At 43.3% G+C, this 119,421-nt stretch overlaps 3 protein-coding genes and 2 long non-coding RNA genes across 6 annotated transcripts; 2 read left to right on the top strand and 3 right to left on the bottom strand.

Moving 5' to 3' along the window:
- The first annotated feature begins 474 nt into the window (after window positions 1-474).
- Window positions 475-13,879, top strand: emilin3b (elastin microfibril interfacer 3b). Its single transcript, XM_028994349.1, has 5 exons — window positions 475-899; window positions 9,992-10,114; window positions 11,003-11,286; window positions 11,737-12,266; window positions 12,490-13,879. Exons 1-5 carry the CDS (start codon window positions 736-738, stop codon window positions 13,792-13,794), a joined length of 2,406 nt encoding a protein of 801 aa, XP_028850182.1. The 5' UTR covers window positions 475-735; the 3' UTR covers window positions 13,795-13,879.
- Window positions 13,880-15,887: 2,008 nt separating this feature from the next.
- b4galt5 (UDP-Gal:betaGlcNAc beta 1,4- galactosyltransferase, polypeptide 5) lies at window positions 15,888-36,081 on the bottom strand. Of its 2 annotated transcripts, none has more exons than XM_028994794.1 (9): window positions 35,552-36,081; window positions 22,895-23,017; window positions 22,382-22,495; window positions 22,172-22,299; window positions 21,038-21,154; window positions 20,597-20,784; window positions 20,343-20,465; window positions 19,950-20,051; window positions 15,888-19,819 (listed from the first exon to the last, which is right to left on the bottom strand). In XM_028994794.1, the coding sequence occupies exons 1-9, from the start codon at window positions 35,655-35,657 to the stop codon at window positions 19,672-19,674; spliced, it is 1,149 nt and encodes a 382-aa protein (XP_028850627.1). In that variant the 5' UTR covers window positions 35,658-36,081; the 3' UTR covers window positions 15,888-19,671. The 2 variants fall into 2 exon arrangements, with proteins under 2 accessions (XP_028850627.1, XP_028850628.1); XM_028994795.1 differs by lacking the exon at window positions 35,552-36,081 and adding an exon at window positions 23,127-23,526.
- A 1,536-nt stretch (window positions 36,082-37,617) lies between these two features.
- On the top strand, window positions 37,618-66,592 carry slc9a8 (solute carrier family 9 member 8). Its single transcript, XM_028993882.1, has 16 exons — window positions 37,618-37,942; window positions 39,453-39,628; window positions 43,440-43,520; window positions 44,640-44,698; window positions 49,768-49,851; window positions 51,628-51,729; window positions 51,811-51,845; window positions 52,846-52,989; window positions 55,416-55,554; window positions 55,775-55,880; window positions 55,973-56,089; window positions 56,610-56,692; window positions 57,627-57,738; window positions 58,924-59,144; window positions 62,233-62,379; window positions 65,113-66,592. The coding sequence occupies exons 1-16, from the start codon at window positions 37,713-37,715 to the stop codon at window positions 65,224-65,226; spliced, it is 1,950 nt and encodes a 649-aa protein (XP_028849715.1). The 5' UTR covers window positions 37,618-37,712; the 3' UTR covers window positions 65,227-66,592.
- A 13,023-nt stretch (window positions 66,593-79,615) lies between these two features.
- Window positions 79,616-81,828, bottom strand: LOC114798777 (uncharacterized). Its single transcript, XR_003751118.1, has 3 exons — window positions 81,030-81,828; window positions 80,096-80,198; window positions 79,616-79,998 (listed from the first exon to the last, which is right to left on the bottom strand). It is a non-coding gene; the product is annotated as an uncharacterized LOC114798777 (long non-coding RNA).
- Window positions 81,829-86,110: 4,282 nt separating this feature from the next.
- Window positions 86,111-94,919, bottom strand: LOC114798802 (uncharacterized). Its single transcript, XR_003751121.1, has 3 exons — window positions 94,873-94,919; window positions 91,558-91,612; window positions 86,111-86,590 (listed from the first exon to the last, which is right to left on the bottom strand). It is a non-coding gene; the product is annotated as an uncharacterized LOC114798802 (long non-coding RNA).
- Between the last annotated feature and the right edge of the window lie 24,502 nt (window positions 94,920-119,421).

Here is a 119,421-nt window from a genome sequence, read left to right as displayed (position 1 = left end):
ATCCCTGCGCTAGGACTAGATCAGTGCTGTGTGGTACAGTAGAGGGAGTCGGGGTTATATCAACACGGCCGGTTCAGTGGCTGCTTGGCCTTTGCCAAATGTTGCCCCTCAAATCAGATAGCAGAGAGAGGTGGAGAGAGGGAGCTTGTTTCCCCCTGGTGTCCCCTCTTGGATTGCATTTCAAGGCAGCGGTTTGGGAGGGGTATGCAAATCCCCCAAGCCCTGGCCGCCTGCCCCCTTTAGAGGAGGCTGCAGCAGGCTGCCGGTCAGAGCCAGCGCTCAGTTGGCTGCGAGGGTCCGGTCAGCAGGTCCCATCATCCCACAGCTGCGTCCGAGTACAGAGCCGCGGTTTTCACACTCTCTGCCACCGTCTCGCTTTTTTTTTTTTTTTTTTTTTCGACTCTCCACCCCTCCCTAACTGCCTCTCTCCCTCCTCCTTTATGCCTTTCCTCCTCTTCCTCTGTCCAGCGTTAGCCTTCTTGTTGTTTGCTTCTCGCTGCTGTGTTGTAAAGGTCTGCAGCAGATCAGCGGTTGGAGGAAGATGCATGGCCAGATGTTTTAGCCGCAACTCTCTGACATGACCAGCTGAAGGAACTTCCTTCAAGAGACCTCAGAGGACCTGATTAAGACCTGAGGATTTTTTTGTCTGCTTCTGTGTTTGTATGAACCCTCAGTGACTTTCAGCCTTTGGCTTTACTGGAAAATCAAGTTTTTAATTTTTGTCACTTGAAAACAATGGCCAGTCAATGGCATCTTCACCTCCTCATCTTTGGGGTCATCTTGTCATCATCTCTTACCAATGCCAAAGGAACGTTCTATGGGAGTCCCTACAGATACAACCTGTACAAGGCTGGACTCAGTCCTTACTACAAGCCAGGAAAGCCCATGAGCCGTCACAAGTAAGCCCTGCAGACTCGCACTCTACAACACTGCAGCACGTGACTTGCAATTGCACATGTCCGAATCGTGTCAACAGTGTGATGCCGAATGCATCTCATAGAGCATTGAAATGCCATGATGCATAAATAACTGCAGTGTTGACAAGTTCTGCAGACTTGTTGCTGTCTAAATGGTGGTCAGATAACTTCGTGACAGTTTTGGGTGTGAGTAAGGGTTGGCGATGCTTATTTTCAGCAGTGAGAATGGTGAAAACTGTGGCGTGTATTGATTATTGATATATCTTTATCAATGCATCTACATATAAATTTATAATTTATCAGCATTGAAATGGCCCTGGAACATCAAAATCCAATTAGAGGGTTTAGCCATTGTTGCATTCTTTATTCTACATCTGATTTGCATTATACAGTACTGTGCAATAGCCCAGTGAAAACAAAACCATTGTTTATGTAATTGGGCAATCGGGCATCTAATTGAGCTAATCTAGCATCTTTTGATAACCTCATATCAGAATTTGATTGAAAATGTATTTACCTAAATTGCAGAATTTCCTTATTTTTATTATGTGTATAGAAAAATAGACTCACAGCAATCAATTTTTCTCCATCTGTAGACATTTGCTTTTAGGAGATCATTCATTTGTTTACAGAGTTGAGAGAGACCGAACCCCAGCTCTTCTCTAGACATAAACATTTTTTTTCATTATTATTTTTGCATTTTACAAAATACAAAGTATTCCACTACTGGCTAAAACTGTTGCATATATTTTCAATATATGCGTCATCAATTTTGTGTGAAATATAATGTACAATCAAAGAAATATTGGATATTGATATCTGTTACTAGAAAATATTTAGTGTGGATGAGATTCTGTCAAAGACACGAATATAACTTGAAAATAGATTGAATCAAATGGTTATTAGAAGCGTTCAAGATTCTTTCAATGAGATTCTGTCATTTTGGTGCTGCAATGATGCTGAAGGGTTTTGTGAATCCAGCACATGGGCGTCAGTGAATTGCATCCACTCCCTTTTGTTGGTTTTGTTTCTATCCATACCTCCTCCCCACTCCTCCCACTTTCTTTTGCTTGGCTTCCTTCTGGAGTGGGATTTTTCTGGACAGCTAATCAGCTACCTGCTGCTCTCCTCTTGCCCTGAAGGCCTCCTCCGCTCCACCCCTCTACCCCTCCAACAGGTCGGGCGGACAGACGTTTTTTCCCCCCACAAGCGCATTCCACGGCCACATGGTGCTTTTTAATCTCTCCTGGATCTCAGAAATGTGACAGAGATGATTCCGAGATGGGAATGTGATTGACAGAAACTGATGCACAGCTGCTAAATGGAGAACTGCTGTCCATTCCAGCAGGGGGAGATGTCATTCAGTAATCACTGTTTGTTATTCCTCCATTTAGCTCACGGCAGTGAGTCCAAATTCCCTTAAATAGCTGCACCAGCACCGGCACAGTTCCACACAGGTCAGGAACAGTGCTAAATACACACATTGACATTTTGTGATGTAGTTGATCAGGCGTAGTCATCGCAGACCTGTCTGGCCCGTTCGACGTTCCCTAGGTGCACTGCAGCTGGAGTGGGCTGTTTTTTAATACTTTGCAGTGGAGCATGTGATTCGACAGCTGCCATGCCCTCTTACTGCAAGCCCTTCCTGGGGGGAGCCCATTGTGGTGCTACATGCCCTCATTGGTACCGACATCTCAGACAATGATCACAATGGGCCATGTGGTACTGTATGGGCTAAAGTGTTTGGCTATAAAAACACAACTCATTAGAGCTCCCAGGCCTCTCCACCGTGACGGGTTCTAGCCTTTTTTTAAAGCTCATTGCAACTTAACACAAGTGTTAATATAGACCATGATGCATGGCTGTGGCATTTTGATCCCAGATACCGACACTCCATATGTTTGGCTTGGATGCAAACATGGTCCTGAGATCACTATGGAGCAGTGTGATTAGTGTAGAGAACTGAGGAAAACATGAGCTTAAGGGAAGAGATGGGATTCTGCATATCACTATCCACAGGCGATGGATTTAATTGTCCAGAATGAAGAAGTCCTATGGAAGGAAGAATTCCCTATAAGACTGCATTTTTGAACCTTGGAAATTAGAAATAACTGCACACCAACAACAAAGGTTTGGGGGTTAGTTAGGTCCTCATGTCAGAATACAAGTAGAATACAAGTAGTATACTTGTACATACATGAATTAGCATATATTTTATATGATATAGAACAACCATTTGCACACACAACCTGGGCAGTGGGGCTGTGGTGGCCTAACGGGTAAGGAAACGGACCCGTAATCAGAAGGTTGCAGGTTCGAGTCCTTATCCGCCAAGGTGCCATTGAAGTGCCACTGAGCAAAGCACCGTCCCCACACACTGCTCCCCAGGCGCCTGTCACTGCTCACTAAGGGGACGAGTTAAATGCAGAGACCACATTTCACTGATGTGCTGGAGTGTGTCACGTATGACAACTAATCACATTCACTTTAACCAAAGAAAAGTTGCCCTACAAGCCACATGTGTATTTATGTATGTAATAATTTGTGCTTACACTGAATCCATTGAAATTATTTGTGAAACACATTTTTACTGACTGTTTTTTCTCTTCGCATTCAAGCAAATGACGCCTGCTTTGTGATTAAGGAAACATGGCTTAGCAAATCCCATTCAAACGAACCACACCAAAAGAAAAGACCTGATGACTGAGCATTTCATCAGCTCCATGCGAGGGTGAGAGACGTGCGGCGCCCCGCTATAAGACCAGGACAGGCAGCGTGCCCAGAGAACAGACAGGGGTCATGGCTTGAGTGGTGGTTAAGAAGACAGGTCAGAGAGGTCATAAATCAGCATAGTTAGTGCTCCCGGTGCGCCGGCCAAGCCCAGATTCCAGCTGGGCTCACTGGAGACTCAGTGAAGCCTGAAAAGGCAAGTTTAAATCACTCAATCACTCTTTTAGCCAAGCCCCTGGGGGAAAAAAATAAAAAAAACGATTTTATTTAACACTGCCGCTCCACCTCACACGTTTGAATGTCTAGAAGTACGTCTGTGTTGCAAATGAAGTGTTATGGCTTGGGGATCATTTTGTCATCATCCCAAACTGCCAATGTGCTACTGAGGTCCCCTTGATCAAAGCCCCGTCCCCACACTTTGCTCCCCGGGCGCCTGTCATGGCTGCCCACTGCTCACCAAGGGTGATGGTTAAAAGCAGAGGACACATTTCGTTGTGTCACCGTGTGCTGTGCTGCAGTGTAACAACATTCTCTTCACTGTCACTTTAAATCAGTAGACCATTTCCCAACTTGACCTGTGAACAGAAAAGTGTCCTGAAGTGTAACGGACATACCAGTGTTGCATTGCACACAGTGCTATTGTTCACACTAATGTACACATCAAGTAATATTGTGGTTGTTTACGTTCCATCGCTTAATCATATTTCAGAATTTATTAAATTCTTTTGGCTGTCTCCACTACAGTTGACCAGATAATCCTTGTCAGGAACAATTAGAACTTCTGCCATCACAGTGATGTCTTGCTGTCAGTCCATACAACTTGATCAGAGGTCAGATTTACTTCTTAACTTGTTACAGTTAGTGTAGGAAAAGGTGTGATTAAGTTGCAGTTATTTATTGAAAGATTTATTACAATTTATTACAAAGAAGATGACAATTTTAATTAATATTGCATCGTAATATTGTATATAAAAACCTTGCAGATCTTTAATAATAGTGGTGTAGCAAGAATCATGTGAATGGTATTTATGTCAGCCAATATAGTCTCAGTGCCTAGAAAAGTTCCTGTAGAAGCAGACCTTACTAGTTGAATGTGAGGAGTCGCACTGTGATATGAGGCCTGAAGTCTGACCTTGTGGTAGCTATTTTTATATTATCTTTATTGAATTGATAAATTATAATTATGTTAATTCATGTGTTGAAATGATAATATACCTATATAAGGTAAACACTGCCAGCTTACAAAATGTAGAAATGGTTCACAGTAAATAATATTTACTCATAACTTACAAAAGCAACAGTGCTATTAGATTTTAAATAACTTAGAATGTTATCAAATCACATTTCTCTTCTCAGAGAGACATTAGCATGCACAGTTGGTATGACACCAGTACATGTCATACATTATTTATTGAATTGAATTATGTTAGTAGAATTAAAGTGGAAATGACTAAATCAGGTCATAAGTTTATATTCCTCTCTTTTTGTGTTGGTGTTAATTTAAATTTAATGACCCGCCTCAACAAACTTTTTGTGCTATTTTGTAGACGGTCCCTTGTCCGTAGCATTGGTGAAGACACAAACACTGATGGTGGGTGTGCTCTGCCTTAATGGTATTTCCAATCAATATTATAATGAACAGTTTACTGCATGTTATTGATCATTTCACCTTTCAGTTCGGGGACCCATCTTACCTAGATGCTATCGCCCTTCTTTAATTTTGAAAGAACCATCTTAAACCTAAAGTATCTCTAGCCCCCCCTGAAATGGAAACAGAATTGCTAACTCCAAGCACATTATGTACTGTATGTATTATTAAACTAATAGCAGGAAAATGAAATGAAGGACATGCAATGCAAATTTGGCAGTGAAATAGATGACTGTTCAAACGTTCCCGTAAGCATGCTTGGTTATTGCTTATATCATTCGATTAACTTTTTTTCTTTATGGTACGGCCAACACTAACTTCCCCTTTTTTATGTGGGAATATTGAATATCATGGCACCCATCCACAACAAATTCAAGACAATTTTTGAATTAGTTGGGTTTTTTTGGTAAAAACCGAAGCAGAGCTCTTGATAAAGCTTTAAAGTTGGAATGTATTTAATGCATTCCGCCCCCTGGATGTAGGGTCTATTGTTTCCAGTAAGTTCTTAGTAAGTGGTGGGATTCTATTTTCCCCCCTGAAGAATAACTGTAAAACACAATTGGATTTTCCACCCTAAATCAGATTGGTGCGTACAAAGAGAAGCTGCTGACCGCCCATGTGCACGCATCAACACAGCTAACACTGGAAAGGAACATGCTCAGAAATTCAGACTCTGCCTCTGCCTTACGGAACAGGGCCCTCAGCTGAGCAAGTTTTTACACAGAATGAGAACGCACGCCCTTCATAAAGTCACAAGTCATTCCCTTCTACCCCGAGACCCCTCGGACAAAAGCTCTGTTGCCAGATACTGACAGATTTGGCTCTGTTGTGCTGAAAGATGGACGGTTGTGATAGCAGTGAAATGCTGCCAGTCCTCCCTGTGATCTTGCCGTTACAGCCAAAGCACCAGTTGCTTTCCAGGGTCCCTAACAGGAATGTGGAATGTGCTTTTTGTCATTCCTCACCTCTGCGGTCACCTTCGCAACAGGAATAACTGTCAGGAACGTATACTATATTTACGCAGCAAGCAAAGCCCCCTGTGTTAGACATCCAAACACAGACCCTCACTCATTCACACCCTTTCCATCTCTCTCTCTCTCCTCTCTCTCACTCTGTTGGATTTCGGTCTCTATATTTATGGCGTCGGTGGAATCTGCCTGGTGACCAGGCCATCGGTTGATCTTCAGTGCTGATGAAAGAGCCCCAGGGCAGAGAGCAAAGGGGACGACAGCACTCACTGCCCTCTCTGCCCCCTTTCATCCCCATTACAACAACAACATTTATTTCTCATGTAGCCCATAATTACATACAGTATGTCTCAATGGGCTTTGACAGGCCCTACAGTTGACACCCCTCCTTTCTCTAGAAGAGAGAACAAAGAAAGGAAGAAACCTTGGGAAGGAGTGGGACAGAGCGGGACGCCCTTCCAGGGTAGAGTGAGCCTGCAATTGGTGTCAGTGCAGGGTTGGTGATGATTAGTGTGACAGGTCTAGCGGTGCAGTATAGTGCATCTGTCCATGCGCAGAGTAGGTTTTAGTCCACTGTCATGGTGTACATTGTGTGTCCGTTATAATGTTACTGGTCCATATGAAGATCCCTGAAGTTTTACCCGTTACGGTGGTGGTGACTGTGGTGACCCCCTGGTGTGTTTATTGCAGGGACCAGGATCCCTCTGGTGGTCTCATCATTGGACTCTGGAGGTGGTCAGGGCGCTGGATTCAGTGCCTCGGAGAGAACAAACAGAAACAGTGGCAGATGGTGGCATTGTACAACTGGTACAGAAATCCGTGGTTACGGTGGTACATTTGTGTAATAGTGTCCCGACACCCTAACTTGAACAGCCCAACTAATGTGAACTGAACACTGTCTATGCTTGACTAGGTGACTGTGTGATTAAGTGGACTTCATAATTGACACAGATCCTGGGATTTTAACAGAAGGCCAGAGTGAAGAGACGTGTTTTCAGTACTAGATTTAAACACTGAGACTGAGTCTGAGTCCATTACTGTGAGGGTCCGGAAGGTCATATAATAACGGCCCAGATGCTGTTTTTGATTGAATGCAAAGTGCATTCAATTGAAAAAGATCACATTAAAAAAGTGAAAGTGAAGTGATTGTGAAACACTGCAGCACAGCCCTCTGCTTTTAACCATCACCCTTGGTGAGCAGCCATGACAGGCGCCCGGGGAGCAGTGTGTGGGCACGGTGCTTTGCTCAGTGGCAACCTTGTGATTACGGGGCCGCTTCCTTAACCGCTAGGCCACCACTGCCCCATTAAGGAGCCGTACAAATGTTGGAGCTTCAGCTGGCCTTTTTATCAAAATGGACGGCAGAAGGTGAAAGACAGTGAGAAGAGGAAGAATGAAACCATTACAGGAGTTTTGGCTACAGCTACAGATTCTTTTTTTTTTTTTTTTTTTGGAAAAAATGTCTTATTTTACCTCCAGTACCGCTGGAGGAGATCTGGTATCTGAAAGGCGATATTGAAAATATTTACAGTGGGCTCAGCGCTTGCTGGCGCGACCACGGCCTGATGTTTCTGAGCAGCAGTGTGTGTGTGTGTGTGTGTGTTCGCTGCCTTTGTTGAGGTCACGCGGAATGTGTGTGTGAGCGGCTCTTGGCCTGCCACTCTGAGGCGCGTTGACCGCCGCACGGAAACAGACGTAAACCTGACACCCTCAAGGCTACAGCCAATTTGTCGCAACCCCTTCACCCTCGGCCACAAACGCGCACGCTCACATCACATTTCTGCCCAAAGTCTCGCTGATGTGTTTGTCTCGCTCGGTTCCTTCTGTGTGGTCTCGGGCGGACAGATCTGAGGGCTGCAATGTGTCTGTAGTGCGTTCTGGGTGCCACTCACAACTCAGAAACAATTCGTCCGAGTCTCGCGGCGTGTCGGATGATTCTATTTGAAAGGCGGCGACCTCTCGTGCTCTGTTGTCATCACACACCTGTCCCTGATATAAAATCCCCGTCGGGTCATGGTTAGATTTCCCCGTGGTGTCGAGGAGGAGGGGACGAAAAAAAGACCTCTTCCATCAACCAACATCTGGATTCCTGGACTCTGCTCAAAACCGAAGGTCACATCTTCTTCCACATCTTCTGGGACAAATCTGGGATACCTGTCTGCCTCTCCCTTGTCTCCTTGGTCCTGTTGGGATGTGACAAAACTTCTCCTTGCTTCCCGGGCTCCGCTCCGTGTTGGCCGTCAATCATCTTTTCGCCATGGGAGCCTTCTCACAAATGAAACAGACCACGGGTCATAGAGTAGCTTCACGGCGTAGATATGTCCTGTAGGTATGGCGAGGCTCTGGTTTTATCGTCCTATTATTTTAAAGCCAGTTTTTACACTGTGGCTGGATATGGCGATATTACAACTGAAACAGAAATCAGAACGTGCCAAGTTCAGGCTGCATGACCTTTACGGTATCACCATTTTCTGAAAAAGACTGAACATGTATTGGCCCTGTGTTCTCACTGGCTGTGGCTCGCCAGCAATATCGATCGATCAGCTGGCCGTGTCCCTGTACTCAGCCTTAAAAATTGTGTAGTAAAAAGGTGGTAACGATTCAGATGCCACTTTGCCTGTATTCCAATACCAGCTGCCAATTCACGTATTTACACAACAGAACACTAAATACAATATACACCGACATGCATGGCACAGGCAACAGACCACACCCACTCACTGGTATGATATACATGACACAGACGTGGAGAGACATTTACATTTATTTTACATTTACAGCATTTTTCAGACGCTCTTATCCAGAGCGACTTGCAATCAGTAGTTACAGGGACAGTCCCCCTGGAGCAACTTAGGGTTAAGTGTCTTGCTCAGGGACACAATGGTAGTAAGTGGGATTTTCTTTATTTTGTAATATCAGAAATATCTGTTGTGGGCTGGCGCCCCAACCTGGGCGAGTCCCCACCCTGCATACAGTAAATGGGCATATGCAGTATACATACACAGTGATTGAGAAAATTATACCTATGCTATGCAAGCATCTTTTTTTTTATAAATGTACTGATTATATTCATTTTATGTGGCAAGTGAGAGTCGAACAGCAACTGCTTCTTCAGTAGTGATGTTGTGTTGCATCCGCTCACATCTGAACCCGGAATGAAAGAAAACACTGTCCGCCTCTCAGCTGAGCTCCCACTGCTCGGTAAACAGAGAGGTAAAAGCCTGCAGAAGCTCCATGCGCCACGCTTGCGGCTGTTGACACTCATAATGCAATACGTGGGTCTGCACTTCTGTAGGTTTCCCCGTGTCAGTGGCCGACACATCTGGGCTGCAGGGCGTCTGTCGCCGGGAAGCTTTACAACTGAGTAAAAAAAAAAGCCATCAGATCACTGTTTCTGTAGCATCGGAGCCAAGTCAAATTCAACAGTTGCTATAGCTGCGGCACAGATGAAGAAAGTGGAATAATCTGTTTGGGTGAGAGTGCGGCGGATGGCCAGAACGCTGGTGGCTCGCATTTCAAACGCCTCTTTGTGCGGCACAGCTGTAGCCCTCGGCCTGATGCGTCTCATTTAGCACGGGCCCGAGAACTTGCGTCCCATCAGGCCTCATTACTGGCAGGGCCGGCCAGGGACATCCTGTTTTTCGACTCCCCCTGCCCTTTCTTTTTCTTTTTTCCCCCTTAGCCATGCCTCTAACTCCGTTTCTGTCTTCTGTCCACGTTTTCTGCAGAAACATGTGCGCCTACGTTGTCCAGAAGAACATCACATGCACGATGCAGGACGGCATGGCCACTTATGTAAAAGCGGACTACACCACCAAATGCATCTGGGGACAAAAGTGTCCAGTCCTTATGTAAGTATTTCACCTTGGCCAATTTTGCCCAGCGGCAGGAATATTTAACAATTAATTGATTATCACATAACATGTAAACATTTGATTTCTATATTTGGTGGCTCCATCAAATCGGGACCCTTTTTTGTCCAACTCAGATCATGCCATTTACAAATTTTGAAACTACAGGAGATATTTTATTATAAAAAGAAATGCACGTGTCTGAGTATTACACTACAACGCTGGAGCTGCTGTAGTGGAGCTTGTGCGCCACTGCTGCCCTCTTGTGGTGTTACAGAGAAGTGACGCCCATCCAATGGAAACTGTGCACACAGTGAAATTTGTCCTCTGCATTTAACCCATCACCCCGAGTGAGCAGTGGGCACCCATGACAGGTGCCCGGGGAGCAGTGTGTGGGGACGGTGCTTTGCTCAGTGGCACCACAGTGGCACCTTGGTGGATCGGGATTCGAAACGGCAACCTTCTGATTACGGCGACGCTTTCTTAACAACTAGGCCACCACTATGTTGTATTACTTATTCATTTGCAGTCACATTAAGGGGAAATAACAGTTTAAAGTCAGGGGAAATGACAGTTAAAGAAATGTGATTGTATAGTAATGAGTCCATCTTAACAATATAAAAAAATAACTTTAAACAGTCGAGCTGTGTTGTGCTTTGCAGGGATCTAATGTCAGTGTTTTGAAGTCAGGATAAAAGATCATAAAAACATCACTCACAGAACCCCACTAATCCCACCTCCCCAAACAGAAACCTCCTAATCTCCAACAAAGCCTCCTAATCCTTTGAAATATTTGATCCATGTATTGTCTTGTATGAATCATTTTGAAAAATGCAGTTTTGTGTGGGCCACTTTGACTTGACCACCATGCTATTTTCATCCTTGCAGGTATCGGACATTTTTCAAACCCCAGTACAAGGTTGGATACAAGACTATCACCGAGCTTGAGTGGCGCTGTTGCCCCGGAGAAAGCTGCTTTGACAGCCCGACTTCCCACCCAGATGCAATGGTGCCACCATTTAAAGGTGCTCTACCTAGGCCAGACACGAAAGGCTTCCCTCGAGGTCACCCCTTGGGCCCTGTCCCTGGAGAACACCTTGAGCCTGGGAGGCCTTTTCCTGTTGGACAGCCAGACATCTCGTCCATCCCTACAGGTCAACTGCCATCTGGAGGTGAAATTCCGTCCTCTTCTTTTTCCTTACGCCGTACAATGTCAGAAGGGAAATTAACGATCACAGAAATGTTAAAGGGAATGTTCTAAAAAAGAATCTGTGTTTAAAATGTGGTGCTGAATAATACAAAGACGCACAGAAGTGAAGTGAGTGAAGTGATTGTCACATGTGATACACAGCAGCACAACACACGGTGCACACAGTTAAATTTGTCCTCTGCATTTAACCCATCACCCTGAGTGAGCAGAGGGCAGCCATGACAGGCGCCCGGGGAGCAGTGTGTGGGGACGGTGCTTTGCTCAGTAGCACCTCAGTGGCACCTTGGCAGATCGGGATTCGATCCGGCAACCTTCTGATTACAGGGCCTCTTCCTTAACCGCTAGGCCACCGCTGCCCAGAATCACTTTTTATCCTATTTGACTCAAATATTTTTCCCCTCACCACCTACAGGGCCCAAGACTGGCCTTACAGGGGAAAGGCTGAGCCGGATGGAGGAGGATCTGAGACGTCTCTCCCAGGGCTTCGACACTCTGAATGGCATGGTCGTCAGCCTGGAGGAACGACTGCGTGTCTCTTTGCGTGAAGACACAAGCAAGATGATAGCCTCTGTACTCACTGGTGCCCCTCGTCACCAAGACGCCTCTGTGGGCTTCGGCATCATCCCTGATGGCACACCTGAAGGACTGGAGACAGTAGAAGGGTTCCCTGGATTTGGTGAGCTAGCTGGGAGGGTAACTGAGGTGAAGGATGAGCTGAAAATTAAGAGCAACATGCTGGATGAGATCCACACCATGGTCCTGGGCCATGATGGACAGCTGAAGAGGCTGATGGACTCAGCCACGGGAAGGCCAGTTGTGAACCAGAGGGTGCTGGAAGACATGCTGGATGCCAGGCTGGCTGGAGTCAGGGCTGAGATCCTGGACGGATTTGAGAAGAGACTCTCCGGGCTCGAGGACTACTGCAATGAGAAGATTGGCAAGGTTAGTAAGAAAATGCAAAGGAGGCAACCATCAAATATCAGGTCCAATCATTTAAAGCCGGACTGATCAGTTCTGATCCTAATATTGACCAGGGCTACACACAGGTCCACCTTTCAAGCAAGAAGCTCTGTTTTCATGTTCTTGGAGATTGCAAGTTCATCACTGTTGAGCAATAGTTATATGGTCTGCTAAAGAATGGTATTTATGTCTCCCCTTCTATCAGGTGCAGCAGCAGTGCCACAAGGAACATCTAACTGGCCAGGAGCAGATAGAACTGTCTCTGGACGGCCGGGAGACGGGCCTGAGGAAGGAGCTGGGTGACCTGCAGGCTCAGATCTTGGGCCTGACAGTGACTGAAAGCTGTTGCGGACAGGTCAACAGCTTGTCCCAGAGGGTGCTGCTTCTGGAAGAGTCCGTCAAAGGCCTGACCGAGTCCCAGAGGCAGCTACAGGCGTCCCTCAGTGACCAGACCATTCACGTTGAAACCCTACTAGAAACCCACCTCAGTGTCATGGAGAGACGCCTCAATACCAGCATTGAACGGGCAGAGCTAGATGGCTCACCGCTGGCAGGACATCCTTCTCTGGACGGATTCAAGACACAGTTGGAGGACAAGCTGAAGGCCTTGGAGGAACGATTGTTTGTGGCTGTGGAGGAGCTGAGCAATGCCACTGCTCCAGCCCTTTTGGAAGGCCATGTTGTCCCAGCACTGGAAACAGAGATTGAATCTGTGCGGCGGAGGCTGGAGACTGATGTAGATGGCATTCAGAAGCAGCTGACCGACCTGGAGCTCCTCTGCACCTCATCCTGCCAACCCACCACATCTGTTGGAGACACCGACCTCCAGGCCCAGGTAGATGAATGCAAGGACACAGAGAAGAAGATCAACATCCGCCTTGATGTCCACAAGGATCAGCTAAACCGATTGAATGGTACCCTACATGATCTCCTTGCACGAATATCTGAGGAAGATGAGTCCAGGTCCGTTCAAGGTGAGATAACCCTGCTCAAGATCAATGTAAACTCTGTCAACCGCACCCTGAAGGGCCTGAGGGACTCCGTGAACTTCTTCGCCCGGGAGGTTGGCCAGGCCAACTCCACCTGGCAGCAGAGGGAGGAGCGCTTGGCCTCGCAGGTGCACGGCATCACAGAGCTGGTGGGCCGCCAGGCCTCCATGCTGGGGGCCGGTGAGAGGAGGCTTATCCAGCTAAAAGGGGAGCTTCAGGGTCTGAGGAACCGGCTGGCCGGGGAGATGCAGGGCTGCCGGAGCACCGCCCTGGGCGTCCGGAAGGAGGTGATGGCGGTGGACAGCCGCATCGCCCAGGTGGAGGGCCAGTGCAGCAGCCTGAGCGAGCTGGCCGACCACCTGGAGAGGATCCGCGGGGAACTGGAAAGCCACTCAGACAGCTTCCTGGCTCAGGTGAATGGCACTTTGACCAGTCACTCACACCAGCTGGCCGAACTGAAGAGCGGCCTACAGGACTGCATGGACAAAGCTGACCACACGGGGCAGCGTGGAGACCAGTAACGCTTCAAGCTACAGAGACACATGATAATGACGCGACTGTAAAGATTGGCAATATTTTTTCTCGGTTTGATGAAACAAATATAAGCAGGGCATTTCTTCATTGTCCTTTTAATGTATGTCTTGTTTGAATTTTTTTTTATCACAATTTATATTGATTTAACTTTTAACTTAAATGAAAAACATTTCTGACTGCATTCTTATTTGACAAAAGTTATCAAAAGGTATCAGACTAACGCTGCTACGGGTCCTTGCAGGCAAATATTACATCTTCTGTACCCTCTTCTGAAGGTCTCAAATTACTGTATGTAAACATCAATGGTGCTATTTTTTTTGTACACATTTTTTTGCATCGAAAAAGGATATGTCTCTTAATATTGTTCATTTTCTAGAAAAAAATATAATTGTTTTTGACTAAAACCAGCTAACATTTCATTTGTTTTGAAGACCCGCCAGCAACACACCAGAATATTTCATTTTTTCTCCACCAGGTGTCAGACATTTCTCACAAGAGAAATAAAAGCACATTTTTTTAGAGAGTGTTCTACAACGTTTATCTGTGCAGGCTATATGTAAAGGTTTTTCATTTAAATTCTCTTTTTACCTTAATGTATGACAGACCGGGGTGTGCTTTAAAGTTGAAGTCCTCCACCAACAGTTGACCTGCAGTGACACCAGTGAACTGAACTAACCTGATACAAACCTTAGTGGTTTCTATGTATCTATGTATTCTACGTACTGGTTGTTCTTTTAGGGCTTGTACTGTCCCTCATTGTATCAGCCGCCTTGAGGTTTAATCAGAATTGAGCAAAACCCTGCCAACATCATCAGCAGAACTTTGTTGCACATTATGAGGTTTCCATCTTTTGGTGCAACAAGGCCTAACAGTTTCTGTTTGTACGTGGCCAACAAGGCCATTTGTTGCTTCTCCCCTGGTGCCAGGGGCATCGCCGAGCAGGAATGTGAGCTCACGTCACAACGGGGTGTGTGCATCGCTGCGACAGAACCAACCCCCACCATCCGTCTCCAGAGGGGGATGAAGGGGCAACGAGTGGTGCTTTTTATTTTGTCCTTTCCTTGGCCTGCTGACTCTTGGGTGAAGGAGAAGCAGAGCTTCTCTGACTCTGAAAAGCCTTCACCAGTCCATCGCACCATTGGATGGCCTCGTAGAACAAGAATCTTAACATTCTTGATCCACGGTAATCCACAAATGCTAGGCTAACATGCTAAGCCACATCTCCCTCTTTCACCTTAAAGTGAAAGTGAAGTGATTGTCACATGTGATACACAGCAGCACAGCACACACAGTGAAATTTGTCCTCTGCATTTATCCCATCACCCTTGGTGAGCAGTGGGCAGCCATGACAGGTGCCCGGGGAGCAGTGTGTGGGGACGGTGCTTCGCTCAGTGGCGCCTCAGTGGCACCTTGGCAGACCGGGATTCGAACCGGCAACCTTCTGTTTACGGGGCCGCTTGCTTAACCGCTAGGTCACCACTGCCCCAAAAATATGGAACGCTTCACGGATTTGCGTGATTTCCTTGCCTGGAGAAGTTCGGACAACGGTGCCGGAAAGGAAACCTTCTTCGGAAGTGATGTCTTTTCAGTAGCGACTGTTTACAGCTGTAGGGTGGGTTGATGAAATGGTCGATATTGCGTACGTACAGAGTACAGAGAAGAGAGGGAGAAAGGGAGGGGGGGGGTTGAACTCCCAGGCCGCAGCATGCTTTTGTGCTCTGAGTTGGCATGTGCGGAATGACAGGACGCTTCCGAGGTTATTTAAGCCTTACAGTACTGAAAACGTCCTGACCGCCAATAATGGCGTCTCACCGTCCGGACGATGGTCCCACATTCTGCAAGGCTTTTGTTTTTCATGCTTGGCTCGCTGACAGCACGCCGAATCCAGAGCATTCTGGTCCTGCTCTGCTGACAGCTGGACTCCATCACATCTGCACCCACCACAATGACGCGGTTTGTATTCGCAGGCTATAAATGCCCACATGACGTCCAATGTATTCGCAAAATCCGCCGTACATGTTTAGAAAACACTAATTTAATGATTTAATGACTGCGAAGAGAGAGGAGAGTTCTCAGAAGGTTATGGTTCAAAAGTCAATTTATTGGTGTAGTTCAATCATCTTTAACAACGCTGTTTTTCTTAAAAAGAATACAACTCAATCATACAAATCTTTAGAATCAATTATATGCTAAGACACAAACACATAAGGCTGACAAATTTTTACAAGTGGCAGATGGCTTTAAATCGAGGAGACAATTGTCTCCTCAGGTCACATAAGACATTTTCATTTTATTTAATTCACTATTCATATTTATTTATTAGAAAGACACGTTTAAGGTATTTTGAGTGGGTTGCAGAGTTTGGCTTGATCACCTGAAATAGTATTTTTTTTTTTTGGCTGACAGCATGCACGTCCAACAGAAGAAGGAAAAAAACTGAAGGAATGCTGTCATATCACTGCTTCTGAAGGCCTGACCCCAGATCTAGTCATGAAAAACTGCAGCACGTCATCTAGCAGACAGCCAAAGTTTCGCCACAGCGGTCGCACTAATCTAACTTCCGGGTCAGGTTAGAGATTGCGATCAGAAAAGGCAGCTACGTAAAGATCATCCAGGACTTCAGTGGTGCCAAACCAAGCCTCTAAGCACCCACTCGAAACCCTTGCTCATGAAGCTAGTACTTTGTGATCTTTTTTTTTTTTTTTTTTTTTTGAGACCATAGTTTTCAAAAACACACTAACGCTATGTACAAGGTGACAATTACTGATATGCACTGAGATTTAAATAATTTTGCTTATATATATATATATATATATATATGTATAAAAATAATAAAAATGTGCGAAGATATTGAAATAAATAAACATTTTTGCGACTTGAGGCAGCCAGTTGGTCAGGACAAGGCCAGCAGCCACGTCCTTCATTCAGACTGGCACAGGATGGAGCAGAGATCACGGGTACAGCTTGTGGAGCGTGCCAATACAGAGGGGTTAGGGACGGGCTGGGGACACCGGCTGGGCAGGGGAGAGGAGTGGGCGGCGCCATCCTTGTGCGCTGATCTCAGATGAGTTCAGTGGCTTCTAGGGTTATTGGCTAAGGCAGCGGCTCCACATGCTCCCCAGTGCCTCAGTGCTTTTCTTCCAAGCGACGGTGCTGCTGACCTGGCACAATAAACATTTACTGCATTTCTTATTATGGTAGGGTGGGAAACAAATCTGATCCTAGATCAGCACAAAAAGCTTCCCCTGGAACCAAGTGCCATTTCATTGCTAGTGGATCAAACAGGAATGGATCGACTCTTCTTCAGGGCACCAGCTCCATTAATTGTTCTGCTCAAGTCCAACATGTCTGTTCAAGCTCACAAGGGACTTGAGCCCCTTGAAGAACCGATCTGCTCATACACGTTCATCCCCACCCACATTCTAATTTTCATGATGCAGTAGCTCGGTCCTAAACCCTGTCTAGCCAGGCCCCCATGTTGGCAGAACAGCCACTTCTATCAAACACAGAGGGAAATGACTGCAAAATGCTGGACCCAGAACTTCTACTAAGCACCTCTAACATGACTGGCCATTTGTGAAGTGAAGTCATGTCTCTGATTGGATGATTGCAGAAAAATAATATTAATGATAATAACAGGAAATGATGAAATGGAATGGAGACTGCAGTCTATCTACATACAAGCTGCATTCGGTCAGCACGCTGCTGGGATCACAAAGACATCAAAGACATGGGGGAGATCAGCACCATTTGGTTGCCAACGAGAGCAGAGGTGCTTAGCTAAAAGCCCAACGATCCCAAGCACTTCCAAGTCGATCCTGTTCCCTTGAGTGTTGTCATGCAAAATGGCGTTCCACTCGTTCCGAACACACACAAGAAAAAAAAAACAAACAAACAAAAAAAACCTTTTCTTGTATTTCACTTAAATCGACTACATGATCAGTGCATTACTACGCCCTCTTTTATAGTTTACAGTAGCTGTCTGGCTCTGTTCATACCCATGTGGAGAGAAAAAATTAAAATAAATAAAATAAGAGGCCCAGCCTCTGTAATATCAAGGGAGAATATTATCCCAAAAATTAATATATATAAGACTTAACCGGCATTGATGTGTGTGTGTGAATGTGGCGGTATTGGTGTGGTGCCAGAGCCAGCGCTGAGGTTTGACACACGGTCCACATCTCTTCTCCAATTGGACAGTCTCGAAATAAAAGATTCTGCCCCTGTGCCGAGAGCCTGGAGCTTGTAGCAGCAGAAGAAGTTTGCGGTTACTGCCACCTCAGATTTTTAAAAGTTTTCTACAGGTTCTACTTCTACCATGTTCTCTTCCTCCTCCATTGAATCTCAAAAAACACGCGCACACACACACACACACACACACACACACACACACACTAATATTGAGAAAGAGACCACTGCCAGAGACGTTTCGTGGCTGAAGATGTGGAAACACGGATTAACCCCAGTGACCTCCCCCACCCCGCAGCTCAGAAAACCTCCACAACATCTACACCGCTCATCATAATACTACACATATGTCTGGAGAAGGAATAATAAAAAATCTGTTTAATCTTTTAAATGTGGTTCTAATTTTAATTAAAACTGTTACTTACACATTGAAACGATTAAAAAAAAAAAAAAAAAAAAATGATTACAGAATGTCACATCTGTCTCACAATCCGGTCCACACCTTAAGACCGAAGACACCCCAGTGCATCTATACTATACCACAGCGAGAAGATTAGGAAGAGCGCCATCTAGTGGAGCGCCCAACGTATGGCAGCGACCACCAATAGGTCATCGGCTGCTCAGTGCACATTTGCATAGTTCTTCCATATGCTACCTCACATGCATGCACACACACACACACACGGCCCCATGGTGTGTCCTCCGGCAGAGCTGACGCATGCAACTGCACCTCGCCATGTCTGTTTGCCGTTGAACAGGTGCGACTGCTGGGTTTGCATACCGCTCCCGTGGATTTGTCTAAGGCCGTTTAACCCTTGCCTGTTTTCTTTAGGCCTTCTGCACATCTACACAACGGCGGCCCTGATCGATGGCCACTGAATAAACAATGTGATGAGGTCTGGAAACATTCAATATTATCTTGCGGCTTAAATGACAGGAGATTAAAACGAGTATTAGCGTACGGATGTGTTTGCTAGGATGGGCCTCATATGTACCAACGTCAGAAACGATATGTCAGGCTTTTTTTTTTTTTTTTTTTCCCCCCCTAGGTGCACACTTGTTCCATAGACAGCCAGTGCATTGTTGGTTTATCTAGTGCGTCGCAGAACCAGCTGCGGCGTATTCAGTACATTGCAGGATGTGTGGTCATCCTCGTTCTAGTGGTGATGCTAACATCAGCATTTTGGTTTGCTTGGTTGCTCTCTTGCTCATACATGTGTTGTAAACTCATGACTAACTGCACACTTGTCACACGCGTCAAAAAGTGAAAGCTGTGAGGGACACAGCCTGCCACAGGCAGAGAGGTGAATGACTGAGTGAACAGATAAAGTAAAAAAAATAAAATTAAATGTGAACTGATGCTGATAAAAGGCTCGAATGGTGTGAAAGGCAGACGAAAACTGGAAAAGCAGAGATGAACAAAAAAGAAAAAAATAATAATTAAAGAACGATGGATCCTCCAATGCATGTTTGAAGTCTCCATTTCTTGATGCCAAAATAAGAAATTGAAAAATGTAAAAATAATACATAAAAAAATACATATATTTACTGCTGTGACTTTTGATTTGCTTGTTGAGTTCTGAAAGGCTTTGGCCACAGAGAACGAGAAGACCGAAGGTGTGGAGAAAGCTGGAGACCGTAGCCCCCAGCCCCACCCCCATTCCCCCTCAGTGGGGTCAGTAGTCCGGTACGGGAGCCATGTCTCGGGTTAGCTGAACGGAAATGTTGGTGTACAGGCTAGTCCTGGACAGCAGGGGGGTGTAGTTCAGGTTGTTGAGGCCGTCCAGCTTCTGCCTCTCTTTAGATCGCCGAAGTAATGTGTACCTGGCAGGGTTGAAAATGTCGTACTCATTGTTCTATTGCTATTTATTGTTCAAAAATGTAATCATTCCATTACACTAAAGACAAAAAAAAAAAAAAAAAAAACTGGATGCAAACTGAATGCGTGCCTCACCTTCCCAGGAACTGGACTTCTCCGCGGTGGTGGTGAGGAATGGACATGTAGCGGCCCAGCTCCCCCGGAGGACGGCTGACTGTGTACCCGGCGAACTGAACTCTGGTGATAAAAGCAGGGCACACCAAGCTCAACACCCTCGCACCAGAACACAGGTCACATTCCTGTAGTTCCACATTCGCAAATCAGAGCGAATTATGCGAGTCCAGCGGAGAGCGCAGGACGTGTTCTGTAAACAGGACTCGGGGGATGGCAGGAAGTACTTGCAGTGAGGTGAGTTAACCCAGAGCTGCTTTATTATATATTGAAGAACACCGGTTCTTCCGGTTCTTCCAGACACTAACGGAACATTTAGAGCCAAATGGTTTTGGCAGAAGTTCCTTCCGCCCTCACCTGTGCCACAGGTCGTCATCCTCTCCCCCCCAGCCCCAGAATGCATTGGGGAAGCCGTTTATGTTCCTGAACTGCTCCACAGTGAGGCCGCTGACTCCACCAAAAAATTCAGGGTACGGGAGCCTGAGAGGGGAGGAAAGAGAGAGAGGAAGAAAAAAAAAAAAAAAATGTTTCTAAAGCTCTAATGGAATGCAGAAGCACAGCCTTCTACGTGCCACCGCCTGCAGACCGAGGACGCCGATAGGCCCACTCACATGTAGGAATACTTGTTGAGTTTGACGGCGAAGTGGCGCGGCATCTCGCCGCAGCCGTAGTAGTTGCGATCGTTCTCCAGGATGTGGTCCACGTCGTGGAATATCACGCAGTCCCAGTCCAGGTCCTTCATGGACTCCTTAAAGCCCACGTTGAACAGCATGGCGCGGTTGAAAGGTTCGTTTCCTCTCTGCAACGGACACGAGAGGCTCATCGGCTGCGCGCTGCGACGGGAGCCATGACGTCACTACCGACTGGCCTCGCCGCGATAAACGGCGCAATAGATGTGCACGTATGTGACATGCTTTACTGCTGGGAACGGTGTCTGTGGAAGACTCGATTTGGACACAGCAGGCCTAGACATGTACCGCAGACAACTACAATTTGGCGTGTAACCATGGCGCAATCCCCTTGTGCGACTGGATGCTTGGTTGTTTGTTTACCTGCTCCACGATGTAGAAGGCGAACTGCAGCCGCTGCCGCTGAAGTGCTGGGATCAGGTGTCTGAAGAGGATGGGCAGGTGCTCGTGTCGATTCCTGAAAGGAATCAGAATGGCCACCTGCAGGAGGGAATTAATAACTGGAGTAAGGAATAATTCCCCAGTATACAAAATACTGTAAATAAAACTGGGTGTGGTAGTAGCCCTGCGGGGAAAAACGCTCGCCTATGAACCACAAAGTCACAGGTTCAAACCCCGCATACTACCCTTGTGTCCCTGAGCAGGACACTTAACCCTGAGTGTCTCCAGGGGGGGACTGTCCCTGTAACTACTGATTGTAAGTCGCTCTGGATAAGGGGGTCTGGGAAATGCTATAAATGTAAAACCACTATATAGCTTTTACATTTTAAATGATTTACTTATAATTATGATGTAACTTATTATTACATCATACATACTTACTTTATAACTTTTGCACAGAAAAATGTCCGAGTTGTATTAACGAATGAACGAAAAGTCAATGATTTTATTCAGTTTTGCTTGAGAGTTCTTGAATTTATACGGTGCTAATTTTCTTCATCATGTTTTACCAGAATATTGTAAGAAATCTCTTTTTTTAGGGCTTACTGCCCTACTCATCATCCTCGGGGGATGACGGGGCAGAAAAAAAGGCCATAACAAAGTCATAAAGAAATTATTAAGAGTCTTTACACTCCTATATTTGAATAGTGGGCTGGCTATATTTAACTAAACCTGTTCTCACAGTGGTTACCATGGCAGCTCAAGTCTGATTTTTTTTTTTTTTTTTAAACTCTCGGTGACTTTAAACATTTGTCAGAAAAGATTTGCCTCAAATGACTGGCTAAAAAAAAAAAAAAAAGCCATCAACCCAGCTAGAGGAGAAAAACACATCATTTCCATAAAGGATGAAAGGGGGAAAGATATGTGAGTAAAAAAAAAAAAAAAAAAAAAAAAAAAAAAAAAAAAAGCAATTCCTAAAAAGACACTGGAATTGTTTTTCACTGTCTGAAAGATTAAAAAAGTTAGCGATCCACTTTAAGCATGCCTTCCATGGGACGAGTGTGCTGCAACTCCGCATTTTGGTTGGGAGATCAGAGCAACAACGGCGAAACTCGCCTTCCACCGTGGAACGCAGTCCTGAGGCTTCCAGTGGCCGCCCCGGCCCAGAGTAGAGTCATTTCTCAGCAGCGCCCTCTGCACCTCTTCCAAAGTGAGCTCACTCATGTTCACGTCCACGGCGCCCTCTGCAACGGACAAGGGAGACGAGTTGGAAAGGGACGACTTTGCGCTGCAGAAACCGTTTTTGCACCCGGGTTCCATACTCACTCATCGAGGGCAGTTTCTCGGGGCAGATTTGGTTGGGAAGGTAGGTGAAGCCGTTTGGTAGGTAGGGTGTGGTCGGGATGTCTGATTCGCTCATGTTGAAGTCATAAGCATAATCTGTGAAGAAATCAATGCGGGGCTAAATAACAGTTTCAAACACTTTCTTCTTTGTGTGTGTGTGTGTGTGTGTGTGTGTGTGTGTGTGTGTGTGTGTGTGTGTGTGTGTGTGTGTGTGTGTGTGTGTGTGTGTGTGTGTGTGTGTGTGTGTGTGTGTGTGTGTGTGTGTGTGTGTGTGTGTGCTATTACAGTATTTCAATTAGTCTAATGGGTAAGACAGACACTCATCCATGAACCAGAAGACCACAAAATCAAAGGTTCAAATCCCACTGGATTTGATGTATTATTTTCCACATAAAAGGTATGAAAGCGGTCTGCTGCAGTCTGCAGTTTCAAATGCGTGCATGTTAGAACTAGGACGTAAAAAGGTACTGAGACGGCGGCGGGCGGGACCGTTACCTGTCCCGTTGACGCCGATGTAAGCGCCACGGACCACCTGCACCAGGACCTGGGCGCCGATGTTCCGCACATTCTCCCTGATCTGGATCCCGCGGGCCTGGACCATAAACAGGTACTCATTTACTACAGGGGGAGAGAGAGAGAGAGAGAGAGAGAGAGAGAAAAAGGAAAGGAATCAGACAGATGAAGACGTGGAGTCGCACCATTAGGCTGGGAGCTGTTAATAATTTACCTTCATCAGCTGCTGGGCTATAGACCACAGGCAGGTTAAGGATTTATGATGCCACTTGTGACAACTACTGGGCAGTAAATCACAGTTACTGATTATATAAAAAATAAAAAAAAAGTCACACAGAACCTTTAATAATTAGCCACAATATTCCAACACAGGCAATCCAATAGAAGCCTGTAAATATCTCATCTCTATACTCTTCAGCTATTCATCCATCTGTCATTTGCACTGGTTGGACTGAAATGTGTGAAATTATTCAGATGAAGATATGAATATCCAGTGACAAATAGGATAGATTTATTAAAAAAAATGAGAAGTTGCATTTTCATTTCAGATCTGCACAAACGTGAAAAGTAAAAATCTGTGAAAATTGTTGACTAAACACTATAGCAAAAGGGAGAGGTTTAACTTACTGTTTATTTGTACTTAATACATTATTCAAGATCATTTAATAAACAGAGTCTGCCTCTGAACAACATACACTTTCCCTGCCACCATCACCGTTCAGCTGTCCTGCACAGGGACGCGATACAGGCTGTTTCCAGCCGGTGATGTTATGAAAAAGTGATTCATTTTTAGAACTTCATGAGACCTATGAATATGAAAAATTGTGTTGCAAATCACCTGAAATACGTAATGTAATTTTACATTTTTTTTGTCTAAACGGACTTATGTGTATTAGGCATCAATTGATTTAATGGAAAGATGGAATGTCTTGATGGAATGTGTTGAAATGAATCAACTGCAGTCCTTTTATTTCGGAGTTTCCATTTACAGGAGCGGAAGTCACCCGCCGCTGGTTTAGGTAGTCGACAACTGACTTCCTCACCGCCTGGCCCGCTGCCACGGCTTTAAGCGGGCGGCCCGCTGGCCTCAGGTCATTTTACACACACACAAACTCAAAGATCTAAGCCAATAATGTATTCATATTCAGGAGATATGAGGACATACGAGTACATTTGGTACTATGAAAAGCACACACACACACACACACACACACACACACACACACACACACACACACACACACACACACACACACACAGGCCTGTAACAGTAAGTACTGATGCAATAAAAGTTGTTACAAAAGATGCAGTACTTTGGATTGGAAATGTGCTTGCATTACTGCCAAATTATTATTTTTTGTTTCTTGCTTTATGCCTCATTTATTATCAATATTACAAGTAATGCAATTTACGTGCTATTTACGCTTGCTCATTCAGCTGTGTCCAATTCATAAAAAGTGCTCTATAAATAAAGATCATTTATAATTGATATATTTGCAGATGTAGAGCACAGTCCTGCTGTAAATACTCCACTCCTTCTGGTCTCTGGACGACATAGTCGCTCTAATGCATGAAACAGCATTACTGTGTAAATCTGTGTGTCACTCATTGCATTTTGCCAGGCCTTCATGCACCTACTTTAGAAGAAGAAGAACAAAAAAAAAAAAAAAAAAAGAGAAGAAGGTCTGTGTGTGCGTGTGTAGACCACTCAGTCACAAGGCTTTGCAGATAAAACTGGACAATCTTCCTTTGATAAGAGGGTGGCCCTATGATAACCTAAACTCTGGTATGTCCCATTCATTCCTAACAGCATCGTCACACTCTCTTACTGGCTGTGTGTGTGTGTGTGTGTGTGTGTGTGTGTGTGAGAGAGATTATTTTACATTCACTCCATTGGAATTTTGGACTTTTTAGGTGGTGGACCCACCCACACATCATCCACACCGCACTGTATAAAACTGCTTTAATGGAGAGCCGAGTTACTCAGAATTCCTGTCCCCATCAGGTGCCACCAAGAAGCTCCGTCATATTTCATATTTCATCTCAGATGCTAATTCAACAGGACAACTCTGTCTGGTGGAGAGTGCTCCTCTTCATCCAATCATGTGCCGGCGGCAGCAGTAAAATAGTCCTCTTTTCCCTCATGCTAGCTTGGGGTGTTGAAATTATAATCGATGCATCTCGTTCTACAGGGTGGGCCATTTACATGGATACACCTTAATAAAATGGGATGGTTGGTGACATTGAACACATTTTATAAGTGGTCAGAAACTTGTAAATAACCCATGAAAGAATAAAGTAAAGTTACGTTAAAACCAAGCACACCATTGTTTTTCTTGTGAAATTACCGATAAATGTGATGTCACAGGACCCTCTTCCTGTTGAAAAAACAAAAGTTGGATCCAATGGCCGACTTCAAAATGGCCACTATGGTCACCACCCATCTTGAAAAGTTTGCCCCCTCATATATACTAATGTGGCACAAACAGGACGTTAATATCACCAACCATTCCCATTTTATTAAGGTGTATCCATATAAATGGCCCACCCTGTAGACGTGGACAATGCAGTGCAGAACAATCGATTACATCATAATGATGTTGCTTGGCGAATTTCATGCGGCGGCATTAAAAATTCTTGTTAAATAAGTAGTGCCGGTAGTGACTGTGACTGCCTGTGTTGAACTTTGACCGCTGATGTATTTTCGTGCTACTAATAGACTCCAAGCAGGTTAGCGTTTTTGTCCGGCCCTTCGAAACCCACACACACAGAGCGGGAATGAAGGAAACGTTGATCTTACCAGTCTCTGGGTGTCCAGAGATCTACAACACGACATTGCAGTCTTACCGGGAGTTTGAAAGCCTGAAAGCGGCTCCAATGAGCCGTCCGTGCCCACCTGACGCCACGTGGAGAAAATCAAAGCGCCCGGAAGGGTGACTGAGACCTTGACTCTTGTATTTGAAAGAACCACGTGAAGTAATGTAGAAAACTACCAGTGAAGGTCCACACCTCTAATGCTGGCAGCGGCGTCAGCCATTACCCCCGACCCCCGGCTCTGTGCAGAGGGAATTCCTTCTGTTCCCGAAGAGGGTGCAGAGAAGATGAAGCCTCTCATCTCGTCCATAAAGAGGCAGAACCCCCGGAGGAGGAGGGGGGGTTTGTGCCACAGACATCTCCACTCCACTATTCTGGGACGCTTGCTGCACAAAACGCAAATGGAGCGGCCGGAGCGAAAACGGAGACGCGCCGTGTGGCAGAGGACCGGCCCGGGACCATGGACCGGGTCATGTGGCGAGGAGCCCCACCCCGGCCCATCAAAGGCTAAAACAGTCTTTTATGAGGAACCGATGCTGATGTTCAGTCACCTTCTTGTATTAGAGCCTCCTTCACACGCCGGTTCTGCCCTTCACACTGCGCCTTGTGGTCAGATGAGAGGATGCGTGCGGTAAAACGGCAGCGATCACACCCGTGTTCCCCTCACACACACACACCCACACACGCGACGCTGAAACACACGCACCCGTGAACAAATGATCATCAACACCCCCACCGCAGCATGCAGAAGATGCACATCACACGTATAGTTTTATTACACAAGCTAAAAAAATGCATTAAATGCAATAACCCTGAGTGCCTGGACACACACACACACACACACACACACACACGCGCTGCATTGATCGGCAGGAGAGTGCTCCATCCCAGCCTGCAGGCTCCGGGTCAGATAAAGACCGAGAGGAACTCCGAGGCCATTTCCTTTAACGGCACTCAGTGTGAATTACGGCGCAGCGCGGCTGCGTGAAGCCGGTGCGGTTGATAACGCGGCTGTGTGTTTTAAAGTCGGGGTGTGTTCCACTGCGCCGAGGCTACATCCACATTAGGAAGGGACATTTCGATTTGCTTTGTGCTTGAGGTGCAGTTTCCTAAATTGTGTTTTAGCGCCGCTGGCGCGTACGGGCAAAAGTGGCCGAATCAGCAAACGGCTTCCAGAAGTTCAGAGCCACCCCGAGGAGACCACAAGGGTCGAAGCGCCAACTAACCAAGACTATAATCTTTTTCATTTTAATTGATTCACCCATTTTTGTGCTTATTAAATACATTTTCAAAAATTGCAGGTAATATTGTAATAATAGTGAATTTCGGAGCTTCAAGCAGATTTATATTTACATAAAATGTGTGCACACACACACACACACACACACACACACACACACACACACAGGATGGCATGGGACTTCTCTGGGTTTCCTGCCGCATGCACACTAGGCGAATTGGTGAGTTGAATTGGTGACCAGGTTCGAACCCCACTGAGCAACACGACACACCTAACACACCCGGTTTTCTGTAAAACAGGAACAAAATGTCAAGCCTGACCTATAACCCCAAACACCTCATACGTGCAACAACGGCGGATAGCACGTTCGTGGTTCCACTACAGCAGCTGCAGAACCTCATAGAGCAACTAGAAGAAATACTCTCTACGGTGCACGTTTTTAATGAAAGGATATTTTAACACGCCGCGGACGAGAGCTGGACACCACACGCGGGGAGCATTTTGGGTAAAGCCGGGAAGTTGCATCGCCATACACGGGTAATTCTGGACGTGCTCTGCATCTCAGTGTAAATGACATTTCAGATAACCCTCCCACGTGGAGGGGTTTAGAGAAAATCGCTCTCATGTGGACGGGGCCTGAGACTCTCCAGGGACACCGTCCCTGTAACTACGGGTTGTAGATTTGCTCTGATAAGGACGTGTGATGCCTGTAGGTGTGATCGGCACTGGCACATGCACTGCTATACGTGTTATATATCCTAATATATTAACGAGCGGTCAGTATCACTGCAGGCCGTGGGGTTCACGCGCGGCATCGCGAAGGCATCGATCAGCTTATCGCACCGCAGGGTAGAACGGTTTCTAATGATTCCACTTGACCTCAGCCACTATGCAGCGGCCTGAAGGCTGGAGGCTAAAGAAAGAGATGAAAAAAAATCAATGTGCCACTCTGCAGGGGGGGGGGGGCTCAGGTGTCAGAAGGGACAAGCTGTTCTCGCTCCTCTGGTTTGTAGAACCAGTGTCAACACCTGCAGCCGTCTGGAGGAGGTCGGGTTAACGTTTTGCTGATTGATGGGTAGAGACAGGGAACATTTTGACCATAATAAATACAGTTGAGAGACACACAATCGGCAGTCTCATCTCATGCTTCCCCGCTGCTCCAGAGGGCTGCAGAATGGCATCGATTCCAGAAAAACCCGCTGGTTAACAGTCCATAAGTGGTTGAACCACAGGGCCATTTATTGGCTGCTAAATGCTGGAAAGTGAGGCCTGGGCTGGTGTTTTATTTGAAAAGTGGAACCCACCCACATCCTGGGCCAACCACGCAGATTGCCTCAGGTTTGATGGGTCTTTTACACCCATATTGATGTTTGATGGCTGAGTCCAGCCAGAGATTTTTACATTCTTTTTTTTGGGGGAAAAAAAAAACAAAAAAAAAAAAACATAGATATGAGACCATGGAGGAGCCTAAACTGGAATTAATCGCTGAAATAAATTGCTTTAAAACAGTGCTTTCATGAGTTCCACCTCCAAAAATATCCTGCTCTCCAAGAATCCCCATGACCACCAAAAAAAGTTGCCAAAGAATTTTTTACATACACCGATAAATGAAAATATATGTTACGTATGCTCAGAATTATACTTCTCATTCAGCAATAAACACATGCACATGAACCCAGACTCTAGGTTGCAAGACTAATAGTCATGTAAGAAGACACCACTTGATAGAAATGCTTGATGGTGACTGTGCAAACAAGTGTATATGATATACCATTAGGCCAACACATTTGTGATCTCAGAAAGACTAACAAACTGTGTGTTTATTAACACTGCATACAGTAATGTCGGTTTACAGATAAATATTCCTTTTAGTGTCGATATTATCCACGTTGTTCTGGTGGTTACAGGTGAAGTTTTTTTAACCTTGGCCAAGCTGACAATAATGATCATAAAGCGTTATTGTTCTATGGTTTAACCAAGCAGTGAAATTGGAATTCATCTGCAATTTTATTAGAATAGCATGAAGATGATAATCTGACATACTTCTTGTATTATATAATATATATTGGGCAACTGGGCTGGTCTCCTTAGCAAAGTTAAGTTACCAAAACTTATATTCTTTTTATAATGAACATTAATAGACAATGTCACCCTTTGTACCAGCATTATAGACAATGGATTTGTTATAAATATACTTTGAAAGTAATATACATATTAATAAAAAAATAAATATACACATATGCATACATATATATGATACGTTCATAAAACGTTCATTTAACAATAAGTTAAGAACTAAAATTAATAACGGGATGTTTTTAAATACTCAGCAGAACTATACTAGGTTAAATATAATATTTTTGCATTAATTTTGTTAGGACAATGATATTAATGACACACCCAAACACCAAGTTACTGTGAAAGTGTCTTTTAAAAAGGGACGAAACCAAAAGTACTGTTTACTACTGCGCGTCGCTCACAGCCATGGTGACTCACACCTGATGGTTTCACTTCCTGCTTCGGAGAAATGACCAAGGCCCCGCTCCGAGCAGGCTGACGGGCACCGTATAGGAAACTGTATGGTATTTAACGTGCAAGACAAACACGGATCAAGTTTGGACGTGCCGCGCTGCACCTCAGGCCAGGCTAAGTCACAAAAGGAATCGCAACCATTTTAAAATGGGACTGCATACCTGTACTTGACAGATTCTCTGGAACATGGGAAAAGGAAAATAAATATTCTGTATGTTCCAGAGAATCTGTATGTTATTTTGAACTCTAGTGTGTGAGAGAATAGCATAGACTGGCATAGATTTATTTTAGTGTTTGACCCCTCATCCAGCCGGCTCCCTTCATCAAAACAGACAAATGAAAAAATTCAGCAGCTAATTGGGTTGATTCATGTCAGACAAATCAGATAAAAAAAAAAATAAAAAAAATGTTAAAAGGCTTTAAAGTAAGCAGAAATGCTTGAAAGCTTCTGTTAAAACCTCAAAGCACGGCGAGCGGCGGACACTACGAGAACACTAAGGAAATAGAGTAATTAAAATGTAAATAAAGACATTTTTGATCACACTCACAAATAAGTGAGCAGGACACCCGATAGTTACCGTTCAATTAATGTAATTAATACTTTTAATAACATATTCCAGAGCAATATTAACAATTCCTATTCATCCAACAGCATGACACCATGAGCACCGCGTCACATGAGTGCCGGTCACGAGAGTCTCATAAGCCACAGAGCACGGCCAGGCTTCCTTTATTGCATAATGATCTTTCCCTAAAACGCGTGCGCGTTAACGCACGCATGCACGCACACACACACACACACACACACACAGAGAGAGAGAGAATACTAATTCACCAAATCACCACTTATACATCTATTTGTATACCACTTGTAGATTTGGACAAATGGAGGAAAAAAATTAAAAGAGAAAAAACTAAATGGGGAGGAAACTTCTTTCTGGAAGTCTGGCAGCAGATGCATGATGGGAAACTTTCAGAGACTCTACATACTTGTGGGCAAGGCAAGAAGAAAAGGAAAGTAACAGGGGTCAGAAGGAAATGGTTGCGAGACGGTAGAGGGGGTGGAGATGCCAGACGCCGAGGGATGAAGGACCAGCACTTCAGCTACCCACAGGATCTCATTCAGAACCAAGAGCATCTGATCATTAAAAAAATATAACAGAATATTGTCTGAAAGTCGAGTCATGGCAACTGGACATCCACAGAACTGGTGATTAATCTTGACAAAGTTCTGTGGATGCAGAATGAAACATCTCTACGTTAAAGAAAGTCCAGTTGCCACGACTCAACTTTCAGACAAATTCACCTGGAGGACTTGAGAATCTTCACAGACACATCACAATATTATTACGTTATTATGTCAAACCTGGGACCCAATGGCCGTGGAGCAGTGTGTGGGGACGGTGCTTTGCTTAGTGGCACCTCAGCGGATGGGGATTTGAACAGGCAACCTTCTGATTAACCGCTAGGCCACCACTGCCCAGTTATACAACATACAACAGCTGACCACACATACATAGGCTAACAAACACACGCATCAAATACACTACTTCCATTCTCTTACTCGCAATTTGTGTGTATATATATATATCCACTCTATCTATACAGACATTCACAAATATTTTTATGTAAATACTGATCATTTAAAACTTTATTCTAGGACTATTTATTTGTATACTGAACTTTTTATATTATACAGTTGGCATACTGTCTATTTTTTTATTTTATTTTCTGCCATGACTATGTACATTTCCCCATTTGTGGGACTAAAAAAAGGACCATTTTACAGCATCAGAATGTTCTGTAATTAAATAAAAATTGTATTGCCAATATAAAAAACTACATTTTGAAAGTGCGTTGATATCTCTGGATGTAATTATTCCTGCTGAGACTGTAAAGAGAGTGTGTGGATGAGGCATTGCATTTTACCCCCCAACCAGAACCGAAACTGGAACCATAAACCGCAGTTCAACCCGTGGGCTTGTTGAACCGTTGTGCCCACACTATTTACCTAAATACCCTAATGACTGTCCTCCAATCACAGCTCACCTTTTCGGTGTGGAGTGTTGCCTTTAATCTCCCCCACTGAACCCAGCTCTCCCATGGCAGACGGCCACGCCACGATTCTGATTTCACCGTAGCGTTGGAATCCCCAACCTTTCTGCTCCGACGGCCTGCATTTACCCCCCTCTGCTGATGTCTGAGCTGTGGTCACATGTCCCAGCTGTAATGAAGACGATGGCACGGCCAGCGACCATAGCCACCGGAGGTCAGGTGGCCAACGGTCAGACGAAGGCGCTACCGATCGAATGAATAACCCGTGCGGCGCTGTCGGGTCATCTGCTCCTCCAGTGCCGGATTCAGAGCGGATCTGCTCACGCTCTAAACCGACAGGCGGTCAAAAGGCCGAGCTGCGTCGGAGTTGTGTCCTCGTCTGACCAACTTCATTTCATTCAAGCGAAAGTGCAGTCATGTGATCATGCAGCTTTAGCCTGGGTCACATCCTGATCTCTATTTACGAACGTTATTCTCCTGGTGAAACTCACTAACCTTCCAGATCTTACACTCACACTTGAGGAATTTAGTCGGACTTATCAATTTTTTTGAATAAAGCTGGTATTAAAATGCGGTTTTGTCGTCCTCACTGTGGTACAGTCACACTCGTGTTCTCCGTGTGGTTTGTCATCTAATCGCATGCACGCCGTAAGTGTTTAAAAATGACTTGACCTCGACGTTACGGTCAGGGGTAAATAATAACGGGACTTTAAAATGCTACTTGTGTAAACCATTTAGTTTAATAGGCATTCATGGTTCTTTTCACCAAACACTGCTGATTACACGCCCCAGATCCTGAAACGCTGACTCAAACCCATAAAGAGGATTAAAAATGTGATATGTATTCAAATAAACGCAACTACGAGCAAACCTAAACCGCGGCCTTTGCTCCGTAAATGACCCCCTGCCCACCACCATCTTATGCAATCGGTATAAAAGGAAGAAACGGGCCTTCCGCCCCTCGCTGTTCAATAATTAACACATGAAAAAAAAAAAAGCAACACTTTTTGAACACTTTTTGAACCTCGTGAGGCTGTGCTGCTCGGTAAGAGGATTTCTTTGCTACGGCAACCGCCTCCCTCCGCCCCGTGCTTAACTACATTCCTCTGGTTCCGTGGAACTCGACGTCACATGACCTCGGAACTCCGGGGAGTAGAGGAGTCGCGAGCTGCGGGGGTGCTTTGGTATTGAATGAAGCACCAGCGCATGGTCATCCCAGCACTGGTTAGCGGGGCTAATGAAACCCACTGAGACCCGGATTTACCAGGATTTACCCCAAAAGGCTGCATTTAGTCACCAAAAAAAGATCCATTCATGTCCATAGTTTCGGCCGCCCTGGTGCATCTTGGTCAGTAAGTGTGTGTTGGTGGCAGCGGTGACTCCAATGACGATGACCCGCGCACCGCCTGCTTTGATGGCTTTGCAGGTATAGAAAGTCGGGCCTGTCGAGCGAAGGAGCGCGGCCTCGATGGCGGACTCGGCGGTTCTGGTGACGTGGCGCGCAACCAAGGCGACGGCGCCGCCTGAAGGAGCGCGCGGTCAGGCCGGTGACATGCGCTGATCGTATTGGACTTTCGCTGCCGCCCCCCCCCAGCCAAATGATGATGCAAATGGCCTTTGCAAAAAACCCCGAAGAACCGGGTCGGCCGCTGATTTGACTGGAGAGCAGAACAGCCAAGACGCTACCGACGCCGCTCCCAGGCTCCCGGAAACGTCCGTCCCGCGGACGCAGGCGGAGCGGGCCACGCCCTGTTCGGATATTTCAGGGCCCTGAACTGCCCCCGGGGGGAAAAAAAGCAGCCCTTCAGAAGACGAGGAGGAGAGAAAGCCCCTATTGTTCCGAACTGCGACGTAAACGCACCACTTTGGCGTAAGTGCTATAAACGGCGTGTTTACAGGTTACACTATAGACCAGTTGGACGCGAGTGACGAAGGGGAACTTTTACCCCCCCCCACCCCCCTTTCAAAAAGGACGTGATGTCAGTCAAATGACGGATTTGCAAAAATAAATAAATAAAACGTATGCAAAAATACATGAAGGAAGAAACACGGAACGAAATGTCTTTCGGTTCTTTTCGAACTGCCAGGATGGATCACGGCAGCTCCAACACATCCCAGAAAAAGCATCTCCACAACCGGCATTTCAAAAATGTCAATTCTTCGATGCGTTTTAGCCCATTTTTTTTATGATTTAGAAACGTATCGTACTCACATCGGTTAGGCCGCGACCAAACCACAGTCAACCACGACTTCTCGTAACCGCAAGACGTCTCCGTTTTCCGTTATTTCGCGGTTGGCTTCATTTACGCTGTGAACCGTGGCACGTGGTGCTGCGTCCGTACCGCAACAAGTTCCCTTCTGCCGTTTTACCATCATCGCCGGCATGATCGCTGAGATGTTACCGGTGCTCGCACGCGCCATAAAGAAGCGTCCCCATCGGCACGTCCCCAGGCTGCTCAGGGGATCTCCCAGGGTCCCAGTCTAAAAAAAAAAAAACAGTCCCGCCGACGTGCCCACTGTGCTCCGGCAGGAACTTGCCACCAACTACCGCCGTCGAACCCCGGAGCCCTCCGAGGACGGGACGGTGGAGAGACAGAGAGGGACGAGGGACAGAAACCACGTCCCTCAGCAGTAGCTCTGGAGCTCCGAGCTTCAGGTTAAGACCAGACCACAGAAGTAAAAATATTACCCGTCACATGGGGACGCGCCGCAAGTCTCCAGAAAGCAGCGGATATGTTTTCTCGGCATCGCCGGTAACTGCGGCCAATAGAAATAAATCATCTTTTGCGCAGAAGCATCTTGGTAATGACTTAATTATTGATCACGGTGCACTTAACGCTCGGCTCCGCTCTATTGTGATGAGGCGCTGCTTCTCTCCTGTGGAGCTTAATGCTCTACTTACAGAGTAAATTACGCATGCAGCGACAATAATGGCGCCCATTCACGTCCGCCACAGTAACGAGAGAGGAGGAGGAGGAGAAGAAGAAGAAGAAGAGGCAGGGCATTGTCGGCCTACCAGCGTAAAACACGCAGCTCTTGTAAACTGCATTTCCGTTTAATCGTCTTCCCCTTACGTCTACGCTGGGGAGGAAGTTGGACGTTGTTCCAACCGTGACAAGGACGTCATGAGCAGCTCATTCATACTCACGCCGTCCGTTAAAACAGATCCGGTGAACGGCTTTTAGCACAAAACTGCCCACAATTCCACCCCCCCCAAAAAAATTAAAAAAAAAATCGGTGACCGGCAGGCCTGATTGACGGTTGGGGCCTGCAGGCCTACGGCACAATCCCTGCCGCGCCTCCAACGAAGCCCACGATGCGCCGCGCCGCACGTGGAGCTCGACACCGTGGCCCCGCAGGGTGTCAGGGACCATCTTCTCCATCCCACAGAGGTGCACCAGACCCCTCGGCCCTCATGCGCATCTCTGTTCATCGGTCTGGGGCCAAGTCGTCGGTTTTTTGGCGGCATTTTGACCTCCTTCAATCAGTTTCGATTGACCGCACCGTGGTGGGGAAGGGGGGACACAGCGGTGTTCACGTTCAGGGTCATTTAGCCCATCAAAGTGACATCAAACGATGGAAATATCTGAATACAACCTGATCAGCAACAACGAGACTGATCGTTTAATTTATCAGTAAATATAACTTTCTTTTTGGTATTTTTTATTAAAACATGAACTCTTCTGTAGTGATTAAAGACGCCCCATTACTCCCATCAGGTTCTGGGTCCGATCAGCGCCCAGCAGCTCAGGGCCGCTTTATCCCGCCGGATTATTGATCAGCATATTCGGCCCGTGGGGGGGGTTCCGAATTCCCGCCGCATCTGACGTCGGCGTTAGAGGCGTGATGGCGGAAAGTGACACCGGGGGACCCCGTTTTCTCCCGACAATGGAGAGGAAAAAAAAAAAAAACCCACCATCACCCACCAGCCACCACCCTGCCCCGGCCGGCCGGCCGGCGTAATGATCGTAATCATGCGACCGAAGCGGGCTGCTTACCGATCCCCGGCGCCGAGTAGATGAAGTAGAGGGCGGACGTGGAGAGCGAGAAGAGGAATATGAGCCCCAGGAATGACCTTCTCCGAAATCTCGAGTGTGTCCGCATTATACAGCCCGTCGCGATGCAGCAGAAGCGGAAGGCGGCGGCGGGCCCCGGTCCTCTGGCCGTCGGGGGGTGTCCTCGCCTTCACGAACGCAACTATTTACTACGGAGAAGTGGAAAAAAAAAAGAAAGGAGGAGGAGGAGGACGCGGCCGCCGCGGCGGGCTTCGGAGAGGATGGGCAGGGAAGGCAGGTTCTCGGAAAGGGAGGGAGGGGAGGTCTCTTTCCTTCCAAACGCGGCTCCGGCGGCTCTCCGGCGGCGCGGGAATTGAAAAGCGGCCGCTGACGCCGTCGGTGCCCGCTTCAGTGGGAGCTCGTCATCGCGCGGCTGGAGATGGAGACTCACGCCCGCCTCTGCGGAGTAATGAATGGGGCTGGACGGCCGCCGCACTGTGCGAATGGGAAAAAATAGCTGCTGCCTCGCAGGGGCCGTCGCCCAAGCGACGCCCACACCGCGCGCGTTTAGGGAGCGAGTGCAAATTAGCCGACGCCCCGGAAAAACGTAAACTCGACGACTTCAGAGTTGCCTGCAGGGCAGTGAAGAAAGTGACTTAATCCACCGATAATATATAGATTTTTTTTATACCGATGCAGGCATTCTATTCAATAAGAAGATCCATTCAGTAATAAATGTGTACTCCCACAACGCACATCCGGCTCAGCCTTCTATAACTATTTTCAAGACGAATCACAGTACATCCAAAATGTACATTTATGTTCACGTTATATGGCATAGGGTCTTCTACACAGCACTGAATAAATAACATCCCACTGTGTGAGAATATAGGTATACTATAGGTATACTAGAAGACAATGTGTTTTTTATTACAGATGTGTGCACCACTTTAAAAGAATGTAATTAGAGTCATTATTCTTTCAAATAAAAAATGAACTGTCAGTGTGATTTATTTTTATAAGTATTTTCCGTGGTGTTGCTGTCGTTGATGATATGATTATTACAGGAGGTCTCACATATGGCATGTCTCCTGATGGGATTTTATGAATAATATTGAATGAAATCTGAACTAAACAACATTTCAGCCTTGTGGTTGGCTGAAAACCTCAAACTTTAGTTAAATGAATAGTCAAACTGTTTAGTTAGTTTAATAAATAGATTTGAAACATGATATCATATATATCATGTCAGTTTCTCGTTAATAGTGTAGTCTTATTTAGTCTAGTCAAAGACTAAAAGAGAACTTTAGTGATTTTCTTCACTCAAAAATGCTTTTAGTCATGAACAAATGAATGAGAAACTGACCAAATAAGCATATAACTGAGCACAAATGTGAAAACATTTAAACATTTTAAAAAATTTAAATTTATATATGTGATGAATAATTTAATAAATGTGAGTGATTCTTTTTCACTGTGCATGTGATCGACGGCCTTCTGGATTAATAGTATAGTTAGCTGTGCTATAATTATCAATTTAATTCAGATGTGCCGTTATAAGCTTTAGATGTGCCAGCATGGATCTATTTAATCCCCCGCGGTAATTAGTATGTCCGTGGGCATATTCTAAAATACAAACCATGCTAATGCTTATCAGTCCGAGTTCACCCTTTTTAGTTTGGAACAAAAAACCACAGATGTTCCCAGACATTCACAATCCAGAAATTTCCAGAGTGCAGTGGTCCAGATGAAAATGTGGAGCGCACGCCTGCTATCGCGAGCGCTCCTTTGAAAGAAAAAGACTACAATCCCCAGATAAACCAGGGAAACCGGAATTTCCTTTGAGCTCGCAAATGACGAGGACGGAATTCTGGGAAATGAAGTCACTTTTTGTACCTTATCGCGTCATAGTTTTGCAGTTAGAAGATACATATTTTCACACTAATTGTAATGTGTGTCTAAGCATTGTTTCCTAACTGACAGGCGATGTGTTTGAAGCTACTGTTTTTCTCAATAAATTATTTTGAAATATGTATGTGCGGAAAAACTACTAATCCCATTTTGCCTGTCGAAGCAGGAAGAGAAAAAGTGATGTGGCGTTGCAGACCACAACATAACCTTAGCAGGATATAAGATGGATGGAGAATTATTTAGACATTAAAACATGAGACACACGAGCTGCTACCTTGTGCCGTTTCTCGGTTTACTTTTAACTCGGTCCCTGCTGGGAACCAAAATTGACACAGAAGACGCGGCGTCAACGCTTCACGCCAGAGATGGAGGCGCTAAGCAGGTGGACCAGGATCTCAGTGACAGTCAACTTCCCCCAAAACACATGGCAGTCGAATCGACTAAAGTGACTTTAAGCAGCGACAGTCGCCAACTGCTGAATAGGTGCGTTTCAACATTTTGAAAATTTCTTTTGAAAATAATGACATTTGGATTATGTAGTGACAAGTGCGAACACACGTTCCATGCTGATAAAGATTCACGGAATTCATTACTATTATTATTATTATTTTAATCGCTGGATTTGCACCTCCCTTGTATAACATGCACATCACACTGTACTGCATTCATGCAACATTGTGTAAAAATACATAGCTAACAATGCTTGATAGGCGCAGTGGTGGCCTAGAGGTTAAGGGAGTATCAGAAGGTAATCCCCCTGTAATCAGAAGGTTGCCGGTTCGAATACCGGTCTGCCAAGATGCCACTGAGCAAAGCACCGTCCCCACACACTGCCTGTCATAATTGCCACTGCTCAACAAGGGTGCTGGTTAAAAGCAGAGGACAAACTTCATTGTGTCACCGTGTGCTGTGCTGCAGTGGAACATAATGACAATGACTTCACTTTGAGAAAGAATAGCACTCCCCTTAATAGTAAAGACCTGTAAAAAAAAAGTAGTTTCATCTCACAACAGAGTACAAATTGTTGGCACTCTTGCAATTAATCATTTGCACAGCCTCCCTTTGGCAAAACAGCATATTGGTGGGTGGTAGTAGCCTAGTGGGTAACCCCAGGGAAGACCCTACCATTGAGTCCCTGAGCAAGACACTGAACCCTGAGGGTCTCCAGGGGGACTGTCCCTGTAACGACTGATTGTAAGTCACTCTGGATAACATATTTCTGTTTTTTTTTTTTATGCTTTTTTTTGGAGGTGGCATCTTAATGGAGTTTTTGGACAGTTAGCAAACACAAGAACTTAAATCACCAGCTGTAATACTCAGAGATGTATTTATTTATTTGTCCTTTTTTTAAACCATCTTCCTAACATATCCATAATTTGATTGATATATGTTCTGTTATCTACATTGTTTCAGTTAAATGTTGGCTTTTTCTCATTTGCTTGATTTTGCTTTTGCTAAAAATACATTTAGATGATGACATATAAGATATATCAAAACACACATGAACAGTTTATTGAACAGATGATGTTCAATAAACATTTTCCGCTAAAAAGAACTTCAGCCGCCGTACGCTATGGTCATTGGTTGAATTTTCAGGAAAAGGTTGCACAGAATTGCCAGGTCATGCAGACAGATTTTTTATTAATTATGATTGCGATATTGTGAAATCCTGGATGGACTAAATAATCACCTATTTAAAGACTTTTGTTCATAAACGAGGGTTGCAACTAACGATTATTTTGATAGTCGTGTAGTCATCGGCTATTAAACCAATTAGCTGACCAGTCAGATTATAAATTGCATAATTAAATTCATCTCGATAACTGCATAAAACATATAAACTACATGCAAGTTGCCGCAAAAACCCGGCAGGAAATTTGGCATATCACACTGGACATTTTAAAATACGTCTGGCGACAATTATCGTCAAATTAGTCTGACGATTAATCGTTGCACCTGATTAATCGTTTTTTTTCTTTTCTATGCGCTGTAGCAGTCGACTGAACGACACAAACAATGACACCACGCACGCCACCACCCCCGCCACCAAGGCACCAACCCCTGCCCCCCCGACGGCGAAGCCCATCCTGCCCGTGCAGACGGGGGTAAAGGCCCAGGAGGAGGAGCAGTCCAGTGGGATGAGTATCTTCTTTAGCCTTCTTGTTATTGGTGAGTAGACAGAGCTCTTAGTTGTAAAGCACTTAAGTTCCAATTACATCCCCAAAGTGGGGGGTGGGGGTGGACTGTAGAGGAAAAAAAAAAGTGGGGGGGAAAGGAAATGGGGGAAACTGCATGTGATGTTAGTGCTCAAGATGTGTGGATTGTCCCCTGGAGGTATTTTCCATCCTTCAGCAAAGTGTTTCTGAGTCTTCCGGGTTCCTTACGTCTGGTTTGTGCAGGTCAGGAAAGCCCTGGGGACTGAACACGTGCACACTTACTTGCCGTGAGCGCTCTCTCAGCATAGACCACAGTAGAGCAGACAATGGACGTGTCTGTGTGAATTCCCTGTTTTTTTTTTTTTTTTTTTTTCTGCATGGAGAAAACATCACACAGCAGATGATGAGCTAAGAAGAAGCCCATGTCTGCGCTTCTTTGAACCAGTCAACTCCATTGCATCACTTAGCGTAGGGTCGTTTAGAAATGTAATACTTTTTTTTTTTAATGAAACGATTTAGAATATAAAATATTATGAAAGAATATGAAATTTTCATATAGTCAAGCCCTCATTCACCATATACTATCTGAATTTGGCCATTTATTAATATATTAAGATATTTAAAGGTGGCAGACTTGCATTTGTGAACACCACATTCCACTGGAACTCAAGACTAATAGTTGCTGATTACATTGCATTTATTAAAAGCCATTTCCAGACATTTTAATAGTCATTAACAGTGGCTGGACAGTCTAGACAAAGACAAAAGCACTGACATTCTTGAATTACTTTTGAACAGTGGTGTACAAGCGCCCGACGACTCCTTCTGGTCTAAAACAGCAGCTTTGCACATCACATGAGCTGCTCCTTTCAGCTTTAAACAACAGAAGCTCGGTTTTGGAGGGGTCAGGTGACGACTGTGTGTCCTCTGGAACTCGAGTGGAGGAGTGGAACACTTTGATGGCAATTCCCTTTTCAGCACATAAGACTCTTGTCTGGTGCTTTTAGGAGTTTGGTTTTATAGCCAGGTGCATGTGTGTGTGTGTGTGTGTGTCTAAATCTATTTATTTCTCTATATAGACAGTTTTATAATATAAAACATTTTATAACATGATAAAATTTTGCAACATGGGTGACATTTTCATTGTAAAAATGTCAGTCTTCAGCTCATGACCCACATATTTTTGAAGTTGTGCATCCTGCCACAGCCTTGCAGACAGAGTGCATGCATATGGGGTAATGTCTATAACATTGGATCTTTCTAGTAATTTGTTAAATACTACATTTATTCAGTTTATTAAATTATGGCTTACTGGATTCTAACTGTGAAAACATGATTACATAATTAAACTACTTACAATTTCCAAATCCTGTTCGCCCATTATTATCTTTTTAGCCACTTGTTCCCACTTGTAGCCCGCTGTTCAGCAATTACTCGATTACTACTATAGGCTTCTGCGGGACGGGATATGAGCTTCTTCTTGATATGTAATGTAAGAAGTGTAAATGTTGGTGTAAACAAAGAAACTTTTGGTGTGTGTAGGTCACATTTCGCTTTCCCGGGACGCATTCCGATTGTCCTGTGCTTCCCTGCATAGTAGCAACGGGACATAGCATATCTGCCGCATCAAAGCTGTTTGCCACAGATCTGGAAAGTGTTGAATGTTGAAAAACCGCTGTGTCCAGCCAGCAGTGTCACTTTGTCATGGATTTCCAGTGCAAATACCGCAAAGCAGGGACGGTGAGGGGACTGTGTCTCGGCCGCAGTTGTGTTTTGACACATGTCTGTATTTTGCCGTAGGACAGGTGCAGCTCCAGATCCTTTACACCCGCTCTTTTCAGTGGCTACACTGAATGTCATGTTGAGGCCATGACACACCTAACCCATGATCCTTACTGCATCTATTTATATTTACATTTTGTTCATAGTTTATATTCACCATATCATTGGTAGGAGGTGGCACAGGCACTTTCTCACTACTAAAAAATCATGAATATACAATATGTCAAAGATATGGATATTCATATTATCAAATGTATGTACTCAGCATGTTGCCTAGCCTTGTGGGTGTTCCACGAAAACAAGGTTTCTCCGATGTCTGGGTTAACATGAGGCAGAAATTATCAGGAATTTTGTAAGGAGCCCTCCTATTGGTTAATCATGACTTAATCCAGCTAACTGAGAAATCCTGTTTTGTGGAACACCCCCCTAGTTGTGTAATTATAATACATCTCAACAGTTACACAGCCCTGGATTGCACAGCCCTTTTAAGTCGATATCCACCCAATGAACAACACCAGTTTCAGCTGCCGTGTGAACTGCTCTGTTCTGTTTTACCCACAAAGCCTCAGTTGTAGAGGGTTCAGGTGACTAAGTGGCCTTCACATCAGCCACTGCCTTCATTGTCCTGTGACATGGGCTGGCGGGGTGTTTAAAAGAAACCTTATGTTTTTTTTTTTCTTCAATAATTGCAATGAAGTAATTTATCAAAAATGAAACCTCTTGAAATGACTTCTTAATTTCAGTGCATCTGGAAACATTCACTTTTTTCCATATTTTGTCATGTTATTTTGTCAAGTGAAAAAAACTTGGAATGAAACAAAACAGATTTATTACAAAAAATAATAAGTGTATAATAAGCCTTTGATCAATACTTTGGTAGCAATGTTATAAGCCTTGTGTAAAGTTTCTTCCATTCATCTTTGCTGAACCTCTAAAGATGTACCAGGTTGGATGGGAAGCATCAGTACAAAGCCATTTTAAGATCTCGCTAGATATGTTCAATCACATTCAAATCTGGGCTCTGGCTGTGCCACTTGTCCCAAAGCCACGACTTTGTTATCGTTTGTGCTTAGGGTCATTGTCCTGTTGGAGGATGAACCTTCACCCCAGTCCACACACCAGGATGCTGGCACCACAAAGCTTTTCTGAATTGGTCAGGTGATTAACTGGTGCCTGGTTTCTTCCTAACATGACGCTTATTGCTTCATCAGACCAGAATTTGCTTCTCATGGTCTGAGAGTCCTTCAGGTGCCTTTTGGAAAAGTCCAAGCTGGCTGTCATGTGCCTTTTACTGTGGTGTGGCTTCTTTCTGGCCACTCTGCTGCAGAGAGGCTTCTTTTGGAAGGTTCTTATCCCTCCACATAACAATGTTGGATCAGAGTGACCATCGGTTTTCTTCGCCACATTCCTGACTAAGGCCCTCCCTTAATGCTGCAGCAGTTTTCCTGTGTCCTTCCCCAGACCTCTGCCTTGACCTCCTTGTGCTGTGAGATGAACTTTCAACTATAAGCCCATATAGAGAAAGATGTGTGCCTTTCCAAAGCATGTCCAATCAAGCAAATTGACCACAGTTGGACTTCTGAAGGATGAGCAGTGAAAACAGGAAGCACCTGAACTCATGGCAAAGGCTGTGAATGCTTATGCACATAAATCTGCAAATGTTTCAAGCAAACCTTTTCACGTTAGAATTGTGGAGTGTTGCGTGTAGAATTTTAAGGTAAACTTAATTTAACCAGAACATGTGTAGCACTCTGATTCCTTTGCATACCATTTAAAAGTGTTTTTACATTTAACCATATAGCACTTGGTGGATTTTTAGGTGAACATTAATTCTGCTCTAATGTGGTCCAAAAGTCCATCTGTATAACACATTTTAGGACATTCGCATTGAAAAGTAAAGTTGGAAAGTAACTGTGTTCTTGCGTGTGTGTGTGTGTGTGTGTGTATGTTGTACTGTTATTTATTTCAACAGACTTTACAATTCGGTTAGTTTCTTAGTTTATCCTCCTCCCCATCTCAATAACAGGTTTTTCTGTTCTCAGGTATCTGCATCATATTGGTGCACCTGCTAATTAAATTGAAGCTGAATTTCCTGCCAGAGAGCGTAGCCGTGGTCTCCCTGGGTAAGTAATCCCATGATCCACTAGGGGGAAAACGTATCCTCCATGGCTTCTTCTCGATGGTGCGGCGGGAGGGTTGTTTTGCGGCGGAAGAAAGGAATGCAGGGCACAATGAGCTGACATGCCGAGTGAAAACTCTGCTTTGTCAGCTTTAACCTATGACCTTTCCTTCCTTTGGTTTACACTAACATCCTGGAAGAGGAGAGGAGGACGGTGAAGAACAGTCAATTGCCAAATGCTTGCACAGGAGTGGATGGACTTCCTCTCTAAAGACCTTTGGTTATCTTCTGCCATCCATCCTGCTCCCATAATGCTTTCTGTTCCTCACACCCTTGGAACAACAGCTTTTCGTATTTTCGCCATGACAGTGGTTGCTTTCTTAGTACTGATTAGCAATGATTATTTAAATGATTGAAATGCATATTTAATAAAAGCAGAAAAATGTGGTTTGTACTGGCTAGTGGCTAGAAGCCCTGTCCTGTTTATAGTTTTAACACGGCCTTGCACACGACAAACAAATGTCATAGAATGATAACATAGGAACTGGATTCTTGTGCTTATGCTGAATATATCACAACATCAGCACTCTGACTCGTGCATGTAAACACCATTCCGCCTCATTACATTGTTTTACGGACACACCGGCTACCGCTTTCAGATCGTGACTGGAGATAAATTGACCATGTGTGTTTCGTATCGTCACGACAGCCACCAATCCACGTTAATGGGTAAACTGTGGCACATTGGCAGTAATACACCATAGTACACAGGTGAGATATTCGGACTGGTGACCTTCAGAACTTCTACCGGGGGCGGCTGATATAGCTTCAAATCTAATATCATTTTTTAATATCTAATATCATTACAAATGTCAATGAAATTGAAAGTAATTCTGAAGGAAAAGAATAACTGAGCACTGCGTTGCATGTCATGGCTATCATAAATTCATACAGCTGTCATATGACCACAATATTTTCATTATAACCTCAAGGTCATTATTGTTTTATATAATGAGTCCTAGGAGCGATTTGAGAATATTTTGTATATGTGGTTGTCTCTTTGTATGTAAGGCTAACAAATTGATTTTTGTTAATAATTTTTTTTCAATTCAAAATGTTTTAGGCATCCTCATGGGGGCTTTCATAAAGATCATCGAGTTTCAGGAGCTCGCCAACTGGAAGGTATGACTGCACAGTTGCACCCAACACATGTAATGACCCATCCAATCAGAGCCCCAATCCTGAGTGCGTTAACCCGCCGCAATTCGGACATCCGAGAGCCTCATTATCTCACCTAAGTGACTCAGACACATCCGAGCGAATACACGCCAGGCACCGCGATGGATCAGGTTCACGTCTGATGAAGCAGGGGGATAATGGTAATCCAATCTGCCATCCAACGAAGCAGGCCTGCTGTTTTGGAGATGGGGGATGGGGGGGTGACCCACCCATCTACTCCTTTGTTGTTTTATTCATGACGTTTGGCTGCTGACAGCTGAGGATCATCCACATGACTCATGCTGGCTCATGCAGTCACCCCCCTTCTTCCTCAGACCGCTAGCTGCTGTCCTTCCTCGTCCCCATTCTCCTCTCTGCACCTCATTATCTGTGTCACTGTCCCTCCAACAGAACCTCTCTGTTCGTTCTCTATGTTTTTTTTTTTATTTTATTTGTCTGCTTTGACCCCATCCCGCTCCGCTCTTTGTCTCTCTTCATTGGCTGCTCATCTACCGGACGCTTTAATTAACGGTTGTTCTCGGAGGCTGGGAAAGGGAAGCGGTGGGTTCATAAGAGCGAGCTGGCGGCGATGGTGTGAGTTGGGCCTGTTCGCTCCTTCACAGTGCTCTCTATTGTTCCGGTCGGCCCTGGAACCCCGGGGCCTCTCTAGGTACTGTAACCAAACCCAGCAATCATGTGTGTCCCCTCTCTCCAACCCCCACCGCATGTCCCCTCAGCTTGGATCAGAGGTCTACCTGTCCGGGTGTCAGCCCACTGGCCTGATGGGAGTGACCAGGACAAGGGCTGCTTTGTACATTGGTTCTGTGAGGCTTTTAATTCTTCTCTTAGATTGTCCATTATTAGATGTGGCACCTTATTGGTCAGACCTTGCTGTTGTTTCCATGGCGTCAGAACATTGACTTTGTACTGGTGACATGACTTCCTGTTTTTAACAAGCCGTATGATACGATGGTCATTAACCGCTTATTGACGCTTGTGACAGGGTTGGCAGCAACCAAGGAACTGTGCCTTTTGGGTTCATATTTTCGATTCCTTATCTCCATCCAGGAGCTGAAAATGTTGTTTCAATTTTGTTGTTTTTATTAATGTGAATTAAGGTGAAATACACATGGAATGTCTGTATTTATTTTACACTACATTTACATGTATGGCATTTCATCAGACGCTCTTCTGCAGAGAAACTTGCTGTCAGCAGTTACAGAGAGAGTCCCCCCCCTGGACACTAACCCCCAGGGTTAAGTGTCTTGCTCAGGCACACAACGGTAGCAAGTGGGATTTGAACCTGTGGCTGTGTGGTCTTCTGGTTCATAGGGCCCACTAGGCTTTTATCACCTAAAAGACTGTAATAGGCAGTCGGCTCCAGTAAGAATTAATTGATGCGTTGTGATTTGCATGGATGTGAAGGTGTGCTGTGCTGCTGTGTATCACAATGACAATCACTTGACTTTATATTAGGTTTTCCTCTTTTTCTTCCTTCCTGACAGCTCCGTCATCTTCTGTACATCACACTCTGGTCACATTTAAATAAAAGCATATTTTTTTTTCTCCTCTATGAAAACACATCTGCTAATGTGGTGTGCTCCTATTCCAAGTACGATAGTTTGCTATGAGTATTTCAGTGCATCTTGTGTAATATAATCTGGCCAATATGGAAATTGAAATGCATTTTGGCTCAAATGAATCTACAATAGGGCTTGGTTCCAGATTGGTTTGTTTTTGGCTGATGTACGATGTACCTGGCACAGCTTTCAGAAGGCCAGCGCCATGAACATTCTGCACACCACGTGGTACACAGCTACCTTGTAACCTTCAGTTATTAAAGCAGAAGGGGAGGAAGTGCACAGTCTGCGGCGGCAACGTTCTGCTCCCGTCCACTCCCCTCCGCCTCATCGGCCTCCTCCGCCTCCTCCGTCGCTCTTTTTCCCTTTTTTTCGCGCTACGCTCTGACACAGATAACACGGCATCGTTTTTAGCCCGGTGGCTCCCCGAAGACTTGCAGAAGAGCACTATACAATATTCATGAGCAGAGGGGGTTTCATTGTCGGGTTTTTCCGCCCTCCGTGATGCCAGCACCCTGCGCCGTGATGGAAGCTCTGCCTCAGTTTGCTCGTCAGCCGCTCCCCGCCCATCTCCAGCGTTTGAGGTCATGAAGGAATCTGAGTCAGACAACATCAGACGTTTTGCAGTTGACATGACATGACTTCCTGATTTTAAGAGTCGGATCAAAGAGATTTTGGTTGTGTGGCAGGACTCCAGTCCTGGCGTTCTCACTTGTCAATGCATCCGATGGTCATTAACTGCTTAATGACGCTTGTGACAGGGTTGGCAGCAACCAAGGAACTGTGTCTTTTGGGTTCATATTTTCGATTCCTTATCTCCATGCTGAAGCTGAAAATGTTTTTTTCACTTGAATCGTTTTTTATTTATGTGAATTAAGGTCAAATATGCATCTCTGTATTTATGGTAGACTATAATTACATGTATGACAAGACGCCCTTATCCAGAGCGACTTACAACCAGTAGTTTCAGTCGGACAGTCCCCCAGGAGACACTGGGTTAAGTGTCTTGCTCAGGGACACATTGGTAGTAAGAGGAGTTTGAACCGGGTAACACAGCCTACTCATTCCGTTTCTCCTCCTGCTCCTCTGCTCATCAGCTGCTCCCTGCCCGTCTCCAGCGTTTGAGGTCATGCAGGAATTCGAGTCAGACAACATCGGACTTTTTGCAGTTTCGACATTTTGTGTTTACCTTCTGGGATCTGATGGTGGCTGTCAGTGATGTAAAAAAAATGCCTGTAATATTTGAAATAGCTGGGTGTGTAAGAACAGCGTTGTGACATGAAGACATATGAAGTCATGCACAGACATATTTCCTATAAGCACGTACACAGGTTTGAGGGGGGTTGACCTGATTGTTTTCTTCTTACCTGGTTAATGTTTTTTGAAAATGACAAGATCACCATGTCATGCCATGTTTGTATGTTGCATCAGTCAATCACATTAGAACCGAGCACAAGGCCTCGAGTGAGCAAGGTGACAGTGACACAGGAAGAACACTGAAACCCATATCAATCATATTGGCCGGGTTGCAGATTGGCATTTGGAACGAAAATCTTCATGTTTGTGCTTTATGCATAACGTGTATATCAGCATATGTTTCATTTATGGGATCTGTATTTTTTATTCTCTCTGAAGACTTTTTTTTTTTTTCTCTCTTGCTGGAAAATCTCTGGTCAGAAGTCGCCCGTGTCCCTGCAGAGAGCTTTATTGCTTGCTTGACTTTTGCTGCTGAGCCCAGTGCGCTGGTGACACAAGGAAACGAGAAAAAAAACAAAAAAAAACAGAACTTTGCACTGTTTACTTTCGCACAGTGGGGCGTAATTTCACGCAAGTCTCGTTTCCTCCCGCCGCTCCGGGTTTTCAAATTCCTCGGTGCAAATTCCAGACTCCTTCTGGAGCTCTAGCTGCCATTTTTCGAACCCGAGTCAGAAGTCCCTTGTTTTTTTTTTAACGGCGGTATGTGTCAAGGTCAAATCCTGTGTGTTTCATGGCAGGGTCGTACCTGCCACTTTCAGTGGTTGACCTCAGTACTCAGGAGGCTTTAGAGGAACTGGGGAGAGTGCTGTTTACCAGAGGCACTAAAAAAGAGGCAATAAAAAAAATTCACTAATATGAGAAGTAGTATTAATATTACATATTTATCATTTGTAAGCAGGATCTTACAAATGATAGCTTTGCGTTAATGGTAGCCATTATTTACATATGCTGATACACTCGCACAAATGCACGCACACGCGAGGGACTGTGCATACGCTCGGCCCATGTGGTGTGGCGTGATGTACGTACGGTCCGGGAACCGGTCCAGCTTCGCTCTCAGCCAACAGTGATTTCATTATATCAGATCATATGAGGAGGAGGAGAAAGTGAAGGGCAGTGAAACGACCTTCCGGGTGGTGGTGGGGGGGTGCGCTCGTGCACGCGGCCCTGTGAATGCGCTGTACATGGGAGGGGGGGGTAAACATGTGCCCGTGAGTCCGTTCTGTGTGTGTGTGTGTGTGTGTGTGTGTGTGTGTGTGTGTGTGTGTGTTTTTTGCGCGCCCGTGCATCACCCCGTGAGTAATCGTGCACTCATGTTCTCTTTGTCACAGGGGTGTTCCCTGAATGCCTGCGTTTTATGGCACACATTTTGCGCCTGTGCGAGCATTTGGCCGTTCTCTTGTGTGTGTGTGTGTGTGTGTGTGTGTGTGTTTTTTTTTTACATTTCATGTGGAGGTTAGCGTATGACCAAACAAATGTGTTGTGTGCGTGTGTGTGTGCTTGCCGCACTGTGCATGCAGGAGGCTGCAGTGTGTGTGTGTGTGTGTGTGTGTGTGTGTGTGAGTGATGTTAACGGAGGCTGAAACAGATGAGTAATGGAGACGGTGAGACCAGACCAGTTGTGCAACCCTGACGCAAGGTTTGCAGAGATTCCTAAGCAATGTTTTAGCGTCGGCTTGGATGTGTGTGCAAGCTTGGCTGCGAGACTGACTGACTGGATTTCCTCACTGCGGTTGTGTGTTTGTGCACGAAAGCACATCGGTAAAAATAGAAGCCCACAGAGTCCCTGCAGGTGGACAAGTTTTTTTTTTTTTTTTTTTTTTTCTGACCCCTTCAGTCACCTGGAAATACATTTCATTTGCTTCTTCATTTGTGTGTATTTTTGTCCTTCAGATCAGCCCGCCGCCTCCCATGCTGCGCCGCCAGCCGTGTCATGAACGGAAGCGGGAATCAAAATCAGGCCACCCTCCTTGAACCTCTGTTCTTTCCACCATGCGTGCTGGCGGGTTTCCCATTCTCACCCCACCCGCTTATCGAAGACACCTAGCAGTCATTTCCACGTGTGCAGATGTTCACATTTTGAATTGTGTACTCTTTAGAAAACTGTGGTGATGCCAGAAAGGGAACACAGTCGACCGTCAACTTCTCTTGTAGAGGTGACACTGCCCCACACTTTTCTGTTTCTGTGGTTTACAGGAAGAGGAAATGTTTCGGCCGAACATGTTCTTCCTCCTGCTGTTGCCTCCGATTATCTTTGAATCTGGATATTCCCTGCACAAGGTACACGAAAAAGATTATTTATTGCACTAATCTATTTAATTATGGGTGTATAATACTGGCAAATGTATATAATTGTATGAACATATAAAAACAACGAGGAAACACTTGGCAACAACAACCAATAATGTTTGCAACAACAACCAATGTCAGTTGATTAAACTAATTAATCTGATATTTTACAATGCACTAATCACAATACCCTTTTAAGCGCTGATGCTAGCTATAATTCCAAACTGTTACAGAGTGGGAAAGAGGCTCAGGTGGGGCGTGACGGGAGATGATATGATACACAGTGGGTACGAAAAGTATTCAGACCCCCTAAAACTTTTCACTTTTTGTTATATTGCAGCATTTTTTTTTTTTTTTTTAAATCATTTAAATTAATTTTCCCTCATTAATGTACTCACAGGCCCCCCATATTGACAGAAAAACACAGAATTGTTGACATTTCTGCAGATCACATGGTCCGAAGTATTCGGACCCTTTGCTGTTACACTCGGGCACTTTCCATTTCTATTGATCATTCTTGAGATGGTTCTTCACCTTCATTTGAGTCCAGCTATGTTTGATTTATACTGATTGGACTTGGTTAGGAAAGCCTCACCCTTGTCTATATAAGACCTTACAGCTCACAATGCATGTCAGAGTAAATGAGAATCATGAGGTTAAAGGAACAGACAGAATTGTGGCAGGGCACAGATCTGGCCAAGGTTACAAAAGAATTGCTGCACTTAAGGTTCCTAAGAGCACAGTGGCCTCCATGATCCTTAAATGGAAGACATTTGGGACAACCAGAGTCCTTTTATGAGCTGGCTGTCCGGCCAAACTGACACATGAAAGACACATGAAAGCCTGCATGGAGTTTACTAAGAAAAACCTGAAGGACTCCAACTTTCTGGCATTAATACTAAGTCGTATGTGTGGAGAAAACCAGGCACTGCTCATCTGTTCAATACAGTCCCAACAATAAAGCATGGTGGTGGCACTGGCAGCATCATGCTGTGAGGGTGTTTTGCAGCTGCAGGGACAGGACAACTGGTTGCAATGGAGGGAAAGATGAATGCAACCAAGTACAGGGATATCATGGACCAAAACCTTCTCCAGACAGCTCAGGACCTCAGCTGGGCTGAAGGTTTACCTTCCAACAAGACAATGACCCTCAGCACACAGCTAAAATAACAAAGGAGTGGCCTCACAACAACTCCATGACTGTTCTTTAATGGCCCAGCCAGAGCCCTGACTTAAACCCAATTGAGCATCTCTGGTGAGACCTAAAAACGGCTGCCCACCAACGTTCACCATCCAACCTGCCAGAACTGGAGATGATTTGCAAGGAGAAATGGCCGAGATTCCCCAAATCCAGGTGTAAATATCTTGTAGCATCTTTCACAACAAGACTCGTGGCTGTATTAGATCAAAAGGGAGCTTCTACTAAACACTGAGCAAAGGGTCTGAATACTGAATACTCAGTTTTTCTCACAATTGTGAACAATTCTGTGTTTTTCTGTCAAAATGGGGTGTTGTGTGTTTGTCTTTTAAGTGTCTGACCGTAAATGAAAGTAAATACAATTTAATGTTAATCAGCAAGTTTTTTCAGCAAAAAATGCAATTAAAGTGTGTGCGTGTTTATATACGGAGAGAGAGAGAGAACAATTATCCATGTATGAATATGAATAATATGAATAAGGGTATTGGTCATATTACGTGTGTGAGTTTGTGTGTATCCATCCCTCTATGGTTTCTTTTGTGTGCTTTATTCTCCTTGTCCTTCCACAGGGTAACTTCTTCCAAAATATCGGCTCCATCACGTTGTTCGCTGTGTTTGGGACCGCCATCTCGGCATTCATTGTGGGTGGAGGGATATATTTCCTTGGCCAGGTGCAGTAGCTTGAGGTTGGCTGTCATCCACGCCCGCTGTGAGGAGGATGTCTAATAATCTTCTGGTCTGCTGCTTTACAGGCTGACGTGATCTACAAGATGACCATGACAGACAGGTATTGTCACTTTGTTTTGGGTTAATATGCAGCTTAGTGGGCAATTTTCACTCTGATCCACAGTGCTGTAGTTACCATGGTAATGATTTGCTGGCCTCTGGGGTTTGAAGAGCTAAGCTGTCATCAGCTTTGACAATGTTTAGGTGGAGTCATCCAGCTGGCAAAATCGCGGGGAGTGTTGGCCTAACGGTTAACGCAACAGACTCATAACCGTAAGGCTGCGGGTTCAAGTCCACTGAGTTTACCTCCCCCATGGAAAAAAAAAACTAGCGTTTAGAGAAGCGGCCCCGTAATCAAAAGGTGCTACTGAGGTGACACCTTCCCCACACACTGCTCTGCCGGCACCTATCATGGCTGCCCACTGCTCACCAAGGGTGATGGTTAAAAGCAGAGGACACATTTCGTTGTGGCCATAAGTGTTCTAGTTTCGAAGACATTTGCAATTACAATTATCAGACACCCTTATCCAGAGCGAATTACAGTCAGTAGTTACAGGGACAGTGTCCACTGGAGACACTCAGGATTAAGTGTCTTGCTCGGGGACACAATGAAAGTAAGTGGGGATTGAACCTGTGACTGTTGTCTTCTGATTCATAGGTGGGTGTAGCTCTTACCACCCTATTCATATACTTTAAATCATAGCCTGAATGGTTATGAAAATGCTGAATCAGGCTTATCTTGCTTCATGCAGTTCTCTTGGTTTTAATTGTGATCCTATCTCTTTAGTACAGTATTGATCAGAGAAAGCCATAACCAGGCTTGCTGAGACTCCTTCCTACCCAGTGCAGTGATATGACTTGCAAGAATTTTCTAAAAATGGTCAAATGATCATTGATATTAATGTATGTTGTGGCAAATGTACAAATAGTACTAGCGATCTTACACATTACACAGCTCGGATTACACCGTGACTTCGGGTTACCATGTAAATATTGCCCTAAGACTGTTAACTTTCTGCTCAGTGTTTTATTTGTCTGTCTGTTTCTTTCCTGCCCTGTAGTTTTGCGTTTGGGTCTCTGATCTCAGCTGTTGACCCTGTGGCCACCATCGCCATCTTCAACGCCCTCAACGTCGACCCGGTCCTCAACATGTTGGTTTTCGGAGAGAGCATCCTCAACGATGCTGTGTCTATAGTGCTTACAAAGTACGTTCCTTATTTCTTCCTGTCTTTTTTTTTTGTTAGTTCCCTTTCTATTTCTCTACTTTCCTCAACCCTTGTGCCCTCTTTCAGCATTTTTGTACATTTAAAAAAAAAAAAAAAACATTCTGGCTGTCTTAATTTTAGCCAAATTCTTTAAATCCATGTTTTTTTTATTCTTAGATGTCATCGATACTCTGAGTATGCATTTTGCATGTCAAAAATGTACACACACAAAATCTGCCATAAAATCCTCAAACATCAATATTTTTTTCTCCATAAATCAGTTAGTCAACTAGAGCCCTCCATCATGTGTCATTATGGGCCACAAAAATATTGGTGTATGATTATTTTTATGGCAGATTTTTCTACACGAACAGTACCTGAGTAAAGTCCTGAGGAAGAATGCACAAGGGTTAATTCACCCACGTACAGTACAGGCCAAAAGTTTGGACACTCCTTCTCATTCAATGTGTTTTCTTTCTTTCTTTCTTTATTTTTTTGACCATTTACATTGGTAGATTCTCACTGAAGGCATCAAAACTATGAATGAACACCGTGGAGTTATGCTGTACTGTCTTCTTTTCCGCAGTAGACACACGATCCGAATAGATTTTTATTTAAGTAGTTCAACACATCCCGCCATCAAACACAGGTATACACACACTAAAGCAGACTCAGACTTTCACAGGGTGGTAATGTAGGTCATCTACTTAAATGTCACTTTCCATCCTGTTTGGGGTTTTAATGTGAGGTGTAGCAGCCAGGGGCTCAATTTTTTTACTTTTTTGCCCTGGTTACCCACGCTTGCTGGTTGCATGTGATGAGTATGAGTGGAAACTATGCCATGGTTCAAGCAGGAAACATCTAATTGACAGTTACATTTTACATTTTTCAGCACTTATCTTACGATCAGTAGTTACAAGGACAGTCCCCCCCTGGATACACTCAGGGCTATGTGTCTTGCTCAGGGACACAATGGTAGTAAGTTGGGGTTTGAACCTGTGGTCTTTTGGATGGTAGGCGAGTGTGTTACACACTAGGCTACTACCACCCTGTATTGTGTGGGAGACGCCGTTATCAGAGTTGGAGTTGAACACGATGCTGAGATGACTGTAATACAGTATCAGGTTTGTCTTAATCTGCAGTGATCCTTCAGCCTGCCTGATATTTCTGTAGCATTTCAACACACAGGCTGTCTTTAGCGATTTGTCGCACCCACCGTCGCAATCTGCAGCTATTTGCTGCCTGTCTGCCTTTTTCAACACTGGTTTGATATCACAAGCAACAGTACTCTGTTTTAAATAATATGAAGCAGACAAACAGTACACCAAAATTAAATTCAATTTAAATAAAAATAACATTTCCATTTCTCTTGTTCACAGGTATTAAAAAAAAGTGAAAAACACCCGACCAATTTGAACAGACATTTAAATGTTTTAATACATCCTGAGTTGTGGGTCTGCAATGTCTGGAATTGTGCAAGTGCGGTTGACTGTAGATTGCGTCATGATGCCCTGACCTGATGAACTAGTTGAACAAGATCAGTTGGTTCCTTTTTTTTTTTTAACTGTCAGCTCGCACCTTTCTGTGCTTTAGGTGGTCCCGCTGCGTGTGTCTTTGTGTGTATGTGTGACGGTAAGTGACCACGCCCAGTGTAATGCACACGCTATTCTAACTGTGTCCATGTGTCCATTCATAATGAATGAACAGACGATCGGTTGTTTTAGTAGGTGTTGTGGTGACCATTTTCTTACAAACCACCTGACTGCCTTTTGACGCCCTCTGTGCCACGCTGGGTTCGTGGCCCTCATGGGGCAGTGGGTGGCCTAGCCGGTAAGGAAACAGACTCATAATCGGAAGGTTGCCGGTTTGAATCTGGAACCACCAAGGTGCAACTGAGTAAAGCACCGTCCCCACACACTGCTCCCCAAAACTGCTCACTAAGGTGCTGGGTTAAAAGCAGAGGACTCATTTTGTTGCGTCACCATGTGCTGTGCTGCAGTGTTTCACAATGAGAATCACTTCACTTTCACGTAATCAAAAAATTAGCTTTTCCATGCAGAGTATTTGCCACCTACAGAGTGTTTGTGATTTTAGGATTTTTACAGGTACCATAAACTGTGCTTGTGCATGATATAAGATATAATCTTTTTTTTTTTTTTTTTTCTTCACTGATTCACTCTGTAAAGACTTCATGTCCAGAGGGTTTTTTGATTGTATTCTGATAGAGTATTAGCGCCCCCTAGTGAGTGAAGCCACAATACATCTTACTTTGTGGGAGTAAGAGACAGTCTTAAATTTTCTGTTACTAAGTGGTACCCGCTTGTAAATAAATATGAATAATCATCATGTTGTTATTATTACTACTATCATCATCATCATCGTGGTTTTGTGAAATGTAAATCAAGCGTGCCCCATTTTTGTTCCAGTACGGCAGAAGGCTTCACTGGTTCAGACGTTGCCACGGTGACAGGTTGGGAGACGTTCCTGCAGGCACTGGGCTACTTTCTCAAGATGTTCTTTGGCTCTGCAGCTCTTGGCACTCTCACTGGCCTCATCTCAGCCATTGTATCCTCTGTGTACTTGTTTCTGTGTGTGCGTGTGCGCACACGTATGCTATGTATAATATATATATATATATATATATATATATATATATATATATATATATATATATCATATATATATATATATATCATATATTATATCATATATTTTTCTACACGTGTGCTACATGTTTGTGTTTGGTCGTAAGAGCCATTGAATCCCTTAACCACATTATGTCCAGTGCCTCAAGCATGTAGACCTGAGGAAGACTCCATCCTTGGAGTTTGGGATGATGATCATCTTTGCCTATCTCCCATATGGGCTGGCAGAAGGAATTAAGCTCTCGGGTGAGACTGGATAAAAGTTAATAAGGGAGGTTTTGGGCAAAAGAAATGCTGGAATTTTTTTTTAAATTTTGAATTTCTCCCTTTTCCTGCAGGCATCATGGCCATCCTGTTTTCAGGGATTGTAATGTCACACTACACACATCACAACCTTTCACCGGTCACTCAGATACTCATGCAACAGACGCTACGCACCGTGGCCTTTATGTGTGGTCTGTGTCCTCACTTCTGTTGTCTTATAGTCCTGATTCTTCATTTTTGTTTTATAATGTAAAATATAGCCATAAGACCCATGAATAAGAGAGTGCATCCAAACATGGTGGTAGTAGTGTCTCTGTGTGTGTGTGTGTGTATGTGTGTGTGTGTGTGTGTGTGTATTCGTGTGTGCACATACAGAGACACAGATGTATTCAAACACCATAAATATTGGTGCAAGTGGCAGTGGTGGCCCAGCGGGTAAGGAAACGGACCCTTAATCACCGGTTTGAACACTGAACTGCCAAAGTGCCACCGAGGCGCCACTGAGCAAAGGCATCAGTTTCTGACCTCACAATGCCGCTGTTTGCATATTTCAAGAAATTTCTACTCTGCCAGACCCCTAGCAACAGAGCACCGATATGCCAGTGCTGCAGTATATTGATTGTTGATTAATGGAGTGGGCTTTGCATCTGTAGCTAATGAATTGAGTGTCCAGCATAGCAAACGCTGACATCCTCCTGCTTGCCTCCACAGAAACCTGCGTCTTTGCTTTCCTGGGTCTCTCCATTTTCAGCTTCCCACACAATTTCGAGCTGTCTTTTGTCATCTGGTGCATTGTAAGTTTGCCTTCTATGGGCAATATGAAGTATTTCAGAAATGAAAATGTAGGGGAAGATGTAATATTTGGAACAATGTCAAATAAAACTTGAGTAGTGTATTTATAGTGTAGTCATTACCTTTTCAAAAGCCATTTGAAGAGTTTATTAAAAGGAACACGACCTTAATCTGTTTATGAGAGGTCATTTAATAGCTCTGGCTCGCTTCTGCCAAAACAGCAAATGTGAACTCTTTCTGTTGTAATTGAGTCTTTGAAATCTAATGAATGGCGAGCAGAATACAGATTAGTCTCTGTACACCTTGCTCACTGTGAAATGTCACCCGGTCCATCTCAGCTGGTCATTCCATTACGTGCCTCGGATACGCTGCGCTGTACCTGCATTTATCCACACCAGACAGTCTTGCTCAAGAGGGCAGGTGTAAAGCATTCCATAATCTTATAATAGCCATACTGGGGTTTTAACCAATTTTAACTCATCCCTGCATCCCAGTCTGCCCAGTAATGGTAATAAGTCTGCACTTAATATCACAGACTGGGTTTCCATGTGCACCAGCGTCATGGTTATGAGCCTTATCTTGGTTTTGACCATATGTCATGTACATGGAATCAGAGAAATATGTTTTTTCATACCCCTATATGTAATTTTATCTTGGTTACTTTTAATTTGAGATTCTTTATTTGAGTCCTCCTTGACCTGACCAGGTCTTTTGTTCCTGAATGTGGGATTTGAGGGTTTTTTGTGATTGACTTGTGGTCGGAACATTCACATAGGTATATAGTTATAATGGAATCTGTCATTTAATAATCTACACCTATACTATGGCATAATAATTAATCATAAGTCCTCGTGAATCACAGAGTAGTGTTGTTGACCTGTTTACAAGAACCCTGAAACTTGGCATTCATTTTGTTGTATGCTGTTTTCTGTACAGGTTCTTGTTCTGCTGGGCCGGGCAGTCAATATCTTTCCCTTGTCCTTCTTGCTCAACTTTTTCCGGGACCACAAGATCACGCCCAAGATGATGTTCATCATGTGGTTCAGTGGTAAGCATGGCTAGATGCTGACTGTTATAAGCTATATGATATATCCCATTTGCCTTATTTTCAGATTCCTGATCACTGTTCAAAAACAGGTTCAGTTAACTAACTGAAATGTGAAACGATAAGATCAGTCAGCGGATTAGGTTTGTTTTATGATCTAGTCCTGCCTTTATACTCATTCCAGGCGATTGTCAGCAATAGCTGTTCTGCATTTGGTGAAAGGCTCATTACACAATATGTTGCATTCCAGTGCACCAGATGCAGCAGAGAGACAAAGAACTTGTTCACAAACATCCAGAACGGCCTGGCACTCTGCCGGCTGGGAACTGCTCATCGACAAACTGCTCTTTGAACTCAGTTCAGATTCCTCTGTTTTGTCATTAGAGATGAGAAAACATTGATCATTAAAAGAAAGTCAAGTGACTTTCATTGTGAAACCCTGCAGCACAGCACACGGTGCACACAACGAAATGTGTCCTCTGCTTTTAACCCATCACCCTTGGTGAGCATTAGCACTGCCCTCTGATTGTTCTGTGGCTGTGTGCTGTCAGATAAAATTATCCCAATAATTAATAATTTTGCAGCAGATTGATCATTTGTTTATTTTTGATTCAGTTTACATTTAGTTGAAAATGAATGTGAAGCGTCACCCTTGACTCCTTCAGTGCAATTGTTTTATTTGAATCACAATTAATTGTAAATAAATTACAAAGACTAATGCTTGGATAATAAATGTGCACATTTTGAATTAAGAAATATGAACAGATTTTTTTTCATATGAATAAAAAGGTATTCTGCATAATGTGTATATATACCAGTAATGTTTTGTTAGGCTTTACTTTAAGGTCCAATGAACAATGGAGTTTTCACTTTTCACATTAGTTGTAGTTCTTTCAGACCCTTCGCAGGTTACAAACTTTACTCCATGGGGTCACTTATGTTTTATTACCATTTCCAAGTTATTGCAAATCCTTGACTGTGTACGCACCTGAAATCATTGTGTAAGACATCATGCTTAATCCAGCAGTCATTAGCACTCTGATGCAGTACCACTGTACTATCTGCGATAATAATTCTTATCCTGTGAATGTTTTAGTTTGTTTAACAAAACATTGAGTCAAGTGACTGTCAGACAAAAGATGATTTCACATACTGTCCTTTTAGTCTTATTCTGTCTATTTTACTCAGGATTACGAGGAGCCATCCCATACGCCCTAAGCCTCCACTTGGGTCTGGAGCCTATCGAGAAACGGCAGCTGATAGGCACCACCACCATCGTCATTGTGCTCTTCACCATCCTGCTGCTGGGGGGTGGCACCATGCCCCTCATTCGCATCATGGACATCGAGGAAAGCCAGTCGCGTCGCAAGAACAAGAAGGACGTCAACCTGAGCAAGACGGAGAAAATGGTGAGTCATTGCTGGAGTGGGAAATTTGCTGTTTTGTCAAGGAGGTCAGTCAGAACCATATCTCCTTTTGTCACATTTCCTCAATAATACATTTTCAAAAAGTAATCCTAACCTCTAAGGTCATTGTTGCTTTTGTTCTACGTTGGTCATGGTTAATGGCCCTGTAGTGTATTATCCTAAGGTAAGGGAAATGTAAGTGATGGCATTTAAATGATTGCACTTGAAGTTGTGACCACCGTTGTGACACCTCTTTGGACAAGAGTGGGGCATTATTTATCTTTTTTTCCTCCCACATTCTATCCCTACCTCCCTTTGACCATCTTCTTTGTTGCAAATGCTGTTATTCCGCAGGGAGCCGGAGAGCCACAGCCAGGGAATACTCCTCCGGTCTTTCCGCTCCTGTCTTTTAGCAGGCTCTGTAGTGACTCAGTCCTTCCCAGCGGTTGGGGCTGGGTGCAGTGTGTTAAGGCTCAGTGGGGTTGCCAAAGAACAGAGCCTGGCATGATGTAATACATAAAAGTGGCATCAGATTAAAGGCCTTCATCACATCACTTTTTTGCCGCATTAGGCTTAGAGTTTACTAAAGTAAAATGTGAAGTGGAGTTATTATCAGTCTTCAGTCGTGGCCAAAAGTTTTGAGAATTAGACAAATACAAAGTTTTCTGCTTCTGTTTTTATTAATGTCAAATTTCATATACTCCAAAATGCTATGAAGAGTGATCAGATGAATTTCTAAGACCCTCTTTGCCATGAATATAAACTTATTCCCAAAATTACACTGCATTTCAGCCCTGCCACAAAAGGACAATTTTAGTGATCCTCTTGTTAACACAAGTGAGAGTGTTGAGGGGGTACAAGGCTGGAAATCATTCTGTCATGCTGACTGAGTTAGAATAGCAGACTTGATGCTTTAAAATGATGATGCTTGATGGTGATGCTTCAAATCATTGTTCTTCACTGTTAACCATGGTTACCTGCAAGGAAACATGTGCACTCATCTTTGTGTTGCATAAAAAGGGCTTCACAGGCAAGAATATTGCTGCTACTAAGATTGCACCTAAATCAACCATTTATCAGAGCATCAAAAACTTCAAGGAGAGAGATTCAAGTGTAGTGAAGAAGGCTTCAGGATGTGCAAGAAAGTCCAAAACTGGTGCTTGATTCAGTTGCGGGATCGGGGTGCCACCAGTGCAGAGCTTGCTCAGGAATGGCAGCAGGTAGGTGTGAGGGCATCTGCACACACAGTGAGGTGAAGACTTTTGGAGGACGACCTGGTGTCAAGAAGGGCAGCAAAGAAGCCATTTTTCTCCAATCATCAAGGACAGATTAATATTCTGCTAAACAGTACAGGGATTGGACTGCTAAGGACTCGGGTAAAGTCATTTTCTCTGATGAAACTCCTATTCCGATTGTTTGGGGCATCTGGAAAGATTATTGTCCGGAGAAGTAAATGTGAGCGCTAACATCAGTCCAGTCTCAAGCCAATCGTAAAGCATTATGTATTTTCCATCATGATGGAGCACCATGCCGTAAGGCCAAAGTGAGAACTAAGTGCCTCGGGGAACAAAACATTTAACTTTTGGGTCCATGGCCAGGAAACTATCCGGACCTTAATCCAATTGTGTCAATCCTCAAGAGGCGGGAGGACAAACAAAAACCCGCAAATTCTGACAAACTCCAAGTACTGATTATGAAGGAATGGTTTGCCGTTAGGGAGGATTTGGAATAAACTTATAAAATGCTTATAATTATGCTTCAATACACCACAGAAACAACAATAAAAAGATCTAAAACACCGAAGCAGCAAACTTTGTGAAAACCAGTATTTGTTTCATTCTCAATACTTTTGGTCACGACTGTATACCAACATATGACAGCAGATCTCAAAGTCACATGGTATCAAAAGTTGTTGCATTAATATCTGCATTTGGGAACTTTAGAATGGAAATGAATGGCCTTCAATCTTCCTGTTTTATAAATTTGGGATTTATAATTTTTTTTATTCATTACGAATCAGATTATAGTGATTAGTGATTATAACATCACCCTCTTGTGGTCTCCAAAAGCATTCTTGCAATAGGAGACCTGCATATTGATGCATCAATTATATAACAATATCATTGCTTGATGATCAAGTGGCTAGTTTACCAGTCAGATTGTTTCAATTAAAGCACTGCATGTTGGGATTGCTAGTGGGCATGGTTCCGAGATGTCATATTGACAGGTGAGGACATTTTAGTGAACCCAATGAATATAAAAAGCCTTTTAACTTTTCAAGATGGGTGGTGACCATAGTGGCCATTTTGAAGTCGGCCATCTTTGATTCAACTTTTGTTTTTTCAATAGGAAGAGGGTCATGTGACACATCAAATTTATTGGTAATTTCACAAGAAAAACAATGGTTTGTTTTTAACGTAACTTTATTCTTTCATGAGTTATTTACAAGTTTCTGACCATTTATAAAATGTGTTCAATATCACCAACCATTCACATTTTATTAAGGTGTATCCATATAAATGTCCCACCCTGTACATCATAATACCAATTATTTTCATTGCAGTGGGTAATTTGTTCCTCTTCATCTTTTTTTATATAATGTCTCTCCTTGTTTATTAACCTGTACATTTGTATATATTAATATATAATTCCTGTAAATTGTATGTATTTGTTCTGCTTTTTGTGCTTTTTTCATATCGTGTTGTTTCTTATACTATATATTGTTTTCTTGCTTGGAAGACACCAGAAGCCAAAACCAAATGCAAGTGAAGTGAAGTGATTGTAATTGTGATACATAGCACAGTACACGGTGACACAACGAAATGCTTTTAAACCCTCACCCTTAGTGAGCAGTGTGTGGGGACAGTGCTTTCCTCAGTTGCACTTCAGTGGCACCTTGGCAGGTCAGGATTCGAACCGGCAACCTTCTGATTACGGGTCCATCTATTACCTGCTAGGTATAAATTTATATAAAGTATACAGTATTGACAATACTGAATGATGAGGAATTAGGTAACAGTGTGTTTGGAAACGCATTTACTGATCTGTTTTCATTTAGGAATGTCATCTTTGGTCTCCTGGTCTGTTTCAGGGTAACACCATCGAGTCGGAGCACCTGTCGGAGCTGACCGAGGAGGAGTACGAGGCGCAGATTTTCCACAGGCAGGACTTGAAAGGATTCATGTGGCTTGATGCAAAATACTTGAACCCGTTCTTCACTCGCCGGCTCACTCAAGAGGTGATCATGGCCCTCTAAACCACCAACTCTCACAATCTGAAAAGTCACACTTTACACAACAGATTTTATGATGGAATTCAAGAGCTGGTATGAAACCATCAACAGCTTAGTGGTTTCTGCCCTTCTGTTCCTCAACACACTGAAATGGCAACACCTCAGTAGCAGGAAAAGGGAGGCTAGTGCATCTGATACAGTAACTATACACTACAAACCAGCCATCCCTTTGAGCCAATAATAATTAAGGGAGGAAAGATTACAAATGGATGAAAAAATATAAACAATAAAAAAAACTAATTGGGTGAACGAAATTGAAAACCAGAATACAAATTCCAGAATGATAACATTATATTGGTAATAGCATTATTTATTGTTCCAATTAACTTTCATTAATTTCAGATACATAGCATAATATCATAATACCAATAATATGTAGATAATGTTCTTTTCCATATTTTGATCCATATTATATAAATTGTAATATCACTACATATAAAATCCTTAACTTAAATGCAGCGACAACAAAAAACAATGTAATAATGTTAAACCTAGCTTTAACTGTTCATGAATCAGTTCAGAGGCTACAAAAAATTCCACTCTTGCGAACGTCTGGTCATTAATAAAATGACAGTCTATATTTCGTGATCTGCGAGCAAACGCTTAATCCGATTTACTGTTTTAGGACTTATGCAAACAGGCTATGTTTGAAATTCCTTTTATGAGACGACCGGAGAAGTAAGCACACCCTTTTTTATCCTTTTTTTTGCTGCTGTGTAGAGATAATAATTTTTTTCTTAACCATTCTTTCATATCATTTAAACTGGTGAATAATTAGATGAGAGATTCTGGAAAACTGGACAAAACAGAACAGAACAATTACGTATTGAAAATGAAAAACAGATTTAATGTGACATCAGAACGAAAATTAGGTAGAAAACACACATGAACTTCGGCTCTGGCCGTTGGTGCCTCTTAAGCAGAACTCTACATATATTCACATTATAGATTGGACAATACAATAACCGTAGTGCACAGTAAACAGATTATATACAGTGGGTTTGCAAAAGTATTCGGCCCCTTGAACTTTTCCACATTTTGTCACATTACAGCCACAAACATGAATCTATTTTATTGGAATTCCATGTGAAAGACCCATACAAAGCGGTGTACACTTGAGAAGTGGAATGAAAATCATACATGATTCCAAACATTTTTTACAAATAAATAACTGAAAAGTGGGGTGTGCATATTTATTCAGCCCCCTGAGTCAATACTTTGTAGAACCACCTTTTGCTGCAATTACAGCTGCCAGTCTTTTAGGGTATGTCTCTACCAGCTTTGCACATCTAGAGACTGAAATCCTTGCCCATTCAAACAGCTCCAGCTCAGTCAGATTAGATGGACAGCGTTTGTGAACAGCAGTTTCCAGATCCTGCCACAGATTCTCGAATGGATTTAGATCTGGACTTTGACTGGGCCATTCTAACAAATGGATATGTTTTGTTTTAAACCATTCCATCGTTTCCCTGGCTTTATGTTTAGGTTCATTGTCCTGCTGGAAGTTGAACCTCCGCCCCAGTCTTTTGCAGACTCCCAAGAGGTTTTCTTCCAAGATTGCCCTGTATTTGGCTCCATCCATCTTCCCATCAACTCTGACCAGCTTCCCTGTCCCTGCTGAAGAGAAGAACCCCCAGAGCATGATGGTGCCGCCACCATATTTGACAGTGGGGATGGTGTGTTCAGAATGATGTGAAGTGTTAGTTTTCCGCCACACATAGCGTTTTGAATTTTGCCCCAAAAGTTTCGTTTTGGTCTCATCTGACCAGAGCACCTTCTTCCACATGTTTGCTGTGTCCCCCACATGGCTTGTGGCAAACTGCAAACGGGACTTCTTATGGTTTTCTTTCAACAGTGACTTTCTTCTTGCCACTCTTCCATAAAGGCCAACATTGTGCTGTTCATGACTAATAGGTGTCCTATGGACAGATTCCCACACTCTGAGCTGTAGATCTCTGCAGCTCGTTCAGAGTCACCATGGGCCTCTTGGCTGCATTTCTGATCAGCGCTGTCCTTGTTCGGCCTGTGAGCTTAGGTGTAAGGCCTTGTCTTGGTAGGTTTACAGTTGTGCCATACTCCTATTTCTGAATGATCGCTTGAACAGTGCTCCGTGGGATGTTAAAGGCTTGGGAAATCTTTTTGTAGCCTAAGCCTGCTTTAAATTTCTCAACTTCATCCCCGACCTGTCTGGTGTAGTCTTCGGACTTAATTGTGTTGTTGCTCCCAATATTCTCTTAAACAACCTCTGAGGCCGTCACAGAGCAGTAGTATTTGTACTGACATTACACACAGGTGCACTCTATTTAGTCATTTGCACTCATCAGGCAATGTCTTTGGGCAACTAACTACGCTCGGAGGGGGCTGAATAATTATGCACACCCCACTTTTTAGTTATTTATTTGTAAAAAAAAATTTTTGGAATCATGTATGATTTCCGTTCCACTTTTCAAGTGTTCACCGCTTTGAATTGGACTTTCACGTGGAATTCCAATAAAATAGATTCATCTTTGTGGCTGTAATGTGATAAAATGTGGAAAAGTTCAAGTTCAATACTTTTGCAACCCACTGTCAGACAATGTACAGTAATATGCATAGTTTGAGTTTGCTCCATTACAGTATTGAAGATGTGGAGTAGAATGTGGTAACAGTCAGAGACACGACCTGATCTCTATCTTACAGGATCTCCTGCATGGGCGGATTCAGATGAAGAGTCTGACTAATAAATGGTATGAGGAGGTGCGACAGGGCCCTTCGGGCTCAGAGGATGAAGTGGAGGAGGCCGAGCTGCTCTGACCACACAGGCCACATTCTTCAGCCTCAGTGGCCACTCCTTCCTTCCTCACAGAACAGCCTTCCACTAGAGTAAAACACTGGGATAGACTGATGGACACTGGAAAGTCACACGTGCAATATATGGGTGAGGGGGGGGTATACGTAACTGGACATCAATCACTCAACTCAGCGTAATGGAATTAACAGAAGCAACAAAGGAGGCTATTCAATGAGCTCTATGCTTTGAAAAATATTTTTTTTAAAAAGCAATAAATCAGCCTTCTTTTTGGTGACTGTGACCTGTGTATATTTTATAGAATTTTGCAGGGTATTTGGATAAGTGGAGGAAAGCGGCACCCGTGAATGTTTTAATATAGACTACTGAGCTGAAATGTGTTTTATTTATTGTACTATATGGCCAAAAGTATATAGACACATGCTTATCATGTCCTTGATAAAAGAAAATTAAGTCAATTTAAGCGATTGTATTCAGCTGTCAGCCATAACATTACTAAATCCATCAAGGCACTTGGACTGTTATGCAGCCTCACACAAAGACCTCTCTTTCAGAACCAGCATGAACTCTTTAACTGTTTGAGCTACAGCTCAAGATGTTAATTTCCTGCTAAATACAACTGAAACAATGATATTCATTTGACCAGATAAGGGTGCTAATGTCGAGGCTGATTGATAGGTGTATGACAATGAACTCTCCTATCAATTGGTGAAAAGCCAACCTTACCTGTCAGTGGCACCAGGTGGCGAACTTGCTTTGCATGAGAGCCACAGCTAAATTACGGCAGTAAAAAGAAGTGAATGTGCTCAGATTTTTGCCAAAGTAAATGGCATCACATGAGCTGTTGATTGAAACTGTAAATTAACAATAAAAATAAATTGTTGAATTGCCAATATTGAATGATCGAAACCAGCACCTCTTTCTAGACTGTGATAGTTGGGATTGGAATTTCAGGGAATATGGCAAACTGGATTTTTACCTTAGTATCAAGAATGTATTAGTATTTCTGTAAAAACAGAAACCGTGGGTTTAGTGCCAAAATATTCTGTACAAGCATCCAGATCCACATCCACATTCATCATTCCACTCAGTGCATTTGTTGATCTTACTGATGGTGGGAGATCCAGCTGGACTTGGTCAGCCACTTCAGAGCAGAACAGAACACTTCACAAGGTGCTTCGGCTTCCCCTTCACAGTGTGCTTAGAGTAGACTGAACATGGCTCTGGACTTTTATTTATGGACCCGTTAGCCGTGGGTATAGCTGAAGCTCATTGAATTAGGTGTGTCCACACTTTTGGCCATGTAGTGTATGTTTCCCTTGTATTTCATTCAACTTAATGATCTTAAATAAAAGGAACTTTGTACACAAACTGGATCTGTGTGTAATTATTGTGTATAATTGTATACATAATGCCAGCGAATGGGTGGTAGCGGGTAACACACTCGCCTGTGAACCAGAAGACCCAGGTTCAAACCCCACTTACTACCATTGTGTCCCTGAGCAAGACACTTAACCCTGAGCGTCTCCGGGGGGGACTGTCCCTGTAACTACTGATTGTAAGTCGCTCTGGAAAAGGGTGTCTGATAAATGCTGTAAATGTAAATCCACACGCAAACACTCAAAAACTGAGTTGAGCTGCTCTGAACTGGTAGCTTTTTTCCTGCTTCTTCCTATTGGAGCTGTTGTGTGTGTCCAGCCTCTTTAGCCACCCTCCCATGGACTACATACCTCTGACTGGCCCTGTTCAGTGCCAGGTCACATGTCAGCCCCACTAGGATTTTTGTGTGGAACTGAAACAACGTGCTGACACTTTTTGTGTACTGATGTTATCCTATAATCAACCAATATCCTTCGGTAAACATGGCAAGGCTCTGGAATGGAATTGTCCTCTGATCCCTCTTGTTTGGGACAGTAAATAGAAACGGGAGGGTGCCGTGCTACCGTCCAGCTGTTCACAAAAAGTCATCGCTGCCTAATCTGCCAAAAACTGATGTGACCTGACAACAGGGTTGCCATGTGAAGAAAGGCAAAGGCTCCTGTTCTATTAATCCCCTGATAAACACTGGCAAAGCTTTGCATTTGGCAACAAAACATGCAAATGAGCTAACAAGGCCTCCATGGAGTGCTACGCAACACCCAGTGCCTTTTTAGCGCAGTCACCCTGAAGAACCAAGAAGTAGATAAAGAACACGAAAATGTGTGCTGCAGGGCAGTGAGCCTTGCTATTTGAAGGAGTCATGTGGCGCTCCGACCACTAGGTGGGATTATCTACGTGCTGCTGCCGGGCCCTGCCGGATTAATGCAGGGCACATTATCTGTCCCGCGTGCCGTTTTCTCAGTTAATTATAGTGTAGAGAGAATCTAAGCTCTTTCACTTACTCACTCACTCACTCACACTCACGTTAATTTATTGGCAGCTTATGCATGCAGTTCAGGTTTCTAAGGCCTAACGCTGTTTCATGGGTCACAACATAATTGCAGTTTTAAGAAAAGGGATGTATTAAGGGCTTCGTCTGACTTAATGAGTGCTCTGGGGAAGATGCCCCCCACAGGCCTTGACAACAGAATGTGAATGAAATCTGTGTCTAAATCTCTCACAATTCTGACTTGCCCGATTTGGACAAGCGGCACAGAAATAAAGATGCGGGCGCTAGATTCCGGCACCATGGGCTAATCAGATCAAGGCCGCTTCCTTGGTCTGCCATCCTGCCGACAGCACCAGGAAAAGGCTGCCAGGGTGAGGAGTTGCTTCCTCTTGGTGCAGCGTGTACAATTTAGATTAATATCGAAATCCCAGTGTGGAGCAAAATATAATCTAAATCTTCAAAAAAAAAAAAAACTTTTGTTATAAAGTTTCTCTTAATCCCTGGGATCCCTGATAGATATCAGTACAGAGCCTTGTGATGACAAATTACCTGCTTCATTTACCCTCCTTCACACTATGAGGCTAACTGATCCCTTACAGGCAGCCATGCGCATTACAACAAATGGATCGCCCAACACGTACACATTCATAATTAATATTCCTGGCCTGCAAATTGCAGGAGCGGATGGGGGCCAGGGAGGAAGCCAGTGCCAAGTCTCCCTGCTGAGCATGGAACTTTTCTTCCGTACATGTGGAGGCCCTTCAAAGAGCAGATGAGATGCATCTGAGGAGAAAAACCAGCAGAGGAACAGAAGACGGGAACGGTCGTGCATGATTATTTTTCTCTAAGCAGCGGGGTGCCAATCTCAACAGAGGGATTCAGCAACCACCATTATCTTTACACCCTGAATGTGTCTGATCTCCAGCTCAGAGCTTTGCAATATAAAACCTGAGCCACTCATTTAGAAACTATAAAGGATCGCAAAAACTATAATCAATATTGGGGGAAGATAAAGAGCTGAAAATAAACATTAAATTGTTGAGTGTGTAAACTGAAAAACATTGCAATGAGGGAGGCTGAAACGAAAATGCTCTCCTCAATCTTAGACGTGGCAGCGCAATGGAAGCTCACAGCAGCCTTTTCCTTAATTTTTCTCTCATCACACCAGTACTTTCAGTAATTTTTTTGCAGCCGCAAACGGTGAAACCAGAAGACTGGGAAATGGATAGGGCTCCACGGACGATGCCATCGCCACCACCCTGCATCTGACCCTCACCCACCAGGACAATAAGGACAAATACGCATGAATGCTGTTCACAGACTTCAGTTCAGCATTCAACACCATCATTCCTCAGCACCTGGTCGCAAACCTGAGCCTGCTGGGCCTGAACACCTCCCTCTGCAACTGGATCTTGGACTTCCTGACTGAGAGACCCCAGTCTGTCTGGATTGGGAACGACATCTCCAGCACCACCACACTCAGCACTGGAGTTCCACGAGCGATGCACAGCTCCAACCACATCATCAAGCTTGCCGATGACACGACTGTGGTGGGTCTCATCAGAGAGAACGCTGAGTCAGCGTACAGAGATGAGGCGCAGCGACTGACGGACGGGTCAACAATCTGTTTCTGAACGGACAAAACGAAAGAGATGATTGTTGACTTCAGAAGAGATCTTGTTGACTTCAGAAAAAGATCTTGTGTGGAGATTGTCAAGAGCACCAAGTTCCTCATTGTCCATTTAAAGGAGAAATTTTCCTGGAATCTCAACACCAGCTCAACACCAAGAAAGCCCAGCAGTGTCTTTACTTGGGAAATCCCATCTCACACCTCCGAAACGTACATGACATGTATGTATCTGAAATGACAACAAAGCTCAACTTGAACTTGAACTTGTCAGACTTTGTGATGTGTGATTCATTAGCGAAGAAGCCGTGTTATTAGGTTTGAAATAAATTGAAAGCTTATAAGAAGCAATTTTGTGTTTGTTTTTGCCGTGGATTACATATTTGAATTATTTGTCACCTTCAGCCAGACTCATCTGTTAAAAGTCATTAATTCTCCCTTTGTTGGTGTCAAAAATTGTTGTAGAAAATGTGTCTACGAATTTCTCTTCATAACTACTGAAGGCATTTGGATATTTATTTTATCAGTGTAAGACATTTTGGGCACTATATTTGAGTGAGGTTTTAGATGTCCTCAATTTCTATAAATATACTGATAATAGGCTAAAAGACTGTGCTTTGGCTCCAAGGTGGTGAAATGAACTTCCCCTATTTGTCCAAGCAGCCAAATCACTGGACGTCTTTAAGACTAAAAACCTACCTTAAAAAAATACTTTGACTTGCACTTTCCATACTTCTATAGGAAGGAAAAGAAAAATAAAAGCAGGCAACAGAGTTCTTTGTGAACTCTGCCCAAAAGCACAAAGAAACAGAACTAAAACAAAAATCAGCCAAACACAGAAACTAGAAGAAATAAAGAACTTAATTAAATCCCATTTATGTAAGTAAGATATGGGAATCTGCCGGATGAACGCCGCAGGCTCGCACCTCCAAGGTTGTGATTGATGTGTAGGTTGGTGGTTCCCCATCTGGATTTTGTGACATGAGTAGCTTGTGTGGACAGCTTGCAGACCCTATCTTCCTAGTCACTCTGCGTCAACGGAGACGGACACGAGTGTCAGTGCAGTGAAGAACTGTAGTGACGCAGTTTGGCTGTAGGGGGCAGTAATGGTCAAGCTGCCCGTGCCTCACCCGTTCAACACGCCCTAGTTCTTGACTTCTCGTTTTCACACTGGATTTTTTTTTTCTTCTTTGCCCCCAGCCCTGTGGATTTGAGACCGTACTATGCTAACTGCATACAAAACACATGCACCCCCCCTTCCTCTACACACACACACACACACACACACACACACACACACACACACACACCTCTGGTGGGTGTTTCGTCATGCTCCGGTGGACTTTGTTGAAGCCTGGCTTGTATGAATTTTTCCCAACTGCCATCTATAAAAAAAAAAAATCTATACAGCCTCTGTGTGCGTGTGCATGTGTGTGTTAATATGAAAGCCTTCTGTCACTGGATAGAAGACTCTCACAAATGGATGGCCGGTCCACAAGGCTCTCCAGTCTACAACAATTTCAGCCCGAGATTGAGTTTCTGACATTACCCCGTCGTCAGCACCTCTTTTGGTGCAGGATTGTTTTATTGTGTCTCTCCTGTCCTGACCTTCACTCAGGTTCTGAGTTACCACCAGCTGCAGTCCCGCCTTGTGACACTCCCATGAACAAATGGGGGGCGTGTGTGTGCCATTGATCAAATTGCTTCTCATACAATATCACCCATGAAAGAAAGAAGGTGACATTAGTCCTCTGCTAGACCACAGAGTCTGCATGACAGACTGGCATGTGCAATCAAATATTAATTCATCCATAACTCATTATTGTTATTGTCTTTGACAGCATTGAATACATGGTGAAATCCTGAGTGCAGACCAGCCCATGTGTAGAGGGATGTCAGGAGAGACCTGTGAGTTGGTGAGCGCTGTCGTATTTAAATACAAATAACTCAGACTTCCCAAGCCAAACTAAACAACTTCCACTAGTAACTCTATAACTGTGCATACAGTGGTGTACTCTGTACTGCTGTAAAACAGCGTTATCCCAACCCACTGGCTTCGTGTCCACTTGCTTTTTTACTGCTGAGAGGTCAATTTGTGGTGAATATATCAGCATCAACATAGTTGAAATTCCATTATTATTAGTTACACTTATGCAACACATTTCATATTTTTAAAAAGAACATAAGATGGAAAGGAAGAGAAGGAGTCTTGAAGGAATCGAGGCACTGAATGACCTGCCTCACGTTGTATACATTCTAAGTTCGTGGACAGAGAGGAAATTGCTGCTGGACGTGAAGGGCGAAGAGTTCACTAGGGCTATGCCGGAACCAGTAACCAATGCAACTGAAACAGAGCAGTGGTGATGTGAGCTACAGCGTTCTGGAGGTAATGGGGCTTTTGTAAATGTGTGGTTGACGGAAGTCAAGATGAGACATGATGGGAACAGTGAACCTTAATTCTATCATTACTGGAAACAGACAAAGCTAGGTTGTGAAGATGAACATACTGGTATTTTGTTTTCATAAACTATTTAAAAAGGTACAGTTTAATGTATTCTTTATTCTTCACCTATACCTTTTTTATGTATTTATTTTAATTTTGTTGATTTTGTTTGATTTTGTGGAATTTTACATACAAGCAATCCAAAAGGGTGCAAAATATTTTTTTTTCCTACAGGTACTTTGCCAGTAAATTCTTGGTTGGGACAAGTTTAAATTCATTTGTGTGAAATAATAAAATTTGTCAAGTTCAAGGCCTAAGCAGGTTGCTTAATCTGGCTATAATTTGTCTTATTGTGTTGCTTTGACCTGTACATTTATCCCCCGACCCGTCTTTGTCGAGGACATGCACTTGATGTTTATGAAGCAGTTCTGTCACTGAGTCCCCGAGAGGGATGCCAATGGGCCAGCATTGCACTGATGTTATTGCCATTTGAAAGATGTTTTCCTCTCCTGGTATCGGCACAGGACAAATGCTGATGACAGTCACATTGCACCTTTAGGCGTCACTCAGTTCAGTGTGGCTCTCCCCATTTTGGGCGGAAAAGGCGCCTCTCCTAACTCGACGGGAGTCCAGATGTGGACAGGAACCATGCAGCGCATGATGATTAGCATTGTGGCCTTATTACCAGTTTGATATGATGAAATTGGAGTTAGAAATGAAACAGCAAACCCTTTCTTTGTATTCCCAGGGAGAAAATTGATTAGAACACCATCAGAATGGCATCACAGTGGGCATGTTTGACACCACCCTCCCACCAAATACACCCCCTCCGTAACCAGGAATACACAACAAACACATGACCAGGTCATCTTGCTGGAGCAGGGATTTATGTGTTCAATTACACATTTGTGAGGGCAAAACAGACAAAAGCATTAACAGAATGATGAGCAGCGGTTTTATATGGCTGGAAAGTGGGGGATTTCTTCTGATAAGACAAACAGGCCTGAGGTAATTGTTTTAATTAGGCTGTGGATTGTTTTAAATAATAATAACTACTTGTGCATTTTGCAACGAATAACGTATATGACTAAAAGCACGTTTTCAGTGGTGTGAAAAGATCTTTGCCCCCTCTCTGATTTCTTACTTTTTTGTTAGTCAGATTTAAATGTTTTAGATCATCAAATAATATTACATTTTAGTAAAAAACAACACAAGTAAAGGCCAAAATCTGGTTAAGTTAAAGATTTTATTATTAAGGGAGAAAAAAGTTCCAAACCTATATGGCCCTGTTTGACAACCCCCTAAACCTGGTTTAGGTTGTGGTTGTGCCTCCCTTATTAGCAACAACTGGATGTAGTTTTGGATTTTTTTTCTCCCTAAATAATAAAACCCTTCTCTTTTCTTGTGTTGTTTTTGCCGATCTGAAACATTTAAATTTGACTAGAGTGGAAAAAAGGAAGGAATCAGAGAGACAGAGTCAGAGGAAGAAATCACACCACTGTTGCAGAGAGATAAAAGACGAGCCACGCTAAAGAAGAAGAGCTTTTTAAAGATTATATATTAAACAAAAACACAACTTAGGCAAATCCTAAAAAGAGTCCTAAACAAGGAAATTAAATATCTTTCCAACAGTAAATAAATAGGAAACTTGGAATTATTAAATATTATTTTAACAAAACTGCAGCTGAATTAATTGTGTGAATGGCATTTATTTACACATACATTTTGACAGAAGTGAAACAGAACTGGGCCGTGGTGGCCTAGTGGTTCAGAAAGCGGCCCCATGATCAGAATCCCGATCCGCCAAGGTGCTACCGAGGTGAGCAAGGCACCGTCCCCACACACTGCTCCCCGGGCGCCTGTCATGGCTGCCCACTGCTCAGCAAGGGCGATGTTTAAAAGCAGAGGACACATTTTGTTGTGTGCACCGTGTGCTGTGCTGCAGTGTATACAGCGGAGAAAATAAGTATTTGACACATCAGCATTCTTATCTGTAAAGGGATTTCTAAGTGGGCTATTGACACAAAATTTCCACCAGATGTTGCCATCAAACCAAATATTGAATTCATACAAAAGAAATCAGAACATTTAAGTATAAAAGTTGAGTTATAATAAATAAAGTGAAATGACACAGGGAATAAGTATTAATCACACTTTATTTATTACTTTGTAGAAAAGCCTTTGTTGGTGATTACAGCTTCTAGACGCCTCTTGTATGGAGAGAGCAGTCGTCTGCATTGCTCAGGAGTGATTCTGGCCCATTCTTCCAAACAAACCGTCTTTAAATCTTGAAGGTTCCTTGGGCCTCTTTTATGAACTTTGATCTTCAGTTCTCTCCATAGATTTTTTATGGGATTTAGATCAGGTGATTGACTGGGCCATTCAAGCAACTTGATTTTCTTTCTTTGAAACCACTTCATTGTTTCCTTGGCCTTGTGTTTGGGATCATTGTCTTGCTGAAATGTCCACCCTCTTTTCATTTTCAGCTTTCTGGTAGAGGGCAGCAGATTTTTGTCCAGAATGTCCCGGTACATCTCTCCATTCATCCTGCCTTTAATAATATGAAGTCTGCCAGTACCCCTTGCTAAAAAGCAGCCCCAAACCACGATGCTTCCACCCCCAAACTTAACTGTTGGTATGGTGTTCTTGGGGTGGTGGGCAGTGCCATTTCTTCCAAACATGGTGTGTAGAATGACAGCCAAAAAGTTCAATTTTGCTTTCATCTGACCATACTATAGTCTCCCAGTAATCCACAGGCTTCTCCAAAGGCAGTTTCGCAAATGTTAACCGAGCCTCAATATGCTTTTTGTTCAGCAATGGAGTCTTGCATGGTGAGCGTGCATGGTTGCCATGGCGGTTCAGTGCATTGCTTATAGTTTTCATTTGAAACAGTACCTGCTGATGCAAGGTCTTCCTGAAGTTCTGCCCAAGTGGTTCTTGGCTCTTGGAGAACTCTCCTGATTATTCTTTGGACTCCTCGGAAAGGGATCTTACGAGGAGCACCTGATCGTGGCCGGTTTATGGTGACCTTATGCTCTTTCCATTTCAGAATAATGGCCCCCTCAGTGCTCACAGGAACATTCAGCATTCTGGAAATGCGCCTATACCCATTCCCATTAGAATGCTTTTCAACGATAAGGTTATGAAGATCTTGGGAGAGTTCTTTGCTTTTACTCATCATGAAGTCTTTCCTGTGTGCCTGCTGGGTAATGAGAAGCCTTTATAGGCCATCAATTAGGACTAAAGCAGCTGACACCAATTAGTACTGATAGGGGGCGTGGTTTCTCTCTCAATACTGACAGATTTGAGGTCATCTCCTGGCTTTCCATGCCATTTTGCACTGTGTTATCTTCATGTGTTTAATACTTATTCCCTGTGTCATTTCACTTTATTTATTATGACTCAACTTGTATACTTAAATGTTCTGATTTCTATGTATGAATTCAATATTTGGCTAGAGGGCAACATTTGGTGGAAATTTTGTGTCAATAGCCCACTTAGAAATCCCCATACTGATAAAAATGCTGATGTGTCAAATACTTATTTTCCCCGCTGCAACAATGGCATTCACTTCACCTTCACTTTCACAACTAAATTAGATCAAAACTAAAAATTCACAGTAGTACATGACTGAAACGTTACATAACAGTACAGTTCTCTTGACACTTCAAAGGAACTTAAAATAATTCGTTTTCATTTCAGCCCCTGTGAACCAACTCCAGGTTAAGTGTCTTGCTCAAAAAAATGGTAGTAAGTGGGTGTAAGATGGGAAATTCCAAGTTCAAGACCCTCCCTTTATCTCCAGGCTGTGGCCTTCCACTCACAGGAAGCATAACCAGTGTGCCAAACAGCTAACCAATGGCCTGAGGTGCCATGACGAGAAAGTCTTTAGGAGGACAACTGTATTCCTGTTCTGGGAGTGCTGTTTGGACAAGGCAGAAACATCAAAGAACAATCTGATTGGTCTGTGGAAACAGGTTCTCTTCATGGTTACTTTCCCTCCTCCTTTGGGGGCTTGATGTCCACCCCTTCTTCATCCGCCGAGTCATCTTGAACTATATTCGTTGGTATCACACACACACACACACACACACACACGGTCAACTCAGAGTTGCCAATTCACCTACTGTGAATGCCTTTGGAAGGGCGGGAGGAAACCGGAGAACACACAACCTTGGAGACGTGAGGGTACACCGCTGAATGTCCCACCACTGTGCTGCCCTATGTAACTTTCGCAACATAATGAATATTAGGAAAAGGCAGAAACATCAAAGGACAATCTGGTAATGAAACAATTGGCAGATTTGGATCTCCAGTTACTTCCCTCTCTGTCTCAGCATCACACAGCAGAGACAGTTGCCTGCAGCTGTGGACGAGGGGTTCCTATGAAAGTCCACCAAGCAAGTGAGAAGATCAGCCTCCTGACACATTTCTCAATTTTTTACCGTTCTTGCTCCCTGAGCAGCTTTACAAAGCTAGATAGATGAAAGCAGGATGTACGTGGAGGAATAAAGCTCCTTCTGTGGAGCTTTGGTAAAGCAAGTGCAGTTAATGTTTGATGTCCCCGCCACCCACGACAGGATGTCTGTGAAAGGCAAAGGACGAGTCCTTGAAAAAGTGCATGCTCCTGCACAGGTGGGATGCGAAGGACGTTTTCAACATTCTGTGCACAGCTTGGATTTCCCTGCAGGTCCAGGAGATGTCGACCATTAAGTTGATTCTGATCAATGGCTGAAGTCAATACCAGGGTTAGTTTCTAGTTTCTTTCTCTCTTTCAAATATTACTCAAACTTCAATGCAACTTCAAACTTTTTATGATTGCTACCTGGTTCCCTTCTCAATGGTCAGTTTAATTGAAACAGTTATCTTCTGTCCCATCCACATTGCTCTGTTTCTGACTTCACCCCCTTACACAGTACAGAAGTAAGCGTGAATTGATATTTCTACATAAATATATTCTAAAATGCCTTAAAAATTTCAGCCACTCACTCACTGCTGAATCCAGAGCTGTGTTGCAGCTTCCTGAGCTCTATCTCCAGACATCCCCGTGCAGGGTGGGGGCCATCCCACCACAGGGAACACACATCACTCACTCACTCTTATGGTCAATTTAGTCTCACCACCAAGAGTACATGCCTTTGGGGCAATGGGAGGGCAATGGGGAGCATGCAAACCAGATAAGAACACAACCGTGGAGTCCATCTAAATTTCACACATGAAATGAATGCAATTCAATAAATTATCAAAAAAAAAAAGTTGTGATCCCCCTGCAACTAAATCCAAGTTCAGTCTACACCAGATTCAATAACACTCTCATCTATGAACAAAATTACCAGGTTCAAAAGTCACAGGTTCAAACCCGTATTATTACCCACTTATTGTGTCCATAAGAAAGATACATAACCCTGAGTCACTCCGTGGGCACCGTCCCTAATTTGATTTTACAAATGAGACCACTACATTCCTTAAAAGTACATTTAAACCTCGACATCAGTCTTAATATAATGCAGACTGAACTTGACTGGCAATATAAGGAGTTTGTCTTGGTATATGTGTCCAGGCATACAGTTAAAAATGGTGCAAGCCTTTTAAAACAATTTTATTGTTCACACACATTTGTACCATAAAAGGTTTGTGCAGATATAAGATTAAGTTTTTGTTCTTTTTTTTAACTTCAAATAACTCTGAACAGAACAGTCAAATAGAAACGGCTGAATCGATGCCTTGAGAAAAAAAACACACCTATTGTAACTGCTCCATCTGATCATGTGACTATAGGAGTCTATAAAAGAATTCCAGTGTTTTCCATCAGCATAGACGGCTGTAGTTTTTTGAAGAAAATTGTTGGATTTGCGTGAGCTTAGAATACAACAGAGTTTTATTCCATGTGACGGCCAACGAAATTGCTTCACATTTTTTGTTGAGAGAGTTTTATGCCCATCGATTCAAAACGTCCCTTTCTTTGCTTGGAAACGGCACAAAACGGGTCATTACTGCCAGGTGCTTTACAAAACCCTGCCTGCCTGGATCAATGTGATAGCATTAGCTGCATTCGGTGCATTAGCTGATGCGCACTTAAAGCATTGGTCCCGTGCCGAGTATCAGGCCCTTGAGCGGTCGACATTCAGCTGACCTTTTCTATGGCCACCTCCACCATATGTCTCCTGATGGGCAAACACAAGGTAACAGCATCCTGCCAGGTTACAGTTTGATGTGTGCACACTTTTGCATGTGTGCTGGGTGCTCCGTGGCACAGCAATCCTCTCACCCCCCACCCATGTTTAATTTGTATTTATTTTTCCACGTTTTTTTTATTTTTTATTATTTTTTCTAGATGTCTCCCTATTTAATGGAGTGCTTTGAACCAGGCCCCTGTGGGTTCCCATTAGTGCAGTTCCAGAGAGGAGCAGCAAGGTCTTATGGAAATGATGTCGACTGTAATACATACCAGGACTTTAATGGCAGGGATGAAGGGGAGAGAGCAAGATTGGAAGGGGGAGGTCGAGTGGGGCGTGGAGGAGAGGATGAGGAAGAAATGCTCCTTCTGCATTGCCTGCTTCAAGGCACCCAGAGAGGGCTGTCAGGAACAATACTGCCAAATGAAATGGCAGAAGGAGCTAAAAATTAGGGAAATGTGGAGACACTGTGCCAACATCACATATCACTGGCGTAATGTATTAGCGCACCCCCCATTGCATTCACCGTACAGGGCCTTAAATATTTCAAAGAAATAACTATGCAATTGCATTTCATGGTAACTCTTAAACCTTTCATCTGTAAAAAGACTCTGGGTGAGTGTGTGAGTATGGGTGAGGAGACTTGATGGCATGAGTGTGTGTGTGTGTGTGTGTGTCTGTGAGGGGGGGGGGGGGGGGGGGGGGGGGGGGGGGGGGGGGGGGCATGTGTGAGCAAGGTAAAACATGTGCTTAGACAGATGAGGAGAGAAAATGTCAGAAAGTTTACATTTTGTGTTGATTTATTGGACATTCTTTAGATGCCAGCCCATAACCTTGTGCGTGGTTTCATATATGCTTTCTTTTTTATTTCAGCGATAAAGAATTCTTAATTCAGTTGATGTGTCATATTGAAACTATTTATTAATTTGGGCACATTAAGCACATCATAAAGCAGAGCTGTCTGTCTGACCCAGTGGACGGGACTAACACTGTTCTAGCCTGTCTCCTTTGCATCACGGGTGCTACATGCCAAAATAACTCAGACTACCAGAACCTTCAGCATCCCATGCTTCGATGTAGTCTGCTAATCCTCCAACCAGCTCTGCTGGAAATTCACCTATCAATGGTAACGCGCATTCTTGGAAAGGAGTCCAAAGCAATCATCTGTACAAGATCAGTCTAGATCAGCCTTAGTCCTGTCCACTTACTTTGATGGGTCAGACTGGAAGATAGCAGTAATTGATGATTGTGCCCTCCCCAAGTAAAATATTTCAATATGACACATTTGACACATACCTGTAGTATCATTCGGATTAGGTTGCTCACTCATCTGGGAGGTGCAGAGTGTAGAAAAAAAACTCTGATAAGAGAAATGGTCTAGTTTTTCATAGTCAATGAATTTAGATAGACTCTGTAATCTTTTCTTTATTTGCTAATCAAACAGATCCCCAAAATTTAATGAAGCAATACAAGCTCTATAGGGAGACATATTTGAAATGGAATGTGCTTGTTTCTGCGTAAAAGAGACTAAATGTGTTAATCAGTTGCAGGAAGTACTTAGTCTGAATGTCCATGTTCCAACCTTAAACAAGTACACGGATCTTGTACAACCAGTAGAATTAGCTAAATGACATAATACGAGCATGTTATTACTACTGTTACTGCTGCATCCTGCAGTCACAGTTAATACCTTCAGTAAGATTTAACAAGAAGTGTAACAGCCTAATCAGAGTATGCATAAAGATTTGTGTTAGAATAATAAACACAGATAGATGTTGGGAAAATTGAATGTATTGAGTGAATACATTTACATTAAGGCATGTTACCATTATTGAAGTAATCAGTTTTGGTTCACTAGGACCCCCAATTACGAGTACAAATCATTTTAATAATTTTGCTCGGTTGTAGTTTTTTTTTGTCACGTGAGTCCATCTACGTGACCGGGAGCAACATGGAGATGAGGTAACATGAGAATTATCCAGTTTGTCTTCTCACCTCTCAACTCTGTTATCGCCCTGACCCTTCCCCAATTAAACGTAGGACATGAACGTCAACGTCCGTGGGGTCTTGTAGCTCATGCCGGCTCTCGTTTGCATATTAAACCGGAGGAACACACGCTCGCGATCTGGTCCCGCGCTGGTGCCGTGACATACATAAGTCAGGCTATAAGAAAGTCACAAGTTAGTCTAAGTATTCTCTGAATAGGACAGACCTAAGCTGCCGTTTCAAAATATTCAGTGACTGTGTTCTGTGTTCTGACCTTGAGGGAAAGTTCATTCCACCACCTAGGGCCCAAGACAGAGAAGAGTCTAGAAGAACGTCTTCCTTGTACTTTCAGCAGTGGAGGGACCAGGCGTGCAGTACTGGAGGGTCAGAAAGTGCGAGGCGCAGTGTGAGGTATAATGCGAGGTGCAGTGGGAGGCTCTGATGTAGGAGGGTGTTTGGAATCTTAAATTTTGAATCTGATGTGGGCAGCTACCGGGAGCGTAGCAGTTGGGTGGTGTGAGGGAATTTGGGAAAGTTGAAAACCGGTCGTGCTGCTGCATTCTGTATTAGTTGAAGAGGCTGGATGGCATTCAGAGGTAGACCAGCTAGACGGGATTACTAGACGGGACTAAACAAGTATCTGAGTGGCCTGTGTTGATATATAAGAGAAAATCCATCTGATATTGTAGAGAAGGAATCTACGTGAGATCGGTGATGTGAGTTGAGAATGAGAGTTGGTTGTCTATAGTTACTCCAAGGCTGTGTTCAGTTGTAGAATTAGAAATCTCCTTCTGCAAGATGTTCAGGAAGATCCTGATGTGGTGAAGAATCTGCTGGAATTAAGCCTAGTGGGTAAGACACTCGTGAACCAGGAGACCCAGGTTCAAATCCCACTTACTACCATTGTGTCCCTGAGCAAGACACTTAACCCTAAATTGCTCCAGGGGGGGACTGTCCCTGTAACTGCTGATTGTAAGTTGCTCTGGATAAGGGCGTCTGATAAATAATGTAAATGTAAATATTAGTTTGGTTTTGGTTGGATTGCATTTTAGATGATGGGCTGTCATCCAAGACAAAATGTTAAACATGCACAGATTTTGGAAGCAGCATGTACATATGAGTGTTAAGTCCTGTTTTTTTGTTGTGTGTTTCTGTTCTGTGTTTGTGTTGTGTTTGCAGGATGCCTGGTGATTGCAAATTGAGCCTACCTGTTAATAAAAGTTTTTGGCACTTCCTGTTTGCATCACTTCCAGTTTCACCCTTCGCTTGCCGTGTCATCACTTCGAGTTTCACCCTGTCGTTATTCATTGTAATTAGTTTCATATGTATTTCTTCTTTATTTATTTATTTATTTTTGGTAAGAAAATAAATTATTCAATTTCTCAAGTTTCGTCTTAGTCTTTTTTGTCTTTTCTTTTGTTATGGGCCATACCCCTAGACTGGCTCGTAACTGGAAGGAAAAGAAAAGATGAGTTGTGTGTCATTGGCATAGCAGTGGTATGATAACCCATGAGAGGAGGAGAGAGAAGGAAAGGGCCGAAAACTGAGACCTGAGGGACATCACTTGGTAAGACCGCACATCAAGCTAGGAAGCAAACCACTGCCATGCTAAGCCAGGAATAGACATGAGGATAGACATGAGAGTTTTGTGGTAGAGGAGAATAAGAACAAAATGTGGGGCAGTGGTGGCCTAGTGGGAAAGGAAATGGAACCATTCTGGAAATAGAGGTTAGAGGTTTGAATCCCGTCCCCATGCACTGCTCCCCAGGTGCTAGTTATGGCTGCCTACTGGTCACCAAGGATGATGGTTAAAAGCAGAGGACACATTTTGTTGTGCAAACCGTGTGCTGTGCTGTGTTTCACAATGACGATTACTTCACATTTTCACTGCCAGGAAGGCCGTCTCAGTAGAATAACCTGCTCTGAAGCCAGACTGGTTGGGGTCTAGGAGGTTGTTCTGAGACAGATGACGTGTTGCTCTATAGAAAGCAGAGCAAGAATAAACACAGAATATTGAAAACTTTATTATACACTTCATTCAAGTGTGAAAGTAAGCCAGACAAAATAAGGAAACAAAACAAAATGTGGGAAGTCGACATGGTCAAACCTTTCACAGCTTGTATCACAGCTTGTATGGTTACTTTGATAAAAGTGAAAGTGATTGTCATTGTGATACACAGCACATGGTGACACAACAACATGTGTCCCCTGCTTTTAACCCATCACCCTTGGTCAGCAGTGGGCAGCAATGAAAGGCGCCCAGGGCGGATCGGGATACGAACCAGCAACCTGATTTGTCCTAGTCCTCTAAATCTGAATGAGTCTTGTTCCATCTTGCATGCACTACTCTTTAGAGACCTATCCACAGATTTTAATGACATTTAGGTCAGCTGACCAGATCTCCCTGCAGCTTCCTTTTGAAGACAGACCTACCTTATAGTTCAGCTCCATAGGTGCACATATCCATCTAAGATGTTTTTGGATGGTGGGAGAAAACCAGAGGAACAGGAAGAGCATGCACATTCCACCCACTCAAAATGAACACCCTCAACAACATTTTTAAATATAAATTGTATTTACATTTTTTTATGATAATTTGGTGTCCTTCACTACAAGGTAGAATGTATGAACTACAGAAAAAAAGTCTGTGTAGATCTGCTCATGCCTTAATGTTAAAAACCTCTCTAAAAAAAGCCATCCAGGCAGGTGTCAAAAGACATTTCTATAAAGTGATATTGTAAAAAAAAAGAAAATGTTTCCCCACTTTTTCTCTGACCTGATGAAGACTTTGACTCAGACTGTGACATTAGGGCTGTGCCTGCCAAGCGTTCAATCTTGGTTTCTTGCCTGTACCCGAGGAGCTCCGCCTCTGGGAGATGGAGACCTGCTTCAGCCTGGGCATCTACATCCACCACAAGGGCCCAATTAGTCCAGGGTGGAGAACCAAGTGCCCCATAGAGCCGCAGAGGGCCGGATTTTATAAGAGCCCCTGGGAGGTGCAAAAACCTCAGCCAATCAGCATCAAGGCCGTCCTCTCGGTGCCAAGGGGAAGCCCAAATGAAATTGAATTGAGGACTGCGTCAGGCGAGATTCCCCTGCCTTCTGTCTTTCTTTTCTGCTTAATTGTCTCTCCCTGCATGCATTCGTGTTGTTCTTTCTATCGCACGCTCTGCTTGGCAGTAATTTTTTTCCAATACAAATGTGCTTTGATTTTTTCTTGTGTGTGTTTTGTGGGTATGGTGATGCTTCCCTAATGGCTGTCTTGCAGTCTGTCCCATTCAGCTTAGGCCGTTCTCTTTGGCATGAGTGAGCTGGACATCTGTGCTGCCAGTTGACTGGCAAGGAAGGACGTGGCATAAATCACCGATGAACAAGCAGTGGCAATGCCGACGGCAATACTTCGAAACAAGCAAAAAAAAAAAAAAAAAATGCTAGTTTTCTGTCAATATCTCCTTCCCTGCGGAGAGATTAATATCCAAGCTTCACTTCTGCTCTTCTCTTTGTGGTTTGCTGGTTGTAATACTGTCACCTAGGGTAGATCCTGCTGTTGCATTTGCACCAACATTGTATAAACTCAGCCAGCAAAGTTCCCGCTTAAGGCCCAGACTTTGGGCCAGAAAGACGTCTGTCATGACGTCTGATAGGCTTCCACTTTAACACAAGAAAACTGAATTCCACAAGGCACCAACCTAATCTAATACAACATTCTACTGCATGGTTAAAGTGCAATGTTCTTATTTCACGAACTTCAGCTGTAGGTGCATGTCAGCAGATCATGTAAGTATATGCAATATTTCTTCATGTTATATATTTGAACAACCTTTCTCATTTATCTTTCCAGTTATTTAATTGGAAAAACACACAAAATACACACTTTCTGTATCCGTAGACTCTTGGATGGCATCAGGACCCAAAGGAAACTGACAACCCCACGGGGAGAGCATGCAAACTCCACACACATAAGTTACGATCTCGGAGGTTGGAGGCCACGTTACTAAACGTCACGCCACCATGTGGCCCTCTCCCATCTCATGCAAAAGCTCATCAAGATACAGACTGTTTGGCCCTCAAGCCAATTTATGTTCTGTTTATGTTGGGTTTGATTATAAATGCATCCCAGTCATGCACTTGCGCCTCTGGCCCTCATATTTCCATGACAGCATTTGCAACATTTGTACTTTTACCTCACTTTACCATTTGATACTTCATTTGTGATGTGTGTATGTAGGTCGTTTTTTTTCTTACCTAATGTCCCTTGGCATTGTTTAGATTTTGCATCGTCTTGTGCTGTTTTGCACAGCCTTGATTAGTCTTGTAGATCTTGTCTCACTTATAAGCATGGAGATATAAATAAAATAAAATTAATTACAGTAATACCAGCATACAATTACATGTCAAAAAGCCAAGGGGAAATAATTTATAAACAGACAGAGGAGAGTCCTGTCTAATGTGCACAGGCAGGTTGTAACACAGTGTCAGAGATGCAACACCAAACGATCACCCTTAAATGAAATGAATCCTTTTAGGGCTGACGCACAGGAAGTGTGTACACCCCATACCATCAGCAAGGATGCAATCCCAGTGGGCCACTCTGCATCAGTGCCAGCTCTACGCTGGGGCAAGGCGCCCCCCTTAAACAAACGTCCTGCCCCCTTAACGTAGATGCTAAAAGAGGTCTAGCAGAAACTGTACTTAGCAAAAACTACATCTCCCAAAGACTGCTGGTGTCCTTTTATCGGCGTTAAAAGGACAGCAGCTGCACAGTTGCCCAAAAGAGGACACTTCAGAGGGTCATTAAAACCCCACAGAAGATCAAAGTTTGCTTTTCACCTGATTTTTGTATATGCTCTCTCTCTCAATAATCTATAAACTGTCCAGGATGCACAAAGTATTAGTTTTCTTTAGTATTCGTTCTCACAGCAAAGCAGCTGTTTGAAAGCCGCCAGCCGCCACCTTGTTCTCAGAGGATCTTAATTTTTCTCCTTCTTTCTTATTCTGTCTGCTCTCACGCTGCCATCTACTGCCCTCTCTCAGCTTTGAAAATTAAATGTGATGTTAATTGAATGCAAGGATACAAATATTAGAAATATAATGAAATTGTGTCACTGCTGGAGGGGCAAAGAAAGAGATGAGGACAAGGCCTGACCAAAATCAGGGTGTTTATACTTACTTTCACTGTGGTTTAGTACCACTCATCCGTAGGTGTTCCATTGGCACTCAACCCTCACATGCAAAATAATTTTTTTGGTCATTTGCTGGCAGGTAATGTACTGCATTGGGCATTGTTTTGTTTTATTTTTTTTTCAGTGTTTGGAAGGGAAAGCTACTTTGAAGCTACTTTCATTGTACTTTGGTGTTCATTAGTGACCCTAAAAGCAAAGAGAACCCCACCCCGCCCAGCTTTTGCCTCTATCGCCACTATTTGCCCGCTTCCCATTTCTGTCTGCCCCCTCATATATGCCTATCTAGAGACAGCCTTGCTCTGGGTGGGGGCTGTCCAGGTTGGGCACGAAGTTAACCTTTTCAAAGCTAAGGCCTCCGCCCCGAGGGGGCAGCACAGTGCGCACAATATTACACCCTAAACATGTACCAATTCATACACCTCGCATATCGACTCAGTGCAATCTGGTTAGAGAATGGTGTTGATGAAGTTATTTCCCCGAACGCCCCTGAGATATTCCTGCACTTATCTGTACAGAATTACAGGCAAACCGCACAACAGTCAAGAACACGCAAGACACGTCACTGTTTCTGTAGCTTCTGAGAGAAGAATATTAAGGATTTGCATTAATGTTGCAGTTTGCATTAATGTTGTCCTATATTTTCATATTTCTTTTAAAATAAATACTGCATGACAGTGGCGCCAGTGGTGACCTAGTGGTTAAGGAAGTGGTTAAGGAAGTGGCCCCGTAATCAGAAGGTTGCCGGTTCGAATCCTGATCCGCCAAGGTGCCACTGAGGTGCCACTGAGCAAAGCACCGTCCCCACACACTGCTGCCTGGGTGCCTTTCATGGCTGCCCACTGTTCACTAAGGGTGATAGGTTAAATGCAGAGGACAAATTTCACTGTGTGCACCATGTGCTGTGCTGCTGTGACAATCACTTCACTTTCACAAATGGGCAGCATGCAATATTTATTTATTTGCATTACCGTGTTGACTAGAACATAAGACGATAAAATTTGAAACATAAATAAATGAATGGGCCAAGCTGATCCATGTCTCAACGAGCTTGTCCACAGACTGTAAGACTTTCCGTCAGCTGGGCTGAAATTGTATATTGGGCTGTCAAAAAAAAAAAGGTGGTAATTAAAAGTTTCAACACAGCAACCCAATGGACTTGAGGATTATCTCATTATAAAGATAAAATCTGGACCTGAGCAGGCAGAGTGACTGACGGTTCAGACAGGAGAGCCATTTATCCGGAGAGGCAGAGCAGTTCAGACCCAAAATAAAAAAAAAATTATAATAGTTTTAGTCACTAAGTGGCTGTAAACTCTTTTTCAAAATTTGCTCTGTTTTATGTAATTTCTCCCATCGCTTTGTCGTTCTACTGTTTTTCACCATTTTTTTGTATGTGTGTTGTGTCACGCACGCACTGAACAATTCAGGCAGCAGATGGTGATGGTGGTGTGGTCGGAGCCGATAGCTCCCGTCCTCTTTAGACTCTCCCAGGAAAAAGAGGTGCTACAGCATGCCATGTGACTGTCAACAGCGTGCATCTTCTTCTTTCTTCTTACATGATTTATGCAGTGGAGGGCCATCTTATCCTTCAAATGGGATACAGGAAAAAAAAAAAGACAACATGACATAATTATTTTGTCCACGGCTGGTTTAAGCTGCTTAATAGAAAATTTGCAATTGCCCCTGGTGTGTCTTATCTGCACATTTTAACGTTTGCTTTTTAAATAAATAAAGCTTTTACTTTTGGCCATGTTGAATGTTTTGATTATTTATAATAATTTTAATTCAGGTAACAGGTTATTCCTCTCCCTCCGTATTTTATTGTGTTCCTAACATTGTACTAAACTCAAAATGTAGCAGTTTCATCATGTTTACTGTACACATTTGGATTAGCATAGGAAATTAATGGGAATGATACCTTAGCGATAAATGAAGCGACAAATTAAAAATGTTAAATTAAGGATTAAAAATCATTCAATTCATTTGCACAAATCACCAAGCAAGTAATGTTGGACCATTAACCTCGTTTGATTTTTATATTGATGGCTGAAAACTGTGGTGACATGATCACAGACATGTTTGGTGCATTTACATTTGCATTACATTTTTTCTCAATTCTATTAGAAAAAACTTTCTTTTTTCCACAAGGGCCAATTAAAATGCTCTAAATATAATCTGAAAACTGGTTAAACAATTTTTGCATTGGTGTGAAGCATTACTTTTTTTTTGCACGTTTTTAATAAGAGAGATCATATTTTGCCTTTACTGCTCGCCAGTACTCTCTGAAGGTAAAAGGAAGACATTCATCTAGACTCTTCTCCATCTTGGCCCCTCGGTGGTGGAATGAACTTCCCCTCGAGGTCAGAACAGCTCAGTCACTGAGCACCTTCAACCGGCAGCTCAAGACCTTCCTCTTTAGAGAATATTTAGATTAACTTGTAGCTTTCTTGTTATTGAACTTGTGTACAGAATCTACAGCGGAGTGGGTAGAGGAATTATATTCATAGTTGGGGGTCCTAGTGAACCAGAATTGAGCATCGATGGTAACTTGAAAGCACGTTGTAAGTCGCTCTGGATAGGGGCGTCTGCCAAATGCCTTAAATGGAAATGGAAATGTAAGCTTTTCTTCAATGTAATTCTTGGTTTGAAAAAAAAGGCAACTTAATGTTGATCATTCTCAGGAGCAGCTATCAGTGTAATTGTATTGTATTTTTTTCAGATGATCAGAATTGTAAAGAGCTGAGGCCAGGCTTTAATGTTCTCCTACAAATGTTTTGTGGGGGGAGGAGTCATTGTTGTAGGTGTCTGGGTGATGGCGAGGGGGGGCTACTTTGCATTCGTAGCGTCGCAATGTTCCGCCGTTCTGCTTGCCTGCTACGAGATCAATAATCTATCAGTGCTCCATTGGCGGCAGGCTGCTTTTCTGCTGTCTACCCTGCACTCACGTCAGATTTGGCCACCAGAGGTGGGGCTGCTGCTATTGCTCACCCTTTACAGGCCCATGGGAGCAACGTAATGAGAAATTTGCTATTGTGAGGTCCCTTGCACGGATGTGCAGGAGCGCATTCGTTAGTTTGATGCATGAGTTCCTGACTGTGCACTCTTTAATGGCAGATGTCCATCGGCTGAAAATTAGTGGCCCTTTGCGCCAAGCGAAAGACAGATGGTTGAAGTATATGGGGGTAGAGGACGTCGAACCGTTGCCATCTCTTCCACTGCTGTTGTGAAAAATGGTTGGGTAACACGCTTGCCTATGATCCAGAAGGACAAACCCCACCTGCTACCATTGTGTCCCTGAGCAAGACACTTAACCCTGAAGGTCTCCAGGGGGACTGTCCCTGTAATTAATAACTTCTTGTAGGGTGTTCTAGATAGGAGCGTCTGATAAATGCTGTTAAAATTGTAAACTTAAATTACATGGATTTTCTGCAAATCTCTTATTCTCTGGCACTCTGTCTCCTGGTGTAAATGTCTTGTGGAGACAGTAGGCCTTGTGTAAATGTCCTGATGGTCTGAATCTGTCCACTTTCAAACACCAAAAGCTTCCTTAGGTGTCTCAGGCTACTGACAATTTTGTACCATTCTCATCCAAATGATAACAACAACTATGAAGATGATTATAACGCTTAAATCATTTTACTTCCTGTTATCTAAAAATCTTTGAGTCTGATTTAAAAAAGCAAAAAAGTTGTAGACATTGTCAAAAATGCATGGCTCAAGCCAAATAAAGTGAACTAAAATTACTAACAACAAGTGCCGCAACAAAAACCACAAAGAGATTGCACCAAACCAATAAATCTGCCAACCTCTCTGCTGATTGGCTGAGTCACTTTTCCCATCTCTCTGTCAGAAACGCACATTCCTTGATTTTGAAAGAAGGTGAAAGGGGCCAGGGCCTGACATTCTATCTATTCACAGCATCCCACAGTGTGTTGTCCTTCTGTAACAATTGCTCTACTTGAACATCAGTTCTCAGGGTTTAAAGAGACTTGACGTTTGACTGCTGAAGGGTCTAGTGAAAGGCACTCACAACAGCAATCTTAAGTGATAAAGTTTTTTTTTTCTTTGTTAACGTGTTTCTAATTTACCTTTATAAATGTTCATGGGATTTTCAAGATCACAATTAATAAAGTTCTCAAGTAACTTTTATGACATGGCGCTTTACCTTGAGCGAGGGCATAGTGGAAACGCTTGTATTCATGTCTAGTTCATAATGTGAACTTCAACCTCTTCAAATGTGTTCTTCAACCTCTTTCATGAAGATTCTGACGTACACCAATGTAGGTCAGTGTCTTATTCATCTATGCACAATGACAAAATGGAGGTAGTGCAAAGTGGTCTCAGTGCACGTGCAGATGTGCTGAATGCTGCATGTGTTACAAAGTGTAAGGATGAGTGTCACTTTGGCTGGACATGACGAGGAAGGAGGACGCATACGCACAACGTCACAGGACAGGGGTTTAATACATAATACACATGACAAGGGAACATCACCACACAATGACCTGACTGCGATCGGACACGAACAGGATAGTTTTATACAATGATACACAGGTGATAACAATCAGGGAACACAGGACAAACATGAAACTCCGGTCCGAACTCTGGACCCCGAGTAACCCCTGCCCGACCGGATCATGAAAGTACCCCCCTCAAAGGCATGACCTCTGGGCGTGGCAAAAAACGGTCCATGAAAGGGGGGGAGGAAGTCCATAAGGACGGGTGGTGGCTGTCCTGCACCGGTGGCTTCAGGCCCGTTCCAAAGCACGGCTTGTCTGTGGGGGACCGGCATCCTGTCCACCGTCAGCAGGTGCCAGGTGACTCCGTCAATCTCTGGCTCATCCCGCAGGGAAGTCCGCAGCTCTCCTCATCTCGGTTAATGCTGGGAGGACCCAAACTGCACGACGGGTCTCCTCGACCCCACGGTAGCTTTCGTAGGCCATCGAGGTCCGGTCGTACGAATTAGCCGGTACTCCCCGCCTCCGGAATCGCCAGGGGGAACATGTACAGCGTGACAGATCCTCTCAACCCCTCGGTAGCTTTCGTAGGCCAACGAGCGTCTGTCACGCTTAGGGAACCGATAAAAACATGGCATGGATCATGGCGGGGAACTGCCGATTACTGGAGGTGCGTCGCTGGAATTCGGACGAGACGGCGGCGTCGGGGCACGTCCATATATGGAAACTTGGACACCACCAGACATGGAACTGTGGGACAGACGTCCTCCCAATGAACCACAGTTCCCTGGATCTCAGTGGGGCGTCATCGGCTGCATCCAAATTTGGTCAGGTCATTCTGTCACGTTGGCTAGACATGGCGAGGAGGGAGGACGCATACGCACGACGTCACAGGACAGGCGTTTAATACGCAATACACTCGACAAGGGAACATCACCACACAATGACCTGACCGCGAACAGACACGAACAGGATAGTTTTATACAATTATATAACTATATAACAGGTGAACACGATCAGGGAACATCACACAAGACCAACATGAAACTCCGGTCCGAACTCCGGACCCGGACTAACCCCTGCCGGACCGGATCATGACAATGAGGTACAATAGATGTCTGGCCGGCTGCACTGCACTATATTTGGCATCACTGGGACTACATCGAAGCAGGAGCATCAACTCCAATATGGAGTATGAGCAATGAGCAATGGGTCAGTGGAGTATCGCTGTAGACAAGTGCATGCTAGGATGCATCTATCACTAATGACCCCCCCCAGCCAAGTGCTGAGAAATCTGTAGAAGGATCTGACAAAAAGTGAGAAAAAGCAAAATGATCTAACAGATCTGATTATGTTAATTTGCCAACATAATGATCTTATAATAATCATTTTTGCACTGTGGGCATGTGACAGTGAGTGAGCACACTGACATTCCTCACTGATTCATTAAATTTATATGATGAACGGTTAACATGTAATACTACCTTGGAATAAAATTACAAAAGAAGGATTTAACAGAGTCAAATTACCCTGGTCACATTTTGCCCATTGACATGGAAGAGGTAATGGACATTTTACAAAATTTTAGAACTTTTGAAGTTTTAAGAAATTCCATTTCAGCGCAGGCCTGGAAGCCAGATTGAAATTATTTGCATGCATGTGCACATTTATTTGTATTAGCATGCTTTGCATATGTAGCTTTCTGAAGACTAGGCTTGCAGGCAGTAATTGGTTCTTGGATCCTTCTACACAATATTGTTTAATCAACCTAACATTGCAGCTTTTTATGATAGCCAGTGTGCAACAAAATTGGTTGTGATAGCAAGGGCAGATTGGTCAAGGCTTGGTTAAGTTGCATTACATTCAAGGTTGAGGGCTGTTGATTAGGTACCCCTGAGCACTTGTTTGATTACCTTTTAATTCAAGTTTAATTAAAATTTCTAAATCCTGTAATGTCTGAAAGGTGTTAAATTGCACATAATCCACTTTATCTTCAAGCGAAAAAAGGGATTCTTTAAAGTGATGTGTGGTAGGTGCATCTGTTCATAATGTTTACACCACCTGAACTTTGAAAAGAAGGGAAACTCGTTACTTACGTAGCACAGTGCCGGTAGTTGTCAATGGATGATGAATTGGGCAACACAAAAAAATCTAACAGGAATAAGAAAAAAAACATCAATACACATTAAGTGAAGCCTTAATGTTTTTCCATCTCTCCTATTAATGAGATTTTCAGAGCACATTATTTAAGTCCCTCAATCAAATACCTACTGTGGCATGAACATTATCCATCATTATTAAAAGTTTATGTTTAAAGGTTTTTTTTATATTCTTTTAATTTGGCTTGAACTTCTTTTCTTAAGAATTTGCTATGTTCCAGTTTTTGCCCCATTTGTCAGGGGTCACATTGTAGCAAAAGCCCATCACTTTGTCCCCACCCACACACAGTTTAAATACATTAAGAGCATTTGCATGGAGTGACCCCAGAAGCTTAATCCAGATGGGAGAATGTTTGATCTTGGGTGCTGAGACGTTTGACCTCGCTGCAATGAGACTAATAGCTTTTTCACAATATATTGCTGAATCAGGCCCAAGAGTTGGTCACAAACCTTTCACCTTAAGTATTTTTGGCACATAACTTCCTCTTTTCCAGCAAGAGGTTACTTTTCTGAAAAGGGATACTTCATTAGCAGAGTCCAGGGGTCTTATTTCCATGTTTAAAAGCCCCTGCTAGCTTTTAGTGTCACTGAGCATCACGTTTCATTAAGGTCACACTTGGACTCATCTATCACCTTCAGAGATTAAACACATTCAGCTCTGCTGCCTCTCTCGATTCTCGATCCAGCTCTTATCTTGTTAGCACTTGGAGCATTGGGCATTTAGTTTAAATGTTCCTTGTGACTGCAGTCCAGAGTCTCTCCATGTAGGACTCGTTCTGAGGGAAGTTCTGTGGAACTTAAAAAATGTAATGCAACTATAACCTTGCTTTTTTATTTGACAGAAGATGGCATTTCATTAGAACTCACAAGAAAGAGAGCTGAGTTAAGCCATGTTTGATTTATATGCCACTGAATTATATATTTGAGATTGTTGCATTTCTTATTCAGTTCACCAAATTTCATACAAGGCTCTGATTTATGTTGAAAGGTGCTTGTATTTTCTATTTCATTACACTTTATCCAGACAAATGAGCACTGGTGCAGTCATCTCCATTTCAATCAATCAGTGTGCCACAGTCATGTGAAAGTCAGGAGTAGCGTGGTCTAACCAAAGCCACCACAGCCACGCTGTCTGCTTACAGTAGCAAACAAGTGAACTATTGTGTGCTTCAAGGAACAGAGAAAGTCTTTATTATTTTGAAATAAATGATAATGCTGCAATGTTTAATATTTTAATTTGTTTTTTAAAAACGTGAATATATAAGAAATGCAGGAAAAAATTATCAGGTTAAGAAAATGCAGGAAAAAAATTCTCAGAATGATCAACAAAGATGTTTTATTTTGTGTCAATCTGATTGTCACATCATGCAAAGTATTTGAAAAAAGAAATGCAATTTTAATATGCACTAAATTAAACTACAGGGAAAAAAATATAAATATCCGACCTTCGGTACATGCAGTAACACGGCACTTGTAATTCAATGAAGCTGCCTATATGCTGCAACAAACTGAAAGCCAGCTGAGAAACCTTGGTGTCCTAATCAAGTTACGCTTACTCCAATGATGGCCTTAATATGACAGAAATGTCCTGGTGTTTACGTGACAACACCAATAACCGGAAAATTACCTTAATTTGATTATTACAGTGTCAACGTCACCACAGTCCCCTATTAATTCCTCTGATGTTTTTGTACCCTTCTCCTGATGCTTTGTAAGCTCTCTTTGATCTTGGGCTTTTGCTGGACTTGATCTATAAGAACCATTAGCTTAATACTGGTATTCAGCTACCATTAAGTTACCATTAGCAACCTCACTAGCCTTTTAAAAGCCCGATTTCATCCAAGTACTTCTCGCAAAGTCGAGCAGTGCTGAAGGATCGGAGAGATCGAGGTGCAGAGCAAACAGTGACGAGAGATTTGAGGTAGGAGGAAGCTGCTGACCCTTCCTTGGCTTTGTAGGCAAGCATCAGTGCTACAGGAAACCTCACTCACATATGAACCAGAAGATAAAGTCACAGGTTCCAGTCCCTCTTACTGTCATTGTGTCCCTGAGCAGGACACTTAACCCTGAGTGTCTCCAAGGAGACTGTCCCTGTAACTACTGATTGTAAGTCAGTCTGTATAAGGGTGTTGGATAAATGCCATAAATGTAAATTTAAGTGATGAGTTCACTAGGTGCCAAAGCTGCGCAAGGACCATCATCAGGTGGGGTGTCAGAGCCAATGACCTGTAGCTACTCAAGAATTAGAGTAGGTGTTAAAAGGATGAGTCCTTCAAATGTTGTAGAGAAGGAATCAACATGAGTAAGGAGGAGTGAGGAAGAGTGGCAGTGTGAAACGAGTAGGATAGTATTAGTTTAGTGTAGTTTAGAGGTATTTTTTTTACCCTAACAGATTTGTTTGTTTGTCAATTGAATAGTAAATGTTAAATGGGGCAATGTTTTCATTGATTTACGCTTATTTTATATTTATTGTAGGTATGTACTCTTTTTTTAAACCCACTGTATAATCAGATTTTCAGAGGGCAAGGAGACATGTTGTTCCTTAATGTTTTTCTAGACTTGTCCTTGGCCTATAACAGGTTGATTGCTGATGGAGAACTGGCGGCATCTTGAGTGCCACCAATAGGGCAAAAAAAATAGAGAGCAGCACCTTCTGTCCCTATGGCTAAGATGCTCATTCATCAACACCCGGTCTTCTCCCTTGACCTGAATAACAGGGGGCAGGTGGCAAGGTGGCTGTGTTACTCACTTGGCCCGAGGCGTGTAAGTGGCTGCAGAGCCTGTCAGTTCTGGATTCTAATTTGGGAGGGTTTGAGGGTGTTTGAGTTGTTGATAAGGTGTAGGTTTTATGTTTTAATCCTGACGTCTGTCCAAAAGACTTTCAGTGCAACACCTACATTGAAAAGCCCTCTGTCTACGTTCTAATTCTGCAAGCAACACACTACACTTTACAGGGATATTCACAAACATGGAAATGCAATTTTGTGCAAACTACTTAATTTTTTAAATTTCACCTAAGGGCTGATTCAGATGATGTGAAAAAGCAAAGTGCAAAATTTGCATTTGTTTGGACAAGCTTTCAACTCTGATTGTCACATCATGCAAAAAATGTAATGCAACTATAAAACTGAAAAATATATATTCATGCATTAATTACATTTAATTAACTTGTTAATGTTCTGGACTTGGCCACATAACACCATCCCCCCATCTCTCGCTCCTTATATGTGCCAGTCAAATATTTGGACACACCTGTCAGGATTGCCTGCAGCTGGGCTCCACACCGGAATTTAATCCTGCCACCCCATGAATGCCAGCGACCCACCCAAAAGCGCAGAGGTGGAAAGCAGAGGAGAAGAAACGCCGCGAAGGACGCAGCCCGGCGCGGCGAACGCGGACGTCAGGGGAGAGACGCGCCGCCCGTTCTGGTGGAGCGTTTTCTCCCCGAGAAGCCGTGGTACGCGGCGCCGCGTGATGACGTCAACCCCGGGAAACTCCGCGAAACCCGGAAGCGACAACGTCGGCGGGTGAGTGGGCGGAGCGAGGACGTTGGCGTCGGCAGCAGCGAGGAAGTGACTTGGGCAGCGAGCGCAGAAGATGCGACCCCCACGATCTTCGCCATGTCGAGCCAAGAACTCTGCGCTCTGCTGGCCAGGCTCCCCGTGGACTGGGACGACACGGACGACGACGAGAGCACGGGAGACGAGAGTTGGGCTCCGCCCATCGCGCCAGTCTGCGATCGTCGCAAGGTCCGTGGGGACCCACGTCACTTCCAGGGGGGTGAGAAGCGGCAACAACAACAACGGCGGCGTTCCTCCAGCGAGGAGGTGGGCAGCCTCCAGCCCGAATGGCCAGAGTACTGCCCATGGGAGCTTATCGCGCCATGGGTCCAGGATGTCCGCAGGGTGGACGACCCTCGGAGTCACCGGTGGGAGGACACGGATGACGAAAGCGATGATGACGTGGATTTTCGGTGGGCGGTCGGTGCCGGGATGGCTCCGCCCAGCGTGCGCGTCCGAGATCATCGCGGCGTCCGTGATGACCCATGTGACTTCCAGGGGTACGAGGTGGACACGGACGACGACCAGGATGACGCCGTTTGGGCAGTCGGTGCCGGGATGGCTCCGCCCATCGCGCCCATCCAGGAGCGTCGCAAGGTCCGTGGGGACCCACGTCACTTCCAGGGGGGTGAGAAGCGGCAACAACAACAACGGCGGCGTTCCTCCAGCGAGGAGGTGGGCAGCCTCCAGCCCGAATGGCCAGAGTACTGCCCATGGGAGCTTATCGCGCCATGGGTCCAGGATGTCCGCAGGGTGGACGACCCTCGGAGTCACCGGTGGGAGGACACGGATGACGAAAGCGATGATGACGTGGATTTTCGGTGGGCGGTCGGTGCCGGGATGGCTCCGCCCAGCGTGCGCGTCCGAGATCATCGCGGCGTCCGTGATGACCCATGTGACTTCCAGGGGTACGAGGTGGACACGGACGACGACCAGGATGACGCCGTTTGGGCAGTCGGTGCCGGGATGGCTCCGCCCATCGCGCCCATCCAGGAGCGTCGCAAGGTCCGTGGGGACCCACGTCACTTCCAGGGGGGTGAGAAGCGGCAACAACAACAACGGCGGCGTTCCTCCAGCGAGGAGGTGGGCAGCCTCCAGCCCGAATGGCCAGAGTACTGCCCATGGGAGCTTATCGCGCCATGGGTCCAGGATGTCCGCAGGGTGGACGACCCTCGGAGTCACCGGTGGGAGGACACGGATGACGAAAGCGATGATGACGTGGATTTTCGGTGGGCGGTCGGTGCCGGGATGGCTCCGCCCAGCGTGCGCGTCCGAGATCATCGCGGCGTCCGTGATGACCCATGTGACTTCCAGGGGTACGAGGTCTCCACGGACCTCGTGACGCTCCTGGATGGGCGCGATGGGCGGAGCCATCCCGGCACCGACTGCCCAAACGGCGTCATCCTGGTCGTCGTCCGTGTCCACCTCGTACCCCTGGAAGTCACATGGGTCATCACGGACGCCGCGATGATCTCGGACGCGCACGCTGGGCGGAGCCATCCCGGCACCGACCGCCCACCGAAAATCCACGTCATCATCGCTTTCGTCATCCGTGTCCTCCCACCGGTGACTCCGAGGGTCGTCCACCCTGCGGACATCCTGGACCCATGGCGCGATAAGCTCCCATGGGCAGTACTCTGGCCATTCGGGCTGGAGGCTGCCCACCTCCTCGCTGGAGGAACGCCGCCGTTGTTGTTGTTGCCGCTTCTCACCCCCCTGGAAGTGACGTGGGTCCCCACGGACCTTGCGACGATCGCAGACTGGCGCGATGGGCGGAGCCCAACTCTCGTCTCCCGTGCTCTCGTCGTCGTCCGTGTCGTCCCAGTCCACGGGGAGCCTGGCCAGCAGAGCGCAGAGTTCTTGGCTCGACATGGCGAAGATCGTGGGGGTCGCATCTTCTGCGCTCGCTGCCCAAGTCACTTCCTCGCTGCTGCCGACGCCAACGTCCTCGCTCCGCCCACTCACCCGCCGACGTTGTCGCTTCCGGGTTTCGCGGAGTTTCCCGGGGTTGACGTCATCACGCGGCGCCGCGTACCACGGCTTCTCGGGGAGAAAACGCTCCACCAGAACGGGCGGCGCGTCTCTCCCCTGGCGTCCGCGTTCGCCGCGCCGGGCTGCGTCCTTCGCGGCGTTTCTTCTCCTCTGCTTTCCACCTCTGCGCTTTTGGGTGGGTCGCTGGCATTCATGGGGTGGCAGGATTAAATTCCGGTGTGGAGCCCAGCTGCAGGCAATCCTGACAACACCTACTCTATGGTGGTTATTAGGGCTAAGGTGAAGGCCATTTTGAAAAACCCAAGCAGGGAGAAATCTGTTTATTAAATCAGATTTTTTAACCTTCATGACTGCTTTATTTACTATTGTCATCATGAAAAGACGGTTTACGGGATGCTCATTAACATGAGTGAAGGAAGTGTTCAATATAAACCGTCAAGACTGTTGGAAACTGTCCTCGTTGTCTAACTATTAATTTTGTTTAATACATAACCTGACATGTGACATTTCATAGTCATGTGTGTTCAATGTAAAAAAATGCAAGACCCATAAATAGGTGCATCTGAACATTGACTGGTATGTACATGAAAATATTAAATCTGTTCTTTTGCTCAGAATCACTATTCCCTAAAGATAAAGAATAAAACATTGATGTATAGATAAAATGCTGGAGGATAAATTTATGTTATTCTGCAGTTATTATGTGTGTATAATTATCTAATGAGCCTAGATCTTTACAAAGATGTACATGCAAGTTAAAGTTTCTCTGTGTCTGAAAGAAGTGAGGTTTTATGATGAAGTGTCACCACTTTAACAATAACCCTTTGTTCTTTCCATTCATTGGAAGTGTCTCTGCTCTACTGTCCTGTGCCCTCTTTGCCCTCTCGGATTACATGCTTCTGACCATTTGGGTCACCGCGAAGCAGCAATTCTCTCTCTCGCGCTCCTTCCCATCCTCTCTGCGATCTCTTTCTCTTTCAACTCCACCTCCGGAGTGACCTGTGGAGAGGCCAACTCCGCGGTTTATCCTGTTTGATAATCTGGGATAATCCCTCTTTCGCACATGAGCCATGGGATCCAATATCCACACACAGACCTCTTGAACTATTAAAAGACTCACACAGACACTGGCAGTAGGGAGGAGGGCGGGGTCTCCTCTTTCTACCATTAGTGAAAGAGCAAACGGGAACTGGTCTGGCCGTCGGCATCACAGATAAGCACAGCAGAATGGAGAAACAACAAGAAAGACCCGGGCAGGAGTTTATAGGAGGCGGGGGAATGGTAATGAGGTTGTCAGGCTTTAATTAAAAAGGCTTGCTTCTCCCGGAGGTCACAGGGTGTACTAATGGCAGAGCAGTGTTAATGTGATTAAGGCGAGTGGTTAAATGCAAGTGTCTCTCTCAGGTACATTTGTTCTTGTCATTTGTTTGCAGTGTGTTTGGGTGCAGGGGCAGACACGGGTATAGAAAGAGATGCTTTAATTAGTACCTAAAAAAAAACTCAATGCATGAAAATTGAAAATATACACAGGCAGAGGTATAGAAGTAATCAGATAGAATGTGTTAAAATGTCGTGCAGTCTTGTTCAACTCATTGGGATGGACTACATGTCTACCACCAATCCTAGATACCTGTCTTACCTCCCCAGTTATCATGCATATTGCGATAACACAGCAATGTCACATGCCTTTCAAGGAAACAGCCCTCTCACAAGCATTCATCTGAGAATTGTGAACGCAGGTTTCCATTTGATATGCTCCTTGCAACAACTTGATGTATTTCAACCATGCAGCGATTATTATTTTTTTTAAGATATTACGATGACCTTATAGAAAAGAACTGTGTACCACAATCTCTGAAAGTATTTTTAAACTAGCCTCGCCAGAATCAACTCAATAGCCAGTTTCTTCCAATCACCCATTTGTGTAAATGCAAACTGAGGTTTCAAGAAAAGGAACTCTTACAAAAAATTTACATACTCAGAAAACCCAACAAAACGCTGCATAATTTAAATGACAATGCATCTTTACATTCATGTCATATTCATGTCAAGGTTTGAAGAGTGTGTTGCTTCTTTAAGTGCTTAATGGATTGTGCAGTGTAATTTAGATTTTATATCAGTTGTAGATCCACAGCATTTCTGAAACATCGTTGCTTAAATAAAGGACCTCCAAGAAATCCGGGCTGCGCCTTTCCATCATCACATGCATCACATTTGCTCATCTGCCGAAACACACGCTGCTACTGCTACCACCGTGGATGCGCCGCATCTGCATCCACATCACTGCATCAACACTAACCAGGTCATGGAGATACATCACCCCATTAGTTTGGAATGATTTTTTGTCAGAGGAGAGAAACCCCACCTTTGATCTCATTACATGCTTCAACGTATGCATCGAATCTTCCAAGAAAGTGCATTCAGAGGTAAGTGAACACATAAAGCAATGCTCAGTGCTTCGTCAAGGCGCATTTTTCAAAAAAGTTTTGTGTCTTTACAGTGAGGCTTCACATATTCACAAATACAGTCAAGCCTCACCTTGATCCCTCTCACTCCAAACGTGAACCCCTCCCTTCCTGTTTCTCTGCCTTTCCTCATCTGAATTGATCACATGGTCTCAATCCCATTCTGTGAGCTCTGCCTTGACAGCAAATCACTAAGAACCTCAGGCTGGGCAAGAGAGATGTGTGAGATGAAATGGCATTTGAGATCTCTGGGGATCTTTGTGAAATATCAAAGCTAATCTTTACGTGAAGGCCCATTACATGGGACTGCTGCATTGGTTTCATCACTGAGAACTTGAATCACTATGATCTGCACAGGTGAACACAAAACCTTAAGCCTGAGTATGTTGTCAGTGGTTGTATGAATCTTGTTGAGGGCATGAGTGATATTTATCTTTTCAGAAATTTGAAGGGTCAAATATCTCGACACTGCATTACTCTACTGAATAAGATGACTGTTCACATGGTGGGAGAGATACAATTACTAATAACCATTACATTTTCTTCACCTCAATGATTTAATGGTCTTCCTTGTAAATGTTTCTTTAAAGAAACATTTGAGTTGGAAGTGTAAGATGGGGCGTCGCAAGACCATGATGTTTCTGCACTTTTGTTGTGCATGGAGATTCAACACATCCGTTTTCCATATGTTTGTCAAATGGCAAGAGGTGTGAAATGCCTGGCACAGGTTTCATTTTCTTTTCTATCGGAAGCTGAGGGAAATTTTCCCATAAGTAACTGAGTCTTTCCTATTTTACCTATTTTTTTCATGGCTTCTCTCTCTCACTCTCTCTCTCTCCCTTTACTCTTTCTTTTCATCTTGTTTTTCTCTGTAACCTTTTTACATACAATATTCACATGTAACTGCAATAATAATTTACTGGCGTTAATAAATTAGAAACTGCTCATCCTTTTAACCTCTATAGTGGTGACATCAAGTTGGAGTGGTTTGAATACAGTGCTTTTGTGTGTAGAGAGAGAGAGTTCTTTTTAACTCCACTCTCCCCGGTTTTTACAAAAGCTAGAAGGCATAACTTGCACTATGCTGCATTTTCCCTCTTTCTTCTTCAAACAGAACACAGTTACTGTATCCTACTGACATAACACCATTCCATGTGTTTTGGTTATTCCCCAAGCCTGGCTTATTTACAATGACTAACCATAAGTTTGTCCAAATAGTCTTGATCTCGCTATTGTTGATTTTTTTTATGGTTTTGATACACATACTAGATACACATACAAACCCATAATTTTTTTGTGGCTCAAATTCACAAATAAACAAATGACCAAAGAATATTGATTCCATGTCTGACGGGTATATCCTCACTAAAATCCACACAAAATCTACACCGTGGAGATACTGCTGGCAAAACCAGTTCCTGGGGCTACCAGGTAAATAACACAACTCCTAAGACTGTGTTCCTCTCAGCGTGTAATTGAAAGGTACTGCGCTGGGCATCAGTCAGTTCAAACTTGCCATTTCCTTTCCTTTTTCCTCTCCATCAGCTGTGTACAACCCTCCATAAACAGTCATCAAACCGTTATCATTTAATAACCATGCAAATAACAGAGTTGCCCTAACACAGAAAACAGCACTCAACAAAAACACAAATGCATCATTTTTAGATTTTGCTTCCATTTTTCATGAGCAAAATGAAATGAATTTTTCATGAGCGAAAAGATTTTCTACATACACAAAAGAGCAAAAAAAAAGTGAGCAATAATTTATCCCACCTCGCAGAAGTGGCATATCAAGGTACCGATAAGACAGCATGAATGGCAGTACATCCAACCGCCCTCATGGCCGCAGACCATGTGTATCCATACCAGCCAAGGACCTTCACATCCTGCATGTTCACCTTCATGATTGTCTGAGACCAGTTGCCCGGACAGCTATTGCAACAATTGGTCTCAGGGAATCTCATCCGCATGCTTGTCGGGTGGTAGTAGCCTAGTGGGTAACACACTCGCCTATGAACCAGAAGACCCCGGTTCGAATCCCAATTACTACCATTGTGTCCCTGAGCAAGACACTTAACCCTGTGTCCCTGTAACTACTGATTGGAAGTCGCTCTGGATAAGGGCGTCTGATAAATGCTGTAAATGTAAATGTAAATGTTGTCGTCCTCATCGGGGTCTGGACCTGACTGCAGTTGGTCTTTGTTGTTACGTCCCGGGTCGTGTGATGTGCTGTCTGTGTTCTCTGTGTCTTGTTTGTGGTTTTTTTTATCTTTTTGCAGGAGGAGCCTGTTATTACAGAACATCAAGCTGTTTTGCACTAAGCTCCCTTGCGCATCCCCTCCATCTACCTCATACCTTCATTTTTTTTATTCTTGCACATTTCTTTCACTTTGCAAATGCACAGTTAATATTTATTCACATCTGCACGCACACTTCACTCTGCATGTGTATGTGGACAGCAATGAAAGAATTTGATTGTACAGAGAAATCCTTGAACTCCTCCCATGGGACTTGTAAAGATGGCATGGGTCCACTGAGAAAGAAGGAAGGAGATGGGGAAAAATGCGAGACAGATGCTCTGTTTGCAGCAGCTTTCTACCCTGTGGTCTCTTATAGGCCTGATTGCTTGTTGTGTCTTTGTGTCATAGCTTAAATTTATGTTTGTTTAATTCATTGAAATGGTTAAAAACGTTCATAGCGTTTCCTTTCCTATGTGCTTATGTTCCGACCACAGACCAGGATGTAACGTACGCCTGGTACGTTGGAGAACCGGTATTATTCCGTTTTATTCTTTCCTCAAATTCAATGTCCATACGTCTTATATGCAGTGTGAGGCTTTACTGAAGAAGGAGCGGCATGTCCAAACAGTGCACAAAAACTATGAGACCCGAGAAGTCAATTAGCAGCACGATAGTCATGTTCACGACTTAAAGAAGCATTTGTAGAGTCTTCAGGTGAACCCTTCACAAGTTTTAAAAATAAAAAAGACATCATGGATGGACATGCAGTTATCTTTACAGGCTGATGCAAGGGAATGGCAGATGACATCGTGTTTCTCTCCAGTTTTGACGAGTTGACTAATCTGATGAATATGGAACAGCTTTGTATGTCTATCAGAATGTTTTTTATGAGATATGAGTGCCAAAGAAGAGCTGCTGCTAACCCTTTTACAATTAAAAGAACACAAAAGATATGAAGACATTTTCCATAATTTCATGGAATTTGTAAAAAAAAAAAAAAAAAAAGATTGATCTGTGTAGGCTAATTTCAATCACAGCTAATGGCAGCCCTGAAAGTTTCCAATATAAATATGCACTGCTAGAGAACAACATTTTGGATTTACCTCACCTTACCAAACTTCTCACTGAGGTTAATTTTGAGCTAAAGATAAGAAAATAATCGACACGGTCAGTTCTGTAAATCAATTTAAAAGCAACTACAACAGCTATCTGGTAGACTGACACGCTATGGCCTGCAGAACTTTCCTCAGACGGAGGCAGAACTTCAGCTACAAGACTCTGTGCAGCTTGACTGATCATGTTATGAGGAAAGTCAGAACATATCGTCAGAAGTGATTTACCCACTTTGCATCCATCAAACCTATTGGCAGCTTCCTGTTTTCCATTTATGTGCCAGTGTTGATGTGGATTGCATTGCAACTATTCCTCTTGAATAGCTCTGCTGTTGAAAATTAGATTATCACACTGCAAAATGACATTGAACAGTAATTCAGGGCAACAGGCAGTGGTGGCCTAGCGGGTAAGGAAACTGATCTGAAATCAGAAGTTTGCCGGTTCGAGTCCCAAACTGCCAAAGGTGCCACTGCCGTGCCAATGAGCAAAGCACCGTCCCCACACATGCACATTCATGCACAAAAGTGTAAAATGTAATCAATTGTATTTAGTTAGTTTACTTTTATATTGTAATTGAAATAGTTAGATTAGTATTACATTTTAGACCAGGTAAATTGTAAGTATAATGGATTGCATTTCCAAAGTAATGTTCCCAACACGTCCCAGCTTTTTCTTGTTTTAAATTAATCCTGAGGAAGCCTTTCTCTGCTGAACAAGCTCCACTCTTTAGAATATATATTCAGGTCACTGGGTTTGTGTGCTCTGTTTATCTTTGCGTTTCAGTCGAGGTTTTCCTTGCTAAGCCTCAGAGCGGCAAAATAAATCTAAGGAGAAATTCAATTAGGATGATTTAAGGTCACTTTAGGTTGTAACATAACCTTGTTCTTAAGGAACTTGAGCCGGCATTTTAATTGTCCAGATCATTGCTGTTTATAATTTTAACAAATATGGGGGGAATGAAGAGTAATGAGTAGAAACATATTTTGCTCTACTCAAGGAAATAAATAATTAATAATATTATAATAAATCATAAAAATAATAAAATAAATGCAAAAGATAGCCATCATTGGATAAGGGGAAACATTGTTATATGGTGTCAAAGACAGATTATCAGGGGGCATTTTCACTCTAGATAAGTCTTTAGCCTTTGACAGTCCTTTCACTAAAATGTATTTCACATTATTGGAGACAATCTTCTATCTTTTCATTTGTGTGTGTGTGTGTGTGTGTGTGTGTGTGAGTGTGTTGTGTGTGAAAGAGATGGCATTGTAATTTGAACGGTGTCATTTAAATAAAACAGACTTGGCCATTTCCTTCGCATTTCCTTTACACAAATAGATTTCAAAATCCCCAGGACAATTGAATCCGTCACTCAAGAAAAGAGGCAAATAAGGACATGGGAGAAGGAAAAATACTTGGTTGAACAGTTTAGTTGTCCATGATGACAAAGAATCTCAGTATTTCCATAATAGGAAATATTTATAATTCCTTCATTGCTTTTCTTTTCTGTCAGTTTGCAGAGAATTACGATTCACCCCTTCCTGGAGTACTTCCCGAAAAGAGTAGTGTTCCCCTGATTTTACATCATCCATCTGATAAACCATCAGATTAAAATCCATTCTAGTGCTAATTAGCAAAAAAAAATAGTGTAATTTTAACTCCAAACAGAGTGGCCACAAGTTGATCTTCTAAAGTGCATTATTGAATTAAAACTATTTAAATCTGTAATCTTCTAGTATTTCATTAAGATAAGTAAATCCATAATGTACCTCTTGTTCTGGCTTGGACAATGTTTTCTACTCATTGCACTTAACCAAACCCGCATGGCCAGCCAGAGCTCCTCATGACCTCAAACTATTCAACAGAAGAGTTTTTTAAAAAGATAAACAGGGCCATGGACCTTTGCTGACTGGCCTAAAGCTCAATGGCCTGGGTTCAAGCTCAATGGCCTCATTGGTGCGACAAGTTCCTACTGGGCTTGACCCTTGCCATATTGGCCTGCTTGGACCAGGCATGCTTGTGCTCAATGATGGATCTCACTGGCATGCCTAAAGAGGAGGAGGACCATGAAGACCAGTGCACTCATATCTAATTATGTTACTTTGCGCTTGTTCAAACACATTAACTAGACCAGTATGAAAAATAAAGCTGTACTAATGCAAGCTGACAGACTGTTGCTCAATTTGGTTGTTATATCAGAAACTCCATCCTCAGGGAATCTTGTATTTAGAAAAGTTTGACTTGGAGTTTTGGCCCCCTAAACTGTTTATATATTGTTGTTCTTTCCACTTTTGTTATATGGGAAACAATATTCATGAAAATCTTGAACCAATTGTTCATTCTCAACAGCACTTCGGATGGAACCACAAGAGAGTAAATTACATAATGATAGACAAGACAAGCCATCCCATATGAGGGAACTTCTTCTCTGAAGGGAATTTCAGTAATCAAAATCAATTTTGTCAACAAAGCAAACTTATTTTTACAATATGCATGTAAATCCAAAGAAAGACCAAGCAGTAATTTAGATGACAGAAATATGTGATGGATGGATTTTTTTTTTATTTTATATGGTTGATCTTACTGTGCAAATGACCAACTGCTTTTAACTTTTTGGTATTAAAATGTGTAAATGAACACTAGGTTTTTAATTCTTGTAATTGTTAAGGTGTAAAGGCAATTATTGCCCATCGTGTTGAGTTTGATTAAAGTTACAGGGCCAAGAACCAGGGCAGAGTAAGAGAGAGATTGTGTAGAAGATTGATCTGGCTGCCTTTGGCCGAAAGCTGCACCAAATGTGATCAGTTAAAATGGAAGAGCTCAATCTTCAAACAGATCTTCTTGTCTCATGGACATTACATTCATTGCTCATATTGAATTGCCTAAAACAATGTAGTGGGGAGTAGGGTGCGGATAGAATGTTTATATCAGTGATAAACTGTGCAGTACATAGAAAGGGGCAGTGGTTAAGGAAGCGGCCCCGTAGTTAGTAGGTTGCCGGTTCGGATCCTGGTCCGCCAAGCAAGGCACCGTCCCCACATACTGCTCCCCGGGCGCCTGTCATGGCAGCCCACTGCTCACCAAGGGTGATGGTTAAAAGCAGAGGAGACATTTTGTTGTGATGTGCTGTGTTGTGATGTGCTGTTAGTGAGTCTGCTAATGTAACTATTATTTTGGTGATTTTGAGTAAGGAAGAGTGGGTGGCAACAGAAATAAATAGATAGATGAGAGAGAATGTTTTGCTTTTTATCTGTTTTTGTTCAATATAATTGATCATTATCAATCTTGTATAATGTTCATAGGTCTGAGACAACCTGTTCATATGTTGTGTATAAAAATCTCAAAACAACCGATCTAGTTTTAAGGTGAACAAATTTTTTTGGGAAATTGGTGTATCGGAACCATTTAGCAAAGACACGTTGGTTGTACATTCTTTGGTTTAAAGTTAAAGGTAAGTATGAAATATGAAGGAAAACAAAGTCTGATTTTGTTATTTGCAGTGAAACTCCTGGATCCTAACCAGTCTGGCTTCAGAACAGCTCATTCTACTTAGACTGCCCTTCTGGCTGTTTCTGAGAAGCTACATGCCACCAGATTTGAAAAACTGCCGTGTGTACCTCTTTGCAGCATTTAACAAGTTAACCACAAGACTCTCTTGTCTATCCTGAAGAGGCTTGGAATTCAGGGCTTAGCAAGCATGGCAGTGGTTTGCTTCCTACCTTGACGAGCGATCTTACTAAGTGACTTGGAAAGGATCCACAGCCTCACGTAGACTGTCCGCTGGTATCCCTCAAGGCTCAGTACTAGGTCCTCTCCTTTTCTCCCTCTACACGAGATCACTTGGTGAGGTCATTTCCTTACATGGATTATCCTACCACTGCTATGCCGATGACACACAACACATCTTCTCTTTTCCTCCCTCAGACCTACATGCTCCTTCCAAAATCTCGGCATGTATAATTGACATCTCATCTTGGATGGCTGCCCATCATCTCAAACTCAATTACAACAAAACTGAACTAATATTCATTCCAGCAGATTCTTCACCGCATCAGCAATCAGATTCCTTCTCTACAATATCAGACAAATCCGTCCTTATCTGTCAACGCAGACCACCCAGATACTGGTTCAGTCCTCAGTAATCTCATGACTTGATTACTGTAACTCCCTTCTAGCTGGTCTACCATCTGACCTCTACAACTGATACAAAATGCAGCAGCACGACTGATCTTCAACCTTCACAAATTCTCCCACACCACCCCTCTGATACGTTCCCTCCACTGGCTCCCAGTAGCTGCACGCATCAGATTCAAAATACTGATGCTGGTCTACAAAGCCAAACATGGAGTAGCACCATCCCACCTCACAGACCTTATTACACCTCGCACTGCACCTCGTATACTCCGAGCCTCCAGTACTGCTCGCCTGGTCCCTCCATCTCTGAATGTAAAAGGAAGACACTCATCTAGACTCTTCTCTGTCTTGACCCCTTGGTGATGGAAGGAAATTCCACTTGAGGTCAGAACAGCTCAGTCACTGAGCACTGCACTGCATGAGGACGAGCATCCACAATGTGGTCCTCCATGTAAGCAGGACCACCATTCAATAGGCCATGGAGGGGGAAGTGGAGGAGAAGTGACACATGATTTGACCTGGGAATAATGCACGACAATACGAATCCGGAGAAAAGGAGGGAACTGAATACAGTAGGTGATGGGATTGACAAGGAAGAGGGCACAATAAGGAAAATGTGGGGATAGTTTCCTTGACTCAGTGTAGAGCCACAGATGTTGAGTAGAATGTCACACTCGATCACCAGTATGGTACAGTCAGCCGGGGGGGTGACGCTGACAATTCTGATCCATGGTGCCAGCAGCACCAGATGTGGAGCCAGACTGAAGGGACCTCCTCGTTGGTTTCCTGGTGCAGGTAGGTAACTGTAGCAAACCTCAAAAGGGCTGTATCCTGTTGTGGCCAAGAGGTGGAGGTTATTGGCCAGCTCGGCCCAAAGCAGGTATTTGAACCAGGTGCACTGGTTAGCTGTAGCATCTGGCAGGTCGTGGTAGCACTTAGGGAGCCCTGTTAGGGGTGGGGTCGATGTGGACAGACAGAGTTTAGAGATGTCACGACATGGGTGCAGGCATGTCTGTTGACAATGGGGTCACCACAGGAGAATCCGGTGGCCCTGGAGACGTGTGGATCATGGAGTGTGAGCCAGGGGTGACTGAGCAACAGGGTGGACTAGTCGTCGTACAGGGAGTGGACACTGTAAGAGCTGGGGAAGATGACCAGAGGTGCTTGGCCGGTTAGAGGGAGGCAGGAGGTGACTGGGAACAGGAGTGTAGCAGTGGACGCACCACAGCGCGGTGGGGAAGGGAGCTCTGGCTCCGTGGGGAGTATCGGGGAAGCAGGCGAGGGGATGAGGGTAAGGTGGACCGAGGCAGAGAAGAACAGGAAGATGGCTGACTTGAGGATGTTCCAGGGCGTCTTGGGTGGCAGGAAGGTTGGGTAACACATACGTATCGTTGTAACAAAAGGGGCAGGCAAACTGAAGGTCGAGGACAGGCAAAGGTCATGGTCAAAAGGCAAAATCAGTCATGCATTTGTAAAGAAGATTAGCATCTCTGGGAATTAAATTCAACAAATAGCGGGCAGCGTCCACCCAGCCACCTGACTTTTATACTGGCCACTGCCTGCTCTCACTTCCGCTTCCAGTTTACATTTACATTTACAGCATTTATCAGACGCCCTTATCCAGAGCGACTTACAATCAGTATTACAGGGACAGTCTCCCTGGAGCAATTTAGGGTTAAGTGTCTTGCTCAGGGACACAATGGTAGTAAGTGGGTTTGCTGTCTCCCTGGCTGATCTTGCTCCCTCTGGTGGGCTGGAGGTGGTACGTTGGCTGTGACAGAAAAACATATTCAGATGCTGAATGGACACATCTCATTTTAAGGTTTTTATATCAAAGCCTTTTATTATAATCAATAAACGAAAAGTCAAGTGATTGTCATTGTAAAACCTCAGCACAACACATGACAGGCGCCCGGGGAGCAGTGTGTGGGCACGGTGCTTTGCTCAGTGGCACCTCAACCTTCTGGCAGCGACAACCTTCTGATAATGGATCTGTTGTCCTCACCCACTAGGCCACCACTGCCCTACAAGTTGTAAAACCATTTTTCCTATCTATCTGCACGATAATAATGCACAGCACAATGTCATTCTTTCTTTAGAAGTTAGACAGTTGTTTGTCAGATCAAAATTGTCAGATTTGCGTTACTAAGTTGCATTAAATAAAATGTAAGTGATGAGAAAGAGTTTGTGAACCCTTCAAATACATTAATTTAAAGACTAGAGAGCTGCAACAGCATCTGGCTGCTGAGGGCACCATTGCATGTTGTTCCTCAGTCCAACGCACTTCAAAGTCACCATGAGGTATCCAACAACGCATCTAGACAAGCCTGGATCATTTTGGGAAAAATTATTGGGAATTTGGGAAGAATTATTTGATCACAACCATAGGCACTATTCATCCAGAAAACAAACTTGTTTTCTAGTAAAAAAATAGGGTTGCATGAATTTCTCCCAGTATAACCAGATCTTCTAAATTATAACTTCAGGGGCATGCAAAATTGTAGTTATGAAGTCATACTGTAATCTTTTTATCAGGGGTACGTCTATCTATACTGATACAGAATATATACACAATTATCCAAAGTTGCTCATTTAAATTCTTAATTCATAATTTTATAGTCCCTGGGAAAACTGGAACTCATTTGCTTATTAACTGGGGGCTGATGTAAGCAGTTGATCATTGACCCAGTGTGATGTACCAGATGCTTGAGGAGGGACGCATCATATTTTTTCATTTCAATATTCTGAATAGGCGCTTTCAGGGATGAAATGACTGAGTTCCAATACTTGACCTTATGACTACTGACTGTGGAAAAATCTCTGGAAACAGCTCATGGATATGAACTTAAGATGGACATTGCTGTTTTGAATTTTTTTATGCTCCACAGAGACGCTTACCAAAATAATGCACGCGCATCCTTTTATTTTCCAATGGAGTGAATCAATTATGGCATAAATAGCTAGTTCCAGCTGAGTTCATGTTTAACCATGAAATGTAAACACATTTAGATTACCAGAGAACTGCATTCTGTGATTAGACCCTGGAGCGTGGAAAAAGGGAAAAGTGCACAGTTTTGAAAATGGGGCAGCTTGCAATATTTATGCACTGTCAAGGATCCACTTGGTCTCCTTTGAACATATAATATACACCCTATAAATATGAACTGTGCACATTTGTTATTAAATGGTCTAATTGGGTTGTTAAATTATTTTATACAAAACATATACTGATGCATATACTTATGCACTGATCCATTTCCAATGGCCACATCATTATAGTTAAACTATATATAAAAAGGATAATGATTCAACTGAAAATACTGTGGTTCTCTTAAATATTTAAGCTTTCAAAGAGCATTAAATATTTTCAAATGAATGATAAAAAGAGAATATTTTTTACTGAATAGGATATGTTCATGTGTATGTCAGTTGGGGTTAAGAGATATAGTGGTTCTATAGAAAAAAATATAGTCACTTAAAAAGAAAACACTAGCCTGAACTAGATAACTTTACCAATTCCCAGTTATTCAGGAACATACCCAGGTTCAAATCTCACTTACTACTACCCCTGAGTAAGATACTTAACCCTAAGTTGCTCCAGAGTGACTGTCCCTGTAACTACTGATTGTAAGTTGCTCTGGATATGGGTGTCTGATAAATGCTGTAAATGTAAATGTAAGCATGAATTGGGAAAGGAACAGGAAGAGCACGGCATGAATTTAGGGTGTTACTTTTAAATTATTTAAAATATACTGGTATATACTTATTTACCTGTAATCAAATAGAGCACAAAACTATTCTTATCTTATATATACAGGAAATAATAAGTGATTCAAGCCTTCAGAAATATGAAGACCAGCAAAAGACCTACCAATGTCTAAAATGAAATAATTATTTTTTGTGATATTCTAGAATCTGCTAGTTGATTGATTGTGATTGAAGTGAAGTGATTGTCACTTGTGATGCACAGCAGCCCAGCACACGGTGCACACAGTGAAATTTATCCTCTGCATTTAACCATTCACCCTTAGACAGCAGTGTGCAGCGATGACAGGCGCCCAGGTTTGCTTTGCTCAATGGCACCAAAGTGGCGAATTGGGATTCCAACCAGCAACCTTCTGATCATGGGGCCGCTTCCTTAACCGCTAGGCCACCACCACTGCCACCATGGTTTGTGTCCTGAGCTTTGGTTATAACTTTCAATTTAATTTCTAAACTCAGAAAATAAAGTGGTATAATAAAATTGTCAAGAACAATATGAAATAGTGGGTGACATAAATGAACTGATAACATTGGCTAATAGTGAGATAGATCACAAGTTCAAATCCACCCACCAGACCAGTGCCAGGTTCCATCCACAAACACTGTTCCCCAGACGGTGCTACCTACTTTAAGCTTGGTAGGAGCCCATTGCAGAGATCATCTTTCATGGTGTGCATTGTGTGCAGTTCTGTGGTGTTTCACAAAGACAAATAATCAGTTTCACTTCAGCTGCACTGTTGCTGGTGTAGGCACTAGACCCGTGATGAAGTTAGGAACCACTGAGAAATGGTCTACATTTCCCCCCTCTTGAGAGCTCAGGGTTACAAGCACAAAGCTGCAGCGGCTTCCAGTCAAATCCAGCTGAAATAGAATCCTGGAAATTCTTAAAATGTGTCAATGAACTGCTCCATAAAACTGCCTTGAGACTTGGAAGTCAATAATCAGACTGTTTCTGTCCATTTTTGAGTTAGGTGTGATTAATATTTGACACATACCTTTATTCTAATAACCAATAGAAATATGACTTTGTCCTCAACAATGCCAAATGTATTCATCATTTAAATTATCAGGCTCAGCAGTCTCAAACATTTGCTTCCCTAGTTTCAAATGCATAACAATGTATCCGTAAGAAAACAACTGTACTTTTTTCAAAGTGTAAATCCCTGAAGCTTGTCCATGAGAATGAAAGGACTTCTGATTAGGTTGAAGTTAACTTGTAGAGAAAGCCATTACAATTTTTTTTTTCAATCAGATCAATTTTAGACTGATGCTGCACACATCCTGAAAAGGCAGAGAATTCGTTTTATTCAGTGCGATTTCATTACTGAATAAAACTTATTGAATTAGTGCCATCTGTTGTTCAGCGTGCACTGCAGAACTGATGTTGAGAATGAATGATGACGCTCCAGCCATTGTGAATGTGATTGTGAATGTGATGCATGAATAATAGGGAAAGTTCCAGACAAATCCTTCCCCCACTTTCACCATTGTACATATTTATTTTAACTCTCAGGTTTGGCACATAGTTTTATAGACAGACAGACAGACAGAGGACTGACTGGGTCACAGACAGAAACAGAGGGAGTGATAGAGATGTAGGAACAGAGAGACAAACAGGACCCCCGGGCAGGGAAAAAAAGGCCTTGAGTTCAGGCTGAGAAATGGGCACGGGTTCAAGGAAGAGGTGAGAGTCATGGGCTCAGGAGCAGATGGGTCACAGGTTTAAATATCAGCAACAGGCAGAAAGTTTCACATTAAAAACTATCAGTGCGTCACAGTGTAAAAAAGACCATGTGGTGTAGGGTGAGAGAATAGAGTGTGTAGAAAAACTCTTTCTCCCTGCACACAAAGCACTGTATTCAAACCACTGCAACTTGATGTTACCTGGCAGAAAGAGGCATGGCACAATAGAGGTTAAAAATGAACAGTTTCTAATTTATTAACACCGGTAAATAATTATTGTAGTAACATGTGAATATTGAATGTAAAATGATACCAAGGTTACAGAGAAAATAAAAATAAGAAGAAAGAGTAAACAGGGAGAAGAGAAAGGAAAAGCCATGAGAAAAAATGGGAGAAGAGAAAGACTCAGAAACCTTCCGGCTTCCGATGGAAAAGCCCCTGAGCAAGAGAGCTCAGAGTCCCCCTTTCCACGTGAGCAGACCTGGCCTACAGGAAGTTGTCACTGGCCTACAGGAAATTGTCACTGACCAATCAGAACCTGTTGTTTCTGATGTCACGCCCCCGGTGCCTCCCATTTGGGGAAGACAAAGAGGGTGGACGGTCCTGACGGCTGACACTTCACACGTTGCCGTCAGACAAAAGGCATGTAAAACAGGGGTGCCGAATCGTCACGCACAACCATCGACATAGGAATGTCACACCTCCCACTGCAGACAGCTGTTATGCAAGACAAAAGGCATGGTCCTGTGATGTCCATTCTTACAACAGGTTACAGGAACACAGACTGAATGTAGTGACCCGAGCCCTCATCGTACACCTCAAGACACCAGCCTCACCACCCCTTTAACTTCCTGCATTTTGTAACCAAAATAAAACCGTGTTAACTTTTACAAAAGGACTGAATTGTGCAAGTTGTATGCAAATTAATGTTGCTTATAGTTTTGAAAATGTTTTAGAACATTTCTCATCCAAGATATTCTTGTTTTCCTGATTCCTGCTCGTCTACTGGTGGTTGACAATGCTTGTCACTTTCTGCATGAGCCAAGACTAAAAGACTTCTGAAGAGATCAAACACATCAGAATTGTTGTAACATAACATCAAGACTTAAAAAAATGACTTAAAACAGTCATAGCCACTGATTTCTTGATGTAATGGGAGTCTGTGACTATGAAACTATTTGAACATTTTTAGGCAGACAGCAACAAGCTAAATTGTACATAATAGAGGAGGACTGAGGACATGAGCATTAAAGATCTCCACTGAGCAATTACCATAGCTCATTCTCATTCTGACTGCACTACCGATTATGCATTTATGAGAAGAACTGGGCCAACTATCATAAATAATCAAACTATCATAATAATCAAAATAATTTAGTGCAACTTAATGAACAGAAAAAAGTTACAAAATGTTTGGACAAGTCTTCACTGATGGTTCTGACTTAAAACCCTCAGAATGCCAATTATTCAGAACAGCATTGACCGGTGTTACTTATGAAAGCAGATGATAATTAATGGAGTAATTAATTAGCATTTATAAAATCTGTGTAAATGAATGATGAAATATTCATAAGCTGTCATGAGTGAATCAGTACGTGGGAAAGAAATTAAATGAGGCTTGGATGCTCCTATTATCAAGTGACACTTGTCCTTATTCATGGTGTATCATTCATTATGCCCATATCTTCCTCCATACCAGTTTAAACACAGAGGAACATAGAGCCAGATGGATGGCATATCATCCATCATGTTTTTAAGTTTTTATTCACGACTTCTCACTCAAAGCATTAATTTAGTGAAAAAGACATTTTAATATCTTTGATATTTGATATGTATATGTACTAAACTGCTGAGGCTAACATGGTCGAATTTGGTTCCTCAATACCCATCTTGACAAAGAGCTTCTACCAAAATACCAAACCCTAAACTGTCAAACCTGGCATCACTGGATTGTGTCATGATCCTCAACCCTCATCTGCTTAACTCAGATTTCTGTGGAATAATAAAACTTGTTCATGGAACTATCAGCAGACATCACAATTCATCACCCAGTCCACTACCAAATCAAACATTACATAGATTATCAGCGCTGTTATTCAAGAATACGGCAAACTAGTGAATCCAACATCGCTGAACCCAAATGGTCAATATTTTTATGTAATTCAATTCACTTTGTCCCCGAGGAGCAATTTAGCAGGTTTAGTGGAGCAACGCACACATAGACATTAGACACTTGCCCGTCCCACTTGTCTACCGGTCGAGCACATGACCAAGAAGAGGAAGACCTGTTAGAACATACAGTCACTACACCTTACAACATAAAAACAAACTAACTGGGGGGAGAGTGCGGTGTGTGCATGTCTGTACATTTGTATGTGTGTGTATTGGTTGTCCTTGGGTTTGGGTAAGGAACAGAGAGGGAGTCAAACTGCCATGCCTTCCAGGAGAGGTAGGGAGGATTGTTTGGGTGTCTCTGGTAGTCTCTGGTCTACTCCATCAAACTTCATCAATCAATCTGGCCAGTCTGTTGGGGTTTTGATGGTCTGTCACCGTTTCCTTTAATCTTTGATAAACCAGGGCAACGCCCAGTCCAATCAGCAAATGTCCTGTCATCATGGCTCAGAATAAGTAGATGTCTTCAATGTCCTCCATGGAAAGGGCAGCCAGACACATGACCCTCCAGATCTCCCATTTGTCCTTCTTGTAACATTCCAGCAGGATGCTCAGGTCACCCTGCACCTGGGTTTCTCTTATATGCCAATATATTAACTGTTTTAAGCTTTTTGCTGTCACAGTTATTGTGATAACATCACTATTTAGACAAATTGAAAGTCTTACAAAAGTTCAGTGTGCCTTAAAGCTAGTAAAGCCATATACTTTATATATCAAAGTAATAATAATACAACAGGTCCCGATGTATAAGCTTCATGCAATGTTCTAAATGTCCTAAAAGAACTGTATAAAAAATGGTTCCTGAACAAATCGTAGGACTTCTTTGCTAATGATGTGAATGTGAATTCTGATCCTGTCAGCCTGAAGTCACAAGGCTCAGTGCTAGAACTGGATACGAGATGAAAAGGATTCACGCTGATCAGTGTCCTCCAAAACACAGAACATGTGTTCATCAGCACAGCTTCGTTTACGTGAGCAATTCAGGTTTACGCACATCCACCATTAACCTTTCTACATGCTTTCTACATCCATTGACACTCATTGTCATTAATTGAATCAAAGTAGAACAAGCGAACTGTGGGAGTGAAAATGTAATTTGCTCTTCTGATTGCTGCCAACTATTTGCCCAATCACGCAAAGCCAAACAAGCATTTTGGAGGAGGACTGGGAGCACAAAATGTAAATAGTGAATAGTCTGTCTTTACTGTCGTACATTCTTCTTTGGAACCAGAAAAGCCCATTTCTCATATGCAATGTCTCCATTCTTGTATATGGGACCAGAAACATTTTGAGCAAAGCCTTGACCCAAACATGGAATCCCGATAACAAAAACACAGAGAGAACCAACCATTTTAAAGCATGTCTGGTGTCCAACTTGCTAAAATTGTATAGTCTCCAACCAATGGTGTCCGTATTCAACCTACTGATGCATTTTGATCTCTTTGAGGCACAGAGAGTTATAATCATAAAATTGTGTCTCTGGCATGTTTCTGGTATGTGCTCCCATAGCACATTTTATTATTCTAAATGCTTTGTTTAAACTGTTATGCCGAAATCACTCTACTTATTGAGTCACTACAGAACATACAAAAGCTCTTTAAAAGTTTTGTTATTCATTGTATTAATTTTTATACAAAATCATTTTCCACTCATTTTCTACAATGTCTTCTGTATCATCACATTCATACAATTATCGGTTAGAATGTGTAAATATTTGAAAGGCAATGTATATTCCTTCTACCACTGGGAAGACAATGGCTTATCAATTTATGTAAATTTTATTTCTGAACATACACAAACTCCTTCATCCCCCTTCATCTACAAAAAAATCATGGATCAAAGTAAGGCATGAAATGACTACAGAATGCAGTTGGTGTGTGAAGAATTGATGTGAGCGTGTATGTACTGATAAAACTGCGGGTCGCTGCCCATTGGTCTAATTCTTTCTTTTATATATATATACATTTTTGGTGGGGAGCACGCTTAAGTGGGTCGTGAATAAGCCATACTGCTGTAGCATTTTAGTTATTGCTGTTAATGCTGGATGCAAACCGATTATTCATTTATTTATAATTAACATGATCCCGCTGCTACTCTCCATCGACTGTTTTCAGTATTGCAAAAGGGTTTACTACCGTGCTGCAGGCAGTGAAGATAAAAAGTGTAAAAAGGATTTAATTCTAAGTAGATGCTCATGCATACAGCAAACAGGCTCAGGAATCCTAAGAGGTAAGCTAGACCCGAAATGAAAGTGAAGTGAATTGTCATTGCGAAACACAGCACAGCACATGGTGCACACAACAAAATGTGTCCTCACCATCACCCTTGGTGAGCAGCGGGCAGCCATGACAGGTGCCGTGACAGCCATGACTGCCCCGATCAAGCATCGATAGCTATGTATTTTTACACCATGTTGCATGAATGCAGTACAGCATGAATGCATGAAGAGGTACAAATTGAATTTGTATGAATTTCATAAACATTTTCGTAACATTTCAATCTCATGTTTACATGCCATTAGAGAACATCTAGCTATTGTTACTACTTACAGACTTTTAAAAAAATGTAAATTTACTTCATCTGGATCACAAGTCTCTCCCTGGACATTTAACCTGGAAGTGGCATATACCTTCAAATAATATCATAACCACAAGACTTAACAGGCATCTGTTAAACAAATCAGCAGTAAAAGATAAAAAATTATTTTAATTAAGATAAGCCGCTGCTCTACAATTCATAGTTTACTGAATCTAACTTTAAACGGCTTGATATAATTGCATAGATCCTTATGTGATTTATTGTTTATGAAAGATGAAAGAAACTTAAATCATTGTAATGTAAAATGTAGGGCCTTCAAATCAACACAATTAATGCAGCTGCATTTTATTTACTTTGTAGAGAGAGATAATTCCTACATAAAGATGGATACAGTGCAGGTGTCCTAGGGTTGATTGTGATAGGTTTTTATGTTTTCATCTGCTATAAACAAAATGCAAAAATTACATTTAAAACTTTAAAAGTTGAATTCAAGACAACCTTTCATAATGGACAGATGTGTTGCACGAACACAATTTGGTCTGTGCCTGGGCCTTGGCACCACTGCTCTGTTGTAAATAATGAGCCTCATTTATCAGAGGTAGCACTAGCCTGCAGCCACAATTCTTCAGTCTGTTCCACCCTGTGCAAGGACCAAAATGCCACGCTTCACTTCATGTCTTCCTCCTCACACCTGGACTGTCCCGGTCTCTCTTCTTGAGGTCTTCACATCCCTTTCTGGAATGTATTTCTTTTTTAGTTTAGAATAGAATTTACCCATATGTTCTTATATCATCACAGCAAGCCCTTTTTGTAGTTGTTAAAAATTGTTACGTAGATATATGTACAGGGCTCTATTTTTGCTTCTTTTTTTGTTCCTACTTGTGTCTTTCTGGCTTCATTTAAGGAGTCTTGGTCCTGGGTTGGCAGTGCTCACTATTGGGAACTACCCTTTGACATTTCACTTCATTTTTTGATTTGTCAACAGTGTCTCTTCTTTTTTTTGTTGGTGCTCCTGGCCCCAGAGCATGACTTTAATTATGTTTATTCTATTGTGCACACTTTCATGTGCCACAAATATATTACAGTGTCAATGCAACGCATATTTGAACCTGCTGTCTCCACCCATGGTGATATGGCTCATGGGCAGGTCCCTCTTGCATGGTTATTGCCGCCTCAGATGGCCGGTATCATTTGTCTCTGTCGTTTTCTATTTTCTCATAATATAAAAGGTATAAAGCTTGTCAGGCGAGTGTCAAGCACTCAGCGTGTTGTTTGTGTGCAGAGCTGCATGCGGCGGGCACTGCAGCAACTCACTGAATCATCTGTTTTTTGAAGTTTTACTTCACCTCTGGGTCAAATGCATAACTTTCTCTCTGTGTTGCCTAGTGTGCAATTTACTTATGGTCTTTCTTTTTCATTTTACAAAAGGGAAAACTCAAAATATACTATTTGATGTTATTCGATTTATTGTTTGCTTCAGTTTAACAATCAGGCGGAAGCTGCTTTTAACCTGTTGATTTTCCTGGTGGATAGCGAGAGAAACAGGAACAGAGAGGGAGAACTTTTATTTTGGATATTAGACATGCAAAAATACTTTTCAAAATGCTTTTCAAAGCATTGTGCATGTTAAATACATATATGTTAAATACATTTGAAATATAAAACAAAGTCTTAAATTAATGTCAAATGTAATCTTTTTTATAAGCTCAATGTCGTGCATTAATTGTTGTTGTTTTTATTCCCCCATGTCAAGCACTTGTATGTTATGCCATCGACATGGCCTTACACTTACTCAGCTATATTTTGGATAATGCATTACTTATCCAGCCCTTTTTTGAGTGCCATTATTTTTTCAGTCAAAAAACACATTTTATAGATCTTTTATTCAGAAAAGCGTTGCTTTTCCATTGAAAAATGAGCCTGCAAAACTGCATTATTATATGTATTTAGCACAACACATTTTTGAATCTTATCCACTACAATGAGTCGACATACTGAGCTATGGACAAACACCCGGTGGGAGGGAATCAGGACAGCAACTTGACTCTAACGGTCATTCACTAACTCACTCACTTACTTTCCATTTCCGTTTACTGCTACTCAAGATCATGGCTGCCATATCCCATTCTGGTAGAATCAAAG

The sequence above is a fragment of the Denticeps clupeoides genome, chromosome 10 (genome assembly GCF_900700375.1).
Source record: "Denticeps clupeoides chromosome 10, fDenClu1.1, whole genome shotgun sequence".
Lineage (NCBI taxonomy): Eukaryota > Metazoa > Chordata > Actinopteri > Clupeiformes > Denticipitidae > Denticeps > Denticeps clupeoides.
The sequence above is the reverse complement of the archived record's forward strand: the minus strand, read 5'-3'. Positions and strand labels throughout refer to the sequence as shown.

Bases quoted from the DNA above. Each gene is read 5' to 3' on its own strand.
- emilin3b (XM_028994349.1), top strand. From the start codon at position 736: ATGGCCAGTCAATGGCATCTTCACCTCCTCATCTTTGGGGTCATCTTG. The intron at 900-9,991 runs GTAAGCCCTGCA...CGTTTTCTGCAG, and splicing joins AAGCCCATGAGCCGTCACAA to AAACATGTGCGCCTACGTTG. The intron at 10,115-11,002 runs GTAAGTATTTCA...TCATCCTTGCAG, and splicing joins CAAAAGTGTCCAGTCCTTAT to GTATCGGACATTTTTCAAAC.
- b4galt5 (XM_028994794.1), bottom strand. From the start codon at position 35,657: ATGCGGACACACTCGAGATTTCGGAGAAGGTCATTCCTGGGGCTCATA. The intron at 21,155-22,171 runs GCGAGTTTCGCC...TCCCTCCTGCAG, and splicing joins ACTGCGTTCCACGGTGGAAG to GTGGCCATTCTGATTCCTTT. The intron at 19,820-19,949 runs GTGAGGCACGCA...CAACCCTGCCAG, and splicing joins GAAGTCCAGTTCCTGGGAAG to GTACACATTACTTCGGCGAT.
- slc9a8 (XM_028993882.1), top strand. From the start codon at position 37,713: ATGAGACACACGAGCTGCTACCTTGTGCCGTTTCTCGGTTTACTTTTA. The intron at 55,881-55,972 runs GTGAGACTGGAT...CTTTTCCTGCAG, and splicing joins AGAAGGAATTAAGCTCTCGG to GCATCATGGCCATCCTGTTT. The intron at 57,739-58,923 runs GTAAGCATGGCT...TATTTTACTCAG, and splicing joins GTTCATCATGTGGTTCAGTG to GATTACGAGGAGCCATCCCA.